This window comes from Hippocampus bargibanti, linkage group LG04 (genome assembly GCF_051943395.1).
Source record: "Hippocampus bargibanti isolate YZ-2025 linkage group LG04, ASM5194339v1, whole genome shotgun sequence".
Taxonomy (NCBI): Eukaryota; Metazoa; Chordata; class Actinopteri; order Syngnathiformes; family Syngnathidae; genus Hippocampus; species Hippocampus bargibanti.
This window is the reverse complement of record NC_142737.1, coordinates 29,317,467-29,461,645: the sequence shown is the minus strand read 5'-3', so window position 1 is coordinate 29,461,645 and position 144,179 is coordinate 29,317,467. Positions and strand designations below refer to the sequence as shown.

The following is a 144,179-nucleotide window of genomic DNA, read 5'->3' as shown; positions in this document are numbered from 1 at the left end:
TGAATGTTTGGTTGGGCCATTTAACATTTGCAGTGGCGGGCCATGCATGTCACTCCAAGGCTTTCAGTAGTTTGCATGTCCGAGCTGATTTATTTCTCAAACTCCATTGAGTAGATGCAATGTTACAACATATGAACAAAAACATGTCTTTATGCCAAATTGTACAAGCATTATGTTATAATCCTGATTGAGCTCACTTTATGCACAGCTTCCATAGTGCAAGTTGCTCCAGATTTTTTAAAATGGTGTACCGGTGTTCCTTGGTTGCTCTCCTGCTCCACTTGATGCTCCACTGAATGCACAATTGGATCCTTCACCACCTGAAATATGCAAATTCTTTACGCTTTAAAGATGATATTCTTTGCACCGGACAATTCATGTACAAGACAAGCGCTTTACATAAAACATTAAAAGCATTTCAGAAAGATTTTTCTCAATAAGACGTGTCAAAAATCACCAAAATAAATGAATTGGTAAGAATTCAGGGCAAGGGAATTCATACCAGCAGTTTCACTCGGTTTGGTTTTGGATAAGGTAGTGAACAAAAAGATTACTTTAATCTTGTAGACAGCAGAGACATTGTGAGTTCGAAGTGAAAGGGCCATTGAGTGAAAAGCTTCTGCTCTCCCCTCACCCGAGATGTTTATTATTTATACAGAGGCAGGGAATGACATCATTTCAAAGGGGTTCTTGGAGCCATACTAAAGCCAATAAGTTTTCCCACCTCTAATTTAGAGTGTTTCTACCACCCTGCCATGAGAAGAGAAACCCCACTCAGGCACGGCAGTGACTGTGATGGTGAGGGTCATGGCTGGTGAGGCACTGACGTCATCACAGTCAGATGTACAAACATATGAACTCCACAGAGTAGCTTATTCACCATTTGATTGGCAACAGTTAATGTGTTTTGTTTAAAATCTCATGTCAGCATTCTTTATATACTGTATAAAAACTGTAGCATAGAAAAAAGAATGAAAAAAAACGTTATTGTGTTACCTTTACTTATAAATGAAGTCAAAGTCTGTCTGCCTCAATGGAGATCATTGCCAGTGAAGAAAGTCGTCCTTGATCAGTCCTGTTCCGACTGTATGTTTTCAGTTTTTTTGTGCTGAGAATGAGCACTCCACTGATGCTGTTTTAGCTGGAACAGTGAGCACGAGCTGGAGCAACTTTGTCGCTTCAGGAATAGTTTCAAATAGATCCTTCTTGGCCAAAAAGCTGAGAAGATGTCCACAACATTTACATGCATTCCTCACCGTTTGTGAGCTATACAGTCCGGTGTTGGTCTTCCTTTAATTATTATCTCCTGCTTCGATTGAAAGTCCAGTTTAAAAAATTCTTTCAATTTAGATATGTAATCCACCATTCTGAAAATAAGGCCAAGCAACACGAAAAAATGACTGCATGGTTGCACTTAACTGGATAACTGTTTACTGTAGCTTGCTGTCACTAATTCTATTATTCTGCAGCTGAGGAGTCGCAAGAAGAATCTAATCACCACCGCCCCCTGTCATGAGGCAGGAGAACTGTGTACCTCACCTCTGCACACAGTTTTGATTAAAATAAAATAAAATAAACACTGTAGTACAGTGTTTATAATGTACAGTGACTGTACATTATATACACCAACTAAACTGTAGAAATGTAGTTCATATACTAAAAGCTTTTGAACATTTTAATCGCGATATGCAGAGGGACAGCAATGCGGTCTCACTGCAGAGCAAGCCAGCACAGTTAGCATAGTGATTGCGCAAACCACCGTGAGGCTCAGCCGGCTGGTGCCTCACCGCTACATGACTGCGTACAAGGAACGCGTTCGGCCGCTGAGTATCCCATCGCCTTCCGCCACTGAGTATTCCATCGCCTTCCGCATCCTGGCTGCCCGGAGTGGCTACAACGATCAGGCACTGAGAGAGTGTTGAGAGCGCCGCTCTCAAGGACATGTTGACCACCCACGACGCTGGCACCACCCTCAGCGAGATGATCGATTCAGTCATCTGCCTGGACCATCACCTCCGGGAGCGGCAGCGGGAGCAAGGCACCCAGCGGTCCAGCGCACCCGGAAGCAAGCAGCGGACGACCACACCCGGCGGCGACGATCAGGCACGACGCCAGGAGGGGTTCCCAGAGCCGATGCAGGTGGGGAGCGGGAGCGTCGTACTCAAGGGCCCTCGCCTAAAACCTCCAGCACCTGTAAGTCCCCGGCTCAACGGTGACCGCGGCGGCCGTCGGAGGCGTCGAGGTCGGCGCCCGTCACGCGGTAGGAATTGGATGGCGAATTATTTGGCCCGTCCAACTACCAAGCTATAAGTTAGTGGATTCGGGGGTGGATGGGTGCTTTATCGACCCCCAACTGGCAGTGACATTGGGTTGCGGCATCGAGGAACTTAAAATCCCCAAGGAGATTCTCGACCTTGACGGCCGACTCTTAGCCAGGGTCACACGAATCACTCAAACTCCGGCTGTCGGGCAACCATGTCGAACACCGCTGGTTTTTACTCATGCCCTCCGGCAACGTGCCACTCGTGCTGGGCCTCCCCTGGCTCAGCACCCATGACCCTTCCATAGGGTTGGAGCCCCTACTGCTACGCTAACTGTCTGCGGTCGGCTACGACAGGGCGAGATCCCTCCTGTGGCGGCTCGCCCAAAGAGATGTCTCGAGGGCGTGCCGCATTGTTATCACGATCTGCGGGAGGCATTCAGCAAAGACAACGTGCAATCCCTACCACCCCACCGCACCATAGAACTGCAGCCAGGGGCTCCACTACCGGACTCTCGTCTCTACCACATCTCACACCCGGAACAAGAAGCCCTACACACATTGACTCTTCCCTCGCGGCGGGACTGATCCGACCTTCGCGTTCTCCGCTCTGCGCAGGGTTCTTCATTGAAAAGAAAGATAAGTCCCTGCGTCCGTGTGTTGATTACCGGGGTCTGAACGACATCATCATCCGCAACAAATACCCTCCCCCCCTCATGGATTCGGCCTTCGCGCCCCTCCAATCGGCCACCATATTCACTAAGCTGGATTTGCGTAGCGCTAACCATCTGGTTCGCATCACAGAGGGGGACGAGTGGAAGACTGCATTCAAAACGCTATTGGGACATTTTGAATACCTGGTGATGCCGTTCGGACTCACCAACGCGCCCGCCGTGTTTCAAAGCCTCATCAATGATGTGCTCAGGGACTTCCTCAACGTATTTGTCTTTGTGTATTTGGACGACATCCTTATCTTCTCTAAATCCGCAGAATAACACCGGCAGCATGTCCGATGGGTCCTGGCGCGGCTCCTGCAAAACCGGCTCTACGTGAAGGCAGAGAAGTGCGAGTTCCACGTCCGATCTTTGTGTTTTCTAGGGTTAGTTGTGGAGCAGGGGCAACTTCGGGCTGATCCCGCCCGCCAAGACCAAAGCGGTGGCAGAATGGCCAACTCCCAAGACGCGCAAACAACTCCAGCGATTTTTGGGGTTTGCCAACCTTTACCGCCGCTTCATCCGCGGTTATAGTGAGAAAGCACTTCCCCTAACCAATCTCACTTCCATCAAGGTTCCCTTTAGGTGGACACCCGTCGCGGAGGGGGCGTTTAACTGCCTCCGACATGCCTTTACTAACACTCGTCTTACGCCACCCGACCCGGACCACGCGTTCGCAGTAGAGGTCGACACATCGGAGTCCGGGGAGGGGGCGGTATTTTCCCAGCGCTCCCCGGCCGACCAGAAGCTCCACCCATGTGCCTTCTTCTCCCGCCGCCTCAGCTCTGCGGAAGCAAACTATGATGTGGGGAACCGGGAACTGCTGGCGGTCATCCTGGCGCTGCAGGAGTGGAGACAGTGACTCGAAGGGGCCAAACACCCCTTCACTGTCTTCACCGATCATAAGAACCTGGCCGCCATTCGGTCCGCCAAGAGACTTAATTCGCGCCAGGCCCGGTGGGCACTGTTCCTGACCCGCTTCAACTTCACTCTCACCTACTGCCCAGGTTCGCAGAACACCAAGCCGGATGCCCTATCACGCATTCACGAGCCATCAGAGAAGGTGGAGGTCATCGCCAACATCCTGCCGGCGCAAAACATCCTGGGTGCCCTTAGGTCGGAGGTGGAGAAGAAGGTTCAGGAGGCCCAAGGAGGTAACCCGGTTCCCAAGGGTTGCCCGGTGCATCGCCTATTCATCCCCCCAGCACTACGCGCCAAGGTGCTGCACTGGAGACACGCCTCCAGGGTTGCTTGTCACCCTGGGGTCAACAGGACGATCCACCACATCGCCCAGCGGTTCTGGTGGCCGGACTACAGGAGGGACGTCACGGACTACCCCCGGCGGAACTTGGTGGACCGCTTTTCCAAGTCTGCCCACTTCATTCCGTTAACCAGGTTGCCGTCCGCCATCGAGACGGCCCAACTCCTGGTTTATCATGTCGTCCGTCTCCACGGGATTCCAGCGGACATCGTGTCAGACCGGGGACCGCAGTTCGTGACCAAGGTATGAAAACGTTTCTATCGGTCCATAGGGGCATCAGCAAGCTTGTTGACTGGCTAACACCCTCAATCCAACGGTTAGACGGAGCGCAACAACCAGGATCTGGAAGAGGCTCTAGGGTGCGTGTGTCTCTATCGTCCAGCGTCGTGGGCCCTCCACTTGCCGTGGGTGGAATACGCGCACAACACTCTGGTCTCCTCAGCCACAGGTCGGTCCCCGTCCATGTCCACCTGTGGTTATCAGCCGCCGCTGTTCTACACCCAGGAGGGCCAGGTGGAGGTCCCGTCTATCCAACACCACCTCAGACGGGCCCATTGTGTGTGGAAGGACACCAGAGCCGCCCTGTCGCGCACGGCATCCCGGAACCAACGCATCGCGGATCGTGGTCGCTGCCAGGCACCGGTTTACCAGGTCGGGTGGATGTCCACGAGGGATCTCCGGTTAGCCGGGACATTGGCCAAACTGGGCCCACGGTTCACAGGTCCCTTGCCCATCGAGGCCGTCCTCAGCCTGCTCTCGGTCAGGCTCCAGCTGCCACCCACGATGAAGGTCCACCCGGTCTTCCACGTATACCTCCTCAAGCCGGTGGAAACCAGCCCCCTAGCTCTGACACTCGCCCCCCCGCCGCCTCCGCAGATGGTGGACGACGACCCAGTCTACATGGTGCGAGATACACTGGACTCATGGCGCATGGCAGGGGATTGCAATACCTGGTCGACTGGGAGGGCTACAGGCCGGAAGAATGTCAGTGGTTCCCCCACTCCTGGATCCTCGACCCATCACTCACCCGAGCGTTCCACTCGCCTCACCCCTCCAAACCGGTTGGGCCGCCAGGGGGCGTCCGTTGAGGGGGGGCACTGTCCCATCCTAATTGGCGTCAGGTGCGCGCCCCTCCCCTACCTGCTCTCCGGGCTCACTCACCTGATTCCAATCCCATTGATTGTGCCTTCTGGCTATAAAAGCCACCCATTCCCGCTCGGTCCCTCGCCGGTGTATTCTCTCTTGTTACCCTGTCACCCAGCAGTACACAGGTTGGTCCTGCTCATCTATTCGGATGCCTTACCTTCTGTTTTGCCCTTTGTGTCTCAGTAAAAACCTTTTCTATAACTTATTGTCTCCATCGTGTATTTTGGATCCAACCCATTCCTTTTTTTCTTCGTCCATCGAGTTCTGTCGCCACTCCTCAAGCGGACGTGACAACACAATTGGCAATAATTTGGCAAGTCATTTAAAAATTGTGATGTTCTTGGGAGGTTAGAAGTTACACATTTTGCTCAATAAGAAAATGTGGACTGAAGAGCACCATTCAAAAGAATCAACTTGCATTGGAGGTTGTTATAAAACAAAATGGCTCGCCACCACATTTTTATGCACTCTGGCGCTCATGAAACAGAAGTTGTGATGGGTTGACTCAATAAAAACTGCTGTCTGTCCTGACAAGTTTCAGTTAAAAACACAATAAACACTATTGAAGTAATTTAGTATTTAATCTCGTGCAAAGTCCAATAAAGATGTAACTTTAGGGATTCATAATTAGGACAAAAAAGTGTTTTTATCCTCACATATCTCCTAAGCCATCTGGCTCCCCCTGTGACTCTCTTCCTCCACATTTCGTTAACGAACTTCTCCCGAGCATTGGCACATCGGTTTTAGCCATTATCAACAGCAGTCTCTTTTCTGGCATTGTCCCCCAACAGTTTAAACATGCTGTTGTCCAACTTTGATCAAGAAACTTGGTCTTGATCAAGTAATACTGTCAAATATTAGGTTCATTTCCAAACTGCCTTTCATCTAAAATTTGGCGGGAAAAGTGGTGCACATGCAGTTGAAATATTTCTTGGGTGAACATAACATCTTGGAGGTCTTCCAGTCAGGTTTTGAGACGATGCATATCACAGAGTCAGCCATGTTACGGATTTCTAATGACACCCTCCTGGCCAATGACATGACGTGTGATTTTATTAGATCTGACTGCAGCATTTGATACAGTGGATCATAGTATTCTACTGTCTCGTTTGCAGCACTTGGTGGCCATGACCGGTAGTGCTTTTGACTGGTTTAGGTCCGACCTTTCAAATAGAACTTTTTGTGTTCGTCTCTGTCACGGTTTTGCAAGGTGGTGATGGCGGGTGCGGATCCCAAAAAAGCAGGCAGGAGGGAGCAGGAGGATGTTTGACAAATTGTATTAAATTAAAGGTCCGCAGGAGCAAAATGTAAAACATCAAAATGATCTGAATGGAAAAAAATACAAAGTAGCAAAAGAAGACCAAAAGTAAAAGTCCGCCAAGGTTAAACAAACACGTACACAATGCATGCAGCAAACAAGCAGCAAACAATGAATCGGCACCGGATGATCGTGCCAGGTGTCATTTTAAGTGTTATTGATTATAACGACCAGCACCTGCGAGGCTGCCGGCAGGGCTGACGTCGCGACCCGCTGGTCGCCAATCTGATCGGGACGACCAGCACCTGTGCAGGTGCAGGCGGGGCCGACAGCGCCCCCCGTTGGTCGCCAACCAGATCATGACAGTACCCCCCCCCCTTCAAGGGGCTGCTTCCAGAAGTCCCAACAGTCTCCCAAAAGGTCCACTCGCCAGGGAACGGTCGGTGGAGAGGGCAACCGCTGCCTCTCCAGCACACGACGGGCGGCGGCCTGGTGGGAACGGGACTCGGCCCGGGGTGGACGAAGACGCGGCACCGATCGTCGTGGGCGTGAGTGCGATCCCTCTCGCACGTTCACGCGACGGCGCATGGCTCTGCGTGGACGTCGAACTGCCAGGCGAAGAATGGCACCCCGTACGGCCGTATGGGACCAGGTCTACGGCCGGACGCCGACGTGGGCGTGAACTGCCCGGCTCCGGGGGAACGAGACCAGTCCAGAGCCGCTCCGGGATCCAGCGGTGAGTGGGGTCTCGGACTGACATTGACGCGGACGTTCCACGGCTCGTCGTGGATGAGACTCAATTCGTCATGCACGACGACAGCGTGGCTGGACGTGGGCGTGCAATGCCAGTCACCCAGGGTCACCCTGGACGGCCACCTGGAAGGAGGTCTCGGCCGGACGTTTACGTGGACGTTGCGGCTCGTCGAATGACGCGATTCAAACGCGACGAGGCTTGCGCTAACGTGGACGTAGCATTGCCAGGCACAGGGTGGAAATGAGACGGGTCCGATGTACCTGCGGGATCCGATAGTTGGCCGGTCCATTCTGTCACGGTTTTGCAAGGTGGTGATGGCGGGTGCGGATCCCAAAAAAGCAGGCGGGAGGGAGCAGGAGGTTGTTTGACAAATTGTATTAAATTAAAGGTCAGCAGGAACAAAATGTAAAACATCAAAATGATCTGAATGGAAAAAATACAAAGTAGCAAAAGAAGACCAAAAGTAAAAGTCCGCCAAGGTTAAACAAACACGTACACAATGCATGCAACAAACAAGCAGCAAACAAACAATGAATCGGCACCGGATGATCGTGCCAGGTGTCATTTTAAGTGTTATTGATTATAACGACCAGCACCTGCGAGGCTGCCGGCAGGGCTGACGTCGCTACCCGCTGGTCGCCAATCTGATCGGGACGACCAGCACCTGTGCAGGTGCAGGCGGGGCCGACAGCGCCCCCCGTTGGTCGCCAACCAGATCATGACAGTCTCGGCTTCTCTGAGTTACGTAGTGCCCCTCTGTCATGTGGTGTTCCGCGGGGCTCAATTTTGTTACCAGTGTTGTTCTCACTATACCTGCTCCCACTAGGTTCCATCCTAAGGAAACATGGAATTTGCTTCCACCACAATGCAGATTACTGTCACATCGATGTCCCAATGAGGAAGACACTTCATTGTTAAGGTCCCTTTTATCCTACCAGGAAAAAAATCAACACCTGGATCGCACTTAAACTTCTTGAACTTCGATGAAATGAAGCCAGTAGTGATACTGTTTGGTCCCTCTTGGGGTAATTCGCTAGACGAGCATCTTTAAAGATCTTTTTGCATCATTTCGTTTTGGTTTGGACTTCCTGATAGGTCATCCTGCCTTCCTTAAGATGATGTCACAACTCATTACGTCACATCCTATTGCGTCGCACCTTGTCTGTCACATAAATGCTCTCCCAGTCTCTCCTTTCCTGCTTCCTCCTCGGTCGACCTCCCACAATGTCTCCGCTGTGTTCAAGATTAAACTAACTTTCTGTCCAACACCTAGCTTCCTTCTGATTAATCCATCCTCTGCCATCACCACCCGTAGAAGCGATGAGCCAGGGACAAACGATCAACATAAACCCGTTAGCCCCAGTGGCCCATTTACATCACATCCTGTTGACTTGGTCCCCCTGGCTCCTTATCTGAAGTCAACAGTCTCTAACTTCTTAAACTGTACAGTGACTTTAAACTTGACCGACAATTTCATGCGGTTGTTAAATCCAGCTTCATTCGTCTTAGGCAACTGGCTAAAATAAAACACCTAATTTCTCATGAGCACCTTGGAGCAGTAATTCGTGCCTTTGTCACATCTTTGCTCAATATCATGCGCTTTACTTTGGAGTCAGCCAATCCTCCAGCTTGTTCAGAATGCTGCTGCTCACCTCTTGACTAATACTCGTAAGAGGGAGCACATACCGTAACTCCTACTCTGTCATGCCCTTCACTAGCTCCCTATACATTTTATAGTTCTTTTCAAGATCTAATTGTTTGGCTTCAAATCTTTACCTGGGCTGGCTCCTCCTTACCTCTCCGAGCTCATCAATCACTACACACCTTCCCAGCACCTTAGGTATACTGACCAGACATTATTATATGTGCCAAAAACTAATCGGAAGCACAGGGGGCCTTTTCCGTTGCTGGTCCCACTCTCTGGAATGACATGCCACTGAACATTCGGCAAGCCCCCTTGCTGCCGGTCTTTAAAACCTGTCTCAAAACTCACTTGTACTCTTTGGTGTTCGACTCAGAATGATTCCGACTTCATCTTGGTTTCACTCCCTGGTGCTTTCTACTAACTTTGTGAATGTTTTAGTCCCTGTATATGTGTATATATATCCTGTCCATGTTAAGTGCTTTTTTGCAGCTTCAGCTGTCGACAATGTGTATTGTATTGTATTTTATCACTTTCTATCATGGTCGACTCAACAAACGACATTTGTTTTTGTGGATGGGTGCATATAGGTATCCTGCATATTGTACCAGATTATTGAAACGAGCAAGGCACTCATTCCTTTCAGCTGCAAGTTCACCCAAATAACTGTAGGACACAGTTGATGTATAAAAAAATCTGGGTTTTCATTGTACATACTGTATTTTCTGTTTTGCCTGTAGAGCCCTAAAATAAAATTGGTTGGAATATTTTTTTTGCAATAATATAAAACTGTAATTATCAGTTTGATCAATGATCTGAGTTATTCATGAATTACCTCGTGGCAGGACATTTTCCCTGAAGTATTGGCTAATGCTGATGTTGCCTGCTGGTCGATACTGCCCAACAACAATAACCTTGTTGCCATCCGTGGCCAGACCCACTCCAAGTTGGGTGGTTGTTTTCCACACAACCTGAGTAAAATGACCTGGAGGAAGAAAAACGTAGAAAAGCTTACACATTACACTTATACAATCTCTTCACATACACTGTAGAGTTTTTCTGTAAAATAACAGTACATTACTTGTGTTAAGTTCATCCTGTCCACTTGATATCTAACTTATAACAGATTCTTTTCTTACAGGCTGTGTTTTTAGGTTTTCAATTACTCTGTGGCACAGAATGGCACTCTGTGGCAGTCTGACGAAGGCGGAAGCATATGCCGAAACATGCCAGGTAATTGAACACCTAAAAAACACTGTCTAAGAAAAGAATCAACAGTAAATTACTGGCAGCATGAATATCAGTATATTTATTATTTCACAATGCATCTACTGTAATAGATTTTATGCATGTTGTGCCGTTTTTACACTGCTGTCAGCAATTTACAGTTATTTTACAATATACCTACTACACGATAACACAATACAATGCATCTCCTGTGATTTATCTTAATGGTTTCGTACTGGTGCCTTTTTTAATTATAGTAGGTGGCAGTATCAGAACTGTGATATGGTGACAGTGCATGCCAATTTATATAAAAAAATATATTTTCTTTGATCAGACACATAATCAAATCATTGATAACTTTCATTCCTTTCATCACTTTGCGGCTGTGAAATGTAAATTTCTCCACTGTGAGACTAATAAAGGCATATCCAATCCAATCCAATCCAATCCAATCCAATAACTCACACTCTGGTGGAGGTAAGATACATATGTTGCCAGACAGAGCGAAGAGCTGAACCTTTGGTTACTTGATATGTCTACCTTCTTCTGCTTTTTAAGCATATATTTCAAAAGATATGAATACATTCAGAAACAAACCAAATCAAAATGGAAACTTTCATAATGCTTGCTAGAATCCACCAAATTTTTAAATTGTCATTTTTAATAAATGAGAGTGATATTGTAAGCATTTTGTTGTTACCAAACTTCTCATAACGGTAACTGAAACAAAAAGTGAATACACCGTTATTCTTGACTTTTTTTATATAGTTTCACTTGCAATTGACCTCCAATAAATGAAATGTGGCCCACAACAAAAATTCATTTGACACCGTTAAAGTGTCATCTTTGTGTCTACATTGCGTTGTAGTCGTTAAAACAAGGTACCATGTTTAATGTTAATGCAGGGCAATTCACAAAGAAGTAGAATGTATATGCTGTCAGCAAAGAGAGGCACCACATGTCGATATCTAGTTTTTGACAGAAAAAAACTGTTAAATTACAGTTTGGTATCCTTAACCAAGCATTCACTGTTCATTTACAAATAGATCAATATTTAATGATATTTCACATTTTACTCCAACCAAAGTCTACTTTCCATGACCAAATTGTTAATTGCGTCAAGACCAAGCCAATGAGGTGCCACATGGTCCCAAACATGCAAGACTGGACTTGCCCCTCCACCAGAATGAATATGCGCTAGTTTTTCTGCTGAGCTCACATGCACCTGACTATGCAACAATGCTCACTTTTGGCTCCTGATGGATTTTTGTTGAAGCGATATCTGAACTGTGTTGTTTACCTGTGTTGCCACTAAATCCTGGGTAGCTCCAGTTGTAATGCTTGACTTCACCATACCACGAATCAACTGCCTCTTTCCCTAGACAAGACAGATATTATCTCACGACAATACCGTGCAAACGATGTTTACATAAAACAGAGAAACAAGTCAAATCAAACAACTGACGATGAGGACGTTTCTTCAGCCGTCATCTGTACTTCTTTGAAGATGTCGGATGTTTCGTTTCTTATCCAAGAGGCTTCCTCAGCGAACTAGTCTTTTGCTGGTAGTTTCGGCCCTATACAGATCCCTACTGTCCAGACGTGGCGGTGCCAGACTCTGCTATGATTGGTCCCTGCTCTCAGGTTGGGGGGGAGCAGAGGACTACTCCCTGCAGCTACACTGATTACTTCTATTGTCCTGACTGATTACTTCTATTGTCCTGCCTGAGTATGGGGTCTATGACTGGCCTGATTGCCCCATTTGTTCTGGTATCACCTCATCATAACTATGATGAGGTGACACCTCGCATAACTCAGCCTATGTTGCCTAAGAAGTCGGTTGTAGGAACCATCCAAATTGAACCTCACCCCACTATGGCGATTTATTGAAGGGTTTTTCTGTTTTATGAAAATCGCTTCTTTTACTCCCCTTTCAAACCATCTACTATTTTCTATCGTGAAGATGTTTACCTCATTGTCGTCAAATGAGTGGTTGCCAGCTTTTAGGTGCATATATACTGCAGATTGAGGCTCACTAGGATTATCCCTGCGATGTCGATAGTCTTTATTTGTGAATTTGTTTAGTCAACCCGATGTATTGCTCTTTACAACAAATTTCAACAACTGACCTATGAATATTTGCACTGAGTCAGATGAAGCAAAAGAAGAACAACACGTTGTAAAATCTTGAGTTACACTTATTTTGAGAAGTGAAATACACCTGTTAGTTTTATGGGTGCTGAACTCCACTTGGAATAAATATTCTCTCCATCATTGCCACCGCTGTGCCGCATAACACCCAAAGCCAGCAGGTGATCCGCCCATTTCTGAGCCGCCACATTAAGCTCGCTGTTAAGAGTCAGAGGCGGTGTATTGTGCTGCGCTCTGTAGGTGTTGTGAGATTCCAGGAATTCCCGTCGAAAGCTTGCATCTGCCGATCAAATTATACATCATATTGATGAGAAAACAGGCTGGCATGGCTGCAGGAATTATTCCTGGAAGAAGAGCGGACTCACCTGCCATTGTTGTTTGATGCTACAAAGCTAAAGGAAATACAGTAAAAAAAAAAGATTATGTGTGTTAGTCAGAATCTGGTGATGAAAGCATGACACTTGTGTAGCAGTGAATACAAATTACCTCTGAAGTAATGACTTCTCAGCATATACTCCCTTTGCCGTTTCAAAATCGTCTGGTCTGTTACAAAATCTTGATATTTATATATTTGACATGTGGAGGTGGAGACAGAAAGCCAGCCTTCACTTTATTGCCTCTTTGGGATCACGCAGCAGGTTTATTGAGGTTTTTTCTCCATTTCTGAGCTTCCTGTTGTGTAACTCAGTTCACTACAGCCCAGCAATGTACATCAAATCATAGGTGGGAGATGTTGTGTTGTAGTTGGGTTTGACATGTAAAGACCTGAATCTAGCATGCATGCAGAACATTCCACGGACCGCAATAATTCTTTTTGAAACACTGCGCTTAACACTTAGACTGATAGTCCAGGACCTCATCCAACTGCGCAAAACCAACTCAAGGCAAAGATTAATGATTCCAAATTAATTAATTATCTTCACATTTATTCTTTCATTGTATCTATCTTCTATTCTGCTCATACTCCCCTTGTTTAATTGGGAGATTGTTATGTCATTGCTGTCAACACAAAATAATTACTCAAAACATTCTGGAAGGTGTGAGGTGTATGGTTGGCAACTCAATGGATAAGATTGCTTTGCCGTGAATCGCACGAGAACTTGGTTGAGAAAGTGCAAATCGCCGCTGTTAACAAACCGGTGCATCGGTTATAGACCAATTTTGCTTTCATCAATTCCGTTTTCATCTAATCATTACTAGTCCGCGAAAATGCACACTGATGTAGTCCTGTCATCATTTAATAAAAGAGCTTTTAGTGTCATGTAGTCTAGTTTTCATCCAGTTAACATTTTGCATAGACAAAAGTATTTTTGCTTCGTTTTCACAAAGGAAATGAACACACTTTTATTCAAATTTATACTTTGTAGCTTTAATTGGAGCAATAGCTCTAGAGCAGTGGCTCTTAACCTTTTTAGAGGTACCGAACCACACCAGTTAATATGCACATTTCATGAAACCTTCATTAGAAAAAAAAGTTGGTGGGACATAACTAATTGACATGGTGTGTGTCATAACTAATTGAAATAATGAGATGGATGTCTTAAGAAATATGGCAAAGGTTCCATCAAACCCCTGAGACCAATTCACTGTTCTAATGTGGTTCCATCGAACGAACACCAGTTAAGAACCACTCCGCTAGAGCTGCCAAGAAATTAAAAGATAGAACAAATGAACAAAAACAAGAATAAATGAGCTCACTTCCAAAATAAAAAAATGTGCACATAAAATAATTGACAACATAATGTGTCCTCTTTTGGGATCATACTCAAGATCTGTGCTCAGAAAATACTCAATACTTATATCTATTTGAGACTGACAACATTATTGACTGTAAACACTGAATAGACAATTGAATTGTCTCTACATGTTAAAGGTATTTAGCAGTGTGTTTGGACTTGTGCCATCAATATCTCAGTAATTTAATAAAATGATCCCCATGTACATGTTCATCTCTCTCTTCTAAGACTTCAATGATTCATTATTATTACATGTCCTCATTAGTACGTACCTAGAATTAGAAGGTAAACACAGCGACCCTCAAACGATTTAAACCTGATTGCCCATTTGTTCACCTTTGTTGTTGTTTATTATCACCCTTTACTGCATGCTATAACATAGGATCACGTGGCAAGCTGTACACTCTAGTAACCACTGTCATTGAAAGGGATACATATATTTTATTTAAGTCATCCATAGGCCACTTGTTTGTATTCCTGTTCCATATAGTGCATTAAATCGTTTATTGAAAATAAAATGAACTTGTAAAGCTGATTGCAGTCAATAATTGCTTTGTGTATGTTTCCTTAATTTATATGTGGAATATGTGACCCCTTTAGAACAAGTGCCCTTGTATAGTCTTAAGTCTTAAAACCGACACCATTTTTTTGTTTCCTAACTGACATCAGAAAATCGTTTTATCTTCTTCTTTTCCTTTCGGCTTTTCCCTTCAAGGGGTCGCCACAGCAAATCAGTGTCCTCCATCTTTGGAGGTTTGATCCGCATGTTTGTTTTGGCCAAGCTTTTACGTCAGATGCCCTTCCTGACACAACCCTCTGTATTTATCCGGGCTTGGGATAGCATCTAAAATACCCAAAACACGCAGGCTGATATTTTTAGTCAAACACAAAACACCAATATAAATGGCTTAAAGTTGCCTAAAACTGCCACTAATTAGCTCAAAACTGGAGAAATTCAGAAAGTCCCGCCCCCAGTTTGTGACGTCTCGTCAGAATACTCCTTCACAAACTGCCTTGCTCCAGAATCAAAACAATTGCTTCAACGAGTTCAGATTCGGAAAAAGATCCTTTCTTGTTACTCATCCAGTTATGAATATGATTCAGATAGTTCTGAAGAGGAAAGCATACATGTTTGCGATCGATTAAAGAAGTCCTTCAGTATCAATTCGAGCTGTGTAAACAAAACGACGAAACTGGTGAAGGACACGACATATGAAGCATATGTGAAGCTCCATGAATAAGCAATATAGCATCAACTTCGGTGATATGTGGCATATAAGGACATGAATAAAATAATAAACTACAATATGTCAACATCAATGCAGATTGTTTAATGGTTGGGCATGCAAAACGTTTAAACTTTCAAGATAAAGAGTTACGAACTTACGTATGAATGACATCGGTTATCCATCGCTAACTCCAGTTAACTTCTCGTTCCAGCAGCTGAATGTTTGTCCGATAGGTTTGCACCACTATTTTGACGATTGCTCTCTTTCACCACTGGAAGCAACTTTCTACCCATTGTCAGGCTGAGGGGATGACAGCGGTTATCCAAGTGGGGATTTGCGCACTCCGGGGAGCTCCTCGGCTGGCGCTATACTGCTCTGGTCCGTTGGAAATGGCTGGTTTGTTCGCTGATAATTTGTTTAAACTTACACCTTCGTTATGTGTGTAACCGCAATTGGCTGCCACACAACGATTAACCATCGCGTTATTTATTTAGTTTTCCTTCTAATTTCGTGATCAACACGATGTTTTCAGACATAACAAAGTACCCAAAATGCACTGTGTGTCGCTTTCTCGTCAGGGGCGTTCCCTCAGCGACGTCACTTCTGGCATCGTCATCAACAAAGACTTCATGAATATTCCGCATACGTTTTAAAATGTAAAATATAGCTATAGGCAAGCCAATAAATAAGGAGCAAATTTTACAGAGAAGGCCATTCAAGCCTATCGAGAAGGTACACATTTTACAACAGAATTCTGAAGCAAACCACTGTTTAAATGTGATGCCATATCAAATATTAATTGCATTCAAATTGTTTTTGTTTATTCACAAATCCATCTTTTTTCCAGGACTCATAAGGATTGGTAAATTTAAGTTATGGTTAGTTAATGGTTCAATGAACTCAACATTCTACATTGAAGCTTTACCATGCTTATTGTGTCACGTTACATGCTAGAAAAACGATTTTAGATCCATCGCAGGCTTTCACTGCAATTTGTATGTTTTGCCTCGGTGAAAATTTGTTTCTTAAATTTCCACCCATCTGCAGAACCAAGTATTAGGATTACACCACTAATCTTTGGTATTGCTTTGAGGCAAACTTGTTATTGTTTCACTGCAAATGTGTCCTAAAATCCTTGTAAGCAATTCTCTTTCTTTCTCTGAAAATATGAAAACAACACTTCTGACAAAACGAATATTATTTTGTCGGCTGTAAGGTACTGTCCGACCCTTGGAATGTTACCTGCTGTGCATGCGAAGCGGGGGGCTCCAGCCTTCAAAGTATCAGGCTGAATCTTACATCTAAAGAATTCAAAAACATTTTCAAAACCTCTGACAGTAAATAATAAAATGTCTTACCGTTCACAACATATAGGCTTTCCTTGGGCAAGTCAAGTTGAAACATTTTGTTTCCAAGAATATGTTTAATACAGCCCCACTATTCTCATCCTGCAACAGCTAAAGGTTTTGGTGGACAATAACTAGAGTTGGCGAAGGCCTGGACATCTTCCAGTTGCTCACAAAGTAGATGCGTAGAACATATAAAGATTCACCACCATAGTTTATTTTAACTTTATGTTAATTCCTGGTTGAGTGAACGCTGGCGCGTGTGGCTGCCGCTGCTCACCCGCAGAAACAAATATCCTCTGACTTAAAGTGTCCTTGAGAGTTTTGAAAGGCTAAATGAAATGTATTATTATAAATACAGTATCCGGTATTCGGATTAACGTTTCATTTGTGGAATATGAAAATCAGCAAAATCCACCCATATTTATGCATCTCAGATGCGGCAATCTGACCACACACTGTCGATTGAAAACTGTCTTCAAAGTTGCTCAGGGATCAGGTGATAATGACCAATCATTGTGAAAACTATGACATAAATTTCAGTAAGTAGCAAAATTAAAGCCGAACAAATAATGCATGGTCATCAGTGCTCTGGATTGAAAGTAACTTGATGTAATAATCTCTGTTGTTGGGTATCCAGCCCAACAAATATAAACTATAAACATTGGCAGTTGTAAAAAAAAATCAGGCAGACAGCACATTTACGCCACGCAATTCCCGAGAGGGCCCGGTCGTCGAGTGGTTAGCACGGCGGCTTCACAATGCATCGGTTGTGACTTCAAGACCTAGTACGGCCTCCCGGACTAGGTGTTAGCAAGGAGTTAGCATGTTCTCCACGGGCCTGCGTGGGTTTTCCTTGGGTTTCCTCCCACATTCTAAAAACATCCATGGTGGGTGGATTGAAGACTCCAAATTGTCCCTAGGTGTGATTGCAGATGGATGTTTGTCTCTATGGGCCGTTGCGATTGGCTGGCAACCAATTCAGGGTGTCCCCCGCCAAGTGCCTGAAGACGGCTGGGATAGGCTACAGAACCTCCCGCGACCCTAAAAAGGATTAAGTGGTCTGGAAAATGGATGGATGGGTGGATGGATAGATTGAATTCCAGAGAGAGCCCCAGTAAATATCAAGAATATACTGCATTGGCACTATTCTTCACAATCCACAGCAATTGTCCATTTTTGCTACTCGGTCTAAATATACGGTAGTCAGTTAGGTTGGCTTTCATTCCCTGAAACTCAAGACACATTTGATGAACAACTACAGCTAAATGTATTTTGTCCTTATCAGCAGAATGATTGATATGAGTACTGTATACTATTTCACCATTGTGGGATTATTCTTATTCTTATTCTTATTCTTATTCTTATTCTTATTCTTATTCTTATTCTTATTCTTATTCTTATTCTTATTCTTATTCTTATTCTTATAAATGCCCCTCTCTCCTGTTTGTTCACAGATATTGTTGCAGCAATGTTGCCACCTGTTGGTGATTTAGGCGATTCACAACATTGACGTAAACATTTTATCCAGGCTGCCCTCGAGAAGTGGATTACTGCATTTTAGCCAGTGCGAAGAAAGGCCTCAGGAGGCTTGTCTAAATTCTCTGAGGACAAGTGACCCATGTGCTTAAAGGGCAGTCAGTGTGTTTGCGTGTGTGTGTGTGCCTGTGTGTGTGTGTGTGTCTGTGTGTGTGTGTGTGTGTGTGTGTGTGTGTGCGTGTGTGCGTGTGCGAGCGTGTTTAGGGTGTGGGGGAGTGAATTAAAGGCAAGGTAAAACCTCTTACTAAACGTACATGAGACAACTGTGTGCATACCTGTCAACCTGTACGTTTTTGCCGTACAAAGTACGTTTATCATGCATTTTAAGACGTGTACGACGTACAACAAAATCTGTACGGAAAAACGCAAATTTGTCAATTATGTGTACCATCCGGTATACACCGACTATCACGAAACGGCAAATCAAGTCAAACGAGTTCGCATTGGTAGCCTCTATCTCGGTATTCGTTGCAAACGAAGCGAGCGGATTGATGCTATTGTGCACATGCGTCTGCTGCTTGGGGATTTCCCATTGCATCATTTCGATCACACGTGAACAAAGCGAAAGTCAGGACGATGTGAGGGATTGATACAAGCTTCGAAGAAATGGGTAGAATATTCATATTGTGTTGCTTTCAAAAACAACGTGAAAGTAGCTGCCTCCGGTTTCTATGATTTAAAGACGCATTTTGATACAAAGAACCACGCCAAAAACGTAGAAGTCTGGAGAACATCGATCAATAGCATACAATATAAAACACTGTAGTAATTAAGCAGCACTTTTTTCACAATTTCATCATTTATTATGAATATGTACAGAATGATATAACGAAACACATGTACAATATAACATATTAAACTCCATAAATAAATACGTTTGGAAAAAAATATGGTGTACAATTATCTTGTATTTTGTAAGGGAAAATACGACAGTTTGTACGAACGACAACGAAATATTCAAGCTCAATAATACCTACTTGTGTTAAATTCCGCAAAATCATGGATGGTTTGTCCTGACCGCACGCTCTACAAATTCTCCACTGACGCCCTCGCCTTCACGCGCAAACAATACACGTGTACCGTCGCCGAGCACACAGACATAGGCTACCTGGAGTTGAAATTTGCATGCACGGCAGCCAATCAGAAGCCTGCTTCTTTGTTCCGGCAGAACCTCAGCCCAGAAGAAAGATTAAAAGAAGCTAACAACATATGTGACGCTACAAAATACAAATACAAAAGGAGTCCAAGATGGCGGCCGAGTAGGCAGCCGTCACCAAGTGCTCTGATGAGCCTTGCTTTTGTTGTTGTTTTTGTGTTTTCTTTTGTCACTTTGTGTTGTTGTGCGTCGTGTGGAACGGATACGGATTGTTTTTCAGCATTTTTGACCATGACATTCATCAAGGAGGAGACTGTGCTCAGCGGTTGCGCCTTTTCGGCAGCATGGATATGCCAGTACTGTTTTTGAATGGGAGGAATGTCGGTGCCATTCGACTGTCATCGCTGGACTGCTCTGGGGCCATTGTGCTTTTTTTGCGCCTGTAATGGGCAGCATCTTCACAGCCCCGCTTTGTTCAGTGGAAGGTCGGCTGTTGGACAGTCTGCGGCTGGATGGATAAATGGCTTGAGGAGCCCGCGATAAGAAGGATGGAACTGTCGCAGGATGGAATTGAAGCTGATTTATGGGGGACAGGAGATGTGAGATGATCTCTTTTCGTCAATGGATGCTACAGCTGCGTGTTTGCTTTCAACATTTAGCTTGTAGTCGACATGCACATTCCAACATGATGTCCCTGATCCACTGGTGAAGAGACGCTTTGATCCACTCCTCTTTCATCTGGAACTGCTTTATGTAACAAAGAGGGTACAGAAAGTGCTTAAGAATGAATGTCTCTCTGTGTCTTTGTGTTGTCATGTTATTTATTTTTTTTTGTTCTTTTGACTTCAAGACGGCGCCGCGAGAGTGGCTGCCTTTCCAGCAGCTCCTGTGTTTTGCTTTTCTACTTTCATTTCTTTCATAACTTTGCTGCTGTGAAATGTAAATTTCTCCACTGCGAGACTAATAAAAGCAAATCCAATCCAAAACGTAAATTTACATTAAACCGTGACTGTAAACTGTATGTGAGACTTATGAATGGGGCTTAGTGGCTTGTAGCAAGCAATGCATTGTGCACCATGATGACAAATGACTACTGCAGCAAAATCTACACTGTAGATTTGTCAAACATTATACTCTTTCATAACTGCCAGAGTTTCAGTGCAGATGAAAACAGACGCACTTCCCCTTGAATTCTTTGAAGAAATATTCACTTTCCCATCTTGTCTGCAATTTTCTGCACTCATTTTCTACCTTTCGCTTCTTTGGTTCTGCCTTGTTTAGTAACGGGTAAATTTCTTCTGGGATTGGCCTTTTTGGTGGAGCAACTGCCTTGATCAACAGTAGCTCCCCCTGGTGTTAAAACTTAGAAGTGCGTGCAAAATTTGAATTGCCGGCCATATTCCATTCTGTTTCTAAAATTTCTTGTGGGCCAATTAAAAATGGACTGCAGGCCGCAGTTGGCCCGCGGGCCGTAGTTGGGACACCCCTGCTTTATTGGAATCACTGTCTCCACCGTGTATTTCGGATCCGATCCTTACTACCTTCCGTCGTCCCTCGAGTATTGTCACCCCTCCTCGAGCGGACGTGACACAGATTATAAATGAAATGTATTATTATTTCACAGTGCAGAGGTTGCCGGTTCGCGTCCCGTTACGGCCTCCCTGTGTGGAGTTTGCATGTTCTCCCCGGGCCCGGGTGGGTTTTTTCCGGGTCCTCCAGTTTCCTCCCACATTCCAAAAACATGCATGGCAGGCAGATTGAAGACTCCAAATTGTCCCGAGGTGTGAGTGTGAGAGTGACTGTTGTTTGTCCTTGTGTGCCCTGCGATTGGCAGGCAACCAATTCAGGGTGTCCCCCGCCTCGTGCCCGAAGACAGCTGGGATTGGCTCCAGCAACCCCCCGCCACCCTAATGAGGAATAAGCGGTACAGAAAATAGATTATTATTATTATTATTATTATTATTATTATTATTATTATTACAACTTTCCAAATGCATTATATCCAGGCAGATGGTACTGAGATACTTTCAAAAAGAAAAATGCATATCTGTGTAATATGTTAGGATTGCTCCGCCAGAAGAACAAAACATTTCTCTGTCTGGTTGGCCTTCTGTCCCCTGCTGTGAATTCTCTGTTGTGATGGCAGAGTTAATCTGACAGACAGACACAATCTGAAAGGCTGAGTGGAATGCCTTGTTTTACTATTCGATTTACTCAGCAAATATAACTTGGGGAAGTTTGCTTTGATCCTTTAGAGCTCTGTTGAAATCCCTTTCATTACCTGAGAATTTGAGTGGGCATCCTTCAGGCCAGGTTTGAAGTGTTTTGATGCAGGCGATGAGAGGTTAACACAGGATGTTTTTGAAGGTCAAGGGGGCCTTCTTGGGGGCACTGGCGGGACTCTCTTATTAACCCTTTATCAAGATTACACTGGAAAGAAAGCTAGCGTACAGGACGATAGATTGAGGTCTGACAATCTCTTTAAATATACAGAGAGAGAGAAACTATGACTAGATAAGAAGGCCATTGCTTGTCTGAAGTAGGTAATGACTTTTCTGCATTTTCTGTGTGTCTCTATCTCTTGTTTCTATTTATAATTGTATTTTATTTATTATATTCTATTTATAATTGTATTTTATTTATTATAGTATCTATGCTTGTCTGTGACTGTAAAGTGTCCTTCAGAGCTTTGAAATAACATGTATTGTTATAATGAGAATCAGCTTGATAAGTCCTCGTGAAAAAAAAGAAAAAAAAAGAGCAACAGCAAAGTCAGGTTTTCACATTGTTTCTGACACATGCATTGTACTGTATTTACAGGCAGAAGAAAGCAAAGTCCCTCATGGAGGAAGACAGACACATGAAGTGAGAAAGGCCCCAGTTGGAATCTAAATCACTTTATTGTGCTAATGAGGTACTCGTGACAGCCAGGGCAATTAGTCAAGATACAAAAGAGATTTGTTCAGGAGACCCACAGCAAGGAAATATCATTTTGAACAAGAAATTTCACGACTCATGTGTCCTGTGCAGCTTCACTGTAAGATGCTTGAATAGGCTTAGTGGGCTCCCACTATCCACACTAATTCCTTCATGGAGGAAGTTGAACTGCAGTACTGTAAGTCATCACATTCTCTTATCATGGCTTCAAATGTCAAGTCAGCGCTTTAACACAGATTTGCGCAGGATGTCTCAGGCTCGTTTCGGGCTGTTGATTTTTCAGCTTCTGTTTGGACTCATGATTGAGTTTACAGTTTCATGGCTTTGACGTTATCTCAGCCTTGTCCTGTTTTTAATTGCTGACCCGATTTCCTCTGTCTGAGCCATCGTGTTGTAGACACCTGTGTCTGTGTTGTCTTTTCCCAGTTGCTGTTTGGATGTTGCCCCATTTTTGTTCTTGAATATTTTCAATAAGTATTAAGTTTGTTTGCCTCCTATCTTTGAATTGGCTTTGTTTGATTTCCTCTTACAATACTTGCTTGATTTCCTCTTACAATACTGTTACCCAAGGAAATTCTTTACCTGGCAACATGCCCTGCAAAAGCAAAATTGATATATTTTACTGCTCTAATAGTGTACTTTAAAGGACAACCAACGTCACTTTTTTTGTTTTTTAACTGACACCAGAAAAACGTTTTCTAGCATCTAAAATACCCAAAACATGCAGTATGATATTTTTAGTCAAATGCAAAACACCAATAAAAATGACTTAAAGTGTCCAAAATCTGCAAAAAATTGAACTGCTAATTGGGCATTTTCAGAAAGTCCTGCCCCCCTTACGTGACGTCGCGCCAAGACGTCTAGCATTGCTTGTGAATGAAAACAATGGCTTCAGATTCGGAGAATATGCTTTCTTGTTATACATCCAGTTATGAATATGGTTCAAATAGTCCTGATGAGCAAAGCATACATGTTTCAAATCGATTAAAGAATTTATTTAGGCCTTTTTGAGGCAAACGGGCGGGTGGGAATGTCTCACCCAAGAAGAGGCAGAAAAATGGCAACCAGCTCCGGTGAAGAATGAATCAGCTCGTTTCCACAGGCTGATACTATCTTTCCATTGAGTTTGCTTCCCTCTGCTGGCGGCTTTTGGGTGTAAGACATGCTTAAAAAAAAACAGTACAGCAAAATACATTAACGTGATGGTAAGACACTACAAAGCGTCTTTTTTTACGGTGAGGAGGCGGTCCTTTTCTGACGCCACGTACGGACTCGTCACCAACTCAAAAACAAGACTTCCTGAATGTTCAGCGCGAGTCTTAAAACGTAAAATATAGCTATACGCGGTGGAATCTTATTAAAATACGCCCAGTAGAAGTCATTTGAAGCCATTTTACAAATTATGGACACAACTTGTCCGGAGACGTCGGTTGTCCTTTAAAACAAATATTTTCTGCAAAAAAAAAAAAAAAAAAAAAAATGCTAGATAGACATGCTTCAAACAAATTACAGTACTTTTATGACATTGCATTATTGTTTCCATTTTGTCATCATGATAGCAAACTAAATAGGTTTTATTCGAAGTTTGCATGCAATGAGAAGATTCTAACAGTGGAAGCACATGTCATGGATGGATCTATTTGAAACTAGCAACCTCTAATGATTGGTTGTGTTGCATCAAGAGATTTCTAAAATTATTTAATTGATCAACCAATCACCAACAATGCCTTTGTGCGGTTCGAATGCAGAGTGATATTAAATGTGACATTTTGTCACATCTGCCCACAAACCCACAAAATATGGTTAACTTGCATTGTTTGTCCAGAATTCTTCAGCCCAGATCATCACCAGAACCTCAGCCTTTCACCACATCACCCCCGTCCTCCAAGAGCTCCACTGGCTCCCGGTCAAATACAGAATCAACTTTAAAATTCTTCTTTATACATTTAAAGCTATCAATAACCTTTCACCCCCCATACCTATCTGACCTTGTTCAAATTTCTTTCTATTCCCTCTCTTCCCTCAGATCCTCTTCCTCCCTCCACCTCTGTGTACCCCTCTGCCCGTCTCAGCACGATGGTGGAAATAACTTTCAGCTGCTCTGCCCCCAAACTCTGGAACTCACTTCCTCCCGACATTCGTAACATCGATTCTCTTCCTACCTCAAATCCCATCTCAAAACACACCTATTTAAAATCGCATTTTCTGTGTAGCTGTCACTGTTTGCGAGGTGGTGATGGCGGGTGCGGATCCCAAGAAGCAGGCAGGAGGGAGCGGGAGGTTGTTTGACAAATTGTATTAAAATAAAGGTCAGCAGGAACAAAAGGTAGAACATCAAAATTATCTGAACGGAAAAATACAAAGTATCAAAAAAAAAACAAGTGTAAAAGTCCGCCAAGGTTAAACAAATGCATACACAATGCATGCAACAAACAAGCAGCAAACAATGAACCGACACCGGATGGTCGTGCCGGGTGTCCTTTTAAGTGTCAGTGATTAAACGACCAGCACCTGCGAGGCTGCAGGCAGGGCTGACGTCGCTACCCGTTGGTCGCCAATCTGATCGAGACGACCAGCACCTGTGCAGGTGCAGGCGGGGCCGACAGCGCCCCCCGTTGGTCTCCAACCAGATCATGACAGTAGCTTTTTCTCTTGTTTCTATTTATAATTGTATTTTATTTATTGTATTCTATTTGCGATTGTATTTTATTTATTACAGTACCTATGCTTGTCTGTGACTGTAAAAGTGTCCTTGAGAGCTTTGAAAGGCACTTAAAATTAAATTAAATTAAAAATATTGAATGAATGAAGGGGCGGCCCGGTAGTTCAGTGGTTGGCACAACGGCTTCACAGTGCAGAGGTCACCGGTTCGCGTCCCGGTCCGGCCTCCCTGTGTGGAGTTTGCATGTTCTCCCCGGACCCGCGTGGGTTTCTTCCGGGTCCTCCGGTTTCCTCCCACACTCCAAAAACATGCATGGCAGGCAGATTGACAACTCCAAATCGTCCCTAGGTGTGAGTGTGAGAGTGACTGTTGTTCGTCTTTGTGTGCCCTGCGATTGTCTGGCAACCAATTCAGGGTGTCCCCCGCCTCGTGCCCGAAGACAGCTGAGATAGGCTCCAGCACCCCCCGTGACCCTAATGAGGAATAAGCGGTATGGAAAATGGATGGATGGATGGATATTGAATGAAAATCCCACTATCAGAATGGCTTGAACTACCGGCGACCAATTCCCTTTGACATTGAAGATGATCCAGTGACGTTGAAATGTGGTGTTGCGGTTAACACAAGGTGTTTGATGATTTCCCCAGATTCTGAAGCATCTGCATTATGAATGTTTTCTTCTCAAGTCCCTCACACAAACCTCAATGTATCCTGTTCAAACTTTCTTGACAATTGTCAAATTGTGTATGTGCCTTCAAATATCAACTAAATGCAGTTTCAGAGTTTCAGGTATTAAATGGGAACCGGGATTTGGTCCCACATAGTTGTGATCAGAATGGTTCATTTTTATGTTGCAACTTCCAATCAACATGTTCTCCTCGGGCCCGCATGGGTTTTCTCTGGGTACTCTGGTTTCCTCCCACACTCCAAAAACATGCATGGCAGGCAGATTGACCACTCCAAATTGGCCCTAGGTGTGAGTGTGAGAGTGACTGTTGTATGTCTTTGTGTGCCCTGCGATTGGCTGGCAACCAATTCAGGGTGCCCTCCGCCTCATGCCCGAAGACAGCTGAGATAGGCTCCAGCAACCCCCGCGACCCTATTGAGGAATAAGCGGTACGGAAAATGAGATGACTTCCAATCAAACATCTATCCATTTTTTGAAGGGATCATAATAATCATAATAATCATGTTTTTTCTTAATGTTGTTGGTTATGTTTTTGTCATATACTACTCGCTATAAGAATACTATAGTAGAAGCAGTAGTATTTCCTCCAAAGTAGTACTGTATTTATAATGTATTGATTAACGTATTTATTTATTTATTTACCGGTATGTATTTGTTTATTTGTAATTTTTTCTAAGAATGGGTCATGAGGAACTTTAAGGGTTACAAAGCAGTTAAGCTCCTTTGAAAACTCATTGTTGAAGGGCCAGACAGGAATGAATGTGAAGATGTGGAGGGGAGAGGGGACTGTGGGTGCATATGTTTGTGTGAACAAAGGGAAGAGTTTGAAAATGAAATGTTAGGATTGAGCACAGAGAGCAACTCCCTTTCAAAAAAATTGAAAAAGGAAAGTCATAAATTAAAAGTTTAGGCAAAGGGGGATGCTGCTTCAGAGCTTTTCTGACGACTCGACACTTTTGATAGATGCCCTGTTTCAAAAAATAAAGTCGGCGATGTAAGACATGACTCAAGTGGTAAACATTTAAATATCTATTTGTTTATTTACCTGTATTTATTTATTTATTTGCCCATGTTAAGAAGAAGAAAAAAAAAACTCCCAAACAGTTATACGTCTGTGTAAGCTCTCAGGCGTACAGGAGTGGTCCATCGATGACAAGGTTTCTTCAGGCGTCATCTGTACTTCTTTGAAGGTGTCGGACGTTTCGCTTCTTATCCAAGATGCTTCTTCAGCGAACTAAAGTCTTACTGGTAGTTTCGGCCTGAAGGAAGTGACGCAACGGCGCACAGTGTGGCACTATGTCCCGCCCATAGTTTCCAGAACAATCTTGAGGAGATTCAGGTTAATCACAAGACGAAACCCATGCGACTTCACCCATCCCTTCTGCCATACTGTGTTGCAGAACAATCTTGAGGAGATTCAAGTTAATCACAAGACGAAACCCATGCGACTTCACCCATCCCTTCTGCCATACTGTGTTGCAGAAATAAAGGAAATGAAAAGACACATCCACGCATCTCGTCTTCATTAATACGGCAGCATCGTGGAGATGAAGACAGTCACTGTTGTGACACCCGTCACATTGGTGCCGTGACCCGGATCACAAGTGACTCTCCACTTCGGACCAGGACCGCGATGCTGCACAATGAAGACGCTGTGCAGTCCCATCACTCGGTGGACGGTGTGTCGACCCCCGTTTTGGAAATACATGTAGTGTGTTAATTGTCTACCTGCTGTTTTGCAATTAGTGTGTTTTTTTTCATGTACGTGTTTTCATGTGTTAAGTCTAAGAATGAGCTCCTTACATGTAACAAGTAGCACACCTTTGAATGAGTGTGTTGGTAGAAGTAGAGGCTTCCCAACCGTGTAACAGTTGTGTAGTGTAATCCAGAGTGGTGTAGGTTGTACAGAGGGGAATGGGCAGGTTCAAGCTGAGGCCACTTATGTTAGTGGGGACAGAGTTCCTTCCCAGACCCAGTGCAGTGCATCTACGATGAGCGCACAGACAACTGATACACCAGCAACAGATACCTTTCTCCAGTCTGTCACAGTTATGTAGTGCTATGCAGGGTGATGTAGTTTGTACAGAGGGGAATGGGCAGGTGCGAGCTGAGGCCACTTATGTTAGTGGGGACAGAGTTCCTTCCCAGACCCAGTACAGTGCATCTCTGACGAGCACACAGACCCTGACACACCGGCGACAGATCCCTTACTCCAGTCACCTGACGTAGTTGGTCAGATGAGTGACATAATTAGACAGCATTTTTGTACATCCTTGCCCGATAACCTTGTCTATTGTGCCTGTTGGTCTTTCTGTTGTCTTCCGTGTGTATGTTGCCTCACTTCTGCATAATTTAAGGGGGGTGTATGTAACGGAGTTGTACACTTAGGTTATTAAATTATGAAGGAAGTGACGCAACGGCGCACAGTGTGGCACTATGTCCCGCCCATAGTTTCCAGAACAATCTTGAGGAGATTCAGGTTAATCACAAGACGAAACCCATGCGACTTCACCCATCCCTTCTGCCATACTGTGTTGCAGAACAATCTTGAGGAGATTCAAGTTAATCACAAGACGAAACCCATGCGACTTCACCCATCCCTTCTGCCATACTGTGTTGCAGAAATAAAGGAAATGAAAAGACACATCCACGCGTCTCGTCTTCATTAATACGGCAGCATCGTGGAGATGAAGACAGTCACTGTTGTGACGCCCGTCACATATATATATATATATATATATATATATATATATATATATATACATATATATATATATATATATATATATATATATATATATATATATATATATATATATATGTGACGGGTGTCACAACAGTGACTGTCTTCATCTCCACGATGCTGCCGTATTAATGAAGACGAGACGTGTGGATGTGTATATATATATATATATATATATATATATATATATATATATATATATATATATATATATATCCCTACTGTCCAGACACAGCGGTGCCGGACTCTGATATGATAGGTCCCTGCTCTCAGGTTGGGGGGAGCAGAGGACTACTCCCTGCGGCTCCACTGATTGCTCCTATTGTCCTGACTAACGACTGGCCTGATTGCCCTATTTGCTGTGGTATCACCTCATCAGCATTACTAATCCTATGTTCCCTAAGCAGGCTGTTGTACGAACGATCCAAATTGAACCTCACACCACCGTAGCGGTTTAGTGAAGGATTTAGCTGTTTTATGATAATCGCTTCTTTTACTCCCCTTTCAAACCACCTATGTTTTTTCGCTAAGATTTTCACCTCATTGTCGTCAAATGAGTGGTTGCTAGCTTTTAGGTGCATATGTACTGTCGATTGAGGCCCACTAGTATTATCCCTGCGATGTTGATCAAGTCTTTTTTTGAGAATTTGTTTAGTCTCCCCAATGTATTGCTCTTTACAATTTTCATTCTTACAATGTATTGAATAAACTACATTACGTTGTTTTTCATTTGGCAGCCTATCTTTTGGATGCACTTTTGGATAAGAAGCGAAACGTCCGACACATTCAAAGAAGTACAGATGACGGCTGAAGAAACCTTTTCATCGATTCCCAAACAGTTGCTAAATGACACAGTTCAGCGGACAGTAACATGATTCAATAAAACACAATTACCATTCAATACATGTATATGTATATCCAGTTACGGCAATGATGGTCTACTCCTCACATTTAAAAATTGATTACTTTCCCTTATCAGTTTTAAAATGGTATCTCACTTTTCATCACTACTGTATATTGTTTTGTCGCACTTCCGCTGGAGAAGCTCAGATAAAGAGAAGAGCGTGAACATCCAGTCAGCTTCGATTGGTTTGATTGCAGGATTCAAAATGAAGAAGGGTTTTACTATAACCAACTACACTAGCACAGTTTCAATAAACTATGATTAACATAAACACACACTTCAACAATAATAATAAATCTCCCCATTATGGAAAAGTTTCGGCATTACCACAGTGAATGCTGGGAAATGAAGAGGAGCCAATCTCAGCAAAGGTACTGTATTTTCTGGTGTATGAGGCGTACCCAAAAGCCTTCATTTTCTTCAAAAAATGACCCAGCACCTCACACGCAGGTGCGCCTTATATCTGAAATAATAGTGAGCCAGAAAAGGCCTATCAACTACTGTCAGCACCCCCAACTCCATGTGTCTGAGTATGTCCACACAAGAGTATTCCATGTAGTTTAATTGCTTTGAAATAAAACATGTTGCAATTGCCTGTCACAACCTCATTTTTGCCTCCATGATATGGAGTTAATGTATGAAAATTATAAAATGAAACATTTTTCAATGTTCTGAGAAATCCACACTAACTGTTCTGACTGTAAAATATATACCAGAGAGTGATGGAATAAAGATTGAGAAAAAACCCACTGCATCACATTTTACAATAAAATTCAGTCTGTCTGACATGTTAGTGTGTCAGCATTGTCCTAATCAAGCTCCTCAGGCCTGCTCTGCTGAAAGCCAACCTGGCTGAGACAACATGTCAGTCGGCCTATTTCTCTATTGTGCAACAGCCTCATAGAATGGGGCAGCCTTTCTCTCAGGAATGTGGAACTGCTGGACCTCACTATCTAAAATGGCGCTGGATGAAGGCGCTGAAGTGGGCATGCCCGTCTCTTTCCCAAACGCCTGCTCCTCTCAATGTTTAATTAACTTTTTTTGATGTCGTCGTGAAATGTGACAGGGTGGAGTTCAGTCTAATGCCGGGCTTAAAATTTTGAGTTGGGTGTAGGAGTGAGTGGATGCCGCAGTTGGTTCCACCAAATAAATCCCTCCACCCTCTTCTAAAGCCGGGGGGAAGCGGGTGGGGCGTTGCTGATGTGGACTATGGAGCAACAATCCATTGATTTAAGTTTCACACTCTTACAGTGATAATATTGAACTGGGCTTCTGGCCCAGGTCCTGTGGGATCTGCCATACCAGAAGAAATATGTCAGTGGACATCAGTGAGCACACTTCACCTCAAAAAGCTGTCAAGAATGCATACTGACATTGATGAAGAAAACAGTGTGTTCCTTGGAAAATATTATGTTATTGAAAAGGACATTTATGTTGGACTTTTTTGAAAGTATCTCTGCGATCCTGAAAAGCAGAGGCAGTTACAGAAAATGGGTGGGTACAAGTTCAAAAGTATAATGCTTTGATCATACAAAAAGAGGCTTACTCAATATTACAAAAAACAGCACAGGCAATGGTTTGAAGCCTTATATGCCATGTCAAATATTGTTCAGTTCAATATTTTTTTCACAAATCAATGCTATTGGTCAATGCCCACACATGTCTGTTATTTCTAATTGTTCACCCCTTTAACGTGTTGGAAACGGCTTTAACTTGTATCTGCAGTCACCAATGTGAAGTCCGAATAGGATTGTGATTTCCAGTGACGTGCGGTGAGGTTCATGGCTGGTGAGGCACTGACGTCATCACAGTCAGATTTACAAACATATGAACTCTCCAGAGTATCTTATTCACCATTTGATTGGCAATAGTTAACGTGTTTTGTTTAAAATGTCATGTCAGCATTCTTTATATACTGTATACAAACTGTAGCATAGAAAAAAATATATTATCGTGTTACCTTTACTTATAAATGAAGTCCATGCGCCATTCCTTCTGAAGAAAGGCGTCTTCCTTATCTTTCTTCAGTTTTAAAAGTCTCTATTTCTATTAATTTAGATATGAAATCCTCCATTCTGAAAATAAGACCAAGCAACATGAAAAAAATGACTGGATAGTTGCACTTAACTTGCTAACTGTTTACTGCAGCTTGCTTGCTCTCACTAATTCTATTATTCTGCAGCCGAGGAGGCGCAAGAAGAATCTCTGTAATCAACAGCGCCCCCTATCATGAAGCAGGAGAACTGTGTGCCTCACCTATGCACGCAGTTTTGATAAAAAAAATAAACACTGTAGTATAGCGTTTATTATGTAAAGTGACTCTACATTATATATACATATACAGTAAAGTCTCGTTATATCGATATCGGTTATATCGATAGTACTGCTTATTACGATACTATTTCTATGAACGCAAGGAGAAAATTTACATGCCGCAGGATCGGATATATCGATAGTCCGGTTATATCGATATTTTTTCTGACTCCCGAGAATATCGATATAACGAGACTTTACTGTATATATACAGGTGTCGGGTGCCTCTGTCGGGTCGTTGCTGAATTCTGTTGTATGCTTTGTATGCTATTGTGTGCATTGTATGCTGTGCATGTGTTTGTTTAACCTTGGCGGACTTTTACTCTTGGTTTTCTTTTGATACTTTCTGTTCATATGATTTTTAACGTTTTACATTTTGTTCTTGTTGAATTTATTTTAATTTGTCAAACACAACCTCCTGCTCCCTCCTGCCTGCTTTTTGGGATCCACAACCGCCATCACCACCTTGCAAACCGTGACAGAATGACCCGACCAACCATCGGATCCCGCAGGTACAATGGACCGGTCTCATTTCCAACCTGTGCCTGTCAGTGCAACGTCACGTTAGGTTAGCCCACGCATCGTCGAGTTTGAATTGCGTCACTCGACGAGCCGTAACGTCCACGTCACCACCTTGCAAACCGTGACATAATTGACCATTTGAAAATGTGAGCTTTGGTTGAGATTTATAGAAATAAAGTGTCAAGATTTTAATTTCAATATCTCCGAATTATAGTGAAAGATCACGAACATGATCATTGTTCTTTTAAGTGACTGTCATTAATTAGGGGAAAAAAACATGTAATAACTTTAATAGATCATTTGAGTAATATTTGTGTATCGTGAACTTGCATACCTTTGTTCAGCCCTACCCCATGAGCAGTTGTCATGAAAACGTTTGGTGACCCAGTTCTATGCAAAATTGCAGAACACATGGAGACAAACAACCACTTGCCCTCACACTCACGCCTAGGTACAATTTTGAGTGTTCAATCCGTTTGTCATGCATGTTTTTGGAATGTGAGGGGAAACCGGAGGACCTGGAGAAAACCCACCCAGGTCTCGAGAGAACATGCAAACTACACACAGGAAGGGCAGAGCAGGGATTGAAACCACAACCTGTGTATTGTGACGTTGACACACGAACCACTGGTCACCAGACCGCCGCATAATGGAATTTAAATATATTCCGACACAGGCTATATCTTGTTCATACATTTCATGTGATTTGTTCATACATTTCATGTTATGTATTGCAAAGAGGTGAAAATCCGAATGAAATCCTACAACACGTCAAAGCAATAGCACAGGGCGAGTTAAATTGGTTTAAACTTCACCTCGTGGGTGGAGTTCAGTCCTGAGACCCGTTTCATGTTTTCCGTCAGCCAACCTCTGCTGGGGTGATTATTCTGATTTACTCTGTCCCAGTTTGTTCCCCAGAGAGAGACGACTCGTGCGCACATGCCGCTAGCGCAAACAAATACAACACAAAACAGACACCAGTTCCCAAGGTACTCAGATATGGAAGGACTGGTCCTCACTCTCAGCTAACTTGGAGCAACACGGATGGTGCGCTGCGCTGTGCTGGATGGATCCGAGGAGTGAGTGCAAAGTGCGACACTGACTGGATACTTAGGCGGCCTGCATTGCTATGGAGTTAGGAAAACTTTGGCCCAGACATCAGAGGACCCTGCTGATCACCATGATGATGTTCAAACTGGGTAAGACTGTCACGTGTCCTTTTTAAGCGTTTCATTTCCATGCAAATGCAACAACCAATGTTGTAATTTTAGGTTGCTTCGGAAAGAATATTTGATACGTTTTACTCAAAGATATGTAACTATCAAAAATCCAAATGTGTTCAAGCCACACGGATGTCATTGATGCACTTGCGTACAGCCCACTACAGCATCACACTATACCGTCGTTAAAACGTTGAATTTGTAACGGCAAAAGATGTCTCGTGTCTGAACAAAATAGTTAACGGCCATATCCGCGCTGAAATCCGCGATTTATTTAACGTTCTGTGTTTATTTTAATTTAAATATTTTCCCATCGACTACTCCAACCAATGTGTGTGGGAGTTGGCGGCGGGACTTTGCTGGGCGACCCCACCACCTTTGAATACCACTCTGACCCATTTTCCCCGTGACCCTCATTTGTGTGCAGCGTCTGAACCTCATTTAAACGGTGGCGGATCGAAGGCACGGGCTGGGGGGCATTGTTCAAGATTACCATGGTAACGATCTGAGCGTTCGGCTGCACTGCTGCACTTTTTTTGGGTCTCAGTGTTAAAAAGGGGAGGGGGTAGTGGTGGTGAGGGGAATTAAGGCGCACGGCGAGTGACCTGGCACCCCCAGCTACGAAGAGATTTAAGAAGAATAAACCCTCGAAATGTCGGATTATATTAAAAAATAACGTGAAAACAACCAATATAACAAAAAAAACATGCCAGGGTATAGAGGATTTTTAAAAATGCATGGAATTCAACCAAATCTAGGCAAATGATGTTATAAAAATCTCTTTAGATCTCTTATGGCTGTCATCTTCAGATGACTCAGTTTAGCACATGCATGCATAATTACACCTGTTCTGCATCAAATTGAATAATCCAAGTAAAATGTTCTGAACAAAAATATTTTGGTGGATCTAGGAGAATATTTATGCACCTCTATCCAATGCTAAAACTGAACAGAGTACCGGCACCAGTGTCAGAAATTATTTTTCCAATATAAAATACAGATATGTGCGACGTAAAATGTTGGCGAATTCACTGCAGATTGCCAGTTGTGCTTTATTTGAATTTGACACAAAGATTAGATTTGGAATTACATAGACTCTGCAGTTTACACAAGGAACAAAAGCATGCATGCCACTGTCTGACTCAATGTGTAACCCCAACTGAGTCAGAGGATTTGGGCATTTTTGGATAAAGCAAAGCAGACACCTGCTGGGGAGACTTTGGAGCACAAAGCTGAACCCAGAGGACCTGCCAGCGTCTGATGGTGAATAAAATAGCTTGGGACACAACTTCTTGCTTGGGGGCTTTCCCTTTTCAGTGTGTTAGAGCACCACTGTTTCCTCTGCCGTTTAGCCTGACAAATGGTCAGTTAAAACTCGGAATGTATATGGATGTGGAGTGAAGTATAACTTCATTGTCAAATGTACTGAATGTGAAACATACACCGTAGATGATTTATGGAGTTATTGTCCGGTTCTTAAATAGTGGGACATAAACATACAACATTTTGTTGCTAAACATCACCAGATTAGAGCTGACTTTCACGTTCACAGCTTCACAACCAAATCAAGGCAGCACAGTCCGTAATATTTCAGGGACCAAAAGTAACATTGACAAGGGTAAGCATGGGTTATTGAGCCTATTCCTGTTGACGTTAGGCTGTAGACAGGGGACAATCTGAACCAGTTTACAGACAATCCAAGACACTGAGACGGAAAAGCATCCACAATCATACCTAGCGACAATTTGGAGTGTTCAATCAGTCTGCCATTCATGAGAAAACCTAAGTAGGCCAGGGGAGAATATGCAAAATCCACACAGGAAAGCAGGAGGGCCCGCGATCAAACCCGGTACCACTGCACTATGAGGATGATGGGCTAACCCAGGCATGGGCAAACTACGGCCCGCGGGCCACATACGGCCCGTTAGGCTTTTTAATCCGGCCCGCCGAAATTATAGTACAAACAGTGTCTAAAACTCATGACAAAAAGTTAGCGAACAACGGGGCAGATAACTGAAAAGTTGCCTGCCCCATTTTTCACAACTTGAAGCACAATGAGACAACTAATCACATTAAAAAACATTGTAACATAAAGTTTATTCTAAAATCAAGAATGCACCTACTACAAATGCTGCCTTGCTTAATTTACGATAAATGTGCATGGCTGTAGATTTTGCTGCAGTAGTCGATTGTCATTGCGGTGCACAATTAGTTCGCTGACGAAGCCTCTTGGATAGGAGGCGAAACATCCGAAACCTTCACTTTTGTTCAGATGACGGCTGAAGAAACCTTCTCATCGATGCGGTGCACAATGCAACGTTTGCATTGCTTCCTACGAGCCACTAAGCCCCTTTCATAAGTCTCACGTACACTTTACAGTCACGGTTTAATGTAAATTTACGTTTTTTAGCGTCACATATGTTGTTAGCTTCTTTTGCATCTTTCTTCTGGTCTGAGGTTCTGTGCATCTATTTTGGAAAATGACATGCAATTGCACGACTTTATAACGCTTGCGAAAGTCCGGAAGAAGGAAGCAGGCTTCTGATTGGCTGCCGTGCCGAGTATGCAAATTTCAACTGCAGGTAGTCTATGTTTGTGTGCTCGGCGACGGTACACGTGTATTGTTTGCGCGTGAAGGCGAGGGCGTCAGTGAGGAGTTTGTTGAGCGCGCGGTCAGGACAAACCATCTATGATTTGGCGGAATTTAACACAAGTAGGTATTATTGAGCTTGAATATTTCGTTGTGTAATAATATGTAATAATGTGAATTTTGAAAGTGATTCCATTTTTCAATAAATGCTGATTTCTTTAACTTTGCCCCTTCGATGGAAACTTATTAAAAACAGACGCAATCTTGATAAATCACAGTGCATGTTATTTTAATCTATTTCCATTTCCTCCTCCAAGTACAGTAAAGTCTCGTTATATCGATATCGGATATATCGATAGTCCCGGTTATATCGATACTATTTCTATGCACGCACGGAGAAAATTACATGCAAGCAGGGTCGGATATATCGATAGTCCCGGTTATATCGATATTTTTTCGGACTCCCTTGAATATCGATATAACGAGACTTTACTGTATCTGCGAAATAGTATGTAAACGCCATATTCCTTGAGACAAATTTATTAACTGATCAGGGATATTTTTCACATTTGAAAGACAGTTAATAAATTGGGTTGTAGTGTTCTTACTGTGCTATGAGTTTTGTACATACTACATTTAAAGGACAACCGGCACCATTTTTTGTTTTTGTTTCCCACTGACATCAGAAAATCGTTTTATAGCATCTAAAATACCCAAATCAGGCAGGCTGATATTTTTAGTTAAATGAAAAACACCAATAAAAATGACTTCAAATGAATCCGGAAATGGTCAGTTTCAGAAGGTCCCGCCCCCTTGTTCGTGACGTCACGCCTAGACCTCTTGCCTTTGATCGAGAATCAAAACAATGGCTTCAGATTCGGAGAAGATGTTTTCTTGTTACTCATCCAGTTATGAATATGATTCAAATAGTTCTAAAGAGGAAAGCATAAATGTTTGCAATTGATTCAAGGAGTCCTCCCATATCAATTCGAGCCGTCAATGACAGCAATGTAGCACCCAGAAAATGCAGAAGATTGCGCCCAAGCTCCGTTGGAAATGGGCTGATTTGTCAGCTGGGAATTTGTGTCAGCGAATATCAAATAGTTGTCTTGGTGCAACACACAACGATTCACCATCGCGTTATTTATGTATTTCCTTCTAATTTTGCCATCAACACGGATCAACACGAAGTTTTCAGAACAAAGTACCCAAAATGCATTGTATGTCGCTTTCTCGGTGAGGGGCGGTCCAAACGTGACGTCACATGGGGATCGTCATCAACTCGAAAACAAGACTTCATGAATATTCAGCGCAAGTCTTAAAACGTAAACTATAGCTATATGCTGTGGAATCTTTGTAAAATACGCTCAGTCGAAGTCATTTGAAGTGATTTTATAAATTATGGACATAACTTGTTCAGAGTATTTCCCTCCAAATGCTGCTGGCCCGGCCCCTCTGTCAAATTTTAGAACCCAATGCGGCCCGCGAGTCAAAAAGTTTGCCCACCCCTGGGCTATCCACTCAACACTGGCCACACCTCTGTCTCTCTCTCTCTCTCTCTCTCTCTCTCTCTCTCTCTCTCTCTCTCTCTCTCTCTCTCTCTCTCTCTCTCTCTCTCTCTCTCTCTCTCTCTCTCTTTCTCTCTCTGTCTCTGTCTCTCTGTCTCTGTCTCTGTCTCTGTCTCTCTGTCTCTCTCGCTCTCTGTCTCTCTCTGTTTCTCTCTCTTCGTCTCTCTGTCTATCTCTCTCTCTATCTCTCTGATTATCTAAGATTAAGTACTCCAGCATTCTAGAGCATAAACCACCAGGAGATCTTCAGAGGAAGAGAACCCCCTTCAAGCAAGTGTTTCGGCCCTTTACTTCCTTACACTCTTAGGGGGCCGGGCCACACCCAGCAGGCTGCCAGGTGTTGGATTGGATTGGATTTGCCTTTATTAGTCTCGCAGTGGAGAAATTTACATTTCACAGCAGCAAAGTTATGAAAGAAATGAAAGTAGAAAAGCAAAACACAGGAGCTGCTGGAAAGGCAGCCACTCTCGCGGCGCCGTCTTGAAGTCAAAAGAACAAAACCAAAAACTAAATAACAAATAACATGACAACACAAAGACACAGAGAGACATTCATTCTTAAGCACTTTCTGTACCCTCTTTGTTACATAAAGCAGTTCCAGATGAAATAGGAGAGGATCAAAGCGTCTCTTCGCCAGTGGATCAGGGTGGAATGTGCACGTCGACTACAAGCTAAATGTTGAAAGCAAACACACAGCTGTAGCATCCATTGACGAAAAGAGATTGTCTCACATCTCCTGTCCCACATAAATCAGCTTCAATTCCATCCCGCGACAGTTCCATATACGCATCGGCGCTATGCGCTGACGCTCCTTCCTTCTTATGGCGGGCTCCTCAAGCCATGTATCCATCCAGCTGCAGACTGTCCAACAGCACCGACCTTCCACTGAACAAAGCGGGGCTGTGAAGATGCTGCCCATTACAGGCGCAAAAAAGCACAATGGCCCCAGAGCTGTCCAGCGATGACAGTCGAATGGCACCGACATTCCTCCCATTCAACACAGTACTGGCATATCCATGCTGCCGAAAAGGCGCAACCGCTCAGCACACTCTCCTCCTTGATGAATGTCGTGGTCAAAAATGCTGAAAAACAATCCGTATCCATTCCACACGACGCACAACAACACAAAGTGACAAAAGAAAACACAAAAAACAAGACAAAAACAACAAAAAAAGCAAGGCTCATCAGAGCACTTGCTGACGGCTGCCTACTCGGGTGCCATCTTGGACTCCTTTGTTCCCCTGGTGGTTTTTCCATATAGTCCTTGGTGGGTCAGGTGGAAAGAGCCCACTTTGCAGATTATATATATATATATATATAATTTCTCCACTGTGAGACTAATAAAGGCATATCCAATCCAATCCAATATATATATAATTTATTTGGGGGTTGAACAATGTGACTGCAGACATAATGTCTTGTAACTAAAACTAAGTGAAAACCAAAGTCAAGCGTTGCAAAGGACATCGCAATGCACAATTTACTACAGGCCCATTACTAGAGATTTTATTGGGGTAACTAGCAAATACACCCAAAGTGGATGGAAATTTCCATTCTACGTAGTAGTGGGTAGTGATTCGCAGTAAGTGTAAATCGCGAGCAAGGACACAGTGTAGTCTGGACAATGTCAGTCGCCACACGTCTTGTGCCTGGTTTGCAGTGACCATCTGTGCTCTGTTTTATCACTGTCCTGATATAGTGGTACCAGTCAGTGCCACGGATCAAGCTTGTGTCACCGTAACCATGATCTACAGCGTGTTCTGTGATTCTGGGGGTTGGGCTATGTTTAGGAGGTGCTGTTATCATCTCCTTGGAATGTGAGAGCTGTTGATGGGGTCTGGATGGCGGGGTGTAGAATGAGGAGCCACTGTCAGCTCTCCCCTATCTTGAGATCAATGACATTACGAGTGTTACAGTTGAAAGTTGATGTTACTCCAAATAATTTCCTTTGTACAGGTGTACAGGGTGGTCAGTATGATTAAAGTATGCATATTTCTCAGCAGTTATGCGAAGACTCAGGAATACGGGAAGAAATGATGCAAGGGAAAGGAAATGACACATCTTTTAAATCCTCAAGTTGAGATAAAAGGGAAGAAACAAACAATTAATACCCTCACCAACACATAATTAACACACAAGGTGGCATTCAGTTCAGTCGTGAAATATTCCTGCGCACCACTCAGACTCGGATTCAAACTTAAATTTAGGAGCTGTGTGACTGAAGATTGATAGATTGATCCCTGCATGAGAAGTACTGGGGAGGATCTGATGTAAGGCAGTCCTTGAGGTAAAGAACGTAATAGGTCATGTTGGGAGATGCAGAGTAAAACCATAATATATATTTATCGGAAAATACAGAATGAAGTCAGGGTGATGAATGGTTTGCCGTTACATCAAGTACCATTAAGCATTTTCCAAATTGACTCAAAAACAAAATATGAATCACTATTCATTGAAATTGAACACCTGCTTGTTAATGAGGGATGGGTGTAAGTGGTGTTGTCTGCCGGCTGTCTTGAGTCTTTTATCAATTTATTGGTTTTCTATAATGCTTGTCCTCTTCAGGCTCACAAGTGAGCTGGAATCGATCCCTTCTGATGGGTAATTGGCTGTACAGTATTTACCCCGTCCAGACAAGTGGTCATTTGATTGCAGGCAGATACTATATTCGACAAATAAACAAGCAACTCACAGTATAATTCACACCAATGTACAAGTTAGTCTTTGTTTAATGTGCTTCACTTGTTATTGGATCATGCAATGAACCCAGAATACCTGGAGAAATCCCACAGAGGCACGTGGTGAACAGTGACGCACAGTCAGGGGAGGCAGGTGAGGCACAGCCTCACCTGTCATCATGGAAATATCAAATGACAAAATAAATTAAGCAGTTATATGTATTTAGTTATTTTTACATAAACATTCTTTTCCATTTAACTTCACCATATTTGGATTTTTTTTCAAAATCGCAGAATTTTCACATTTAGCGTTCAAATACTAAGTGGAGACGAGTGGTGACGCAGAAGCCGTCTGAGCCCCACCATGGATTGCGCAATCACTATTCTAACTGCTGGCTTGCTCTGTAGTGAGATCGCATTGCTGTCCCTCTGCATATCGCTATCAAAGTGTTCAAAAGCTTTTAGTATATGAACTAAATTTCTAGTTTAGCTGGTATATATAATGTACAGTCGCTGTACATTATAAACACTGTACTACTGTTTATTTTATTTTATTTTTATCAAAACTGGTGGGCGCTGGTGATTAGAGATTATTCTTCTTGCGACTCCTCGGCTGCAGAATAATACAATTAGTGACAGCAAGCTACAGTAAACAGTTAGCAAGTTAAGTGCAACCATTCAGTCATTTTTTTCGTTTTGATTGGCCTTATTTTCAAAATGGTGGATTACATATCTAAATTGAAATACTTTTCTAAACTGGACTTTCAATCGAAGCAGGAGATAATAATTAAAGGTAGACCAACACCGGACTGTATAGCTCACAAAGGGTGAGGGATGGATGTAAATCTCCTGGACAGCTTCTCAGCTTTTTGGCCCAGAAGGATCTCTTTGAAACTATTCCCGAGGCGACAAAGTTGCTCCAGCTCGTGCTTACTGTTCCAGCTAAAACAGCATCAGTGGAGCGTTCATTCTCAGCACTGAAAAGACTGAAAACATACAGTCGCAACAGGACGGATCAAGGACGACTTTCTTCACTGGTAGTGATCTTCATTGAGACAGAGAGACTTGGACTTCATTTATAAGTAAAGGTAACACGATAATATCATTGTTTTTTATGCTAGTTTGTATACAGTATATATATGCTAGTTTGTATACAGTATATAAAGAATGCTGACATGACAAAACACGTTAACTGTTGCCAATCAAATGGTGAACAAGATACTCTGTGGAGTTCATGTTTTTAAATCTGACTGTGATGACGTCAGTGCCTCACCAGCCATGAACCTCACCGCATGTCACTTGTTCACTGGTGGTGAACATGCACAACCCACATAGAAGAGGAGGGCCTGAGATGATATATAAACAAGCAAAGTTGTAATCATTTAAAAAAGCAGACTTGGGAACTAGTGAAACAAATAGCATAATCCCCTTATGCACACATTTCTAATCCGAAAGTGCTCAAACGGGAACTTTAAACAGTCAGGTAAACTGTCTGTTTCCCCCGAATTTGCACAGGTTTCTGCAGAAGCATGCACCTGTTGGGCACTGAAGTGTCATGGGGAATCTTGAACTTTGAAAAGATTAAAAAAGCCTACGAATGATCATACATAATATATATAAAGTGATGAAAACATGATTATGTGAAACGCCTGGCAAACCAGACAGTTGTCCGTATCAAAACAAAGGCAACATTCACACACAGAGAGATAATATATACTTTGGAGAGCAGGTGTTGTGGTCTTGTTAAATAAGAAATGTATCGTGTTGCTACTAACATCTGTGTGAAAAACTGTGTTCCACAATGTAATGTTTGTGTGAGGGGCTACTGAAAATGAATTCATTACTTTCAGGAAATTTGTGAATATGGTTTTGATAAGGCTTGTATTTCCTTTGACCACAATTGCTATTTCTATGGGTTTAGAAATGAATTGAATGTCTGACCTGATTTTATCACGAGTGACCATCACCATGTTTAGCATAAGCTGTCTAAAATAGATTTCCTAAAAGAACATTTTTCTGAATTTACATTTTGGAATGTTTATTTATTCAAGGTAGTGAGTGACACATAAGGTAAACCTGTTTTTGAAATGCCCCCGTTAAGATCAGCCAATGATAGTGGAATTAATTCACATGTTGCACTTTGCACTGATGTAAAATCCAATTGCATTAAAGTGTTGAACTGCATAAAATCCATTTTATCTTCAGTATACAGTTGCAAAGTCATTTTCTTTTATCAAATTCAAAGGCACCGAAATGTAGCCTACATTGGCGCATTGATGCAGTGTATGTAAAGTTTTCCTTGTAAGTTGAAATTAATTAATTATCCAGCATCCCACATCCTATCATGACCAACGGTAGAAATTAGGATTTGTTTTTCTCTCTGGTTCCGTTTTATATCCATCCCTGTTGTGATGAGCTTGCATTGTCCTAGCTAGAGCTAAGGTAGTTCATCTCTTATGTTGGTATGATGGCGTAAGAGGCCTTGGCCTATCGCTGACACCAAGGGGTGAAGGGGTCAATGTGGCCAGCCAATTGCAGGGCACACCAAGACGAACAAACATCTATGCTCACACTCACACCTACGGCCAGATTTGAGTGGTCCGTTAACCTGCCATGCGTCTTTTTGGAATGTGGGAGAAACCCGGAGTACCCGGAGAGAACCCACAGAGACATAGGGAGAACATCGAAATTCCACACAAAAAGGAAGGCTGGATTTCTGCTACACTTTGTCTCTCACATTTTATACTCATACTCTGTGCTGTGTGCAAAGCATGCATTCTCAGTGCAAACAAAATACTGAGCGAACACTTTACCAATGAGAGAGCCACTGCCCTTAACCCAGTGGAGGTGCAATTGCACTTTATTCTGCAGCAGTAAAAAAAATCTCTAAAAAAAAAAACATGTACCCCGAGGTCAAATGCACCCTCCTTGATGGGGTCTGGCGCGACCCCAAGATGTGACTGCCACCCAAACATTCACTTCTGATGACAATATATAATGACCGATTTGGTTTCAAATGGAATGCAAAATTATACATAAAAAAAGCAAAAAATATAGCAGCGTCTTTGAGCCAGCAAACCAAATGCAGTGCACAGTGACTCTAGTCTATAACACAGGGGTGTCAAACTCTGGTCCTCGAGGGCTGCCGTCCTACATATTTTCCCAGTCTCCCTATTGCAACGCACTTGATTCAAGGGAACGGTCGCATCTCAGACTTCCGCAGAGCTTGCTGATGATCTGATCATGAGAATCAGGTGTGTCCATTGAGCCTGTTCCCTTGAATCAGGTGCGTTGCAACAGGGATACTTGGAAAACATGTAGGTAGGCGGCCCTCGAGGACCGGATTTTGACACCCCTGCTTTAAGATGATGCCCTTGACGTTTCAAGTTAATGCCACTGCTTGCAACATTCATAGATAACAGTGACAGCTGCCATCTTTAGCCATCTAATACGTTTAATTTTAACACCATCTGCCTTGACCGTAAGTCCAGAAGAAAGGAAGTTTTTTTTCCTTTCATTACCCGATGGGTTCCTAAGCACCTCAAAAGGTCACAGCTTCAAGTAGACCCTGCATAAGCCACATGGTAATACAGCTAAAGCCTATGACCAAAAGTTAAGATAATCACTTGCAATGAAATCCCCAGATTTCAAACTGCTGATAGAAAGTTGCGAGAATGTAGGTGCTAGACTCCGATAGTACATTGGGCGCTTTTTCTTGTTCTTGTTAGGGCCATTATTAATGAAGCAGGAATTAAAAGTAAGAACCAAAAGATTCTTTAATCTTTGGGACAGTACATAATCGAGCTCGCGCAGATAGTCGAGGCGCGAGGGGAGAAGAGAGAGAGTGAACTGTTTAGGAGAGCGTTTGGAAAGAACAGCAGTATGTGACATCTAGAATGGATGTATAAAAACGGAAGTCTGAGAAAATAAAACATTAACAAAATAAAACGTTTAAAATGTGTTCGTGTAGCGAATTGCCTTAACATATCACCCCTGATGAACATCTTTAACATCGGTATAGGTGAACAAAGAAGAAAAAAAGGAAAGAAAATCACAAAATAAAGCAATAATGTACAATTAAATTGGAAACACAAAGTAAAGTCATGTCATTCGCGACATCAATCAAGCCTTCATGGCATCCTGGGTTCCTGGATGGTGATTTTTCAGGGCGGTGAGGATAAGCAATTTTGTTCTGTAGCATTTATTCGCAAGCAGACCCCAGGATGTGATATGGATAAGCAGGTGATCGGAAAATGGTGTGCGATTCGTCGACTTGGCTCCAGTGACATGCTCCGGGAATCTCCTTCACGATCCTCGTGGCTCCCAAACCTCTCCAGCAAACTTGACACCTCTCTTCCACCTTCTTCCCTTTCACTCTGCCTCTCTGAAATTAAATCCTGGTTTACCCATAACTTCTTCAAACTTAACAGCGAAGAAACTGCAATTCTCATTGTTGGTACCAAATCCACCTTGAGCAAAGCAAACAGTTTCTCTCTCACTATTGACAATTTGACCGTTTCTCCCTCCCATCAGGTCAAAAGCCTAGGTGTCATCCTTGATAGCACACTATCTTTCCACTCCTATATAAACAACTTAACCCGATCTGTGTACTTTTACCTACGCGATATCAATCGTCCGTCTCTCACCTCTCACACCACTGCTATCCTCGTTCATAGTCTTGTCACCTCCCGGATTGACTATTGCAATTCACTTGTCCTTGATGTCCCTCAGAAACTTCTCCACAAACTTTAACTCATCCAGAATTCTTCAGCCCAGATCATCACCAGAACTTCATCCTTTCACCACATCACCCACGTCCTCCAAGAGCTCCACTGGCTCCCGGTCAAATATAGAATCAACTTTAAAATTCTTCTTTATATATTTATGCTGAGAATATCTTGTTTTCAAATTGCTGCTGTGGACCGCAAATTTCCCCATTGTGGGACGAATAAAGGTTTTCTGATTCTGATTCTGAAAAAGTTATCCATAACCTGCCTATCTGATCTTCTTCAAATTTCTATTCCCTCTTATTCCCTCAGATCCTCTTCCTCCCTCCACCTCCGCATGCCCCCCGCCCCTCCCCGCACGATGGGGGACTGGGCTTTCAGCTGCTCTGCCCGCAAACTGGAACTCACTTCCTCCCAACATTCGTAACATTGATTCTATTCCAACCTTCAAATCCCATCTCAAAACCCACCTATTTAAAATCACATTTTTTGTGTAGCTCTTTCTCTTGTTTCTATTTATAACTGTATTGTATTTATTGTATTCTATTTATGATTGTATTTTATTTATTATTGTACCTCTGCTTGTCTATACTGTCTGGTGTCCCTGAGAACTTTGAAAGGCGCTTAAAATGAAATGTATTATTATTATAAAGATGGTCAGCAGCTCCGTGGATGGTCTGTCCCGCGTCATTGTGGCTTATGTCCTTGTCTCGGACATCCTCTCCAGGCCGTAGCCTCTTGTCCTGGGGGGAGCAAATGAGACTTGTGGCAAGTCACATATCGACAGGATGTTTTTATTCTACACATCACACATTTGTTGGATCTGTTTCTTTCTCTATCTAGGTCTGTCATAAAGTGTCTGCAATGCATTCTCTCACTAAAAGGCAGAAAATTGTTGTTAGGAGGTGTTAGTTGGTTATTACGTTTGAGTGGTTAGCGCATCTGCCTTTCCAGTGGGCACAAACTTGCAAACACCACCCCCTACCAAAATTGAAATTTTTAAGTAAGGATTGGAGCTATGTTAATCATAAGTCCACCTGTTGAATTTGCCAACTGGGAACATGTTTTTGTGGAAAACACCGACTCCTCTTTGACATTGCAGATTATCAATTTGCAAAGTTTTTAATTTGTTAATCACTGTTCTAGAATTTGGCGGCCAGTGTTCGCACATCTCCTGCGTGAGCAACAATTCATGTGGCATTTGGATTCAAAATTTTGCATGTTGAGCGCGGCTTCTTCCGCTACTGCAATTGCTACATGTGTTGCCCAAGCTGATCGCAAAATTGTTGGTCCCGATCGCAGACCAAAATACTGGAATCCTCACTTCAAAGGTGTTTGATTATTTTCGTTAAAACACCATGCCATCTACCAACAACAACAAGACAAAACGTTACAATTGTGCCTTCAACTCACTCCAGCTATGCTACCGACTCCCGCCTTCCACACTCGCAAAGGCATCTAGCGTCACATGCAAGATGGCAGCAGGGCCGTCATAATATAAAATGGCGACTGGCTCTAGCAGCCACATTCAAAATGGTGCGGTCCATGCACGTTTTTTCCTCTTGTTTTCAACTTACCATGTATCAATCACAGCGCATACCATTACAATCGTTTATTCCTTTCCTACGCCGTGTCGTAGAATGAATCCGTTAACTTAATCCACATACCACAACAAATCACAACCATGTTGAATTCCCTCAAATTCATCTACCCCTTCTTTTCTTTCAGTTTTTCACATTATTTTACCTTTTTATTATCGATGCCCCCATCAAACAACACAAGCCGTTTTTTCGGATTGACCTAACACGCTCACGATCAAACCCCACATACACAACTTGGGTGAACCTGAATGCAGCGCTGCAATTTCTCTCAACTCTTAACTCGAGAACACAACTCCTGAACGCACAAGGCGCTATCAGCGAGCTACTTAGTGCTCTCCCGGTTCGCGCCAGGCACGAAAATAAACGGGGAAGGGTTGTCAACCAAGCAACCCCTGGTGAAAACCCCAATGCATATTCCTAACTGAATAGCCTTGTTCCCACCCGGTTTGAAAACATGGTATGGCTTTCCTGGCCAAGGAAAATCTACCATGAGGCCGGTAAACTTTCATATTTCTAAAACTCGAATGGTGTTGAGTGAAGTTCTACCTTACTTTTGCTCTTCTTCGACAGTTGCCCTGGCCGTTCGAAGTCGTCATTCGGCAAGTCGTTTTACATCAGTGGTCTCAAACTCAATTTACCCGGGAGCCGCTGGAGGCAGGGTCTGGGTGAGGCTGTGCCGCATCAGGATTTTCACAAGAAAAGCACAGATAAAACATTCCAATGTTCTCAATATCTTTATTTTTAACACACAAAAAATGAATTAAATGAATAAATGGAAAAATGAATAAAAAATAAATTAACCAGTAATAAATAAATAATTATAATGATCAATAATGATCATAAGGCAGATACAGACGACTGAAAAAAACAGAGGGAACTAATTATTTTAATAAAGGTTCAAATGTCTGTATTCACAGTCCTTTAACCTTTAACTTTCTGAACATAAATAAAATATTGAACATGAACTGTCCCAAACATGGCTTCTCTTGCCTACTTCTTGCTGCTAGAGACCTGGCAGTGCTTCTTTTCACAAAGCCGAGCCACATTTGGCTTGAGGGAGGAGGCAGTGGAGACTGAGTAGGGCTTGAAGATGCTCATCGGTAAGTCTGGACCTGTACTTGGACTTATTGAAGTTCAAGGTGGAGAAGTGCTTCTCACATAAGTATGCGCTCCCAAAAAGACACATGGTCCGCTTGAACATTCGGGAAAGTTCAGGGAAGCTGGGGGTTAACTCTCTCAAACATTGCCCAAGCTTTTCTGCTTCTCCATTCACATTCCTGAACTTGGCTTTGAGTGCGGAGTGGCACAGTAGGTCACAGAGCTCCATTTGGAACACAGGAGGGGCATCTTGCACATCAAAAGAGAATGGGTCTGCAAAAATTTGAAATGTGGCTTTGTGCGTCTAGAAGTCTGCAAATTTGTGTTAAAATTTTGTTCCATGGTTTGTTCAACGGTTTGTTCAGCTCCACACATAAGTTTCATTCATATCAATCATGCGGGCCGCACTAACATTAATCTTTCATGTCAAGGCGGGCCGCAAAATATTCATTCGAGGGCCGCAGTTGGCCCGTGGGCCGTGTGTTGGAGACCCCTGTCTTACATGCTCTCTCGTGTTGCCTTCAGGCAAAACTCGAAAGTGGACTTGCGGTCATTGAGACTCCAGGCACCAAATGTTAGGATAATTAATAATGAAGCAGGAATCAAAAGTAAGAACAAAAAGATTCTTTAATCTTTGGGCCGGCACATAATGGAGCTCGCGCAGATGGTCGAGGCGCAAGGGGAGAAGAGAGAGAGCTGTTTGGGAAAGCTTTTGTCAAGAGCGGCAAGATGTGATGTCTTTACCGGATGTATGAATACCGAGACAATAAAACATGAGAAACTGAGAAAATAAAACTATATTTAAAATGTGTTTGTGTAGTGAATTGCCTTGACAGTTTTTTTTTGACTGAAATTTTTGCATCATTTGCTTCTTGATCATTAAACCATGCGCACAGACAACAATAGGGAATACATTTCCAGCTGGTGCATACAACATGCCCTGTGAATGGAGTGAAGGTGTGTTTTCAATGGAAATGAATATTTTGGTTGTTGTTTATTTTTATAAAAGTCAGTGAAAATGCAAAGTAAGAACTTGAGTTAAAATGCAATTGACATAGTTTTACAGTTTTTATGAGCAAAAACGCTTGTTCTGCTGAATTGTAAGGCATTCACATCAAAAATACATTTTGCATATCTTTGAATATCAGTAAAAGTATGTAAACATATTCATTTTTCATAATATTAATTTAATTATTCTATAACATTTCCCCAGTTCCGATCGGTGGAGAAATTATTTAGTGTTGTGAATCAATTTCTTACATTGTTTTACATACAAATTGTACTTTTTGTATCATTTCATCTGCAGGTCTTCTGTGTACAGCAGCAGCAGACAAGTGTCTCTCGTCACCTTGTAACAATGGCGCCACGTGCCTTGAACATCTGGGTGACTACGTGTGCCTTTGCCCCAAAGGACCAGTGTGGTACATGGGCAAAAACTGTGATGATCTGTATGATGCTTGCATCTTGGCCCCTTGCACCAACTGCACCAGCAGTCCCGGAACTGACTACTTCACATGCCACTGTCCAGATGGCTTCACAGGCCTCAACTGCACCCAGGATGTAGATGAGTGTGAAAGCAACCCTTGCAAAGGTATCAGGTCATACTGTGTCAACAGAATCGATGCCTATTCATGCCACTGTCCCCATGGATTTGGAGGCCAACATTGCCTATCAAATATTACCACTTGCTCAGAGGAAACATGCCACAACAGCGGAATCTGTCGAGACATTCCTGACATTGGATTTCATTGTCAGTGTGATGCTGGATACCAAGGGGCAAACTGTGAAGAAAACATCAACGAATGCGAGTCTCAACCCTGTCAAAATGGAGCCATCTGTAAAGATGGCGTCAATGCCTACCAGTGTTTCTGTGTTCCTGGATTTCAGGGATTCCACTGTGACTTGGACATAAATGAGTGTGCCTCCCAACCGTGTCAAAATAACGGTACATGTTCGGATGAAGTGGACAATTATAGTTGTGATTGTATTGAAGGCTTCAAAGGTAGGGAAAATATGAGTTCTACATGACTTATGCATACACTCTCCTCTCTCTCTCTCTCTCTCTCTCTCTCTCTCTCTCTCTCTCTCTCTCTCTCTCTCTCTCTCTCTCTCTCTCTCTCTCTTTCTCTCTACCTACCCAAATCCATCCATGCATCCATCCATCCATCCATCAGTCTCTCTCTCATATATTTCTATATACATGCAGACATATATATATATATATATATATATATATATATATATATATATATATATATATATATATATATATATTTTTTATATATATATATATATATACACACAGTAAAGTCTCGTTATATCGATATTCTCAGGAGTCGGAAAAAATATCGATATAACCGGACTATCGATATATCCGATCCTGCGGCATGTAAATTTTCTCCTTGGGTTCATAGAAATAGTATCGTAATAAGCAGTACTATCAATGTAACCGATATCGACATAACGAGACTTTACTGTATATTAGCGCAAGTCTAGCTGTAGACAAAATTTCAGTAAAAAAAAAAAACAGTCCAAATTGTCCCTCGGTGTGAGTGTGCGCATGAATGGTTGTCCGTTTTTGTGTTCCCTCCTATTGGCTGGCAACTGGTTGCCTGGGATAGGCTCCAACACCCCCAACGACCCTTTTGGGATGGATGGATTGTATGTTTTTTTTTTTTACGCACACGCATATACACACACACACACACACACACACACACACACACACACACACACACACACACACACACACACACAGACACACACACACACACTCACACACACGCACACACGCACACACACACACACACACACACACACACACACACACACACACACACACACAAACACACATACACACGCACACACACACACACACACACACACACACACACACACACACACACACACACACACACACACACACACACACGTGTATACTGACACGCACAAACATATTTTAGTTTTGAAACTGGAACATATAGATTGACTGACATACTTTTATATTGGTTTACCTCAAAAAGCGGCTTGACAGTTCTATGGAAATCATTATGACCCTGACACCTCTTGCAAATCAACACTGCTACAGTATTACGTCTGTGTAAGCTCTCAGTGGTACAGGAGTGGTCCATCGATGAGAAGGTTTCTTCAGCCGTCATCTGTACAAATGTCATTTGTACAGATGACGGCTGAAGAAACCTTCTCATCGACTGCTACAGTATGTGGTGCTCTTCGACAGAACTAAACCAGTCAGAAAAAAGTTTTGTTAATTTTTTTCAGAAAGAAAGGGACAGGAAAAATAACATGAAGTAGTGCCGCTCAAACAAAGGAAGTTTATTTCCAATCTCTCATCTTGGCCCACTTGTCTCTCTTTAGGTATTAACTGTGAAGTAGAGATTGATGAGTGCGAAGTACAGCCTTGCCAGAACGGTGCCACCTGCCGAGACTATGTTGCCATGTACTCGTGTCAGTGTATGGATGGATTCCAGGGCCAAGACTGTGAGATCAACGTCGATGAATGTGCCAGCATGCCGTGTCTAAATGATGGCAGGTGCATTGATGATGTCAACAGGTAGGTCCACTAAAAGACGCACAACACATAAGTTCATACGTCCCTGATCCACTGCTGAAAAGGACGCTTTGATTCTCTCCTCTTTCATCTAGAACTGCTTCTGTCACAAAGAGGGTACAGAAAGTGCTGAAGAATGAATGACTCTCTGTGGATTTGTGTTGTCACATTATTTGTTATTTAGTTGTTTTTGTTTTCTTTTACTTTATGTTACTTCCGGGTTGAGTGAATGCTGGCGCGTGTGGCTACCGCTGCTCACCCGCAGAAAAAATATCATGTGACTGTAAAGTGTCCTTGAGAGTTTTCTCCTCATTCTTATCAAGCCCTTTTGTGCAGTTCTGTGCTTCCAAATCTACTGGATTATTACTTCAAAATTGTCCTTTTGCTGAAGACTTTGTGTTCTCCTGCCTTAGATATAAATGTGACTGCGAGGGGACAGGCTTTGATGGTCACAACTGTCAGGAGGACATTCCTGAATGTGCTTCGGGCCCATGCCAGCATGGAGGCACCTGCTTGGAGGGGATCAACCAGTACCAATGCCTCTGCTGGCCTGGTATACATGATATCAACTCTGATTTGTTCATGAAGCAAAACCTTCAATTCGCAAATATCTTCTACACCACATTTTTATTGTACTGTCAATTGATTTATTATGCGCCCGTCGGAAGTTGTGACAATCAATTGCATCACACTTCAAGATGGCATCTGTAATTAAAGTTTGTTTGCATTTGGATTTGGATGAATACTTCTGCGTCTTGACTGTTTCCTACGCCGAAATCTAAATCGACAATAGCATTTACTAATTTTGGCTCAAAAGTGTCAAAAGAGCAAGGTTGTCCGATTCTGTGGAAATAGTCCTGCAGTTTTTCCTTCATCTAGCTACGGTTATAAACAAGAAAGCACCCCAGTAGAAATGATTGCACATGTATGAAGGGGTGCTGCTTAATCAAACCTCTAATAAGCAAGGCTTAGGCTCTAATTAAGTCTTTGCTTTATTTCACTTTTCAATGAGGAGTCTCATCATGACATTTCATGTTTACCTGTGACGCAGCTAATTCACACATGGAAACAGAAACACACACAATTTCATAAAGCGCATACAGAAGGCAACAAATAAATTCATTGCGTGAAACTGTTCTTTATTTTCGAGTACATATACCTTGACATGACAATCACACTTTTCCTACAGGAACTCAGAGTGGTTGTGTCAATGAATGAATATCCGTGTTTTTAGGTTACAATGGTGAAAACTGCCAGGAAGATGAAGATGAGTGTGCACAGTACCCATGTGAAAATGACGGCGAATGCTTCCAGCGCTCAGACATGGAGAATTATGGCGTACTCCCTGAACTTACCGTGGCCAATTTTTCCTATGAAGAAGCAGCTGGATTCGTCTGTCACTGTCAACCTGGATTTACAGGTTTGCTATCAAGCTCAAACCCATTTGACATTGTTTTCTCAGAAAAAAATGGTTTAGACACATTTGTTGCTTTTTCAGGAGACAACTGCTCTCTTAATGTGGATGAGTGTATGTCTGCCCCGTGTCAGCATGGAGGAAGCTGCCAGGATTTAGTCAACTCTTATCAATGTTTATGCTCCAATGGCTTCACAGGTATGATTATTTTTGATCATTTTCTCACTAATGCTATCCCTGTATTGCAGTCTTTTCACTAATATGGGTCCTCGTAAACTATTTCTGTTACTTTCTAAACTTTTGCTTGGCAAATGTCAAATTTGTGATCTAAGGCGGACGTTTGCTCGGTCGTGAAAACTGAAGAATAGTAAATTGTTGACGATTCTATCGAAAATTATTTACATTGTGTGTTGTGTCAGGAAGGGCATCCAACCTAAAAGCTTGGCCAAAACAAATGCAAATCAAACCCATGAAGATTGAGAACACTGATTTGCTGTGGCAACCCCTGAAGGGAAAAGCTGAAAGGAAAATAAGTTGTATTCTAGGCATGTAGTAGAACCAATCAGTTGAAAATCACACCTGGTCGAGTTCTGTCAAAAAATGTCCCAACAACAATTCCTGACCTCCTTAATGAACCTGCCGAAATAGCAGTTAAATCAGCTACTTCATTTATACTCCACAACGTCTGATGAAAGACCCAAAAAGCCAGACTCAGATAAATAGAGATACAAAAAGGTACAAAAATATTGATCCAAATGTATAAGTGACAAACAGCCCAGCACTCTCAATAGTATAATTGGAAACCAAAAAACTATCAAGATAAAAAATGACAATGAGTGAGAGCTCAAGGTCTAGAGAAAAAGTACTTTGGCATGAATGGTTGACACGGTCAATAATCTGACAAAGCGAAGCATAAATCAAAGTCTTTAAATACAGGACAAGCATGAGACAGTGGTCCAAAGCTAACAGGTCATGAACAAAACTCCAGCCGGTGCTGAAAAACCAAAACAAAGAGACCAGAAAAAGACAATACTGTGTTGAAAAGTCCTCCTGACGATCCCTTGCTGTTTCATTCTTATCAGAATCAGAATCAGAATCATCTTTATTGCCAAGTATGTAGAACACACAAGGAATTTGTTTCCGGTAGAACACGCTGCACTAGTATCGTTGTCAAAAAAAAAACTGCTAAGTGGCACTATACAGTTCCATTTTGGCTACTGTTGAAAGAGTTCAAAGAGTTAATGGCTTGGGGGAAGAAGCTGTTTAAATGTCTGCTGGATTTGGTGCGCATGGATCGGTAGCGCCTGCCTGAGGGGAGTAGCTGGAAAAGGTGGTGGGCAGGGTGCGGAGGGTCCAGTAGGATTTTCCGCGCCCTAGTTTGGATTCTTGCAGTGTGCAAGTCCTCGAGAGTGGGTAGGGCGGTGCCAATGATTTTTTCCGCCGTCCTAACTGTCCGTTGAAGTCGGATTTTGTCCATTTTTGTGGCGGCCCCGGACCAAACGGTGATGGAAGGACACAGGATGGATTCGATGACAGCCGTGTAGAAATGTTGCAGCACCTCCTGTGGCAGGCCATGCTTCTTTAGCAGCCTCAGGAAGTACATTCTCTGTTGGGCCTTTTTCAGGATAGAGTTGTTTCCTAACTGACATCAGAAAAACGTTTTATAGCATCTAAAATACCCAAAACATGCAGGGATATATTTTTTGTCAAATGCAAAACACCAATAAAAATCGATGAAATAATTTATTCCGTGTCATTTTGAGGCATCTGGACTGCAAAATAGCATCCCAGAAAAGAGGCAGAAAAATGGCGACAAGCTCCCGTGAGGAATGAATCAGCCCGTTTCCACAGGCTGATAAATTCCTTCCATGGAGCTTGGACACCCTCTTCTGGCGGCTTTTGGGTGCAACACGAGGTTTTCAGACCAAACAAGTACAGCAAAATACATTGACGTGATGGAAGAACTGCTACAATGTGTCTTTTTTTCAGTCAGGGGCGTTCCTTTAGTGATGTCATGTAGGGACTCGTCACCAACTCAAAAACAACAATGAATATGAATGAATATTCAGTGCGAGTCTTACAACGTAAAATATTGCTATGTGCGTTGGAATCTTATTAAAATACGCTCAGTAGAAGTCATTTGAAGCCATTTTACAAATTATGAACACAACTTGTCCGGAGACGTCGGTTGTCCTTTAACAATGCTGAGAGAGAAGTACAGAGAAGGTCAGAAGGAATTGCATTGTGTCTTTGTAGATCTGGAGAAAGCCTATGACAGGGTGCCCAGAGAAGAGTTGTGGTATTGCATGAGGAAGTCTGGAGAGACAGAAAAGTATGTCAGAGCGGTGCAGGACATATCATGACTGTAAGACAGTTGTGAGGTGTGCTGTCGGTGTGACGGAGGAATTCAAGGTGGAGGTGGGACTCCACCAGGGGTCAGCTCTGAGCCTCTTCTTATTCGCTATGGTGATGGACAGGCTGACAGACAATGTTAGACAAGAATCTCCATGATGTTTGCAGATGACATTGTGAACTGTCGCGAGAGCAGGGTACAGATGGGGAAGAAACTAGAGATGTGGAGGTAGGCCCTGGAAAGGAGAGGAATGCAGATCAGTCACAGCAAGACAGAATACATGTGTGTGCCACTGAAGAAAAGACAGGAAGCAGTGCTGGATGTAGCAGAGATGAAGATATTGAGGTTTTCTTTGGGAGTGACCAGGTTGGATAGGATCAGGAATTACTATAACAGAGTCTCATCTCATCTCATTTTCCGTACCGCTTATTCCTCATTAGGGTCGCGGGGGTTGCTGGAGCCTATCTCAGCTGTCTTCGGGCGGGGGACACCCTGAATTGGTTGCCAGCCAATCACTATAACAGCTATTTGGCAGAATTCAGCTATTTTTTCTCCGCTAAAGTGATATTTTCTATTTTCATATAAAAGTTATTTTATTTCCGTATACAACCGCTAAAACATTTGTTTTGAAGGGTGATAGGATGATCAGAATGCATAGTGCTTGACTCGGCATGCTTTCGGCATGCTGTCGTGGAACCATGCCGGAAGCACGTTCCACAACAGTGATTGTGGAATGGTGACGTCTTTGGATGGAGGGATAAAGAATTCATGAAATTGGGCATTCATTCATGAAATTGGGCATGGTTAGAAAAACAAGTCGATGGATGCCCGCTTTCAGATTTCATATTCAAACATTAAAATCCGGGGAAAGCCCTTTGCAGTCTTTGCGATGGAAAAGTGATCAACTATGGTGGCAAAGGTTGGCTGTCACTCAAACAGCATTGTGAGGGAAGCAACATGCAGAGAAAAAAAATGAGAAAGCAGAATTACAAACTATCTCGTTCGTCATTCGAATTCACAATTAATTATTCTAATTAAGGAAATTATGATAGGGCATGTTTATTACTGTTGACCTGTAGTATACCATGGTTTTAATTATGATTTCTAATACTGAACTAACTTAAATAAGACGTGATGGGGGATGACCAAAGTTGTGAAAAACCTCTATAAACATAATAAATAGTCTTTGTACACTGTAAAACCCAACAAGTTGAAAGTACTCAAAATTTATATGGCAACTGATTACGTCAAATTTTTTGAGTACAGTTAACTCAAAATGTTTGAGTAGAGTTAACTCAAAATGTTCAAGTAGTTTACTTAAAATGTTTGAGTAGTGTAAATAAATTTTATGAGTTTGTCTGAACTTAAAAGTTATGAGTTTGATTGAGCTTAAATGTTATGAGTTTGCCTGAACTTAAAACATGTACTTTCAGTTTACTCTAATGTTTTTTAATTTTTAAATTAAAATTAGGTTTCATATTTAAGCTTAACCAACTCAAATTTATAATGTTCCATGAAAACATATATTCATGTATACTGTACTTACATTTGCCTTCTATGTCTAAAAACAAAAACACACCTCACGTCTGTTTTAGTTCACATTTTTTTATCAAGGTTTAAAACAACCTTTGATAAAACAAATGATAACAGTATCAAAATGCACAGCATGTCCACGTACCAAAACAACAAATAAACCCCTGAGCAGAAGATGTGAAATAAACACAACAAAACAGAAAAAAACAACAAATTATACTCTGCTGTTCTGTTAAAAAAATAAATTCTTTGAAAAGCATATACTTGAATAAATACAACCGAATACATTTCAATGTACTCGTTATAAGGTGCAAATCAAGGTAAAACTTACTAAAAACAAACACAGTATTCCTGAAACGAAAAAATACATTTTGGTGGAATCCAAGTTTACATATCAAAGTATTAATATAAAATCAGTCACAAACAGGTATACAAAGCAGAGTAAAACTGAAGTTACTTATCGAGTGTTGCTTTGTTCCGTAATATTGGAGGCACTGGTGCCTTCAATATTGCGGAACAAAGCATTTTTCAAACTTAGCAAGCATGGTTTGAGTGGTCTGTTATCATGAAGACACAGCAGTATTTTCTGAATGAAGGTGAATGTGAGGATTAATTTTCTTGGATAATCTAAATGCAATGCATACATTAAACCAAACAAGAGGAGGTGTGCATCAGCCAACCTGGGGAGACATCTCACAATAATGCCATCTTCTATCACAACAGAAATGCTGTCGGGGTTAAACAAGATGGCACCAGTGAGGTTGTCAGTTGTTACGGAGAAAAGTGCGACAGGAGTGTTTTCAATGTCTGGATCCTCTTCCCACTGCAAAATACACACAAACGTACACATACAGAATAAAGTAAAAGGTTATAGCATATATTGTGGCCATAGATAGACATTTGTGTTAAGTCAGGTAATACATACATTGCATGTCTTGAAGAACTCGGAGTCATCTTCGCCCGAGTATCCAGGGATGTAGAACACAGTTTGCATCTCCAGTCCATGTTAGGCCTGCAATTACATTAAACATTTTTCAAGAATGAGTACGTGTTTGGATAAGCAAAGTAAAGTTGGTGTGATTCTAGTGGGTCCAAATTAAAGACAGTTACGGATTATTATAGCTCAAATCCAAGCATGTCCTTCGTAATAGTTTGGAACCTCTGCACTATCCCTATTGCAATTTAACAACTGCATCACTGGAATGATTAATGAACATCAGTTGTTGGTAAGAGCAGAGGAGAATGTGAGACTTGAGATTGTTTTAAAAAAAGAACAATCAATGAAGTCTCAACTAATGGTGTAAAATACTCCAATATATGTTAAAAAGGTAAAATTCTGTTCAACATAAAAAATACCTACATGTAGTATGATATTCATCAGGTAATTAAGAATATAGCACAAATAAAAATGTAAACATACCTTCGATAATGGTGGTATTGCTCAATTTGCACCTGGGGGCTGAAAGGTTGAAGAGAAAAAAACATGACAATGAATGTAATCCTTTAATTTAATACAACACATTTATCCATGTTAACTTTTTAAGTTTAATAAATCTAATGTACCAGATTAAATGATGCAATCAAACCAGTCAGGCGTTTGCAGTTTGATGACTTGGCCTCCAGCAGCTCTCTCTGTATCCTTAAAATGCCAAAAATACATTTTAAAAAAAGTTCATGTTTAATTTACACATGCATAACCATTTAAACTGCATCAATTGTACATATTCCAATCCACTACACATTTTTTGGCTATCATTATATTTACTTAGTGCATTCTTAAAACTGCAGCACTACCGCTGCACGTGTATAGATATCTTAAGCCTATAGCTTGTGCTGGACACTGACACGCGGTCCTGTCGTTTGCAAACAAAGTTAACTCAAAGCATTTACCTGCTGGGCGTTGCAGCCACGGCGTGGAGGATTTCGTGTGACCCTTTTATATAAACCTTAATTTTTTACACCCATTTGACGTTTAAGAAAAATTCATACATATATCGCCACATTACTCTCGGACCTTCTTTGCGTGAAAGGCGGCAAGTTCCACAAACTGACTTTCCAATTTTGCCGTCGACACAACAAAATATCTTTTTTCTGTGCACCGACTGCAACAGATATTACTCGGTCTCTGCACGCTTCAGCCGTCGAGAAGTAAAAATGGCCCCGGTGAGACCGCGCCCGGTGAGACCACGCCTGCGGTGACGTCATCACGCAGCGTTCTGCCGTTTACTCAAAATATATAAGTATACGACAGCCATGAACTCAAAAGTATTGATTTACTGCAAATTAAAAACGCATGACTATTCAGAAAACTCCAAATGTTTAAGTTTTTGAAACAAAAAATCGGCTTTTGAGTTGACTGACCTCAATGACTTTGAGTCAGTAGTACTGTTCGGGTTTACAGTGTATAATTATGTAGCAGATATTTAATATGCAATCTTGCATTCATAAATTTACGGCCCACTTGACCCCCGTCTGATCTGTTTCATTTTCCTCTACAGTGAGACCTTGGCTTACGAACTTAATTGGTTCCCAGACAGAGGGTGTAAGGCGAAAAGTGTGTATCCCAATTTTTTTTTCCAATAGGAAGCCATTAAAATGAGAATAATCAGTTCCCAGGTCTCCATAAAATATAATTTTCAACTAAATAAGCCTTAAAACTACACACAACATACCTTTTTCTATGTATAATAAATGTGCTATTGTATTGTGAAGAAAGAAATACACTGCACTGTATAATAAAGTCACTTTATTTACATTTATGATGGTCGTTGATGGCTCTTAATCGACACCTGTTGCTTTCTGACATTTCAGGTCTTACGAAACGGGGGCATCACATTATCATTCATCATCCTTTCATCACTTTGCTGCTGTGAAATGTAAATTTCTCCACTGTGAGACTAATAAAGGCAATCCAATCCAATCCAATCCAATCATGTTCATGATTCTCATAGCCACAGTCTTTTCTGGATGGAACTGTTCAATAAAAGCCGGCACATCATTCCACTTAGCAAATCAAATCCTGTGTTTTGAGGACCTCATTATGGTCAGCAACAAGCTCCTCGATGTTATCAGCATCCACTTCGCGTCCCATGTTTTGTACAATGGAAACAATGTCGTCCAAAACAACAGAGTCATGAGGATCAAATCCTTCAAAGTTCCTCTCAAGGATACATGCGGGCCACAAATTCTTCCATGCTGCTTTCAAGGATCGAAGGGTAACATCATGCCAAGCCTTTTCTATTAGCTGAACACAATGATACACATTGAAATGGACTTAGCATATCCGCTAAGCGGCTAAATCAGACAAACGCACACATCATTCGTGTTTCTCAATGATCTCCTTCTTCTCCTCGACTGTAATTTACTTTTGTGTCTTCTTAGGCTGAACACGAGCCTGTGGTGTCTTTTTCGGTCCCAAAAAAGCAAAAGTAACTGAACTAAAAAAACTCATTGGAGGCAATGAACGTCTCTCTCTCTCTCTCTCTCTCTCTCTCTCTCTCTCTCTCTCTCTCTCTCTCTCTCTCTCTCTCTCTCTCTCTCTCTCTCTCTCTCTCTCTCTCTCTCTCTCTCTCTCTCTCTCTCTCTCTCTCTCTCTCTCTCTCTCTCTCTCTCTCTCTCTCTCTCTCTCTCTCTCTCTCTCTCTCTCTCTCTCTCTCTCTCTCTCTCTCTATATCGTGTGGAAAGGCAGGCCAGCGACGTCTCTCTCCGTCTCTCTCTCTCTCGCTCGCTCTTTATCGACGTGTGCATTCAGAGAAAGGGGGTGTGGAAAGGCAGGCCGGCTGGGGCGCTTTTCACTCATGTCCTTTGGTGTTCTTCCGCGGAAGATTACTCCGCCAGCTGTGGTGGGGCGTGTGTATTGCGAAAAGTAGTGCGTAATCCAAGGTTTAATTTTCATAAATTTAACGTTCGTAAACCGAAAAGTTCATAAGGCAAGGCATTCGTAAACCGAGGCCCCACTGTATTTTAATTTCCCTTGGTTGGGATCCCTGTTATTATTGTTGAAGTGTGGGTTTATGTTAATCATAGTTCATTGAAACTGTGTCTTAATGATTATTGTGCTTTTCTAGTTGGTTATAGTATAACTGTTTAGTATAACTGTTGTGGCTCAGTATTACTTCACATATAAGGCGCACCGGCGTATAAAGCACAGGGATATCTTTTGAAGAAAATGAAGGTCCTTGAGCCTGCTGGTCTTGGCTCGGAGACTTTTGAAGAGGGATCCTGAAGGGGGGGGGAGAGAGACACGCCGGTGATACAGCTGGTCAGGATGCTCTCTATGGTACCGCGGTAGAAGGAGGTCGTGATACTCACTGGAAAATACAGTAAAATAGATGCTATTTATGGCATTTCAATCTTCATTAGAGTCGGTGCTGTCAATATGTCCATTTTTATAGTTTACATAATGAAGTTATACTGTTTTACTTAAGTTTGTAGGCACTCAGCGTTTTGACCCTTTGTCAATTTTGGGAAATCTTATCACACTGCTATTTGAGTCGTATGTGCACATATAGAGGAACAATTTCCTACTTTCTGTTTCTGCATTTCAGTCTTTTGATTGACTGATGGTCTTTCATGGGTGCATCCTATATTTCCCTTGACTTTTAAATCAGACAACTTAGGCAACACTTTCAAATAATAATCAGTGAAGAAAAACATGGGTAAGATCATCATGACGATGCCAGTGCAAGCATGGATGTCTAAGGTCTTAGTTTGAACTTCACATGTCACCTGAGTGCAACGTGAAATGGTTGTATTGTATTACAGCCACTATACATTTTCTTGAAGCCTGCTGTGGAGTCAATAACTGGATGTGAAACATGGACTGCTTATTGGAAAGTCGGGTCAAATTTCACTAGCCCTCACATCCTTGAGAGAAAAAAAAAGAATTCTTAGAAAATCATGCAATAACAAAATGGGAAGCAATAAGACAAGTGTTGCCGGCAAATTTGTACCAGCAGGACACAGCACAGCAGGCTCACAGCAAACAGAAGGGGCTGCATATGGTTTACAGGAGAACAGCAGACAACAACAAAGCCAATAAATGGTCCCATATGTTCATCTTGGGTATTAAACCAGGACCACAAAGCAATTGTTGGAGGGAAGAAGAGATTATGATAAAGCTGCTTAGGGGCCTGTTTCAAATCTGCTGAAAAACAAAAGGACAAAGGCATCTAAGTGGCGCATATATGTGCATATTTTTTGTACTTTTGAGCTATATTTTTGAAAATATTTCAAATGAGCATTTGAAGTCATTTAAAAAAATACACATCACCCATTAATTTGCTGGATACAAAAAATATGGAAAACGCCATAAGGAACTAAACATAATCCTATTAAGTTCCATATGCGTCTAATTGATTGACTAGCAAAATGCAAGATATGGTCACCACATAATGTGCTTCCGCCTGCTTACCCAGCCATCACATAGTCAAGTACCCACCCACTTGACTGAAAGGACAACCGACACCTCCCGACAAGTTGCGTCCATAATTTGTAAAATCACTTCAAATGACTTGTACTGACTGAATTTTAAAAAGATTCCACCACGTATAGCTTTATTTCACTTTTTAAAAGTCACACTGAATATTCATGAAGTCTTGTTTTCGAGTTGATGTCGATGCCGGAAGTGATGTCACATTTTGTACGCCTCTGACCGAGAAAGCGACACACAGTGCATTTTGGGTACTTTTTTTCATCTGAAAACACCGTGTTGATTGCGAAATTAGAAGGAAAACTACATAAATAACATGATGGTGAATCGTTGTGTGGAGTTCGCATAAAGAAGGTGTAAGTTTACACAAATTTCCAGCGGACAAACCAGCCATTTCCACCGTGTCATTTGTTACTCTGTAGCGCTGTTGAGCTCTCTCTCTCTCGTCTCAACATCTCTGATGTTCGTGTGCTGCTCAAAGTGTGCCGCTGTCTCTAACCCTCCTTTTGGGTGTGTGCGTAAAACCCACCCCTCGTAACAAGAAAGCATCTGCTCTGAATCTGAACTGCCTGAAGAACGTTACAAACAAGGGGGTGGGAACTTCTGAAACTCGCCATTTCTGAGGTCATTTTGAAGCAGTTTTGGGACACTTTAAGTAATTTTTATTGGTGGTTTGCATTTGATTAAAAATATCAGCCTGTGTGTTTTGGGTATTTTAGATGCTATAAAATGTTTTTCTGACATCACTTAGGAAACAAAAAAATGGTGGTCCTTTAATCTGATACATTTAATTTTCTGTTCTGCATTCATTCGTGATCCTCTTCGTTTGGATGTCATTATCTACACGACGTAAAAATAAATGAATGAAATTTGCAATTGTTGAACTCACTGCAATAAAGAGTCACTTAAATGTCACTGCTTTGGATCCAATGAGAAAAAATAGCGACACAAACAGACTTATTCCGTCGTATCGAGCACAAGTTGATTGAGATGACACGAGCACAAGTTGATTGAGATGACACGAGCGTTATAAATCGATTGTAAATGTAATATAGGAGTAGAAAGTTCAATGCATCTGTTTTTTTTTTTTTACCGGATTTGGAAATTTCTGTTTGACCGATTTCCTCGAGTGGTAGATAACATTTCTCCCAGATATTTCTCCCTCACTCTTCGTTTCCCCCTCCCTCCCTGTGCTCTGCAACTTCAAGTAACTGCACCACTGAAATGCTTGTCATTACCAGTCCAAATTAAATGAATACAATCATTCACATCGAACCTTAATTGTGCACCAAACCTCTGGCGGGCCAGATTAAAAAGACACACCGCTGGTCCGGGCCCTGAGGTCACTTGATGGTCAGTCAGGAAGGTTAAGTCAAGAAAGCATTTAAATGTACTTAAAGTTTGAAGTGATTTATTAGCAATGTGTTTTTTTATGTTATTTTTTTTAATAGACTGAATTAGCTTGTACCTGAGCATAGGCTATGGCTATATGGGCCAGACTTTGGATGTGTTTGATTTAGGCACTCTGGACATCTCTGATTTAGAATAGCTGTATATTTATATCCGCCTCAAGTCAGTGTCTCGCTCGGTTGTCATGAGCCTTACTGAACATTATTTTGGATGAAGACCTTGTACTTTCTAAAGCTTAAAGGACAACCAACACCATTTTTTTGTTTACTAACTGACATCAGAAAAACGTTTTATAGCATCTAAAATACCCAAAACATGCAGGCTGATATTTTTAGTCAAATGCAAAATACCAATAAAAATGGCTTAAAGTTGCCCAAAACTGCCACTAATGAGCTCGAAACTGGGGAGATTCACAAAGTCCCGCCCCCCTGTTCGTGATGTCACATTAGGTTTGGCCCACCCACTAACTGCCTTCCTCCAGAATCAAAACAATGGCTTCAGAGTGTTCAGATTCAGAGAAGATAGTTTTTTGTTACTCATCCAGTTATGAATATGATTCAAATAGTTCTGAAGAGGAAAGCATAAATTTTTGCGATCGATTAAATAAGTCATTCCGTATCAATTCGAGCCGTCTGGACTCCAATGTAGCAGAAAATGCACAAGATGGCGCACAAGCTCCATTGGAAATGGGCTGATTTGTCTGCTGAGAATTTGTGTCCACTTTTATGGTTTTACCGCAATTGGTAGTGTCACCATGGCATTATTTATGTGTTTTTCCTTCTAATTTCGCCATCAACAGGGATTAACACAATGTTTTCAGACCAAAGAGTACCCAAAATGCATTGTGTGTCGCTTTCTCTGTCAGGGGTGTTCCTGACATGATGTCATGTCAGGCATCGTCATCAACTCGAAAACAAGACTTCTGAATATTCAGTGCGAGTCTTAAAACATAAAATATAGCTATATGCGGTGGAGGTGTCCTTTAAGTGTGTCACGTCCACTCGAGGCGTAGTGACAAGACTCGAGGGACGACGGAAGGAGGTAAGGGTTGGATCCAAAATACACGGTGAGTCAGAGTTCCAATAAAGAGTCTTTTACTGAGACACGCAAAAATCAACAAAGAGGTGACAATGAGGGCAACAAATGATCAGACCTGGTGGCGTGGTAGTAGCGGGGAACTTCCTGGAATACTCCGACAACGACCGTACGGAAGGTGGGGCTTTTATAGCCAGAAGGCACAATTAAGGGAATGGGGAACAGGTGCGTGAGCCGGGTGAGTCAGGAAGGGAGGGGCCGTCTGAGACGAGCAGCGGAGGAAGAGACACTAGGGGAGGGGCGCGCTCCTGACGGCGACGAAGATGTGACAAAGTGAAGCAGTTTACAAAGTACGAAACATTCAGGGAGAACCTTTGAGTCGGAAAGACTCAAATCTACGAGACTTTGAAAAACAAGGAAACGATTTGTGCTCAGTCCAATTCTGGCAATTTCCATGCTCAGAGTGAATTGTTTGCAGCTGGTCGTGAATGCACGTTTCCAAATGGTTTGAGTTTTATCATGCTAAAAACTTTTAGCAAACTGTACCGCTAATAAGAGAGGAGGCGAGTTCCATAGCACTAACTATGAGCATCGAAGACTTTGAATTGTTCCGTGGCTGGCTTCAACGCTTCAACTGAGCAATGCTATACTGTTTGCTGATCGAGGGGATGTAAAGTTTTGAGTGAATGGAACTTCCAGGTCTCTTACTTATCTTATTTTGGAGTGAATGGTTCTAACTTTGTATTTTCTTCATATAGCTGTACTGTATGCTGTAGTTTTTGTGTTTTGAACAGTTTTTAGGCAATATAAAGTCAAAGTCAGCCTTATTGTCAAATATGCTAATATGCATGACATACAGCACAGATGAAATTACTGTCCTCTCGGACCCAGCGTGAAAGGCACTTATAATGACTGAACAAACATAATAAACACGAAAACGCCAATTTGCCGGGAGAGAGGGGGGAGCCGCTGCGTGTGTTGTTGCACTTTCTTACATGTGGTGTTACACATGCATCGGTATGTTGGTAATGTATGTTGTTAACTTGGATGCTCCTACAAGACATACACCATAGTTGTTTCACTGTTTTCATGAAAAACAATAGATATTAATACATATTTTAATGCCTTTGCTTTGTTACTGTTTGGTATGGACTGTCTACATATGCAGCTTTTTATATATACTGTATCTTGTGCTGCCTTTGTGCTCATCTGTCAAATTGTAGAAATCAATTTGGCTCATGTGATATGTTACATCGTATCTTTAATATGATGAAAATCATATGAATATTTCATTTGCCATCTGCAGCAATGTATCTGACATCAAGTGGCAAACTTCAGAAAGGCAAAGGCTAATTGGTTGTTCTTATTTATTTATTTTACCAGCATGTAATTTATCAACATTATCAAACACCCCATTGTGATTTATCAGCATTCCCCACCCCAACTGCCTCTTTTGTAATTCAACTGACTTAGTCCCATTGTGTATATAAGAGCCTGTACTTCAGTTTTATCGGCACACCAGCCACATAAGCCATTAGCCTGTACTGCCACCTACAGTTTGATTTCAGAACCACCTGCCCCAACCCAGCACCCATAGGTCAGTGCAGGGATCGGGAACGCATTCCTCTTGTTAAACTCTGACAGGAGCCAGCTGGAAGCTAGAAGCTTATTACTTAGCTCGGGATGGACTGGAGACGGTCAGGAGCACAGGGTGTGAGAGAGGGAGGGGCGGGTGGAGGAAGGGAGAAAAAAAGAAAAAGTGGGCAGGGCTACCTAGTGATCACTCCTGTCTGCCTGCATGGAGGAGTAAAGACACATGTGCTTTTTTTAATCTTGTGGACTAAAAAGATAGAGAAGGTTGTGCCACTTTTGTCATCCGGGAGTGTGACAGAGTGCAAACGCGTTGGCTGTAAACTCATTGGATCATGAGAGGAAGGAGGTTACTGCTCCTGCTCTGTTTCTGCGGTGGGCCATGGCAGCTGACAGGTACAGCGTGGTACCGCACGTTTTTAATGAATGAATTGTATCTTTACAAATCTGTGTTTCCATTCGATGACATGGCCTCTACATACAATTCTACAAATGGCTTTGTGATTTAGAAGATTTTCATATATCTTCATGCGTTTCTCCTCCCTTTTATAGACATTTTGCAGCTGCGAATGTTTCATCATTAAGCAACCAGGACATGCCACAATAGTTGTATGACAGTCAATGTCCATAAAGTCAAAGTCCCTGGCCTTCATTCAAAGTTGTGGAATATTGTAAATTTAATTGATCCAGTAACAATTTCCTCTCCTAGCTTCCTCATATGCCAAATGACAGAGTAATCAAATCTACTTCGGAGGCTGCTTGCAGGCATGCTTATGTCTACATTTAATTAAGAAAGACAGCTAAACCAATCTCCAGGACCGTTGCAGGTATTGTTTGGTAATTAACGTGCTTAATATAATTAAAGGACAACCGACACCATTTTTTTTGTTTCCTACCTGACATCAGAAAAAACGTTTTATAGTATCAAAAATACCCAAAACACGCAGGCTGGTATTTTTAGTCAAATGCAAAACACCATTAAAATGACTTAAAGTATTCCAAAACTGCCACAAAATGAGGTCGGAACAGGGAATATTCACAAAATCCCGCCCCTTATTTGTTACGTCACTATTGGCCACACACTCCCTTGCTCCACAATCAAAACAATGCCTTCAGAGAGTTCACATTCGGAGAAGATGCTTTCTTGTGACTCATCCAGGTATGAATATGATCCAAATAGTTCTGAAGAGGAAAGCATAAATGTTTGAAATCGACTAAAGAAGTCCTTCTGTATCAATTCGAGCCGTCTGGGCTCCAATATAGCGCCCAGAAAATGCACAAGATGGCGCACAAGCTCCATTTGAAATGGGCTGATTTGTCTGCTGGAAATCCGTACACGTTCTTTATGTGTGGTACCGCAATTGGCTGCGACACACAATGATTCACCATCTCGTTATTTATGTAGTTTTCCTTCTAATTTCGCCATCAACACGATGTTTTCAGACCAAACAAAGTGATTTACAAATTATGGACGCAACTTGTCCGGAGGTGTCGGTTGTCCCTTAAATCAGTTGATGATATCTGACAATGTCACTTGGGGTCATTATGAGAGGATGTGATAATGAATCAGTGTTTTAGTACCTGTATGCTGCGGATGGCAAATGAACTATTCATATGACCAAAATGGCGCTTGTTTCCATACAGGTGTGCATTGTGAAGTGGATATTGATGAGTGTGACAGCAATCCCTGCCAGAATGGTGCCATATGTGAAGATGCTGCCAACACTTATGTTTGTCATTGCCCTGAACCAGAACCTGACAAAGAGCCATTGGGTGGGCGCAACTGTGATGTTCTCCTGGTTGGTTGCCATCAGCACCAATGTCAACATGATGGCATCTGCATGCCACTGCTGACAGCATATGGCGAGCATAGCTACACATGCCTCTGTGGGCCAGGCTGGACAGGAGGACTTTGCAACACCTCAACCACTTTTTCCTTCAACTCCCAGGGCTTTGTCCACGTGCAGCTGCCTATTTTGAAAAACAGAGTTAGACAAGGTACTGATGACTACATGTATGGACTCCATATGCAGCTAAGATTCAGAAGCACGCTACCTCACATGTTGTTGTACCATCGCGGAACCACGGAACACTTCATCTCCCTGGAGTTAGTGCAGGGCTCTCTCCAAGCCAAGTTGAAATCTGGCCGATTGCTGCAGGTAATTTATCCAGGTCCTGTGAATGATGGAGAATGGTACCAAGTCACTGTGACTATGGATGAGCGGTTGATTATGGCCATCGAGGGACCCGGCTGTGAGGAAGGTTGTCAAGTAAAAAACCAAGTGTACAACCATTTGATCTTCTTCCAGTCAAATTCATTTCAACAGTTGTATGTAGGTGGAGCACCAAAGGAATATTTGACACTCACGATAAGTGGGAAAAGTTTTATTGGCTGCATGGAAGACCTTCGAGTTGACAATAAATTGCTGCTGCCTCAGGACCTCATGAGGGAGGAGAATTTAGGCTTGGAATTGGGCTGTGTTAAAGAAGATGTGTGCCATGATGACCCTTGCAAACAATTTGGCTTTTGCCTCGACATGTGGGTTGTGGCCAAATGTCAGTGTCACCGTCCATACTTTGGAATAACATGTGAAAAAGGTGAGAGTTGTTCGAATTGTCGTATTATGCTTCTTTTGAAACTGTCTGACTTCCCGCAAATTATCTGTTTGAATAGCTTAGATAACAGGTGTCAAAGTTTAGGCCCGGGGGCCAAATCTGGCCCGTCACATCATTTTATTCGGCCTGTGAAAGCAAATCAAGCATGTCATTATTTCTTACTTCAGATTTGAAACCCAGTTATTCATTAATTTGTAGTGTGTTCTGTCTGTAATAAGTGGAGGAGATGAAACATTCTCACGGTTTCAGCAAATTCGTAATGGCCCTCGAGAGGAAACCATAACTACAGTGTGGCCCACGGCAGTTTGACACCCTTGCCTTAGGTAATGCGACTTCAGGCAGTTTATTTCCTGTTTCCTTGCTTAAACAAACTACAACTTCACGTATTAGTGAAACAGCAGGCATTTGAAAAACAAGTCATTCAGACAGCACATGTATATGATACTGTATTATGAATCTGTTTCAACGTTGTCTTTGTAGAGTACCCATCTTGGACATTTGGCCATGAGAACACGACAAGCTACGCTGCCTTCAACATTACAGAAACCCACGGAGAAAATTTTACCATCTCCTTTATAATGCGCTCTCTTAAAAAAAATGGCCTTCTTCTGCAGTTTCGCCGAGGGCAAAAGTCTTACCTGACAATTTACCTGAAGGAAGCTACGGTCGCCATCTACAGTCCCTACACCACACTATTGTCAGAAGCGAAGTTTGTCACAGATGGAAAAAGTAATTTGGTGACGTTGAAAGTAAACTATGGGCATGTGTTCTTCCCCATAGCGGGGAACCATCGCGCCATAGGGAATGTGAGCATTGAGGCAGGGGATGTTGTGTATGTCGGAGGACTCCTTGAAGGTGAAAATTTCAATAACTGGGGTGGACAATTTAAAGGCTGCCTCCAAGACATTCGCCTGGACGACAAGCATTTGGCCGTCATGGACCATGAAGAAGAGCTGGACATTTATCAGGCAACTTCTGTGAAGAATGTTCTCCCAGGATGTCAGAGTGACAATACATGCAAGGTACAGTATAAAAACCACACCTGATCCCCACAAAGCAGTTTTAGGGCAAAGCTGAAAATTGGAAGGTACCGGTGCTTTTATTTCGAAATTGAGGTGTGTCTGAAATGTTTCCGTGGACTCTGACAGTTGGGTTGTTCTATGCTGTGCTGCCTCAACCTAAATGACGTTGATCTGGTTGTGAATCCCTTTGATCTGTTCCATACGTCCTAATCTCCTCTGCGGCTCGTTCTGAACCCCTGCAGTCATCTTGAGTTAGAGATTTTACAAGTGAGCATCTAATCTAAACACCTGTGTTTGTCTGTAAACAGCATGAGCCATGTCTCAACGATGGAAAGTGTCAGATCACCTGGAATGATTTCAAGTGTGAATGCTCCATTAACTACTCTGGACGACTGTGTGAGAGACGCTTGTGGTGCGTCGAAAACCCTTGCTTTGAAGGAGGCCAGTGTGTTGATGTCTGGGATGGTTATGAGTGTAAGTAATCTTTTGTCATAACCTTCATTCACGATAAAATTCACCTGAGGGGAAAACATTACAAAAGGGTCATATCAGCATCATCAATCTGATACAATTTGCATTGAGGGAAGAGCTGTGATGTCATCGTGCTTACCAGACAACCACCAGGCGACCCGTCGATGATACCTGAATAGAAAAAAACCTGAAAATAGTTCTGCCATAAATGGCCACAAAATGAGTACTGTACGGTGTATAAAATTGATGATCTCCACTCAAGGTAAAAAAAAACACAAAAAACATACTATATATCTTAAACTCATTATTTTTCCCTCCCACAGGTCTGACTGAAGCCATTTTCCAAGACAATGCTCTTGAATATTTTGCCAACTACTCACTGTTGAGTCCAGTAACAAACATCACGATGGATATTAGAACAAGGGACGACAACGGAATCTTATTGAGGGCTGAGAAGCGAGCTGAGATATTCTGTCTGGGTCTCCTTAATTCAACACTTCTGGTCAAAATGGACACCGGGACGAGTGCAGAGCTGCTGGCTTTTACCAGTGACAGGGCCATTGCAGATGGAGCTTGGCATCACATCCAGTTGACCATGATGGACCCTGCACAGTCAATGTCCCGATGGCGTCTCACTGTCGATGGGCAGATAGCAGGTTGGAGCCTTGGCATTGGCGGCAACCTCAATTTTCTGAATGATACCCAAATTTGGCTGGCGGAGAAATATTCCGGATGTTTGGGGGAAATCCGTGTCGGTGGAATCTACCTTCCAATTTTCAATGTACCAGATCCCCCTCAGACAAGTCATTTCTCCAGACTGAGTGGACGCGAGCCAAACTTGGGATGCCAAGGTGCCCCAGTTTGTGACTCTCAACCGTGTTTCAATGGGGGGGTTTGCCAGGACCACTTCAATGAGTTTAACTGCAGCTGCAACCCAGGGTGGCAGGGAGAACTATGCGAAGCTGAAATAAATGAGTGCTCTTCTGGGCCCTGTGTCTATGGGAAATGTGAAGACCTTCTGGCAGACTACCAATGTGACTGCGAACCTGGATATATAGGGAGAAACTGTCAGGAAGAAGTGGATAACTGTTTAGAGTTTATCTGCTTGAATGAAGGGATGTGTGTGGAAACAAAGGCAACTCATACCTGTGTATGTCCCTCTGGATACTTGGGGAAACGCTGTCAGTAAGTTTTTCATCTCTTTCTTATGTATAATTTTAGAGCATGTTAGACTTTATATGGCATATAGTACTTAAACCGGTTTTCAGGAAGTTTTTCCTGAAACAATCAAAAGTTTCATTCATGGTATTGTTTCATTGCAAATTAGAATCACGGGAGACACTTTTCTCTCCACAAAAGCGAATCCTTCATTTTTTTTACTCGTCAGGATTATTTAAAAGCATTTACCTGTTTCGACGTCAACGGCTATAGGTCAGTATCATCCAATCAAAAATGCGCTTTCCGCCAACTGCCGCACAAACCGGAAATAAACAGTGAAAAAAGCGAGAATCTTCAAAAGTGAGAATATGTATTTAATTTTATCGGCGAGACAGATGCAATCATCAAAAGAGCCATATATGGCTCACGAGCAATAGGTTCTCGACCGCTGTGTTATAAGAACGAATCATAAAGTAACTAGTGAGTGGTATAGGCATTGGCATCATATTTCTGTGCCCAACAACAATAAGTGCTTAAGAATGATTGACTCTCTGTGTCTTTGTGTTGTCATATTATTTGTTATTTAGTTTTTTTGTTCTTTGGACTTCAAGATGGCGCCACGAGAGTGGCTGCCTTTCCAGCAGCTCATGTATTTTGTTTTTCTACTTCTTTCTTTTTCTCTTCCTTTCATAACTTTGCTGCTGTGAAATGTAAATTTCTCCACAGCGAGACTAATAAAGGTAAATCCAATCCAATCCAACAGGCGGCGATTTCCTCCAGTGGCATGCGATGCCAAAACAGAGTGCCTTCATGGAGGCGTTTGCATAGGAGGTGACACTGGTGGCAACTGTACTTGCAAGCCAGGGTACACTGGTGCCAGGTGAGCCTCACATATTCAACATCTGACACTGGCTAAGTTTTATAACTTAACTGGTATTCTTGCGGAAGATGACCTATCCACTTCTCAAAATACATTTCATCTTAATTCGGTAGATTTCACGCTGAGAAAATCTGAGTATAAGCAACAACAGACAAATGGTTCATGACTTTTTTAGATCTATTTTATGTATTTCACAATTTTTGTGATTTGTTTTTTTTTTCCAATACAAAACATATGCCCAAACATGCCTAGATTGTCTCATCATGTCAGGTCAGAAGAGTGTTTGTTTAGTGAAGGTGTGTCACTTTGTGTTGTACTAAAGCCGTGCTGATGTCTTTCAGGTGTGAGACAGAAATAGACGAATGTGAGTCCAATCCTTGTCTGAATGGTGCCACCTGTCTAGACAGACTCAACCATTTCCAGTGTGCATGTGTGCCAGGCTACAGCGGCTCCCTGTGCGAAAGCAATGTAAGTGATAATGAAATCTTTGCACAAATTCATCAACCTGAGCATGGGCGCAGATGGCATCGGGGGCCATGGGGAGACGATGTCCACCTCCCCTCACACCTTCAGGATGACTACAATATGTTCCCTTCCCCTTCACCATGAAAACACTGCTGGTGTCTCCAGCAAGTTATGTGGCCATACACAGAAGTTTTGAGCTTGACAGAAATATTCTTGATTATATAATTTGCTTAATTTATTCATATCTATCTATCTATCTATCTATCTATCTATCTATCTATCTATCTATCTATCTATCTATCTATCTATCTATCTATCTATCTATCTATCTATCTATCTATCTATCTATCTATCTATCTATCTATCTATCTATCTATCTATCTATCCTTCCATCCGGGTAACACACACACACACACATATATATATATATATATATATATATATATATATATATATACAGTAAAGTCTCGTTATATCGATATTCTCGGGAGTCCGAAAAATATCGATATAACCGGGACTATCGATATATCCGACCCTGCGCGCATGTAATTTTCTCCTTGCGTGCATAGAAATAGTATCGATATAACCGGGACTATCGATATATCCGATATCGATATAACGAGACTTTACTGTATATGTAAGTGGGGCCTTGGCTTATGAACTTAATTGGTTCCCAGACAGTGTGTATCCCAAAAAAATAATTTCCCATAGGAAACCATTAAAATGAGAATAATCCGTTCCCAGGTCTCCATAAAATATAATTTTCAACTAAATAAGCATTAAAACTACACACAACATACCTTATTCTTTGTATAATAAATGTGCTATTGTATTGTAATAAAAGAAATACACTGCACTGTATAATAAAGTCACTTTTTTTACATTTTTGATGGTTGTTGATTGCTCTTAATTGACACCTGTTGCTTTCTATAAGGTCTTATGAAATTGAGGCATCACATTATCATTCATCATGTTGATGATTCTCATAGCCACAGTCTTTTCTGGATGGAACCGTTCAATAAAAGCCTGCACATCACAAATTCTTCCATGCTTCTTTCAAGGATCGAAGGGTAACATCATGCCAAGCCTTTTCTATCAACTGAACACAATGATACTGTCACGTTCCGAGCGTGACAGGGATAGCTGACTTGTCGGAACGTTAATAAAACGGGTTGGATCCCTCAGCAGGCGGCAGAGACGTAGGTGCTGGCAGAGATTTTATTACAACAAAAGGCTCAAGTCCGATGATTCCACATACCCGGAATTACGCGACAAAAGAACGCCTTCTTTTGTTAGCTATTCGGCTATCTGGGCTATCCGGGCACAGTCACGGTTGACCACGAAACAACTAGTAGTGTGTTAGTAGTAGTGTTCCAATATCCACAAAAGGCAATTGCTGTCACAACTTGAGATTGATGAGGTACAACACAAATTCCGAGGTGAAGGGCCCCAGGCTGCCACATCAGAGGAAGAGGTTCAAACAGAGATTGGGAGGCAGGCCCCAATGAATGATGAGATTGGGAAGCCAGCTCCAATGAATGAAATGCTGAGCGAAGCAGCAACTGACCTGAGAGATAAGATCATGGCAAGAATGAAAAATGGGCAACTAAGAAACCGATTACAACGGCTTTGTGAAGTACCACCTGAAAGTCTCATGAAAACTGTGAATGCATCACTGAGAACCATCCCGACCGGAACGATCACGGAAACCAATGAGCTGATATACGCTTCAGCATCAGTGATCCTAGAGATGCTTGGCTACAAGAGCAACCATGAGAGCCACGAGATTCGTTACCCACCATGGAAAAGATGGTTGGAGGCTAAGATCAAGGCGGCTCGGAAAGATGTGAGTCAATTGACAGAGACCCAGAGAGGTGTGAATAAAAGGCCAATACCCAAGAGGTACATGCAGATAACCATACCTGAAGCACTCGGAACTGCCAAACAAAGGCTCCAGGCCTTGTCCAGTCGCCTAAAGAGGTCCACGAAAGAGAATGAGGCCAGAAGAATAAACAGGCTGTTCGCAACACAACCTGCGAAAGTGTGCGCTCAGTGGCAGGGTTCTAACAGCAGACCCTCCAAGGCTGGAAACTGAAAGATACTGTAAAGGCATATGGGAGAAGGAGGTCACACATAACAGCAGTGCACAATGGCTGGTGACTCTGAAAGAGGAGCACAGCAACCTCCCTGAACAGAACCCAGTTACCATCACAGCGGCAGATATCCAAGAAAGAGTCTCAGGTATGAAAAACTGGATGGCACCAGGCCCGGATATGGTCCACACCTACTGGCTAAGGAAACTCACAGCTCTCCACGAGCGCCTAGCAGCACAAATGAACCAGTTGCTGATGGATGGGACTCACCCAGGATGGCTAACCGAAGGGCGAACAATCCTCATCATGAAGTATTCCTCAAAGGGAAGTTAGTTGGAAGGAACTGCTCTGTCCAACTATCGGCCAATAACCTGTCTCTCCACAACATGGAAGCTCATGTCAGGCATCATTGCGGCTAAGATAAGTGGACACATGGATCAATAAATGAGCAAAGTACAGAAAGGCATTTGTAGAGATACTAGAGGTGCCAAACATCAGCTGCTGGTTGACAGAACAGTTGCACAAGATTGCAGGTCCCGACATACCAACTTGTGCACAGCCTGGATTGATTACAAGAAAGCATATGACTCGATGCCACACACATGGAATGCTTGGAGTTGTATAAGGTAAACAGGTCCCCGAGAGCCTTCGTTCCAAACTCGATGAGGATGTGGAAAACCACATTTGAAGCCAACGGTAAGCCACTAACGCAAGTGTCCATCAAATGTGGCATATACCAAGGTGATGCACTCTCCCCGCTGCTGTTCTGCATAGGACTGAACCCCCTCAGCCAGATAATCGCAAAGACAGGCTATGTTTACCGCCTCAGAAATGGAGCTACGATCAGCCACCTCCTCTACATGGATGACATAAAGCTGTATGCTAAGAGCGAAAGGGACATAGACTCCCTTATCTACACAACCAGGATCTACAGCAGTGATATCGGCATTTAATTCGGGCTGGAGAAATGTAGTCAGATGGTGACTAAGAGGGGCTAGGTCGTTCACACTGAAGGGGTCTCACTCCCTGAAGGAACAATAGCAGACATTGAAAACAGCTACAAGTACCTTGGTATACCACAGGCCAATGACAACCTCAAACTAGCAACAAGGAAAGTGGCTATGACCAAATACCTCCAGCGGGTGAGGCAAGTCCTCAGAAGCCAGCCCAATGGCAAGAACAAGACCCGGGCAATAAACAGCTATGCCCTGCCGGTGATCAGATACCCTGCAGGAATAATAAGGTGGCCAAAGGAAGAGATTCAGACCACGGATATTAAGACCTGAAAACTCCTCACCATGCATGGAGGGTTCGATCCCAAGTCCAGTACCCTGAGATTGTATACAAGCCGTAAGGAAGGAGGCCGGGGACTAGTGAGTGTGAGAGCCACTGTCCAGGATGAAACATCCAAGCTCCGTGAATACATCAAAGAGAAGGCTCTAACGGATGATGTACTCAGAGAATGTCTCAGGCAATGGGGAACAGAGGATGAGGTGCTGGAAGAGGGACAATCATGGGAGGAAAAGCCCCTATTCAGGATGTACTACGGAACCATAACAGAAGTGGCGACTCTCAAGAAGTACTATCAGGGCTAGAGAGGGCTGGCCTAGAAGACAGCACAGAGGCGCTCATCCTGACTGCTCAATAGCAGGCCCTGAACACCAGAGCCATAGAGGCAGGGATATCTCTTTCTTTCTTGGCAGTCCATCGAAGTCGAAGATGACATAGCTTCCATTCTTATGTGGGGTATTGGACAGTGGTTAAATTCGTGGTCGGCGATGCCACTGTAGGTGACTATGAAGCGCTATTCTGGAGCCACAAATCCTGCCACATTCAGGACATGTGAGGCCCGGACCTGACTGCCGGAGCGGTACTGGAGCAGCACAAAGGTGTATTTGCTAGTGCCGCACGATCCTCCTCTGGGTGCGATTGTCTTCAAGTTGTGTCACCCATTCGTGGCATAAGGAACGCCAGAGTGGCCTGATAGCTTCAGCAGACTCCAGATCGCTGGGCTTGATGTTGCATTTCTTTAGAGTCTGTTTAAGCTGGTCTTTGTATCGCAGCTTAGGACCACCAGGCTTCCTATTCGCTGACAAGAGTTGTCCATAAAGCACCTGTCGAGGCAAGCGGCAGCTTGGCATCCGGATGACATGTCCAACCACCGGAGTTGCCTCTTTGCTAGTATAGCCTCGATACTGGTGGAGGCAGTGCGTTGAAGGATGTCAGTGTGTGGGACACGATCCTGCCAGGTGATGCCAGGGATCCGTTGGAGGCACCTGATATGGAATGCATCAAGGCGTCTCACATGGCGTCGATAGATGGTCCAGGCTTCTGCGCCATATAGCAGCATGGACACACACACTGCTTGGTAGACTGCGACTTTTGTTGGAGTTCTTAAGTGGTTGTTTTCGAACACACGAGTACGCAATCTGACAAAAGCTTTGGAGGCTTGATTGATGCGGGCCTGGACGTCATCATCATTTAGACAGGAGGGTGTTAGAATGCTGCCGAGGTAGCTGAATTGTTGGACAACCTTGAGGGGTGTGCCACTGAGGGTGAACACTGGGGGTGGAGAACTCTCTTTTGCCATGAGCTCCATTTTGGTTACATTGATCACGAGACCGAGTGATCGGTAGATGGAGGACATGGTATCAAGGGCATGTTGCATGGCATTTTGGCTGTGGGCCAGCAGAGCACAATCATCTGCATACTGTAACTCGTGGATGCCGCTGATCAGGGTCTTGGTGTTGGCCTGTAGGCGTCTGATGTTAAACGGGCTATAAACAGGCGGAATTGGATTTGTACGCCGCCCCCTTCCTGGATGGACTTAAGGAAGAGGAGCATAGCTGCCATCAGGAACAGGTTGAATATAGCAAGGGCAAGTACACAGTTCTGCTTCACCCCGACTTCCACAGGGAAAGGGGACGATTGCTGGCCACCAAGTACAGTTGCTTGCATGCCGCTGTGGAACTGTTTAAGGATGCCGAGAAATTTGGAGGGGTGTTTGGCCCCCTCAAGCCAGTGTCCACTCTTGTAGAGCCAGGATGACCGCCAGCAGTTCTCGGTTCCCCATGTCATAGTTGGCCTCCGCGGGGCTGAGCCGGCGGGAGAAGAAGGCGCATGGGTGGAGCTTCTGGTCGATCGGGGAGCGCTCTGTGATAGGACAGCTCCCACTCTGGACTCAGATGCGGTGTGACGCAGGGTGACGCAAGACCGGAGGGTTGGAGAAGGCTTGGCGGAGGCGGTTGAACTACCCCTCTGCGTTGGGTGTCCACCTGAACGGGACCTTAGGGGATGTGAGGTTAGTGAGGGGGAGTGCCTTCTGACTATAACCGCGGATAAAGCGGCGGTAGAAATTGGCAAACCCCAAGACTCGCTGGAGTTGTTTGCGCGTCATCGGGGTTGGCCATTCCACCACCGCTTTAGTTTTGGTGGGATCGGCCCGAAGCTTCCCCTGCTCCACGACGAACCCTAGAAAAGACAGAGAGCGAACATGGAACTCGAACTTCTCTGCCTTCACGTAGAGCCTGTTTTGCAGGAGCCGCACCAGTACCTGTCGGACGTGCTGCCGTGGTTCTTCTGCAGATTTGGAGAAAATGAGAATGTCATCTAAGTAAACGAATACAAAGACGTTGAGAAAGTCCCTGAGCACATCCTTAATGAGGTTTTGGAATACGACGGGAGCGTTGGTGAGTCCGAACGGCATCACCAAATATTCAAAATGCCCCAAGGGCGTTTTGAATGCGGTTTTCCACTCGTCACCCTCTCTGATGCGAACCAGGTGATAAGCACTTCGCAGATCCAATTCGTAAAGATGGTCGCTGATTGAAGAGGCGCGAAGGCTGAATCGATGAAGGGGGAGAGGGTATTTGTTGCGAATTGTGATGTCGTTCAGACCCCGATAATCGACACACGGACGGAGGGATCTGTCTTTCTTTTTAATAAAGAAGAACCCTGCGCCGAGCGGGGAACGCGAGGCTCTGATGAGTCCCGCCGCAAGGGAAGAGTCTATGTATGTGCTCAGGGCTTCTTGTTCCGGGTGTGAGATATGGTAGAGTCTGGAGTCCGGTAGTGGAGCCTCTGGCTGCAGTTCAATGGCGCAGTCATACGGTCGGTGGGGTGGAAGGGATTGCGCGTTGTCCTTACTTACGCCTCCCGCAAGTCATGGTAACAATGAGGGCAGTTCGTCTTCAAGGTCTCTCCATCCTGTCACGAGCATCGAGGAGGGTGCGAACATTCCAGGAAGCCAGGTTCATAGTCATGGGTTTGATTATATTTCGTTTTCGACCGCAGAGGCGGGATGCCTTGGTGGCTGCGGTGGGTCACCCAAGTGTGGTGGAACAAGCAATGTTTAGGTCACCTTTTCTAGACCCTTCCCCTATAAGGGGTGAGCAGTGCGGACCCTGAATAGGGCTGCTCAGAAGCACAGGATGCTGCCAAAGGACAATGTTGCTTCATCCCATCTTCGCAACGACCATCAAAGCTTCCAGTAACATCCATAACCTGCCCCCGTCACTTTATCCCATCGCCAGTGGACTTATATGGTGGAACCTGAAACCTGCGCTACTAGTTGATTTAGTGTGAGGGACGGGGCGTGCAATTCCTTGCACCAGTGGCATGAGTGAGGACCCAAGACGACCTTCAGGTGAGTGCGGTTGCAGGGGGCTGCCGGTGATCCGATCTGTTGGACTCCGCCTACGCCTACCCCTAGGTGCGGATTTGGGATCACTCTTTGTCTGGCCTCTACCCTCCGACCTGTTCGGCTTGGGTGACCCTGCCAGGAGTACAAGACTCCAGCCGACCTAGCTCTCGGGGTCATGGAGACGCGCAAAGTGCCTCACCACGATAAGGTGGTGATCCCAGTCGAGGCAGGGATATACCACACCAGGCAAGACCCAAGGTGTAGGTTATGCAAAGAGGCACCTGAGACAATCCAACACATAACTGCAGGGTTTAAGATGCTGGCAGGGAAAGCCTACATGGAGTGCCATAACCAGGTTGCTGGCATAGTCTACCGAAACATCTGTGCATTTTGACCCCAAGGTCAAAATGGGAAACACCTCCAAAGGTAGTAGAGAATGACCGAGCATAGATCCTGTGGGACTTCCAGATACAGACTGACAAAATGGTAATGGCCAACCAACCAGATATCGTGGTCATAGATAAAGGGCAAAGGAAAGCCGTTGTCGTGGATGTAGCGGTCCCGAGTGATGGAAACATCAGAAAGAAGGAACATGAGAAAATCGAGAAATACCAAGGGCTCAGAGAGGAGCTGGAGACAGCCTGGAAGTTGAAGGTGACAGTCGTGCCTGTGGTGGTCATAGCACTCGGGGCAGTGACCCCCAAACTCGACGAGTGGTTGCAACAGATCCCGGGAACAACATTGGATATCTTGGTCCAGAAACGCGCAGTGCTGGGAACAGCACGGATACTGCGCAGAACCCTCAAGCTTCCCGGCCTCTGGTAGAGGACCCGAGCTAAAATGGGGGACAGACACCACCCATGAGGGGTGAGACGAGGATTTTTTTTTATATACACAGTGGGGCCTCGGTTTACGAATGTCTTGCCTTATGAACTTTTCGGTTTAGGAACGTTAAATTTATGATTAAACCTTGGATTACACACTACGTTTCGCGATACACACCCCCCACCACGGCTGGCGGAAGAACACCAAAGCACATGACTGAACAGCGCCCCAGCCGGCCCTCCTTTCCACACCCCCTTTCTCTGAATGCACATGTCGATCCAGAGTGAGAGAGAGAGAGAGAGAGAGAGACAGACAGAGAGAGAGAGAGAGAGAGAGAGAGAGAGAGAGGACGGGGAGAGGGAGAGGGAGAGACAGAGAGAGAGACACACACACATCCATCGCCTCCAAGGAGTTTTTTTACAGATACTTTTGTTTTTTTTGGGACCGAAAAAGACACTACAGGCTCGTGTTCAGCCGAAGAAGGCATAAAACAAAATTACAGTTGAGGAGAAGAAGGAGATCATTGAGAAACACGAACGAGGTGTGCGTTTGTCTGATTTAGCCGCTTAGCGGATATGCTAAGTCCATTTCAATGTGTATCATTGTGTTCAGCTGATAGAAAAGGATTGGCATGATGTTATTACCCTTCGATCCTTGAAAGCAGCATGGAAGAATTTGTGGCCCGCATGCATCCTTGAGAGGGACTTTGAACGATTTGATCCTAGTGACTCTGTTGTTTCGGACGACATTGTTTCCATTGGACAGAATATGGGACGCAAAGTGGATGCAGATGACATCGAGGAGCTTGTTGCTGACCATAATGAGATCCTCAACACACAGGATTTGATTTTCTAAGTGGAATGATGTGCAGGCTTTTATTGAACAGTTCCATCCAGAAAAGACTGTGGCTATGAGAATCATCAACATGACGAATGATAATGTGATTCCTCAGTTTCATAAGACCGTACAAGTCAGAAAGCAACAGGTGTCAATTAAGAGCCATCAACGACCATCACAAATGTAATGTTATACAGTGCAGTGTCTTCTTCTTTTCCTTTCGGCTTTTCCCCTCAGGGGTCGCCACAGCGAATCAATGTCCTCCATCTATCCCGGTTTTGTGCATCCACTTCTCTCACACCAGCTACCTTCATATCCTCTTTGACCACATCCATAAACCTCCTCTTGGGTCTTCCTCTCGGTCTCCTGCCTGGCAGTTCAATACTCAGCATCCTTCTCCCGATATAGTCACTCTCTCTCCTCTGGACATGTCCAAACCATCTCAGTCTGGCCTCTCTGACTTTCTCTCCAAAGCCTCTAATATGAGTTGTCCCTCTAATGTACTCATTCCTGATCCTATCCAACGTGGTCACTCCCAAAGAAATACTCAACATCTTCAGCTCTGCTACCTCCAGCTCTACTTCCTGTCTTTTCTTCAGTGGCACCGTCTCCATTCCAAACATCATGGCTGGTCTGACCACGGTTTTATACACTTTTCCTTTCATCCTAGCAGTGTACAGTGCAGTGTATTTCTTTCATTACAATACAATAGCATATTTATTATACATAGAATAAGGCATGTTGTGTGTAGTTTTAAGGCTTATTTAGTTGAAAATTATATTTTATGGAGACATGGCAACGGATTATTCTCATTTTAATGGTTTCCTATGGGAATTTTTTTTTGGGGGGATACACACTTTTCGCCTTATACACTCTGTCTGTGAACCAATTAAGTTCGTAAGCCAATGTCTCACTGTATATCTATATTCATCTCATCTTCATCACTGACTACTTCATGGAACTTTCACCTAGACCTTTCTTTTCGGCAAAACATGAAGGCTCAAAGATTGAATCAGTTACTTGAACCATTCACTCTCCACAATGCAGCCCTTGACACTGAAGTTCAGCGGTGCCTGATCGTGTAACTGCTTCTTGGAAGATTGGTTTCCAAACACGAAGTGAAGAATAAAACAATAATAATTCTGATTGACAATCAATCATCAACAAAGCAATTGCATAAATGTAAGAGAACGGCCGTATACCTAAAGTTATTCTGGGTGTATCAGGAACTTCATTCTCATGTTAGGCGTGATAATGCCTCAGCATTGAGGATGTGCTCTTTTCTGATAGATGATAATTCTGTATGGAAAATTTGACATTTCAATTTTAATACAGTATTTAAATCGTAAACATTTTATTTGAAATCGAATGGAACAACACATAAAAAATCTGAGAAGTACTGGGTGAAACTGTTCGGGTCATTATTAATGGGAAGTCCGAGAAAATAAAACAATGTGTAAGGAAATAGAAAAGATGTTTAAAATGTCTTTGTATAGCGATTTGCCCTAATAGAAACAAGGAGATTTGATTTATTATTTATTCTCCTAAAGGAGATGAAAATGGTCCCACTCTGTTTCCTATGGAGCTGCTCCATAATATGCTACAAGCTAGGTTGAGACTTGTATCGTGCCGGCAGGCGAATCGCCTGCGCAAGCGCATTGCGTTGACAAACCAACTTCCTTATGAACACAGTTTGGCGGCTTTTTGCGCCGTCCACACCCCCTGAACTTCATGCATCAGTCACGTGATTGTATAAAAGCAGCACATACAGCTCAGCAAACAGGCAAAGCTCTCAATTTACTAGTCAATCTAAGGTGTTGCCCTTTTTCAACTATGGTCACGAGTTCTGGGTTGTGATTGAAAGGTAAGGGTGAATAACAGTTGCTCTCATGTATTCTTGCAGAAAAAGGAGCAAAAGGAATGGATCCCTTGGCTGGTTGTGACCATTCCCCTCACCACATTATGTGTATTACTATCAATCTTAGCAATATTTTTCCTCGTCATGACAGCCCGCAAGAAGCGTCAGTCAGAGGGCACCTACAGTCCCAGCTCACAGGAGGTGGCTGGAGCCAGGTTGGAGATGGGCAGTGTCCTCAAAGTACCTCCTGAAGAGAGGCTAATCTGAGGCCTGTGTGGAACTAATAGAGCAAAAAAGCAAACGAACAAACAAAAAAAAAACAGGGGAATGTCCAATGGATCTTCTAGATCAGTGTTTCTTAATCTTGTTGGAGGCACCAAACCCCACCAGTTTCATATGTTCATTCACCAAACCCTTCTTTCAATGACTGTGCAATGGGTGGACCTCTGCAGCAGAAGATCCACTAAACCGCTGAGACCGACTCACCAAACCCCGAGGGTTCAATCGAACCCAATTTAAGAACCACTAGCACTGTTCGAGATTGATGGCTCCACCTTGAGAAGCTTACTGATATTGAAACTTCTGGATAGGAGATAATCCAATCAAACGAGAGGACATGACAAAGATGTTTTTATACAAAGTTGTGAAAAGTCGACAAGACAATGTCACTTTAGAAGGCAATTCATTTGTTAGCTGATTAAACCATTTTCTTTGTGGGTCATTTCCATGACATTTTTTTTCTAGTTTGATTTTTAAATTTGTTCATGTTAAATTCTTCCATTATTAAATAGCCACCTTTAAAGTCCTATTTTGAAAGTTGTTTTGATGATTTCAAATTTCAACTGACTGATCAAATCTTGGAGACTCACTGAAATTCGCTTTTCAGAAAGACAAACTGCTTCATGAAAATGCCTTTCATGTGATTGTAACCAAATGATATGAAAATCACCCACATATTGTATACAGAAGTGGTGGCATCAGCAAGAAAGAAAATGACCTGCTGTCAAAAAAAGTGGTAATTAATTGTTTCCACATTTTGTACATTTTTTTTCCATCTGGTTCAAACTTGTTCTGAACAATCCAATCACAAGTGGAAAGGTATCTTATGTTATTTATTATGCAATCTTCGTATTACGATACAATATTAGAAAAAAAACTGTAAAAAAAAATAATAGATGACAGTGAGTATGTACATCATTTTTACTCTACGCCATGACAATTGACTTTCAAATTAACAGACTTTGATTTGAGATTGTAGAATCTTTCTTGTCACATGAATTTAAACTAGCCAAATCAATAATTTCAAATAACATTCATGAATTCCACTGTGAATATTTGTAGACGGTATTGAGATTTTTGTACTTCACCAGTATCAAAGGAAGTCAATTTAGTGTAGAATTAATCAGTAAGTATTAATGCTGTACATTGTAAATGATAGCAAGACTCTTCAAAATGATTTTAATGCGACACTGCTTTGAACAATAACTAATATTTCTGGCATTGGTATGCTTGTAGGTTGCATATTGTTGGCCTAAATTTATACATATTACTTCAGCGAGAAAGTAAAAAGACTAGTTATAGGTGAACGATCAGTATTATTGCAAAATGCTCTAATTATGGTTTGAATGTGTTTTGTTATTTTATTTTTTCTCATAAGCACTGAATTTACACACTATAGCTTCTATGAGGCACAGATTCGCGACTCTGTAAATATGTACTGAGAAATTTTCCTCTGGCCCCCTATTATGGCCCCTATTTTTGAGCCCAGGGCCAATGTAATGTATAGTGAGGGATAATTGTTGTTTTTTGAATCTTAGATATGTGCAAAAAGAATCCGGCATCTACGCTGTCGTGAGAAGAAACACAGCAGATTTGCTTCTGTTATTCCCTCAAAATTTTGTGCTGGGAGAGACACGCAGTCCATGTTGCATGTATGTAAATAGGCTCATAAGTACATTTAAAAAGAACTACAAGATTTCCACCGTCAGTTAATATAAAATTGCCACTTCTAGACCACCTTCTACCTTTTTATCGTGCATAAGATGACCCCATCACCATCGTTATGCTGCCATCAAGGGGGTGCTCTCAAAAATCTTTTCAAGAGGATAACTAAGATATTTTTTTCAATTAATTGATTTCTACAATGATTCATATTGTTGGTCCCACACTGATGGCATATTTATAAATCGTCTCCCACACGTCTACAGAAATCTGAATCTGTCTGACACTTCAATGAAATCCATCAAAATCATCGTTATACTACCCGCGCCACAACTTAGACCTGCTTTTAGTTTGTCTAAATTGTAATCTACTTTCTGTCAGTAAATCGTCAGGTGGACCGGAATTCCTAACTAAGACTGCCCTCGTTCGGTCCTCTTGTATGCCTACTTCGGCACAAAATGGCATGAAGCGAAGATGCACCGATTTTAATGCAGAGCACATGTCCACTTTCTACAAAAATATGTCTCGCTGTGTTTTCTACTAGTATCCTTATTGTGTGACGTTTAAAACAAACAAACGTAAAACAAATCAGTAAAAAATACAAAATGGAGTGTCATTAGTTTTTAAGGTGTGTGTCTATAAGTTTGAACATTCCAATTGAGTGAATGAGTCCGGATGGATAATTATACCAAGTCTGAACAGGCCATTGTTTTTGATTAATTTGACAGTTTTTGACTGTGATTGAAGTGACACTGGAGTTTTGTTGACTTTGTTTTTAAATGTGGGATTTTTTTTTGCATTTCTATGACCTTTGAGCAAGGAACAATATACGTACTTGAAAACCAAGTACGTGTAGTTTGAAAGGACATCCCACCCAAAGTGGCATTTCTTTGTTCCAACCAATGTTCATGATTTAAACACGGTATGGCTTGAAAATATGATAAGACTTCGCATATGTACAGACCCACATCTGTTTGCAACATCAACGTGTAACTTTGATCAGAAGGTTTCTTCAGCCATCATCTGTACTATGAAGGCGTCGGACGTTTCACTTCTTATCCAAGAGGCTTCGTCAGCTAACTAAATTTTTTTGCTGATAGTTTTGGCCCTATATATATCCCTACTTTCAAGCCCTGGCGGTGCCAGACTCTGCTATGATAGGTCCCTGCTCTCAGGTTGAGGGGAGCGGAGGACTACTCCCGGCGGCTACACTGATTACCTCTGTTGTCCTTCCTGAATATGGGGTCTACGACTGGCCTGATTGCCCCATTTGCTGTGGTATCACCTCATGTATAACAAAGCCTATGTCAGCCTATATCAGGACAATAGAAGTAATCAGTGCAGCCCCAGGGAGTAGTCCTCTGCTCCCCCAACATGAGAGCAGGGACCAATCATAGTAGAGTCTGGCACCACCACGTCTGGACAGTAGGGATATATATAGGGCCACCAGTTCCTGACGAAGCCTCTTGGATAAGATGGAATAGTACCTGAAGAAAATCGATACTTACTTACACAGACATCATAAGACATCAGTTGACCTAGGGCAATACCAAATACTTACAAAAATCATAGTCAGTTCTAGGGAATCATTATTTATAGAATATTTAGTGGTGTCTTTTAAAACTGAGCATCATTAACTTTGTTCAGGGGGCATATTTAAGAGAGCTCTTTGTCATAGGGATCCATTTGTAACTGGGCATAATGTCATTGGAATTAAATGGCCGCCTCAACATTTCCACTTTATTCAATGTTTGTCATGCATTACGCTGAATCGTGTTGAATGTAGAGTATAGGTTCTCCACCCAGACCCATGTTTTTAAATGTTCAAATATACCACAACCAAACAAGTGTTCAGAATCAGAAAGCCTTTAATCGTCCAACAATGGGGGCATATTTAAGACAGCTGTTTGTCATAGGGATTTGACTTGGCCAATAAATAAATACATAAATAAATAAATACGTTTTTATGACACAGACATCTGCATATTGTTTGAAAAATCACCCATGCTTGGCTTAAACCTCAAAATGATCCCTCAGAACACATTTGCTGGTTTTCGTCTTCAAATGTGTCTTAAAACAAGAATTTGTGAAATTAGTTAAGGAGTTTTTTTTCATACACATTCACACATGCCGACTTTACATTCTGATTTCTAAAGAACTGCTATTACATAACTCTGTGGGGCGCAGCCTTATGTGGTCATCAATAATGTGTGTACATATTTGAAAATTGTGTTTTTGGAGTTTTTTGTCATATGCAACAATTCTTGTGTTTACTGATTTTTTTAACAATCAAGGGATGGTATTTAATTGAAAGACTCAAATGTAACTGCCACTTTCCTTCTTGAGGAACATTAGATAGCATGGACTTTCTTCATAAACTGTTTGTGTTTCTGTCCATCCTTCCTGGCCTGCATTACTCATACATAGTTGCAAATCAGGCTGCAGTCATTTATTTATTCTCGACCAAAAGTAAATACTGGTACTTAAAATAAATACATAAAAATAAGGGGTGAAATGTGAATTTGATTGTTTGTGGTAAAATATATACTTAATTGAAACAGAAAAACAATGTAACCTTTTTAAAATTATGTTGCTTGATTGTTAGTGATTGCCCTAATGAAACGACATAAAACAACTTCTCACACACAAAAAAAACATTTGTCTCAGAGGATCCAGTTGTTTAATTTTGTTGAAAAAAAAGCAGATAACTGATATGACACAAAACTAAAATCATTTCGATGTGACAACTTTCTGCCTTTAACAAAGTAAAAATATGGTTTTAACAGCAAAATATTCATGTTTGGACCAAGCAGATGATTTTTTATTGAATCATTCAATTATGAGGGAAAAAAGTATAAACTGCGATTGGTTGGCAACCGGTTCAGGGTGTCCCCTGCCGACTCCTTGAATTGGGATAGGCTCCAACAACCTCTGCGACTTTTGTGTGGATGAAGGGGATTGAAAAATGGTTGGATGGATGGAAAGAAGTATGGGATCATGAATCAACGACAAAAAAACACTTCAATGCCACAAGCCGTTTGTTGCACTTCCGTTGGCTGTTACAACACCTCTCAGTTTCCGAGGAATCCTACAAGGAAAAAAAAAAAGAAACAGGAAGTTCAAATTGTGTAAACAACACAGGCGGGATCATCAAATCATCTGTTCAGAGGCGCCATTGAGGACATTCTTGATTCTCCAAAATAATTTGGAAAATAAAATAAATTAATAAAATGGCTACAGGATGTTTTATCCCCTCCATCTTAAGTCACCTTTGTTTCAGTTTCACTTTTTGGCTATTCGCATCTTACTTTCTTCATGAAATGTATTATTATTATTATTTTTTTTATTATTATTATTATTATTATTATTATTATTATTATTATTAGTAGTAGTAGTAGTAGTATCTAGCTAGCTATCTATTAGCTATATAGCTAGCTAGCTATTAGCTATCTGGCTAGCTTGCTTTATATCTATTTGAGTTACCTCCGGGTTGAGTGAATGCTGGCGCGTGTGGCTGCCGCTGCTCACCCACAGAACAACTTATCCTGTGACTGTAAAGTGACCTTGAAAGTTTTGAAAGGTGCTTATAAACGAAATGTATTATTATTATTATTATTATTATTATTATTATTCCATACATTTGGCTGGCACCAAAAAAAAAATAGCATCTTCAACTTGCCCAATCACGATTCATCACGGAAGATGACTTTCATCCAGTCGCCCACAATCCACAATGTCGTCTCTAGTCCATTCCATCCTTCCATTTTTGATCGACTTATCCTTAAGGGTGATGGTGTACTGAGACATATCCCACCCATCCTTGGGCACTAGGCGGTTATATATAACTATATACTATAACTATATACTATAACTGTTTGACAATCAATCACAGGGCATAGTCTGACATGCTTTTTTATTTACCGGTATTTATTTTTAATGAGGTGTTAATTTATCCCCGTGTAAATCCCATTTCATATGTTAGTTTGGTCACAGATCTTGATCTCAGTTTCTCTTTATATGTCCACACTGATTTGTTTTTCTGTGCATTTGTGTTTGCAAGACATTGCTTTTAGTTTCTTATGGTGAGATGTCTTCCCTGGTCTAGTTGTATTCTTCCCTCTAAAAACATTAGCATGTTTCTAGAATATTGGTCCAGATTTCAGACATGACTGACTGTGAACAACCACTTTTTTTTCAGCACTGCGATGATTTACCTAAATAATATGTTTGATCATTTTCTCCTTTGTTTTGAAGCCACAAGCTTCAAAACATTTATTATTTATTTCCGAACTAACTAATCTGCTGCAGGTGTTAATTTGGGAAATTGAAAATTACAAGGTGCTTTGCAAATTTTTCCCTCAGAATTGAGTGATTCCATTTTATTCACCTGCTTGTTTGAAAAAACATGTAAATGTTATCCATGACATTCATTTCTTTTAATGTTTCTTAAAGTTATAGGTTCAACGACATAGTCAGACTTCCTGCTGCCATAACAATATTGCATCCAGGGGTCAATATTGAACACAAATAGACAGATGATTGATTTATCTCTTCTAATTTCGCTTATCAGTAGACCAATTATTTGGAATATCAACATAATCATCAACATAATCAAGTAATTCAATCATTAATAAGAGGTGGGAATCGACCCTTCTGTTGCACAGAATGTACACAAAGGAGGAATCAAATGTGCCCATGGGGTTGTGTGTGTGTCTGCGTGTGTGTGTGTGTGTGTGTGTGCGTGTGTGTGTGTGTGTGTGTGTGTGTGTACAGTCATTTTCAAGAAAAACACCGTGGGAGCAATTCTTTACAAGTTCTTCTCATCTCTCATCTTCATTTTCCGTACCGCTTATTCCTCATTAGGGTCGCGGGGGTTGCTGGAGCCTATCTCAGCTGTCTTCAGGCACGAGGCGGGGGACACCCTGAATTGGTTGCCAGCCAATCGCAGGGCACACAAAGACGTACAACAGTCACTCTCACACTCACACCTAGGGACAATTTGGAGTAGTCAATCTGCCTGCCATGCATGTTTTTGGAGTGTGGGAGGAAACCGGAGTACCCGGAGAAAACCCACGCGGGTCCGGGGAGAACATGCAAACTCCACACAGGGAGGCCGGATCTGCACTGTGAAGCCGGTGTGCTAACCACTTGACTACCGGGCCGCCCCTTTACAAGTTCTTTTTGAAGCTAAATAAATACCTTTTGGGGGATGGAGGGGAATATATTTGCATTGTGGGTTCTCATTCACTACTCCACTTTTCCACTGTAGAGAGAGATCCATTGTGCAGGGTGACCCAAAAAGAAGTGTACCCATGAAAATTTCAATTGTGGCTTTGATTAAAAAGCTATTTATTTCAAATTACAACCACGCATTATTCAGTTTGTGGAAGACCATTCTGTTTCAGCTATTTCAGTAAATTTTCAGTCAATTTATGGCTTTCCCTAGATGTGTTCCAAATGTCCACCATTTTGTTGCAAGCAAACCTGTACTCGTCTGACAAAGTTGTCAATCACTTTTACACATCCCTCTTTTGGGAGAAAACTGCTGCAGTGAGGGACTCAGTACAACACATCTTTTTCGGTCACCGTCCCGAAAGAGGAGTGTGTAAAAGTGATTGACAACTGTCAAGACAAGGACAGGTTTGTAATTTAGAACAGATTCTTTACTTACAGTGTTTTTTTTAGGTATTCAATTACCTTACATGTTTTCTCAGCTGAAAAAGGCGCGTCACAACAACATCCGTGACACTCTGACGAAGGTAGAAGTATACGCCGAAACATGTAAGGCAATTGAACACCTAAAAAAGCCACTGTCTTCAAGTAAAGAATATGTTGTAAATTAGATATCTAGTAGACAGTATGAACTTAACACAACGAGTACAGATCACCTCAACATTAGATATCAACATTAAATTTACTCGTGAGGACATTAAAGAGAACCAACTAGCATTTTTAGATTGTAAATTGATTATAAAAGAGGACAGAGCGCTAAAAACAGAAGTCTTTAGGAAGGTTATGCACACTGACCAATGCTTACTTTTCGATTCTAACCACCCTTTACAACACAAACTTGGAGTTATCAGAACCCTCCAGCATAGGGCTAAACTAATACCAACAAGCGTCGGAGGCAGATAAAAGGAGTCTAAACATATCAGGAGAGCACTCACTAACTGTGGGTATCCTCATTGGTCATTTAACAAATGTCAGAAAGAAAGAATCAGGGATGAAACCATAAATTCTGAAGATACAAAAAGGAGCGGAGTAGCAACACCTTACATTGCAGGATTTTCTGAAAAACTTTGGCAACACAAAGTCCTTTGGCAACACAAAATTCCTACTTATTTCAAACCGATAAACACTTTAAGGCAAAAAATTAGTACATCCAAAAGATAGGCTGCCAAAGGAAAAACAAAGTCATGTTGTTTATTCAATACATCGTAAGAATGAAAATTGTAAAGAGCAGTACATTGGGGAGACTAAACAAATCTCAAAAAAAGACTATCAACATCGCAGGGATAATAATAGTGGGCCTCAATCAGCAGTACATATGCACCTAAAAGCTAGCAACCACTCATTTGACAACAATGAGGTTAAAATCTTAGCGAAATATAGATGGTTTGAAAGGGGAGTAAAAGAAGCGATTTTCATAAAACAACTAAATCCTTCATTAAACCGGTTTGGTGGGGTGAGGTTCAATTTGGATCATTCATACAATAGCCTGCTTAGGCAACATAGGATTAGTAATACTGATGAGGTGATACCGGTCGAAGTGATACCAGTCGTTGTCAGAACGACAGGAACTATCAGTGGAGCAGCTGCAGGGAGTAGTCCCCTGCGCCCCCCAACCTGAGAGCAGGGACCTATCATCGCAGAGTCCAGCACCGCCATGTCTGGACAGTAGGGATATATATAGGGCCTAAACTACCAGTAAGACTTTCGTTTGCTGACGAAGTTTCTTGGATAAGAAGCGAAACGACCGACACCTTCAAAGAAGTACAGATGACGGCTGAAGAAGCCTTTTCATCGCGTACAAGTTTGCTTGCAATGAAATGGAGGACATTTGGAACACATCTTGGGAAAGCCATAAATTGACTAAAAAATGACAGAAATAGCTGAAGGTCTGGTGAATGGTCTTCCATAAACTGAATAATGCGTGGTTGTAATTTGAAATAAATAGCTTTTTAATCAAAGCCACAATTGAAAATTTTATGGGAACGCTTCTTTTTGGGTCAACCTTTACTACTGGTCCTCCCTTTCTAGAACTGTTTGCTTAATGAAATGCTCACTATGATAGTATTGTGATTACTTACATCCCTTTTGACTGCATGTCTTTCTTGTGTATGATGAAATGCAAGTCGTGCCTTCGTGTTTAATTTTTTTTGGGGAGTGTTGGTTTTTATTCCTGTTCACCTCAACATAGGACAGCTGACTCATTCCATGCACACAGCTGTTCTATAACACGATTACACAGTCAATCACTGTTCAGCAAAATATAGGAATATGTAATAAAGTAATTTCAATGCAAGAAGGTAATGATATTCCACTGGACTTGTCTTGTCTTGGAGCTGTTGTTTCACAAGTGTGTCAGACTGAGCATAATTGGAAGTGCTAATCCAAAGTATCATGTTTTTTACGTTGTACCACTTGTAAATTTATATTGCCAATTTCAGCAGCACAACTAATCAGAAAGTTTCGTTTGGTAATGTTTTTGTTTCGATTTACTATTCAAAAAAAGAAGACAGAGAGGGAGAGAGCTCACCATTTTAGAAAGCGACTATACACTCCAAATCCCAAAAATGGATTGTTTCATGTAATGTCTTTTTCAATGAATGTTTGAAATTGTTGCTCTTTGTGAACAAAATGAACTGGATTTTCATAATATGTTGTTGAATAAATAATTACAAAAAACAGTGACTGCCATTTCTAGTTTTTGTATAGCCACAAGGGGACACAAGCCAATGTGTTATTGTGCCGTTCCCAGGCCCCGATAAATACAGACGGTTGTGTCAGGAAGGACATCCGACATAAAGGCTTGGCCAAAACAATCAAACCTCTGAAGATGGAGGACACTGATTCGTGGCGACCCCTATAAGGGAAAAGCCGAAAGGAAAAGAAGTGTTTATCGTTTCTGATCGCAATTGGACCATTGATTGAAAGATAAGAAAGGGTAAGACTGAATGGCCAATTGTGTTCTTCTGCAAGAGAATAGGAATTTCAAAGGAAATGGGTCAGATTTAGTTTGTATTGGTGGCAATGCATGAGGCTGATTAACAAAATGTTTTGAAAGGCGCTTATAAATGAAATGTAATATTATTATTCAAAGTCTCTTCCTCTCACTCTTTCTCTCTCTCTCTCTGTGTCCCTCTGTCTCTCTCCGACATTCACTCACTCACTATTTTTGTACATTATTTTGTGAGACTGAGCATCTCCAACCATATTTTGTTCATTTTATTTTCAACTGATAATTATTGAATATTTGTCAGCCAATCCTTAGCTCAGTGATTTTTAACCCAGTTTGAGATACCAAAATCAACAAGTTTAGATGCATATTCGTGAAAAATAATTTGTCAATCATGTTTTTTTTACAAATTCAAGAGATGAAAAACACATTTATTTAAAACAGAAAAAAGTCAATATTTCAAGACACTTTTTTCTTGAGTGAACGCTGGCGCGTGTGGCTGCCGATGGTCGCCCGCAGAAAAAAAATATCCTGTAACTGTAAAGCGTCCTTGAGAGTTTTGAAAGGCGCTTATAAATGAAACATATTATTATTGTTATTATTATAGTTGGTGTGCCCTCTGTAGAGTACTAGAAGTGATTGACGTTTTCATCTCAGCCATTTTGGTTTGTCATGATCAACAGATTTATTTTTGAAGTACAGTGAGACCTCAGCTTACGAACTTAATTGGTTCCCAGACAGAGTGTGTAAGCCAAAACGTGTGTATCACAATTTCTTTTCCCCATAGGAAACCATTAAAATGGGAATAATCCGTTCCCAGGTTTCCATAAAATATACTTTTCAACTGAATAAGCCTTAAAACTACACACAACATACCTTATTCTATGTATAGTAAATGTGCTATTGTATTGTAATGAAAGAAATACACTGCACTGTATAATAAAGTCACTTTATTTACATTTGTGATGGTCGTTGATGGCTCTTAATTGACACCTGTTGCTTTCTGACTTGTAAGGGCTTACGAAACTGAGGCATCACATTATCATTCATCATGTTGATGATTCTCATAGCCTTTTCTGGATGGAACTGTTCAATAAAAGCCGGCACATCATTCCACTTAGCAAATCAAATCCTGTGTGTTGAGGACCTCATTATGGTCAGCATCAAGCTCCTCGACGTCATCTGCATCCACTTCGAGTCCCGTAGGTGCTGGCAGAGATTTTATTACAACAAAAGGCGCGACTCCGATGATTCCACGGACGCGGAATAAAACGCGTCATTAGTCACGTGAAAGCATCGACTAAATAACGCCTTTGTGTAAACTTTACACAAAGGCGTTATTTAGTCGATGTGAGAAACACGAACGAGGTGTGCGTTTGTGGTGTCACATGTGCACACCGCAGCTGTCATGTGAATCTCAGCCTGACACATCTCTCACGCTGTGTGTCACTTCCCTGAGAGTAACATTCTTCATTTCCACCATTGCCACCTAATGGGATTATTTTGATCGTTCGTCCCTGATTCATTGCTTCTACGGGCGTTGATGGCAGAGGATGGTTAAATCATCAGGAAGCCTGGTGTTGAACACAAAGTTGGTTTAATCTTGAAGAGAACGGAGTCATCGCGGTGTCGGCTAAGGAGGAAGCATGGAGAGAGAGCGATAGATGGAATGGGAGAGCATTTATATGACGCACAGGGTGTGACGCGATAGGATGTGACATAATGGTGTGCGACATCGTGTAAAGGAAGGCAGGTTATGACGTATCAGGAAGTCCAAAACGTAAACAAAGATTAGAAAGCGATGTTTAAAGATGTTCGTATCGCGAATTACCCCTACACCACCGTCCTTTGCCTAAAAGCTTTACAGTGTTGTGTAAACTTTACACAAAGGTGTTATTTAGTCGATTCTTTCACGTGACGAATGACGCCGAAATTGTCACGTGCGAGTTGACAGCTGGGGCGGCGCCGCCGCTCGCGACACTTCAATTTCATTTCATTTCAACGAGTCGCTGAAGCTTTACATTGTAAAGCTTTTAGGCGAAGGATGGTGGCAATGGTGGAAATTGAGAATTTTACTCTCAGGGAAGTGACACAGAGCAATACGGGTTTTCTCAGTAATTTTTAGATGACATTAAAAAGAGATTAAATGGATCAATCAAACAGACCCCAATTAACGGTGACGAAGCCTCTTGGATGAGAAGCAAAACGTCAGACACCTTCAAAAAAGTACAGATGACGGCTGACGTCTGTGTAAGCTCTCAGTCGTACAGGAGTGGCCCATCGATGAAAAGGTTTCTTCAGCCGTCATCTGTACTTCTTTGAAGGTGTCGGACGTTTCGCTTCTTATCCAAGAGACTTCGTCAGCAAACGAAAGTCTTACTGGTAGTTTAGGCCCTATATATATATCCCTACTGTCCAGACATGGCGGTGCCGGACTCTGCTATGATAGGTCCCTGCTCTCAGGTTGGGGAGAGCAGGGGACTACTCCCTGCAGCTGCTCCACTGATAGTTCCTGTCGTTCTGACAACGACTGGCCTGATTGCCCCACTTCGACCGGTATCACCTCATCAGTATTACTAATCCTATGTTGTCTAAGCAGGCAGAGGACAGAGCGCTAAAAACACAAGTCTTTAGGAAGGCTACGCACACTGACCAATACTTACTTTTCGATTCTAACCACCCTTTACAACACAAACTAGGAGTTATCAGAACCCTCCAGGATAGGGCTAAACGAATACCAACAAGCGTTGAAGGTAGAGAAAAGGAGTCAAAACATATCAGGAGAGCATTCACTAACTGTGGGTACCCTCAGTGGTCATTTAACAAAGGTCAGAAAGAAAGAATAGGGAATGAGACCAAAAATTCTGAAGATACAAAAAGGAGAGGAGTAGCAGTACCTTACATTGCAGGAATTTCTGAAAAACTACGAGTCTATGGCAACACAAAATTCTTACTTATTTTAAACCGATAAACACTTTAAGGCAAAAATTAGTGCATCCAAAAGATAGGCTGCCAAATGAAAAACAAAGTAATGTAGTTTATTCAACACATTGTAAGAATGAAAAATGTAAAGAGCTGTACATTGGGGAGACTAAACAAATTCTCAAAAAAAGACTATCAACATCGCAGAGATAATACTAGTGGGCCTTAGTCGGCAGTACATATGCACCTAAAAGCTAGCAACCACTCATTTGACGACAATGAGGTTAAAATCTTAGCGAAAGAACATAGATGGTTTGAAAGGGGAGTAAAAGAAGCGATTTTCATAAAACAACTAAATCCTTCATTAAACCGGTTTGGTGGGGTGAGGTTCAATTTGGATTGTTCATACGATAGCCTGCTTAGGCAACATATGATTAGTAATACTGATAAGGTGATATCGGTCGAAGTGGGGCAATCAGGCCAGTCGTTATCAGAACGACAGGAACTATCAATGTAGCAGCTGCAGGGAGTAGTCCCCTGCTCCCCCCAACCTGAGAGCAGGGACCTATCATAGCAGAGTCCGGCACCGCCATATCTGGACAGTAGGGATATATATGGGGCCTAAACTACCAGTAAGACTTTAGTTTGCTGACGAAGTTTCTTGGATAAGAAGCGAAACGTCAGACACCTTCAAAGAAGTACAGATGACGGCCGAAGAAACTTTTTCATCAAAATACCCCAATTAACACACTTTTTAACACATTAGTTTTTCATTGTTTGTCTCAAACACTCAACACAAACACCAAAGACCACCTCAATGTCTTGATTGTGTGTCAGAGAACCATAAGGCAGTCTGAAGCAACGAGCCTCTGGTATGTGGTTAAGAAAATAAATTGTCCACCATCAAATACCGTGAGATAATGTGGCATTGTGTTGAACTAAGCTTAATTATCATCTCACCCTTCCATGACTTGAGAGTTCACCATCGACCCCCATGTACCTCTAAATCCACTAATGCACCCCTCGTTCCCCCTGACTGGAATTATGGCTGGCAATTGGCAGATGAGGCCTGTTCTCGAGTTAGTATCATGTCAGAGGGGAATGAAGCCCCCAGCGGCGCCAGCCATCAATAGTGGCAGCCCCAGGTCTAATGAGTAAGACGGCTGCCTTGCAATTCACCCCCTCGTGTCAGGGATTGACCGACAAATCAGTGGTGCATCACAACCTCCCCATTCTCCCTTTCCCCTTCAAATGATATGTTGACAAATGCAGATATTTCACTTTTAATTGACACGAAGAGATAGAGATGATCCGGCTGCCAGGGTTTATGAGGAAATTAGATCAAGATGGGATGTAAGAGAAAAGCAAGCTCCGGAATAAGACTGGTAAGAGCTTGATACTTTTGCAGGGTTTTCATTAGGTGAGTTATTGTGAGAGGGTGGGCAGGATATCAAAGATTACAGCTGCATACTTCAACTTTGTCGACACTTACATACTGATCAAGATTAGACAGAAAATAAGTTATCATATTTAAAAGTTTCATGTTGTTATATGCTGAGTGAACATGTGTGACTCGAGTACACAATAAAAGCACAGAAACCTGGGGTCAATCTGAATTGAACAAACACAACCTTCATCCAGGAGATCTAGCCTTGGACATAATTTAGTACATGCTTCACTCATTCCTTGGACTGAATTTAGGACTTCAAACTCCCTCACAGGAAGAGCTCATTAGCCGAGTTACAAATCTATCAGTTCAGGGAAAGACAACCAATTAAAATGTCTATGTTCTATTGTTTATAGCTGCTGGTGCTTGGGATGTCCAGGGGCGTGGTATTCTAATCAATAAAACTGTGTTTTACTAATATCTCACTTAAATTTGCATTTACTCTCTATGTCTGTGTAAGCTCTCAGTCGTACAGGAGTGGTCCATCGATGAGAAGGTTTCTTCAGCCGTCATCTGTACAAAAGTGAAGGTTTCGGACGTTTCGCCTCCTATCCAAGAGACTTCGTCAGCGAACTAAAGTCTGACTGGTCGTATCGGCCCAATTTATATATCCCTAATGTCCAGACCTAGTGGCGCCGGACACAGCTATGATAGGTCCCTACTCTCAGGTTGGGGGGGGTGCGGACCCCCCCCTGTGGCCCCACTGATTGTTCCTACATTCCTGACTAACGATTGGCCTATTACCCCCACTCCCCCCGGTATCACCTCATCAGCATAACGACCCTCATCAGCATTGCGAAAGTTGCCTAACCTGTTTTGCCTGAGCAGGCTATTGTATGAACGATCCAAATTGAACCTCACACCACCAGACCGGTTTAATGAAGGATTTTGTTGTTTTATAAGAATCGCCTCTTTTACCCCCCTTTCAAACCATCTATGTTCTTTCGCTAAGATCTTAACCTCATTGTCGTCAAATGAGTGGTTAGTAGCTTTTAGGTGCAAATGTACTGCCGATTGAGGCCCACTAGTATTATCCCTGCGATGTTGATAAAGTCTTTTTTTGAGAATTTGTTGAGTCTCCCCAATGTACTGCTCTTTACAATTTTCATTCTTACAATGTATGGAATAAACTACATTACTTTGTTTTTCATTTGGTAGCCTATCTTTTGGATGCACTAATTTTTGCCTTAACGTGTTTATCGGTTTGAAATAAGTAGGAATTTTATGTTGCCAAAGGACTCTTTGTAATTTTTCAGAAACTCCTGCAATGTACGGTACTGCTACTCCTCTCCTTTTAGAATCTTGAGAATTATTGGTTTCGTTCGCTATTCTTTCTTTCTGACATTTGTTGAATGACCACTGAGGGTACCCACAGTTAGTGAGTGCTCTCCTGATATGTTTTGACTCCTTTTCTCTACCTTCAGTGCTAGTTGGTATTAGTTTAGCCCTATGCTGGAGGGTTCTGATAACTCCTAGTTTATGATACGACCAGTCAGACTTTAGTTCGCTGACGAAGTCTCTTGGATAGGAGGCGAAACGTCCGAAACCTTCACTTTTGTACAGATGACGGCTGAAGAAACCTTCTCATCGATTTACTCTCTATAAATAGCTTATCAGAGGGCTGCAGAATTTGAGCGTCTCTCTTGAATGTCTACGTCCCCTGCCGGCAGTAAAAGACAATCATCCTGTGTTCGAGCCTTTGTCAACAGTATCCGATCGAATATGTCTGACACATACTGTTATTGGACGGCACCCTCATCCCTGACAACAATTCATTTCATGTAGGATGATAGGCTTTCTCAAAACAATCGCTTTTTTCGAGTCATAATGACATTTTGAATACATAATGTATGACTAGTTCTGCAGTACATTCAAACAACATTTAAATGAGTGGTATCCATTTTTATGAGTACAATTAAAAAACTTCTGCAAAGAGTATAGCAATACTATTCAATATTTCCTTTGTTGAGAAAACGAAATGTAATGTGTGGGAAATTATTTAAAACATTTAATTTAAAAATATAATATGGCTTCATCCATACCACTTGCAATGCAAGTGGATGCCTGAAAAGTAAATTTAGCATAACATGGGCTAACATATTTTGGGTGATGTCATGCTAAGATCTTTTTTTTTCAACACTTCAATTCTGTAGCAGAGTGTAGCTCAAGGCTTTGGAACAACATGTGAACAGTAGTGCATGTTAGAGCCATGAGGAAATTTTGGTTAACATTGCTTTTTTTTATTATTCACAATTTCATAATTCAATTTTGAAAGGGTGCAATAGGTTTCATTTTATTGCTGTTTTATTTAATGTACATTTATTAGCGATATTGAAGTATCTTGGCTCCATTTGTCATTCTGTCTTTAGTCCATTAAAAAAAAGCCCATGACATGTTGACGTAAGCAGAATGTGGAACACAGTAAAGCATGGAGCAAAAACCTGTCTGATCAGTTCGTCTGAATTCACCTGATCAGATCATCGAATTCACCTGATCAGATCATCGAATTCACCTGATCGGATCGTTTGAGTTAACCTCATCAGGCCGTCTCCAGTCAGCTGATTGGATTGTCTAAACTTTTAAAAGTCACCTGATTAGACTGACAGATCACCTAAAGTCATGAGGAACTTAAGTTGCTGCTACAGTGCATATCATTGTTCGTTCACACATGGTGTCCATTCGATGACATCACCATGCATGCCCACCCACAGACAATGGTGCACACCTCACATCATTATGTGCATTAAGTGAGCGGTTGCCCTGGCTGCCACAACATATGCAAACCTTACACCAGCGGTGGGCAAGTGCAGAGGTCGTGAATTCAATCCCCGCTCTGGCCTCCCTGTGTGGAGTTTTCATGTTCTCCCTGGGGCCTGCGTGACTTTCCTCATGATCGTCTGCCTTCTTCCCACATTACAAAAACATGCATGGAAGGCTGATTGAACACTCCAAATTTACCCTAGGTGTTAGTGTGAGCTCGAATGGTTGTTTGTTTCTTTGTGCCCTGTGAATTGGCTGGCAACTGATTCAGGGTGTCCAGCCCCTACTGCCTGACGACAGCTGGGATAGGCTCCAGCACCCCCATCGACCTGAGTGTGGATAAAGCGGTTCGGAATATGAATGAATGAATGCTTAATCAGAATTGACAATATATTGGGCCCGTTTACTTTGTACTTGCTCAACAATGCAGACATTGTGCATCTGTGATAACAAAGGAGGCTATATGTGAGACGTGTGGCTGCCGCGGCTCACCCACAGAAAAACTTATCCTGTGACTGTAAAGTGACCGTGAAAGTTTTGAAAGGCGCTTATAAATGACTATTATTATTATTATTATTATTATTATTATTATTATTATTATTACAAAACCGGGATAGACGGAGGACATTGATTTGCTGTGACAAGCCCTGAGGGCAAAAGCCGATGGGAAAAGAAGATAATAATAATAATAATAATAATTATTATTATTATTATTATTATTATTATTATTATTATTATTATCAAAACTAAAACTAAATATGATCTGAGAAGAGTGACTGTAATCGGTCAGATCATGCGCTTTGACTGCTAATATACTGTATATACTGTATTAATTAACAATTCTTTCCCATTTTCACAACCGTAACTAATTAATCACTTTGTCACACCAGACATTTGAAAGGATTATATCCATTGTCATTCGTTCTTTCAAGTTACAATTCTAAATAATGTCCACCAGATGACAGCCACAAGCTTTCTGATACCTCAGCAGAGCCCAGTTAATATTGAACGATGCTTGTCAGTGCAGTTAACCTTCATATTATGTTGGGGAAAAATCCCGTTGATTGTGTGGGTCATTTTTACCCAGATGTTAAAATCCACACAAAACAGTCAAATAATCGGTGACATCACAACAACTGTTTCTGAGATATGATTAAAATATTTTCTATCCCATTGGGATATTTTAGGACTGGTTTGAAGAAAGGAAGAGGAAAGTATATCCAGTGTTTTCGTCAACACAAAATGTAAACAGGTAAAATTGACCCTTTAACATGATATGAGATTTAAATTACAGCCCCTCTCAGTTTTTCCCTCTCATGAATAAAACTCTTGATTATGTGTCAGAGAACCGGAAGGCAATCTAAAGCTTTTTTTCTGTCAGTACAAGACTCCCTGAAGCTGATACAGCATATGTGAAAAGCTACTGGTTGCAGGTGACAAAGTTTGCATGTTTCTTTTTGTCACGGTTTGCATGGTGGTGATGGTGGTAGATCCCAAAGAAGCAGGCATGAGGGAGCAGCAGGGTGTAATTGACAAATTGTATCAAATAAAGTGAGCAGGAACAAATTCGGACAGAGTGAAGCAACACATACAATGACCCGACAACGAATGGTCGTGCCGGGAGTCCTTTTAACTGCCACTGATTGGAACGACCAACACCTATGTAGGCGCAGGTGGTTCCGACAGCGCCACATGTTGGTCGCCAACCAGATCGCGACACTTTAAAATAAATAAATAAATAAATAAATAAATGATGATGATGATGATGATAATAATAATAATAATAATAATAATAATAATAATAATAATAATAATAATAATAATAATAATAATAATACATTTCATTTATAACTGCCTTTCAAAACTCTCAAGGTCACTTTACAGTCACAGGATCAGTTTTTCTGTGGGTGAGCAGCAGCAGCCACATGCACCAGCGTTCACTCAGGTTGAAGATAGCTTATAAATAGCAAATATATGGCGAGCTAGATAGTCAGTTAGCTAGCTAACAGATAGCAAACATATAGCTAGCTAGATAGCCAGATAGCCAACTAGCTAGATAGCCAGACAGCCAGCCAGATAGCTCAAGTGAGCAACATAATGTTCTTCAACTTTTTCAACTTCTTCTTCTTTTCTACTTATTTCTTTCTTTTGCTCTTCCTTTCATAACTTTGCTGCTGTGAAATGTAAATGGATCCACTGCGAGAGGAATAAAAGTACATGCAAAGCAATCTAATCCAATCCAATCCCAATTTTACTCTACATTTGGGAGACAAAAATGGTCGCATTCAGAAGAGTACAAAATGATTCAGAAAATGTATGCAATTGAAGAGAATATCAAGATTTCGTGAGTGACGTCCTTTCTATGGCGGCTTTGTGGGCCAATGGTTCGCACATCGACCAAAAAAATATGTGGCAGGCTGATTGAACACAGTAGTGTCCCTAGGTTTGAGTGTGACCACGGATAAATCCTTGTCTCTGTGTGCCCTGCAATTCGTTGGAAACCAGTTCTGGGTGACCCTGCATATTGTCCGAAGACAGCTGGAATTTGATTTAGCCCCCATAGAAACCCATATGAGGATAAAGTAGATCGGAAAATGGATGGATGGATGGGTTGGATGGACATCCTTTCAAAGAAATGTGATACACTTGATTTTATGTTTCCACTGGGAAAGTATCATACACATCGTGCAGAATTATTTGGCAAGTTGTATTTGGAGGAGTAAAAAATGAATATTTTTGGAAGTTGGAGTGGGGATTTTTTAGTTTTGGCTATTTTAGGAGGATATCTGTGTGTGTCGGTAATGTTATGTCGGAGGAACGAGAAGAGACGACTTGTCTGTGCAAGGTATTTATTTCAACTAACATCATCTTAACTTGTTGCCGTCAACGTCGTTGTTTGAGAGGTCCGGATCTGCGTCAGGGGGTGATGCCACTCTCCTTAGGCGACTGGCATGCCAACGCGACCCGTCAGCCAGACGGAAGGTGGCCCGTCCAAGTTGGGCCGTAATCTGGAGTGGTGCTGTCCAGAATGAGTCCAATTTGTGGGAGCGGTTGGGGCGGCGAATGCGGACCCAGTCCGACACGGTAAGTGTGGGTTGCTTCGCCCGGTGCTTCTCGTCAAATTGTCGCTTCACGCGCTGCTGCTCGTTGGCCACTCTGCTGCCTGAAGAAGACTCCGACATGGGTGTGGCTCTAGCAGGAGGACGGAGGCGGTCGAGGGGAAGCTGCAGTTCACGTCCCAGCATTAGGAAAGCTGGGGAGGCGCCCGTTGTGGCATGAGTTGTTGCTCTGCAGTGCAACAGAGTGCACTGTAGAGCGGAAGAGAATGGAAGGCGGTCTGCCAGGTATGCTCTGAGTCCATTCTTCAGAGTTTGGTTGAACCTTTCTACCCCCCGTTGGCCTGGGGGTGATAAAAGGCTGTCCTGACATGCTTTATTCCCCTCGCCTCGGTGAAGGCTGTGAAGTCTGCTGAGATGAACTGATAATGACAACAGATAATGAGGCCCATTATCTGTTGTGATAGTGTCAGGCACACCCCATCGTGCGAAAAGAGAAGATAGGAAGTCTGTGACGACTTTGGTTGTGACTGACCCGGCCGGCAAGACCTCAGGCCACTTCGAGTGGAGGTCGTATGCTACCAGGAGGAATCGCTGGTGTTGAGGCATGGCATGGAGCTCACCGCAAATGTCGACCTGGATTTGATTCCATGGGCGGGTCGGCCATGCAACGGGCTAGAACGGGCAAGCGGGGGGTTGGCCAGTCTTGCCGCTTGCGAGGCATGCTGAACAGTCCTTGACCATAGTTTCCACATCTCAGTCTATACCTGGCCACCAGACTAGGCCCCTACAGCTTTGCTTGACCCTCAAAATACCCAGATGTCCCTCATGAACCATGGTCAGGATGCGGGGCCTCAAGGTGAGGGGAACTACAGTACAAAGGCCCCGAGCCACGCAGACGTCGTTCCAACATGAGAGCTCACCCTTGACCCGGTGGAAGGGTGCAAGTTCCTCAGGGACCTTCGTGGGCCAGCCCTCTCGAATGAAAGTTCGGAGATTTGTCAGTGTTGGGTCTTCCATGGATGCTGCCTGCAGTTCTTGCAGTGACACAGTCGATTGGAGGGGCGTGTGGAGCATTAGTATCAAACCACGTTCAAAGGAATCCTGTTGAGTGTCCGGTGTAGGGCTCGGGGTGGCACGGGAAAGTAAATCCGCCACCACATTGTCTCTTCCTGGTGTGAACTGGGTGGAGAAATTGTAAGCCTCAGTCCACCTATACAACCGCAGCGGCGTATGCCCTGGCCTGGTTGTTGCCAACAAGGCTGTGAGAGCCAGTGCGGAGTGTAAAGTGACGGCCATACAGGTACATGTGCCACCTGTCACATGCCCACACACAGGCTAGGGCCTGCCTCTCCCCGACCGAGTACTTTTGCTCAGTTGAAGTGAGCGACCTCGACGCAAAGGCTATCGGGAGCTCCGTCCCGTGAGGGTGCTGGGACAGCACAGCCCCAACCGAAGTGTTGGATGCGTCACAAGTCACAAATCTTGGGCTGTCTAGGTCAAAATGGGCGAGTACTGGTGGGAAGGTGAGCTGTGTCTTGAGTCGGCGAACAGCTGCAGAGCATGCTGGTGTCCATGACCAAAGGGTGTTCTGCTTTAGGAGGGCCCGACGTGGCGTGGTTGTGTCGGAGTAGTTTGGGAGGAAACGCAAGTAGAAGGCTGTCATGCCCAGAAAAGAGGACAATTCTGCGGGGCATGAGGGTTCTGGCAGGTGCAGTATTGCTTCTACGTTTGAGTGTATTGGACTCAGGCCATCGGCGGTCAGGCGAAAACCCACAAACTCAATAGCCGATGCCAAAAAGATGCACTTCTCCCCATTTAGGGTGAGGTTGTGGCGAGCCAGCACATCCATCACCTTGGCGAGGCGGCCATCATGTTGGTCACCCGATGCACCATGCACTACGATGTCATCCAGGTACACGACCACACCTGGGATTCCTGCGAAGATGGTGGCCATGATCTTTTGAAAGTAGCTGGGGGCAGAGCTGAGGCCAAAAGGCATCCGTGTGTAACGGAAAACCCCCATGTGCGTTACAAAGGCTGTAAGGTTACGACTGTCTGGGTGCAGGGGAACCTGGAGGTAGCCTTGGCGCAGGTCCAGCTTTGTGAACACAGTTGATCCATGGAACTTGGCAGCTAACTCCTCTGCTGTGGGCAGTGGGTATTTATCGGGGATCACTGCCTTGTTAAGCCTTCTGAGGTCGACGCAGGGCTGCGAACCGCCCGTCTTTTTTTTCGCCGCCACCAGGTTTGAAATCCAAGGGTATGTGTCAATCCGCTCGATGATCCCAGCGTCAAGGAGTTTCTGTAACTCGGCTGCAATGTCGTCACGCAGCGCGAGGGGCAAACAGCGAAGGGGCTGGATCACGGGGGCCACGGTAGGGTCAAGAAGTGGTTGATGGTCGAAGGCAGTTATACAGCCCAACCCCATAAAGAGCGATGGCCAACGATGCCTCCAGGACGTAGTTACTGTAAGAATTGTGGCGCCCACATTATCATTGATGGAAAACCCTAGTGCGCAAAACAAGTTGAAGCCCAAGAGGTTGGCGCTGTGACGGGACACTTGGAAAGTGAAAGCAGGGAGAGTCCTTGAGCCATAGCGCACCGTGAAGGTGGCAGTGCCCACCATGCCAATCCTGGTGTGGCCGTAGCCAAACAAGTCTTCGGCGTTGGCCTGATCGGGAGCCGAGGAAATAGGCGCACGGTAGACACGTTTAACAGCGACTTGGAGGCTGCAGTATCAAGCAGGAGTGGCAAGCTCACTCCGTCCAGCTCTACTGTGCACCACTTAAATGGCTTAGCGCAGGAGCCCAGGGAGTGGATGGTGGTCCGGCTCGACCGGCCCAGGGAGCGGGATGATATGTTTGTCGACATAGGTGCGGAGCGGCACATCCTGGAGAAATGGTTCATTTTACCACAGCGTTGGCATCGTTGTCCGGTGGCCTTGCAAGCGGGCGCGCGTGTGGCGTGCGAGGCAGACCCACAGTTGGCACAAGGCGTGCGCGTGTTGGTCCCTTGACGTCTGGCCACATTTATCTCGGCACTGTCGTATGCAGAGGTGGAGTCGTAGGTGGCGGTGGCTTCTGGGAGTGGCGAGGTTGGAGCAACAATCTGTGCCAATGCGGGAGAGTGTGAAGGTGTGGGAGGGTTCACAAGCCGAGCCGTTAGTTGTGCTGCGTTCTCCAATTGGAACGCCATCTCCACAGCCTTCGATAGTGGGAGGTCATCAGGCGACAATAGTAGTTTCTCCCGTAGCTTGGGATCAATTGTGTGTTCCGCGAGTTGATCCCTAATCATTTCCTCCTCCAAGCGGCCAAATTTACAGAGGGCCCCTAAACACCTCAAATCGGCCACGTAGTGGTGCACTGGCTCGCCCGTGCGTTGCCGTCTTTGACGAAAGGCAATCCGGCGCACAATGACGCTCTGAGGTGGGGCGAAATGTCGGGCCAATAAAGTGACACAATCCCTGTATGTCTGCGCGGGTCCAAGAGAGCGGAAAATGCGCTGCCCCTCACTACCTAAGCTGTGTATTAGCATAGCCGTTCGCCGTGCTTCGCTTGCCTCGTTTAGTCTGGTTGCCGTCAGATACGTCGTAAATGAGTCATACCAACGGGACCACGGGACTGGTGGAGCGCGAGGAACGAGGGGAGGGGTGCTGCGTGGAAGTCCATCTTCGTCGCCAATGTTATGTCGGAGGAACGAGAAGAGACGACTTGTCTGTGCAAGATATTTATTTGTTGTTGCCGTCAACAACCTGTCACGGTTTTGCGAGGTGGTGATGGCGGGTTCGGATCCCAAAAAGCAGGCAGGAGGGACAGGAGGTTGTTTGACAAATTGTATTAAAATAAAGTCAGCAGGAACAAAATGTAAAACATCAAAATGATCTGAATGGAAAAAATACAAAGTAGCAACAGAAAACCAAGTGTAAAAGTCCGCCAAGGTTAAACAAACACGTACACAATGCATGCTGCAACCAAGCAGCAAACAAACAATGAATCGGCACCGGATGATCGTGCCAGGTGTCTTTTTAAGTGTCATTGATTATAACGACCAGCACCTGCGAGGCTGCCGGCAGGGCTGACGTCGCTACCCGCTGGTCGCCAATTTGATCGGGACGACCAGCACCTGTGCAGGTGCAGGCGGGGCCGACAGCGCCCCCCGTTGGTCGCCAACCAGATCATGACAGTACCCCCCCTTCAAGGGGCTGCTTCCAGAAGTCCCAACAGTCTCCCAAAAGATCCACTCGCCAGGGAACGGTCGGTGGAGAGGGCAACCGCTGCCTCTCCAGCATACGACGGGCGGCGGCCTGATGGGAACGGGACTCGGCCTGGGGTGGACGAAGACGCGGCACGGATCGTCGTGGGCGTGAGTGCGATCCCTCTCGCACGTTCACGCGACGGCGCATGGCTCTGCGTGGACGTCGACTGCCAGGCGCAGAATGGCACCCCGTACGGCCGTATGGGACCAGGTCTCGGCCGGACGCCGACGTGGGCGTGAACTGCCCGGCTCCGGGGGAACGAGACGGGTCCAGAGCCGCTCCGGGATCCAGCGGTGAGTGGGGTCTCGGACTGACGTTGACGCGAACGTTGCACGGCTCGTCGTGGATGAGACTCAATTCGTCATGCACGACGACAGCGTGGCTGGACGTCGGCGCACAATGCCAGTCACCCAGGGTCACCCTGGACGGCCACCTGGAAGGAGGTCTCGGCCGGACGTTTACGTGGACGTTGCGGCTCGTCGAGTGACGCGATTCAAACGCGACGAGGCTTTCGCTAACGTGGACGTAGCATTGCCAGGCACAGGGTCGAAATGAGACGGGTCCGATGTACCTGCGGGATCCGATGGTTGGCCGATTCATTCTGTCACGGTTTTGCGAGGTGGTGATGGCGGGTTCGGATCCCAAAAAGCAGGCAGGAGGGACAGGAGGTTGTTTGACAAATTGTATTAAAATAAAGTCAGCAGGAACAAAATGTAAAACATCAAAATGATCTGAATGGAAAAAATACAAAGTAGCAACAGAAAACCAAGTGTAAAAGTCCGCCAAGGTTAAACAAACACGTACACAATGCATGCTGCAACCAAGCAGCAAACAAACAATGAATCGGCACCGGATGATCGTGCCAGGTGTCTTTTTAAGTGTCATTGATTATAACGACCAGCACCTGCGAGGCTGCCGGCAGGGCTGACGTCGCTACCCGCTGGTCGCCAATTTGATCGGGACGACCAGCACCTGTGCAGGTGCAGGCGGGGCCGACAGCGCCCCCCGTTGGTCGCCAACCAGATCATGACACAACCCTGTTTTACGACACTGCCGCGACGTCATGTGGCAGTGTGGCAAATACTACAGGTAACTTTTACTATGTTATTATTAGTCAAATCCATTCAAAACTAATACAGGTAACATCCGAGTTACGACCAGGTTCCGTTCCGACCAAACCGTCGTAAGTCAAACGGTCGTAAATCAAAAAGCATTCAAAATGGTTGACGCGTGGATCACGTGATCATACCAAATGACGAAACGCTGGCATTTCCTATACGACAGGATAGTATACGATGTCAATCTGCTGTTTTTAAGCAATGTTTTCTATTGAATACCATTATATACCAAAATGTTGACAGTTCATTTATACAACTTATGAATTTTAGTGTCATTTTAATCATTTTATATTTTGTATTATCGATCTTTATTACTGTGTCAGCGCACACGCTTTCTGCAGACCCAAATCCGCACGGCTTCTTACGCATGCGAGCTTTCCAAAAATCGCTCTCCCTGCTTACGGAGGTCCCCTGTCTCAAAAAGGTGGCGGTGCCGACTGTTTGCGTCGCGGCGATCCTACCCGCTCCGCCTCGGCGTCGGTGCACACCACTCCCTCCCCCGATTGTCACATTCGGATTGACAACTGGGGGCGGGGCCACGCCTCCCCGCTTCCACCCACCACTTCCTTCTTCAGGATAGCGGGTGCGAAAACGGTACGCTGTCAACTACGCTACGGTACGCTGTCTATATCTTCGTCCGAGCCGCCCCCAGTTTTGAAAGGCACTTATAAATGGAATGTATTATTATTATTATTATTATTATTATTATTATTATTATTATTATTAGAGCCTATCTCACTTTGAATTTGTTGCCAGCCAATCGCAGGGCGCACAAAGACATACAACAGTCACTCTCACACTCACACCTAGGGACAATTTGGAGTAGTCAATCTGCCTGCCATGCATGTTTTTGGAGTGTGGGAGGAAACCGGAGGACCCGGATTACACAAAAACACATCATCTGAAATGATGAGAAGGTTTCTTCAGCCGTCATCTGTACAAATTTGAAGGTTTCGGACATTTCACCTCCTATCCAAGAGGCTTCGTCAGCGAACTAGAGTCTGACTGGTCGTATCGGCCCTATTTATATATCCCTAATGTCCAGACATGGCGGCGCCGGACACAGCTATGATATGTCCCTACTCTCAGGTTGGGGGAGCAGAGGACCACTCCCTGTGGCCCCACTGATTGTTCCTACATTCCTGACTAACGACTGGCCTATTTGATCCACTCCCACCGGTATCACCTCATCAGCATTAGGCTACATGGCGTGGCCTCTCCCGGGTATAATCTAAAATACATCTGTTTGTCTATATGTTTTCCTTTCTCTAACTTTTGGAGACAGTCTATCATTTCTTTCTTGTATCTATTGGAAGGATCCCTTTTTAGTTGCTCATAAGTGTTAGAATCACTGATTAACCTATTTACTTTGTCTTCATAATCCAATGTGTTGAGAAGCATTGTGCATCTGCCCTTGTCCGCTGGCAAAATAGTAATATTTTGGTCTTTTTGTAGAGTAGTTAACGCCTTTCTCTCTTCTAATGTTACACAGATGTATCATCTGAAATGGATTTAAGTAATCTATATGTTTGGGGCACTTCTGCAGAGTGTACTAACTTGTTCCTTACTGAGAAGAGCTGAATATCTATTTCACTGATATGAACTGGTATGTATTCCTATGTGTAGTGAATGTTAATGTGTACCCTTGGTAAGGAGGACTAGACTAGAGGAACACTACGCTCATTTTGGTAATTACACCAGCAGGAGAGAATCCCTCTGCCCAGAATAGAAGGAAGGAATGGATGTAAATGTACACACACACAAACACACGCACACACACACACACACACACACACACACACACACACACACACACACACACACACACACACACACACACGCACACACACACACACACACACATACACACACAAACACATACACACACAAACACACACACACGCACGCACGCACGAAAGCACGCACACTCACACACGCATACGCGTTTTGCCACATGGTGGGGACATGGTGTGAAAAAGTTTTGACCCGTGGGAACCCAATTTCAAACATGAAAAAACATTTATGAAACTCATAAAACCCACATTTTTTTGAGCCTGTGCTCACTCAGAAATCACTTTAAAACGGCATAATTCTTGATTTAATTTTTCCAGGTTTTTCGCAACTCCGTGGGGACTTAACGAATCATGTCAAACCAAAACTACCAGCAGGTGGCACTTATTTTTCCAAGAGACAATATTTAGAGCCTGTAAGGTCAGCAATTGTGTTTTGCAGGAGCCAAGATCGTATATTTTTTGACAATTCTAAATTTTGAACACTTAAATTGTGAAATATTTTGTTCACATGCACAACTGGGTCCAAGACCCCTCCCATTTTCTGACACGATATCCGACAGAATAATCAAGCACCAGATGTTGGTCTGCCAGGTTCTGTCACAACCAAACGTTTGACTTCAACCAGTATTGGACTTTTCAATGTGCTATTCTTTATTGTTTATCTGTGAATTACATCCCATTGGTGCTGCCAGCGAATTTTTGTTTCATAAATGTGCTGAGTTCCAACACTTGGTGTGCTCTCTGTGTAGTTTTTAGATTTGTATGTTTAATCTATGGAAAATATCTCGTCTTTTAATTACATATTGACTAACAACCTGTGCAGATAGGACCGAAATGTCAATGTTTTAATTTTCTCAATTTTCAATCTAAGTTGGTAGAACAAACATACTTTTTCTTGCATATTTATTGGATTGGATTGGATTTGCCTTTATTAGTCTCGCAGTGGAGAAATTTACTTTTCACAGCAGCAAAGTTATGAAAGAAATGAAAGTAGAAAAGCAAAATACAGAAGTTGCTGGAAAGGCAGCCACTCTCGCGGCGCCGTCTTGAAGTCAAAAGAACAAAAAAAACTAAATAACAAATAACATGACAACACAGAGAGACATTCATTCTTAAGCACTTTCTATACCTTCTTTGTTACATAAAGCAGTTCCAGATGAAAGAGGAGAGGATCAAAGCGTCTCTTCACCAGTGGATCAGGGACATCATGGTGGAATGTGCACGTCGACTACAAGCTAAATGTTGAAAGCAAACACGCAGCTGTAGCATCCATTGACGAAAAGAGATTGTCTCACATCTCCTGTTCCACATAAATCCGCTTCAATTCCAAGCCGCGACAGTTCCACATAGGCATCGGCGCTCTGCGCTGACGCTCCTTTCTTCTTATCGCGGGTTCCTCAAGCCATGCATCCATCCAGCCACAGACTGTCCAACAGCACCGACCTTTCCGCTGAACAAAGCGAGGCTGTGAAGATTCTGCCTATTACAGGCTCAAAAAAGCACAATCACCCCAGAGCTGTCCAGCGATAACAGTCAAATGGCACCGACTTTCCTCACAATCAAAAACAGGACTGGCATATTCATGCTGCCGAAAAGGCGCAACTGCTCAGCACAGTCTCCTCCATGATGAATGTCGTGGCCAAAAATGCTGAAAAACAATCCGTATACGTTCCACACGACGCACAACAACACAAAGTGACAAGAGAAAACACAAAAACGAGACAAAAACAACAAAAAAAGCAAGGCTCATGAGAGCACTTGCTGACGGTTGCCTACTCGGGCGCCATCTTATAAAATAGATTGAAGAGAATCGATTAAATTAACACTGCTCACATACCAATTTCATTGGCAGCCTCCGATGTTTTTAATAATTGAAATACATCAACCTGAAATTTCAAACATTCAACACATTGTGATAAGAAAATAAACACAGATTGTTTTCATATTAACAACTGCGTGTAAAACGTTCAAGATTGAAATAAAAGTGCTGGACAAAATTGGTGTGTCCAGAAGTTAAGTCGACAAATATTCAAGAAAAAAAACACTCAATATGTTGAAATAAAAGCTATTTTAAATGTTCCAGAAACAAGTGCGCATGACACAAATACAGACATAAAAACAATGCATTATCCCAGCTGCCAAATCTAACCTTACTTTAGTTTAGAACCTAACCTTACCTGCGTTTTGCGGAAATTCTCATTAATGTATCAATGCGTTTTTTCACGAAACTCCCTTCCAAGTTCTCCCTTTCAATTCTTCTGGTGAAGCCTTAATGCAGTTCATGCATTCGTCTTTGCCTGGAACCTTGAGAGACCTGATGGAGCCAATCAAGGTTTTCTCCACAGCGTGGATTTCTTCTTCTGTCCACTTTTTTACTTTAATTTTTACTTCTTCCTTCCCTATGTAAAATGGGACAGTAAATTAATATTCCTTCAAAAGTTAAGACACAGTCCAGTGCTGTCATCATTGGTCTATTTTGTAACAGTTTTGCAGTTTTTATACATCAAATGATAACACATTCAGAAGCCACTAGATAACAGTTTACCTTCAGAGATCTTCACCAGCTCCGCCTTACCATCCAATTTACCTATTAGTAGTAAACACACAATACATATATTGACTTGTATAAAATAAGGAATATGTACTTCAGTGCTATGGTCATGGTGCAGGTCTGAATGCAATTCAGATTTTTTTTGGTGGGATCAATTTATTATTTATTTTGGAAGGGTTCACATTACATGAAGAAATGCTTATCTATTTACTACTGAGAAAACATGATTTTAAAGATTCCATTCCGATTTCTATACACCCTCGACGTTAACTTGAAGTTGTTCAATACTAAATATCCCATAGAATGTTATGAGGAGGAAGAGATATAGAGCATTTTTTGGTAGGATAACAATACATTATGGTAATCAAAAACAAAAATAATGTATCATATTTCCTCTACCCATACAGTATATAGACCCCTACCACTGTTGCTTGTCAGATGATAACTCAGTCACGAAACAAGAGAAAACAGTTTACCTTTTGTTTGCTGTGGTAGAACAGGCACCTTCTTGACGAGCAGCATCTTCCCATCTGACCTACCTGCACAAAAAACAGGTCTCTTGTTTCTATTTATAATTGTATTTTATTCATTGCATTCTATTTGTGATTGTATTTTATTTATTATAGTACCTATGCTTGTCTGTGACTGTAAAGTGTCCTTGAGAGCTTTGAAAGGCACTTAAATGTAAAGTATTATTATTATTATTAATATTAATATTATTATTATTATTATTAATATTATTGTTATTATTATTATTGTAAATACAAATAAAACACAACATATGTGGACCGTCTGTAATATACCCGACAACAAACACATAACTGGATTTTGGGTGGGTACGTTGCTGTCTCAGCATCAGTGACTGCTTGTCCCTTCTCCCACTCTACTTGTGCAAGATTAGATTAGATCACATTACATTACATTACATTACATTACACTTTATTAGACTCACAGAGGAGAAATTCACGTATTGTATTTCAAGTATTGTTCTGAATTGACATATTTTCTGTATCAACATATATATATATATATATATATATATATATATATATATATGTATATATATATATACAGTAAAGTCTCGTTATATCGATACGCAAGGGAATCTGAAAAAATATCGATATAACCGGGAGTATCGATATATCCGATCCTGTGGGGGGGGGGGGGGGGGGGTGGGGGGGGGGGGGGGGGGGTGGGTGGTGGGGGGCGTAAATGCGGCATCTTTGTTATGGCATGTAATTTCATCATTGGGTTCATGGATTGCGTAATCTAACATGTTTTTTGTACAGTAGTGAAGTGAAAAATAAAGTTGTGCATAAAATTAAAACGTCTTTACACTTTTTAATGACTATTTCCTTTCAAAAATGCAACCAACCAATGCTAAATCGTCAAGTTCTATTCACACGAAGCCACGAACGCCAGCATGTACAATCATATGAAAAAACAGTGATTGTTGCAAACAATAAAGATATCTGGATGCAACACAATTAAATACTGTACATGGATGAAAAAACCAAAACTGCAACGTTTACATAACTTACGTGACGTTCGAGAGTGGCTGAATAGAATGCCGGCGCGCAGCTGTGATATATATATATATATATATATATATATATATATATATATATATATATATATATATATATATATATATATATATATATATATATATATATATAGAAAAAACTTCAGCTGGAAGAGAAAAAAATGGGTGCAATTATTTCCTAAAATATGCAGATGTGTTCTTACCATGGGGATCAATGTTGATTTCATCCAAATTCTTGCCCTTAAACTGGACAAACTTCCCGTTTCCAGAGCGATGAGTACCTTGCTTTTGCAAGCTGCAATGCCCCTCCAGCAGCCGATAATATTGACGGTGCACTCTGATATCATGGCCTAGGAAGTCTGCCAGCTTGTCCATTTCATTGTCTTTTAAATTGAGAACTTTGGACATTGTGGCCATGTGTTTTCTCAATTTTGTGGAAGACAATGCTTCTGGATTTTTTGGCCCGCAGTTTAGGGCTAGCTGATAAATTACTTCAGATCCTCTGAAGTGACTGGGAGCTTGTGGTCTTGCAAAAAATAATGTGTTTTCATGCAGTATCCCACATTCATGACGAGTATTGGCAAGTAACGTCATGGATGTCTGCACTTCAGGTGTAAGGAGAATGGGAACCTTTCGCCCTCATTTACATCCCGCTTGTATCATTCTTTATATCCTGTATACAAACTGTAACATGGAAAAAAAAGAATAAAAAAAACGTTATTATCGTGTTACCTTTACTTATAAATGAAGTCCAAGTCTCTCTGCCTCAATGGAGATCACTGCCAGTGAAGAAAGTCGTCCTTGATCAGTCCTGTTCCGACTGTATGTTTTCAGTCTTTTGTGCTGAGAATGACCGCTCCACTGATGCTGTAGTAGCTGGAAGAGTGAGCACGAGCTGGAGCAACTTTGTCGCTTCAGGAAGACTTTCAATGAGATCCTTCTTCACCAAAAAGCTGAGAAGCTGTCGAGGAGATTTATATTCATCCCTCACCGTTTGTGAGCTATACAGTCCGGTGTTGGTCTATTATTATCTCCTGCTTCGATTGAAAGTCCAGTTTTGAAAATTCTTTCAATTTAGATTTGTAATCCACGATTCTGAAAATAAGGCCAAGCAACACAAAAAATGACTGGAATGGTGGTCGGATCACTTGGGGCAGTGACCCTCAAAATAGCCGATTGGTTGCAACAGATCCCGGGAACAACATTGGATATGTTGGTCCAGAAAAGCGCAGTGCTGGGAAGAGCACGGATACGGCGCAGAACCCTCAAGCTTCGTGGCCTCTGGAGGATGCAGGACCTGACCTAAAATGGGGGACGGACATCATTCAAGGGGTGAGACGAGGAATTATAAACATGCACGTTATCTGAATGTACCACTACACCAGTGACGTGCAGTCATTGGAGGCAGGGGAGGCAGTGCCTCACCTGTCATCATGGAAAGCTGTCATGGAAATATCAAATGAAAAAATAAATTAAACAGTTATATGTATTTAGTGATTTGTACTTTAAAGTTCTTGTCCATTTAACTTCACCGTTTTAAGATTTTTTTCAAAATCGCTGAATTTTCACATTTACCGTTCAAATACTAAGTAGAGACGAGCAGTGAGGCACCAGCCGGCTGATCCTCACCATGGATTGCGCAATCACTATGCTTACTGTGCTGGCTTGCTCTGCAGTGAGACCGCATTGCTGTACTTCTGCATATCGCTATTAAAGCGTTCAAACACGTTTAGTATATGAACTAAATTTCCACAGTTTAGCTGGTGTATATAATGTAGAGTCATTGTACATTATAAACACTGCACTACAGTGTTTATTTTGTTTTATTTTTATCAAAACGCTGTGCGTAGGTGAGGCAAACAGTTCTCCCGCCTAATGACAGGCAGGGGGCGCTTGTGATTCCAGAGATACTTCTTACTCCACGTCTGCAGAATAATTGAATTAGAGACAGAAAGCTACAGTAAACAGTTAGCAAGTAAAGTGCAACCCTGCAGTCATTTTTTCGTGTTGCTTGGCCTCACTTTCAGAATGGAGGATTACATATCTAAATTGAAAGAATTTTCTAAACTGGACTTTCAATCGAAGCAGGAGGTAATAATTAAAGGAAGACCAACACCGGAGCTAAAAGGTTTGCTTCAGACAACGGGACACAATAATCGCTCTTTTCAGGCGGACTGGTACACACGAAAAGGCTGGCTGTGTGGATGTCCAGCAAGAAACCGCCTTTTCTGCTTTTCCTGCCTTCTGTTCTCAACTTGTGACAATGTCTGGACTCAAATGGGATATTGCGACCTGAAAAATTTATAACGGAGCCTCATCAAAAATGAGCGAAGACTCAACATCAGCATCCACAATGCTAAGGTAAAGGAGAAGCGGGAGATTTTAAAAGATCTCATCAATACCACCTGCTTCCTTGCCAAACAACAGCTGGCATTTCGTGGAAATGATGAAAGTAAAGGCTCTGCTCACCGTGGCAACTATGTTGAACTATTACATGCTTTCGCTGAGAAAGATGACAGGCTAGTGAGTCATTTTGGGACATCCACTGTATTTTCTAGCCTGTGAAACAGAATACAGAACGATTTAATTGAAGCAGTTGGTGATGTCATTAGAAATGACATTAAAAAGGAGATCAGTGCATCCCCATTTATTGCTGTAGAAGTAGACGAGATTGTCATTGTCAGCACTGAAAACATACAGTCGGAACAGGACTGATCAAGGACGACTTTCTTCACTGGCAGTGATCTCCGTTGAGACAGAGAGACTTTTAAAACTGAAGAAAGATAAGGAAGGATTCTACAAAGAAGTTATCGATGCCTTTCTTCAGAAGGAGCGGCGCATGGACTAAAGGTAACACGATAAAAACGTTTTTTTCAATTATTTTTTTCTATGCTACAGTTTGTATATATAAAGAATGCTGACATGAAATTTTATACAAAATACGTTAACTGTTGCCAATCAAATGGTGAATAAACTACTCTGTAGAGTTAATATGTTTGTAAATCTGACTATGATGCCGTCAGTGCCTCACCAGCCATGAACCTCACCGCACGTCACTGCACTACACAATCGTAGTCTCAATTCACTGAAGTTGTTGGAAATATAAAAAAAAATAAAACATCTTATGGGTGGAGTTTGGTACATGTATGGCCTTGCACAATATTTACCGGGTATGTATTTGATGCTGCGGGTAGCAGGTGTGTGTGTGGGGGGGAGGGGCAGGTAACAAGGCCAAAGCGGGTGTCATCCGTGGTGCTTGAATGTGCGTGTGCGTGTTTGTGTGTAACATCAATAGCACTCAATCCGACTGCCTGATAAAGATATGTAATCTCTCGCATGAAACAACAGCTGACGAGCTCCTAAGGGGGTGGACCACACACTAACACACACCTGTACTGGTAGCCATGGCAGCAGGCACCTTATTTATGATCACACACCTGCTATTGGAAGCTCCCCTGACTCACTGATGGGTCTGATAACAGAAAAAAACATCTACAAGTGCATCTAATCATTATTTAATAGGGGGCTAAAAAACAAGACAACTTTTTTTTGTTTTGATCTGTCATTTAGTCTCTTCTGCTACTACGTCTGTGTAAGCTCTCAGTCGTACAGGAGTGGTCCATCGATGAGAAGGTTTCTTCAGCCGTCATCTGTACAATTTTGAAGGTTTCGGACGTTTCGCCTCCTATCCAAGAGGCTTCGTCAGCGAACTAAAGTCTGACTGGTCATACCGGCCCTATTTATATATCCCTAATGTCCAGGCATTGCGGCGTCGGACACAGCTATGATAGGTCCCTACTCTCAGGTTGGGGGGAGCAGAGGACCCCTCCCTGTGGCTCCACTGATTGTTCCTACATTCCTGACTAACGACTGGCCTATTTCCCCCACTCCCACCGGTATCACCTCATCAGCATTACGAATGTTGCCTAACCTGTTTTGCCTAAGCAGGCTATTGTATGAACGATCCAAATTGAACCTCACCCCACCAGACCGGTTTAAAGAAGGATTTTGTTGTTTTATAAGAATCGCTTCTTTTGCCCCCCTTTCAAACCATCTTTGTTCTTTCGCTAAGATTTTAACCTCATTGTCATCAAATGAGTGGTTGCTAGCTTTTAGGTGCAAATGTACTGCCGATTGAGGCCCACTTGTATTATTCCTGCGATGTTGATAAAGTCTTTTTTTGAGAATTTGTTGAGTCTCCCCAATGTACTGCTCTTTACAATTTTCATTCTTACAATGTATGGAATAAACTACATTACTTTGTTTTTCATTTGGTAGCCTATCTTATGGATGCACTAATTTTTGCCTTAACGTGTTTATCGGTTTGAAATAAGTTGGAATTTTATGTTGCCAAAGGACTCTTTGTAATTTTTTCAGAAACTCCTGCAATGTAAGGTACTGCTACTCCTCTCCTTTTTGTATCTTGAGAATTATTGGTTTCATTCCCTATTCTTTCTTTCTGACATTTGTTAAATGACCACTGAGGGTACCCACAGTTAGTGAGTGCTCTCCTGGTATGCTTTGACTCCTTTTCTCTACCTTCAATGCTAGTTGGTATTAGTTTAGCCCTATGCTGGAGGGTTCTGATAACTCCTAGTTTGTGTTGTAAAGGGTGGTTAGAGTCAAAAAGTAAGTATTGGTCAGTGTGCGTAGCCTTCCTAAAGACTTCTGTTTTTAGCGCTCTGTCCTCTTTTATAATTACTTTACAATCCAAGAAGGCGAATTGGTTCTCTTTAATGTCTTCACAAGTAAATTTAATGTTGATGTCTACCGAGTTGAGGTGATCTGTGAAAGATTGAATTTCTTGTTTTTTAATTATGACAAGAGTATCGTCCACATATCTAAATCAGTGTCGAGGTTTTGTCCCCGGGAAGGATGTGAAGGCCTGTTTCTCCATCTCTTCCATGTAAAGATTAGCCACTATGGGTGAAACTGGTGAGCCCATAGCACAACCATGAATTTGTTTATAAAATGTCTCCCGAAATTGAAAATACGTAGTATTAAGGCAGATTTCCAATAATTGGCAGATGTGATCCGGTTTAAGTTTGCTTCTTTCATGCAGAGAAACATCCGCCAGCGGGCTCGTCCTCACCACTGAGACTGCTGCTGGGGTTGGGACAGATGTAAAGAGAGAAGTCACACCGTATGATGCCAAAGTTTCCTCAGGTTCCAATATGAGGTCTTTGATCCTCTCTACAAACCCTGTGGTGTTCTCTACATGATATTCTGCGTTACCAACCAACGGAGCTAAGATAGTTTTTAAATATTTGGCTACATTGTATGTAGAGGAGTCAATGCTACAAACAATGGGTCTGAGGGGGAACCCTTTATGTATTTTTGGCAGGCCATAGATACATGGCGTGGCCTCTCCCGGGTATAATCTAAAATACATCTGTTTGTCTATATGTTTTCCTTTCTCTAACTTGGAGACAGTCTATCATTTCTTTCTTGTATCTATTGGAAGGGTCCCTTTTTAGTTGGTCATAAGTGTTAGAATCACTGATTAACCTATTTATTTTGTCTTCATAATCCAATGTGTTGAGAAGCACTGTGCATCTGGCCTTGTCTGCTGGTAAAATAGTAATATTTTTGTCTTTTTGTAGAGTAGTTAACGCCTTTCTCTCTTCTAATGTTATGTTGGACGGAGGAAGTTTGGCACTACTGAGAAGGGCTGATATTTTAATGCGCAGATCATCTGCCTCTGCATATGAAAGTTTTTTATTTTTAATAGCCGATTCAGTAGCTGTGATATAATCTATTGTAGGTATCGTTTTAGGAGTCACTGAGAAATTTAAACCTTTGGTTAGTACGGCCTTTTCTGTCTCTGAGAGATCTCTGTATGACAAATTTTTGATCCAATTCTCCCTTGAAATCTGTTCATTCCTAATTTTTCGCGTGTTTACCTGTAGCTGAGATTGTTTCAGTAAAAGTAATTTTTGAAATTTATCCATTTGTCTCTCTTTGGTTTTGCTGTGGTGCCTCATATAACCGGATTTAGTAAATTCACACACTTCCTGATAGAGTTTAGTTTGTAATCGCTGATAATAAGTTTCTATTTCTGACTGTTTGTTTTTTATCTCTATGTTAAGTCTCCTAATTCGCAAATTTAGTATTTTCCTAGTATAATTTTGTTGCATTTTATCGGCTAAATATCCGGGTTCCAGGGGTGCTTGCTTCAAGCATTTAGGAATTAACCGGCTCTGTCTACATCTAAGATTGAATCTGAGGTGGTTCTTTAAGTCAGCTAATTTATCCTTCTTTAAACCGGTCTGGTGGGGTGAGGTTCAATTTGGATCGTTCATACAATAGCCTGCTTAGGCAAAACAGGTTAGGCAACATTCGTAATGCTGATGAGGTGATACCGGTGGGAGTGGGGGAAATAGGCCAGTCATTAGTCAGGAATGTAGGAACAATCAGTGGAGCCACAGGGAGGGGTCCTCTGCTCCCCCCAACCTGAGAGTAGGGACCTATCATAGCTGTGTCTGGCGCCACTATGCCTGGACATTAGGGATATATAAATAGGGCTGATACGACCAGTCAGACTTTAGTTCGCTGACGAAGCCTCTTGGATAGGAGGCGAAACGTCCGAAACCTTCAAAATTGTACAGATGACGGCTGAAGAAACCTTCTCATCTTCTGCTACTAGCAAACGCGTAAATTCAATACAAGAACATTTCGAAAATACACATATTGACCAAATCTTAACCCTTATTCACTTGACAAATTAATGAACGCAGGTGCAACCGTGAGTACTGTCAAAAGTGGAAGTCTTAACACACACACACACACACACACACACACACACACACACACACACACACACACACACACACACACACACACACACACACACACACACACACACACATGCACACACACACACAGAGAGTTCACAGTCCATTGGGTATAGGGTTGCAACAACATAAAAAATAATAATAATAATAATAATAATAATAATAATAATAATAATAATAATAATTCTAGAGCACAGCATGTGTGCCGTAATTCTATGTCATCATCGTTGGCCGAATGTAATGTTTGCTTGCTCATTACATAAAATATCAGTTGGTAAAAGGCTTAGGGTGACTGCTCCACTACTGCTACCCTTTTACACACACACACACACACACACACACACACACACACACACACACACACACACACACACACATCCACTGGTACAACTTGAGATACGTACAAATGCAGATTTCACGTGATATATTAAAACAAATATGAATGTTTTCAAACATGACAACAAAAGCAAGAGCAAGGCAGTTTGTTTGTCATGTTGCAAGATCACAAACCGCAAGTGTTCCACACCTCAGGAAAAACTGCGTGCTCAGGTGCATTGGAAGTGCCAGCATGGATGGTGCCATAAAAGTTAGTTATGCATAAAACGTGATGGTAGAAAAAGAAAAATGAAAAGAGCATACTTTATTTGGGTCAGTTTGCTTTAATATGTTCTGAACTGTGTTTGCCAATTAGAGCACTGTGATCTGTATGGAATAATGAACAGCAATTTGCAGAATATGTCTAACTTTTTATGCCATGGCTAATAATGGAGCATAAGTCTTATAAACAAATTCAGACACTCTATAAACTTTTTGTTTGTTCCATGTGCTGGTCTGCTGCAGTCAATTTTGTGATGGATGGTGATATTGGGACAAATTTGGAGCACTATTTTTCAAATGTAACTAAATAAAACACCTTCCATCATCTCTTTGGCTCACTTTGTCGCGATTGATTGCTGATTGTTTTTTAAATCTGATTGTTTTATGTACTTATTCGCATTACAAATATTTCTTGTGAAAAACACATTTGTGATGTAACACACATATGCACAAAGCATGCTGTTGACTAACGTGCACTCCCACTCCCAAAAAAATGTTGTGTACTATGTAAGTGACGCCTTGTGTGTGTGTCAATGACACACACAATGTGTCATTATATAATCACGTCTAACTAAATTAGGAAGGCGGGAACAAACACGTCATTTAAACCTCATTTAAACCTCCTATTGATTAGGGGGTCAATTTGACACTATTCAATCTTTCGCATAAAAAAAATAATAGTTTACCTTTTTTTCCTTAATTAGAGAGCGGCATCTGATTAAGCATCACAATTCTTATGATTGGATTTGATCGTTTTAATAAGTGGCGGTTAAAAGGACTCCCGGAATGACCATTCAGTGTCAGGTGATTATTTGTTTGATCTTGTAATTTTTTTACTCATGGTTTTCTTTGCTACTTTGTTGTTTGAGATTTTTTTCAGCTGACTTTATTTAATACAATTTGTCAAATACACCCTGCTCTTCCCTCCCGCCTGCTTTTTCGGGGGTCCATCACCACCTTGCAAACAGTGAAGAAAATTAACCCGTGGGTAAAATACGTTCACCATATTCATGGAGAATAGATAGGTGAATATAATTGCTTTCTGTGTCGATCACTTTGTAAATCTAACATGATTACAACCAGACAACAAAGAGGACTCAACAAGGAGGTCTCTTCTCATATTCCAGTGAAGCTTAAAAAAAATCAGAATCTGAATATAAATCAGATTCTGATATTATACTTTAATCGTATCACAATGAGGAAATATGCAGTCCACAGCAGCAATTTGAAAGGGGGTGGCGGGTGAAAGGATAAAAAAACAACAAAAACAAGATATTCTAAGCATAACAAAAAATGTCATCAGACTGATGTGTATACTGTAACTATGCAAAATGTTTCATAAAAAACTGTATATAGTGCAAGTGTCAAAGAAAAGGCGTATTGATATATGCAGTAGCTGTATTGCATCAAAAGCATTGTAATCAAATAGTGAGTATAGTTTTTGATTTTTTTGAATGTTGCTGCGCCGATGACCCTTTTGTGTTATAGAACCTAAAGAGTTTGATGGTTCTCTTTATTTGTAAGTAGGTTCGTTGTCAGATCTCCCAGGCAGGTGACGCGCAGAGATTGATCGCGGCGTGGAGTCGAGCAAGTCGTGCCGTGATATCCGTCCGACGCCCGGCGTAAGCCGGGCGTCAGTCCGAGATGAGTCGGAGATTATTCTGCCCCGTGGTTCGCCCCATCTCTCTGTCCCGCGACAGCTCCTTTTATACCATTTGCAAGCGTGTGCTACGCGTCAGGGTGATACGCACATCAAGGAGATCAAGGAATTGAAAGACATGAAAGTGTTGAAAGGCGCACTTCAAAATCATACACTCGTGTGACGCAACAATCCTTTTACCGAGCGAGTTGCTTGTTCTGTAGCCACAAAGGGACATAATTCCTCTTGTGCCGGTCCCAAGCACGGATAAATACAGAGGGTTGTGTCAGGGAGGGCACCCGACGTAAAGGCTTGGCCAAAACAAACATGCGGATCAAACCTCTAAAGATGAAGGACACTGATTTGCTGTGGCGACCCCTTGAAGGGAAAAGCCGAAAGGAAAAGAAGATTGCATTAACATAAGGTGGCTGTGCTATTTACAGTACAAGAGTCCAGTTTTATTTATCCATATACATGTGATTTTTAAGAAGTCTGACAGCAGTCGGTAGGAACAAGAGCGGTATCTCTCCTTCTTGCAGCGTGGGTGTAATAGAATCTGGCTCAACGAGCTACCCAGTGCTGTCAGGGTGGGCAGGAAGGGGTCAGAGGGGCTGTCCATCATTGCTTTTAGTTTTGCTAGCATCCGTCTGTTGCCCACCTCCCCCAGAGAGTCAAGCGAGCAGCCCAGGACAGAACTGGCTCTCTTGACCAGAGGCTCCAGTCTTTTCCTGTCCCGGGTGGTGATGCTGCCTGACCAGCAGACAATTCCATAGTGGATGGTCTAAAACCGTTCTATCACATTGAAAGTCTTTAGGGGTGACCCCTGAACCCCAAAAGACCTCAGTTTCCTGAGTCGGAAGAGGCGACTCTGTCCCCCTTTGATTACGGAATCCGTGTTGGTAGACCCGTTGAGTTTGTTGTTGAGAGTAACACCCAGGCACTTGTAGGAGGTATCAATTTGATCTTTGACCCCAGCCGTCTCAATATTCTTGATTTTGATATCCTCTCCGATCAGATCTTGCTTTGACATGTCATGACCTGAGCGTGTTGGTGTCACATCCTCCTCAGCGCCAGGAGCGTGCCCCTCCCTTCCCTGCTCTCCAGACTCACTCACCTATTTCTCATTCCCTTGATTGTGCCTTCTGGCTATAAAAACCACCCATTCCCGCTCGGTCCGCGCCGGTGTATTGGATTGGATTGGATTTGCCTTTATTAGTCTCACAGTGGAGAAATTTACATTTCACAGCGGCAAAGTGATGAAAGGAATGAAAGTAGAAAAACAAAATACATGAGCTGCTGGAAAGGCAGCCACTCTCGCGGCGCCGTCTTGATGTCAAAAGAACAAAAAAAACTAAATAACAAATAATATAACAGCATAGAGACAATATGACAAATCAAAGACACAGAGAGACATTCATTCTTCAGGACAGGCTGTACCCTCTTTGTGATGACATGAAGCAGTTCTACATGAAAGAGGAGAGGATCAAAGCATCTTTCCACCAGTGGATCAGGGACATCATGGTGGAATGTGCACGTCGACTACAAGCTAAATGTTGAAAGCAAACACGCAGCTGTAGCATCCATTGACGAAAAGAGATTGTCTCACATCTCCTGTTCCACATAAATCTGCTTCAATTCCAAGCCGCAATTCTCCGTAGTTTCCCTGTCTCCCAGCAGTACGCAGGTTTGGTCCGCTCGTCTAATCGGTTGCCTGATTTCCTGTTTGCCCTGCGAGTCTCAGTAAAAACCTGTCTTGAACTTTCCGTCTCCACCGTGTATTTTGGATCCAACCCCTTGCTACTTTCCTTCGTCCCTCGAGTCCTGTCACCAGTCCTCGAGCGGACGTGACAGTTGGATGATTAGTTGAAAAAATATGTGGTAAACAAATGACGCCTGGTGGATGAAAATGTAACAATTTAGCCTTTCAAAAACCCCGTGTTACGATTCAACGCTGCCGTGCTGTACATTTGAAACAAATAAATACCTTTCCCAAATTGCTTTCTTTTTTTCTCATGAAGAAAAAAAAGTGTGGTACTATTATCACTTTCGTCCATTGCTGAGGAGCACATTTGACCTCAGATGCAAACCAAAATCCCCACGGTGTATCTTTTAACTGTGGTGTTTTGTTGCTTCCTTTGGATGAAATTAAAGAAGGTTTGCTGTGGAACCTTAGAATGACCTTCTGTTTTTTAACAAGTTGTGTATTGACTGACTAATTCTGTGCCTTGTCAAAGTGGGATGATGAATGATGATGATGGGATGCTTTGCAAATATTCTTTGCAAATATTATTTCGATTTGTTTGGAGGAGAAGTGGAAGAAAAAATGAAGAGGGCGTAGTCAGCGTTAAAAATCCAAATGGTAAATGAAGTGTACAAAGTCAATTCTATAAAATGGCCTGATAAAATGTGTGCTGGCAATGGGGCAGTTTGCTCATGACTGTGACTGCTGTCTGAATGCGTTTGGCCATGTGGGGCTGAACTGCTCATGTTGAAGTGATTTCCAATAGGTCTTCACCTCCTCTGCTGTTCTTGGCCTGCGGCATGTTCCGCTTACTCCTTCTCTGTGCTCAATCAATTGACGAATGCTGCTGACCAGCTCCCACAGCACACTGCCAAGGGAGATATCTTATTGGATTCGTGTGTGTGTGTGTGTATATCGGGGGGTGTATGGGGGTGTGTGTGTGCAGGTGTGTGTGTGTGTGTGCGTGTGTGTGTGTGTGTGTGCGTGTGTGTGTGTGTCCACATGCTCGCGTGCATGTTGAAATTTCAACCATTAGACTCGAAAATATGCGTTCTATTTTAAAATCAGCTTTAAACTTTCATATTCTTAAAAAAAAACATTCTCCCCATCTGTTTTCGAAACCAGTCCAAGTCGAGCTTCTCCCAGCTGACTTGAAAGCCAGCTACACTGGACAATTGCAGTTAATTTCAGGGCATGTTTAGACAAACAGTCGTGCTGACATTCACGCCTATTGGCAATGTAAAATAATCAATTAACCTAACTAGCTTATTATTTCATTTTTTTGTGAGGAAGCTGTAGTGATTGGAACACAGACAGAATCTAAACACGACAAGCGGGGTCTGAGCTTCTATTGATTACTTAGGCACATTATTATTTGATTTATTTTTATATAAAATGTCAAAGGACCAATGAAGAGATCCTTGAAGACAAATGTGCCTTAATTACCTTTGCGTTTACTTGGCCACTAAGGAAGAAGGCAGATCTCCAGTTCCCGTGTTCATATCTGACTACGGTATTAAGAACCGCATGGATTGCAGATATGACTTTCTTTTCATGTCTAAGGGCAGGGTGCTCTCACTGTAAATGGTATCTGCAAATTTAAAATGGTTTGGCACGGAGTATGTGGCTTTTTGCAAAATCTGTATTTTTTTTCATGTTGTCTCGAAGCGAACACTAATACGATTTATTAATTCTGCGCTGATTCATTAATTATTCACCTGTGACAAAGAGATAAAGTTTTGTGTGTGTGTGTGTGTGTGCGTGCGTTTGTGTGTGTGTGTGTGTGTGTGTGTGTATGCGTGTGTGTGTGTTTGTGTGTGCGTGCGTTTGTGATTGTGTGTGGGTGTGTGTGTGTATGCGTGTGCATGCATGTGCGTGCGTGTGTGTGTGTGTGTGTGTGTGTGTGTGTGTGTGTGTGTGTGTGCGTGTCTGTGTGTGTGTCAGAGGAGAGCTTTATGCCTAGAAACACCCCTGTGTGTGACATAATTGAAGGAAGTAAAAATAAAATGGTTTCCATTTAACGTCATTTGCTGTTGTCTCATCTTGGTGCCTTGATCCCATGTTGTATTTAAGGAAAACGTGACAACACACTGGTTGCACTTTTATCATTATTTTGGGTGGTTGCACCAGTATTTTCAATCATATCACATTTCCGGAGCTGTAAACCTGTAGAAATTGACTTCCTAAACATTATATCAGTATTATAATATTTTTTTTCTCTTAGTTTTCTCTGGTACATTCAAACAGGACAGGAATGTGTTTCATGTATACAGTATTTAATAGTGCTGCTTCAAAGGATAAATTATTCTCAAAATTTTTATTTACTTTGCAGTGACATTTTGACAATGTACATTGCACACACAAACCTATTTTTATATTAAGTCAGGATCCCAAACATTTTAGTGTTTCTGTTCATTTTTATGTGAAGCCATTTTCAATGAACAAAATTAAAACACATGATTAAAAATGTCAGATACCATAGCTACAGTTCAGCGAGCCATGGATTTTTGTTTTCCAACCAATATTAATTCCAATTAACGGCACAATACAGTGTCATAGCGTCTGTTATCCACAATTTTACCCTGCCTCCAAAGCCCAATTTAACAGCTATAACAACTTGCTCGTGAATTATAGGCCTCCCAGGACATTCCCAAAAGACAAAAAACAAGAAAGTTACTTTGCTGTGTGCAACATCCGCAAGATGATCTTCTCTTGTGTGTGTACTTATTCTTTTAGTTGAAAAGTGGAATTTAAATCTCCGCTTAAGAGTTTGTAAACTGTTTTGGGGATTTTTTTTTTTTTCATTTTGTTTTGTTTTGTTTTTGTGTGCGGCCTTTTGGAGATAATCAAACAGATATAAACATTGTCAATAAGAATGTAATGTATCTGAACTACTTTTTGATATTGTAAAGGTTCAACATATAAATAACTTCACCTCTTAATCAGTTTACAAAGAGCTCAAATGAAAAGGAACAGCTGTTAAAACTCGAGTTAACGTTGGTTTGACTAGTGATATCCAGTGATCCAAATACATTTGCAATCAATTAATTGTGGTCTGTAATTAATTGATCTAATTAATCTATTTTAATGTCATTTAAAAATCACTGAGAAAACCCCTATTTTCATTTTAAATGCATTACATTATTGAGGCAGATCAAGAAGACAAGCTAGATAACGGATGTTTTTTGAAGAATGCTGTCATAGCCATTTACTTTGTTATATTCCAGAGTAGTCAAAGTCGAACCTGCAAACTTTAGTTTTGACCACGAGGTGGAATATCACTGTTTTGTTTGTTTTTTTGAGTGCCCTGCAATTTGTTATTACCCGGTCCAGGATGTGCTCCTGCCCCAAGATAGCTGGGATAGACTCCAGTAGCAAAATCGCCCCCTCCCATCCCTGGTGAAGATAAAGATAAAGATTTACAATGAATGTAAATCTACACAGAATTCTAAACTAAAATTAAAAGACACATAATTTCCTTAGAAAGTGCTGAGGTTAACTTAATAAAAACAGTAAGAACTAATTTCTAAGCAGTATAGGGGACTCGACACGGAATTTGCTTAAGATTATAAACAACAACAAAAAAAAAAAAAAAACACGGAATCCCATTGCTGTAAGTTAGTACTTCAGAAATAACACTGTTTATGACAAACTAAAAGTGCTGAAATAATCATTGATCTCTTCGAGTAGTCTACAGAGGGCACATCAACTATGCCTCATACGTGGGTTGTTCTGGTGTTTCGTTTGCCGAGACTTTCTCCGCTGCTTATTAAGCCCGCCCAACCCCAATGCGAGCCTATCAACTTTGGCTAAAACATAATGGCCGTCAATCAATGTCCGATTGAGGCTATACGCATTGTTATTTCCCCACCCTAAACAACTTGAACACTTTTTTTCCATTTCTCTTCAATCAGATCAAGGATGGAAAATCCCCATCAAGTGGCATCCAAACAAAATACATAGCGTTTCGCATATCTCTGTCATGTTCAAGCTTGAAACACAAAAGCATTGTACAAATCAACTCAAAAACAACCAGTCTCTGTCATGATTTGGTTGGCGACCAACGGGTGGCGCTGTCGGCCCCGCCTGCACCTGCACAGGTGCCGGTCGTTTCCAATCAGTCACACTCAAAAGGACACCTGGCACGACCATTCGGTGTCAGGTAATTGTTAAATGTCATAGAATGCTATTGAACACATTGTATGCTGTTGGATGCAATTGTATGCACTGTGTGCAGTGCATGTGTTTGTTTAATCTTGGCGGACTTTTAATCTTGTTTTTTTTTGATACTTTTTATTTTTTCCATTCAGATGGTTTTGATGTTTTACATTTTGTTCCTGCTGACTTTATTTTAATACAATTTCTCAAATACAACCTCCTGCTCCCTCCTGCCTGCTTTTTGGGATCCGCACCCGCCATCACCACCTTGCAAACCGTGACAGTCTCCTTTTGCATTCAAACTTAAAAGAGAACCGACACCGTTTTTTTGTTTCCTAACTGACATCAGAAAAACGTTTTATAGCATCTAAAATACCCAAAACACACAGGCTGATCTTTTTAGTTTAATGCAAAACACCAATAAAAATGACTTAAAGTGTCCCAAAACTGCCACAAAATGAGGTCGGAACTGGGCAGATTCAGAAAGTCCGGGCCCCTTGTTCACTATTGGTCACACACTCCCTTGCTCCAGAATCAAAACAATGGCTTCAGAGTTCAGATTCGGAGAAGATGCTTTCTTGTTTCTCATCCAGTTATGAATATGATTCAAATAGTTCTGAAGTGGAAAGCATACATGTTTGCAATCGATTACAGAAGTCCTTCCGTATCAATTCGAGCCGTCTGGACTCAATGTAGCGCCGCAAAAATGCACAAGATGGTGCACAAGCTCCATTTGAAATGGGCTGATTTGTCTGCTGGAAATCTGTGTAAACTTACACATTCTTTATGCGTGGTACCACAATTGGCTGTCATAAACAACAATTCACCATCGCGTTATTTATGTAGTTTTCCTTCTAATTTCGCAATCAACACTGTGTTTTCAGACGAAAAAAAGTACCCAAAATGCATTATGTGTTGCTTTCCTGGTCAGGGGTGTTCAAAATGTGACGTCACTTCAGGCATCGTCATCAACTCAAAAACAAGAATTCCTGAATATTCAGCGCGAGTCTTAAAACGTAAAATATAGCTATATGTGGTGGAATCTGTAAAATGCATCCAGTAGAAGTCATTTTTCAAATTATGGATGCAACTTGTCCGGGTTGTCGGTTGTCCTTTCATGCATATATCCATTTTCCGTTCTACTCAATTTAGGCGTTGGTGGAGCCTATCCCAGCCGTCATCAGGCAGTAGGTGGGGGACATCCCAAAACGGTTGCCAGCCAATCACACGGCACGCAGAGACGAACAACCACCTGCTCACACAGAATAATTTAGAATGTTCAAATACCCGACCATGCATGTCTTCAGAAGGTGGGAGGTACTTGCAGGACCATGAGAAAACCCTAGCAGGCCCAGGTAGAACATGCAAACTCCACACAGGGAGGCCGGACCGGGGATTGAACCCAAAACCTCTGCACGATGAATACAACACTGTCACCACTGGACCATTGCACCAGAATGCCTGTATTCAAACTTTTATTTTGAACATTATTCATTTTCCACAATTCTCAGCGGTTTATCTGCACTTTATGGTCAGGTGAAGACAACTCAAACTTAACGTGCTGGATAAAATACAACATACGCGTGGGTATTGTACTGCGAACAGTCAGGAATCAGGATGATTGGGATAGGAGAGTGACGACGTTATGGCTGAATGCGTGCAGCACTCAAGACGGCCTCTGGATGCCAGTGTGGTGCTAGTAAACATCTTTGAAGCCCTGACACTGGCCCGGCGATTTGGATCAGGGGGAGCTGATGGAAAGAAACACGATTAAACTCTTCTTTCCTTCCAGTTGGGTCCAACTACACACCCTCCATTCATTATCCACTGTGAAAGTAGTGAGTAGTTTATAGCTTTGACGCGAGTGTGCACGTGTGTGCGCGCGCGCGCGAATGCGTGTGCGTGTGCGTGTGTGTGTGTGTGCGTGTGTGTGTGTGTGTGTGTGTGTGTGTGCGTGTATCTTTTAGTGGAATATTTGTCGCTGGCTTCAAATTAATTTATTAAAGCCTCTGAGGTGTTTATGTATATATAATGCGTCGAGTGTGCATTTTTGCTTTCGCAGTAATATGGGTTTTGTGTGACACATTGGAGAGATTGGTGTTGGCGAGTATATTACTCGACACTCCCTCCCATAACTCATCCTCCTGCCCAAGACACCACACCCCCCAGAGGCATGAAACAGACTGCAGGGCTGGTACAGGAACAGAGCTGGGATCGTGAAGGGAGCACTGCAGGTATCTGCCCGCAGGAAACAGCACCAGCCCCTGCATCTGGCACAAAGGCCTCCAGGAGTCAGGAAATGGCACACCTCAGCAGCAACTGCGCACTCCCCCTCCGTGGTGATTTCCCCCCACCACCCCGACATGCACGCGAGCACACACACGCGCGCACAGACACGCACCCCCCCCCCCCCACACACACACACACAGACACACGCACACTTTGCTAATCAACGAGTGTACATAAATAAATCAAAATTGTACATTGTTGAATGAGGGGTAGATTTTGATTAAGTGTGTCTATTCATCATGCATACTGTCGGAAGATTGTGTGGACTGTATTTTACATAAACCATTCTATTGGGAATTCAGTGATGGACAATTTGACAATTACCCCCACACCAACACATCCATGCTCAAGCAGATCCTCAAATTCCCTATAGAATAGAGCTACCGCGGCATAAATGCATGTATATCTAGCTACCATTGTAGATTTCATTGAAATATAGTTTGATTTATTGTTTGCAAGTGTTATGCGTGGGTGTTTCTGTCTACATGTATGTTTTATATACACACCATAAACACAAAACTCAGCCTACATATCTGTTTTTTATTTTCAATAGTTCTTCAGAGTATGGAGACAACTAGCTGAGAGAGCGACAGACCCTCACCTTGCATTACTCCCATGATGAGGAGGCTGCTCTGGGCCAGGCCGTTAGGCTAACAGGGCTCTCGCCGTCTGCATTCGTAAAATATACAGGCTGGACTGCAAGATACAATTAGGGGGACGAAGCGTCATTCCATTGCTCACCTGTCAGCCAGACCAGAGATGTGCATGAGGTGCAAATTGACACGAATGCCACAACCAGGCAGACAGGGGATCTGTGGCAGGGACAAATCTCCCTAACAAACCACACTGTCCTGCCCGTCAGCGCAGAGGCCACTCCACGTTGACCCCTGCATCACGTAGCGTAGCGGGTTGTTGCCCGTTTCCTGGCGGCATACGCCGACCACCACAGATCCAGTCATTGAGTTTAGATGACATGGTCACATGCAGACAGCGTCATCCTCCGAAGTAATTACCTACCTTCCATCAGCCAAAAAGAACAAAATTGACTGGTAAAAACTCGCAGAAAATGACCTAAAGGTCTGACCTGAAAATGGCACAAAAAGCTCAGAAATGGTACATCTGCCCCGAAAAATATCAGCCCACCTGCCCAGTAGCCACTGGCCGTATCATCAGTCACATACAAAAGAAAATATCAAACCCTATCCTGTCAAAAATGGTTTTTACCTCAGAAATGTGACTTGAGGAAGACAACAGATCCACAATGGCTTGGCTTGATAATTGGAGAGAAAAATGGAAGAAAACTTCAGCGCATGGTCGGCAAAACAAGTGTGTGTGTGCATGTGTATGTGTTTACTGTCTGTGAATATATATATATATATATATATATATATATATATATATATATATATATATATATATATATATATATATATATATATATATATTGTGATGTCACGAGAGGCTGTGTCCTGGAAGGCAAATACATCCCCCTAAGATGGCTCCACCCAGAGAGAGTCTTGGCCCCACCTGGTGGAAGGTAGCAATTAAACCCACACACCTGCAGCTGATCAGGGCTTGATTGGAAAGCAGGGCTCTTAAGGCAGAGAGCCTCTGAGTGTGCAACATGGGGAAAGACAAGCTCGATTGCTGTGCTCTGTGGAGAAGTTGATTGCTGCGTGGAACTCATTGCCAGTTGGGACCACACGACTGGACACTGGATTTGAACCTAGCTAAGGTGGCTAGGCTACATGACGAGGACGTCAAGAGGGGTGAGGCCTAGAGACTCTTGTAAAGAACTCCGTCTTCAGTTATACCTCAGAAGAGACTTTATTTGGATTTAAGTAGCAGAAGAGACTTTATTTTGATTTAAGTATCAGAAGAGACTTTATTTTGACAAGTATTGGAAGAGACACTATTCAAACCTTTGTTGCTTGTGAATTCCCCCTGGAACCCTTGATTAAAACCTTTTGTTTGTATCCAAACCTGTCGTCCATTGCACTTCTTGTCCCGTCCCGCTGAGAACTAGCCTCTCATGATATCACAATATATATATTAAAATTAAAAAAAATATATATAAAAAATATATATATTTTTTATAAAATATTACTTTATACTAGGAAAGAGAATGCAAGTTATCTAGTTGTTTTTTTTTGTAAATATTGCGGCGGTAAATTTACTGACGTTTCTGCTAATCCACTTAATTTTCTTTTAAGGGGAATGCATCCACATGAGTGAAATGCATATTTTAAAGTAGGTAAATTAACGATGGACAAAGTTATGAAAGCAGACAGATCTATTCATGCAAGCCACATGAGTAAAATAATATAAGATGCGGGGTCCTCCTTCAGGTGCAGTTGAAGAACCTTTTTTTCAACTTCCATCTTTGTGGAAGTGAGGAGGCAGGTTAGCAGTCAATTAAGGTTTCCATATCTTTTTGAATGGAATAATGGCTGTCCTTTGTGGAGGACTATATCAGCCAAATGCTGTTATTGTATGCGCGGTCAGTCCCCCTGGCGAGGTGGGCTCATCCCAGCCCATTGTTCTCTATCAGTGGACAAGGCTGATTCCTGTAATTAGCTGTCAGCGCAGAGCCCTCAGCAGCTTAGTGCTGTCCGCTCAAATCAAACTAATGAAATGCAATCCGCTCAAATGTCCTGGATGCATATCTGTAACAGGCCTACGCACACGGGGATGGGGAGACAGAGGAAGCCTGTGTCACAACATGGATACCTCCCCTCTATTGCGAAATTCAAGATTCAAATCCAAGCTCATTAATCTGTTAATTCAGCACATTTTGACAGCCAATTAATGCATTTAAGGGGGTGATCTGTGGTGGACAAGAGGTGCCTGAGCACCACAAGAGGAGCGGAAAAAAGTCGGGGGTGAGATAAAGTGCCTGCAAAGAAGACCTCCAGCATCATACGCCTCTTTCCATATCCTTATCCATTGGTATACCTTCATTTACAATTGACCCCAGTAAGTTATTTGAGATGCAAAACATCACACTTGTAATTATTAGTCGTGAGTAAAGGGCAAAAATTTCAGTTTAGATGGCAGCAAACTTCGCAACAAGTAGCAATTGAGCAGATTGACAAACAATTCTGAGAAAAGATGCCAAGTGCTTGCTTCAAGCTATTTATTGGCAACCCCAGTTGAAGTTTGCTTCAAAACTAAAGGTAATACCAAATAATAAACGTAATACTCAAACCCATCAGCTTAAATGCTCACACAGAAGGCAAAATACTCTAGACAGGCTCAGAAAATGTGCATAATTGTTAATAATTATATATATTTTTTTCAAAAAAAATTAGTGTAAACACAAGCTAAAAGACAGCATTATTATTCAAAGGCATATATTCTTTATCATGTGCCAAAAGCAACAAATAATTGGATTGGATTGGATTTGCCTTTATTAGTCTCACAGTGGAGAAATTTACATTTCACAGCAGCAAAGTGATGAAAGGAATGAAAGTAGAAAAACAAAATACATGAGCTGCTGGAAAGGCAGCCACTCTCGGGGCGCCGTCTTGAAGTCAAAAGAACAAAAAAAAACCTAAATAACAAATAATATGACAGCATAGAGACAATATGACAAAACAAAGACACAGAGAGACATTCATTCTTCAGGACTTGCTGTACCCACTTTGTGATGACATGAAGCAGTTCTAGATGAAAGAGGAGAGGATCAAAGTGTCTTTCCACCAGTGGATCAGGGACATCATGGTGGAATGTGCACGTCGACTACAAGCTAAATGTTGAACGCAAACACGCAGCTGTAGCATCCATTGACGAAAAGAGATTGTCTCACATCTCCTGTTTCACATAAATCTGCTTCAATTCCAAGCCGCAACAGTTCCACATACGCATCGGCGCTGTGCGCTGACGCTCCTTTCTTCTTCAGAATCAGAATCAGAATCAGAATCATCTTTATTGCCAAGTATGTAGAACACACAAGAAAGAGTTCTTATCGCGGGTTCCTCAAGCCATGCATCCATCCAGCCGCAGACTGTCCAACAGCACCGACCTTCCCCCTGAACAAAGCGGGGCTGTGAAGATGCTGCCCATTACAGGCGCAAAAAAAGCACAATGGCCCCTTTGGTGTCCAGCAATGGCAGTCGAATGGCTCCAACATTCCTTCCATTTAAAAACAGTACTGGCATATCCATGCAGCCGAAAAGGCGCAACCGCTCAGCACAGTCTCCTCCTTGATGAATGTCGTGGTCAAAAATGCTGAAAAACAATCTGTATCCGTTCCACACGACGCACAACAACACAAAGTGACAAAAGAAAACACAAAACAAGACAAAAACAACCAAAAAAAGCAAGGCTCAAGAGAGCACTTGCTGAGGCTGCCTACTCGGGCGCCATCTTGGACTTAATGCAGCTTTTTTTGGGAAGAGCTATTTGATCATTAAATTTACATGTAGCAAGTCCATATAGTCTTGTCTCTTGGTCGCTAAGGTGTGCACACCAGAATAAGCGGCTCAACACCCATTGAAATATGTTGCACAAATTGCTTAAATCTTAATTTTCAATGGGGAATAAATGGGCTGCTCGAATAAATGAATACATAAATGGAAATCCATTCATTTCAAAGGAAAAATGTAATTAGATTTCTCATTTGAGTTACGAGGAGTCATGCAATACATTAAACTTGAAAGTCAAGTCACTCCTGTTCAGTGATCATTGATAAGTAGTCATGAAATATGACTTCTGATGTACATTTTCCTGGAAAGACAGATGTGCCTGTTAAAACATTTGTCATATAAAATCATATTTCCGCAAATGTATTTTATTTCATCCCTGCCACTTTGAAACCCTCCCTTCTTACCTCCTATGTTGTGCAGGTGTGCGTGCAAGTCCAGGCCAATGCGAATTGAACGTGCAAGAAGCCTGGGGGCATTGAAAGCAGTCATGCTTATGCCGTAGTGTTGGTGGGCTCGTGGTCTCCATTGAGCTGTGATCAGATGGGTTTAGGCCACTCAGGGACAAGGCCTCAGGCACTTGACAACACTGCCAGCCCTTCCATGTGTGAACGCTTGTTCTCTTCAATTAAAACAGTCATCTGAATATTCAAATCAAATTGGTTCATGACAGCTCCCCACCATACATGCATGAAATTGAAGAAGGGTTTAAATACGCCCCACAAGGGTAAACGCACCTACTGAGACAGAGAAACTGTTTACAGTTCATCTCTTATTCCACTAATTACCTTCCCTCAGCAAAATATTTACAGTAATTCTTAATTAATAGGTATTCTTTCTACATTACCAAAACATATTTGTGACAATCCACCTCCTCATTATACAAAACAAACTGTAGTATTAAAAAATATACTTTAACCATTCATTCATTCATTTTCCGAACCGCTTTATCCTCACTAAGTAAGCAGGGGTGCTCGAGCCTATCCCAGCTGTCTTCAGGCAGGAGGCGGGGAAACCCTAAACCGGTTACCAGCCAATCGCCGGGATCACAGACAAACAATCATCCTCTCTCACACTCACATCTAGAGACAATTTGGAGTGTTCAATCAGCCTGCCATGCATGTTTTTGGAATGTGGGCAGAAACCGAAGGACCCGGAGAAAACCCATGCATGCATGCGGGGAGAACATGCAAACTCCACGCAGAGCGGAGCGGGGATTGAACCAAAGACCTCTCCTCTGTGAAATCAACGTGATAAGCACTCGATTACCGGGCCACTGATATGTAACTAAATGCAACAAAATTTAGTACAGTGGGGCCTTGGCTTACGAACTTAAGTGGTTCCCAGACAGAGTGTGTAAGGTGAAAAGTGTGTATCCCCAAAAAATAATTTCCTATAAGAAACCATTAAAATGAAAATAATCCGTTCCGAGGTCTCCATAAAATATAATTTTCAACTAAATAAGCCTTAAAACTACACACACCATACCTTATTCTATGTATAATAAATGTGCTATTATATTGTGATGAAATAAATACACTGCACTATATAATAAAGTCACTTTATTTACATGTGTGATGGTCGTAGATGGCTCTTAATTGACACCGGTTGCGTTCTGACTTGTAAGGTCTTACGAAATTTAGGCATCACATTATCATTCATCATGTTGATGATTCTCATAGCCCCAGTCTTTTCTGTATGGAACTGTTCAATAAAAGCCTGCACTTGATGCTGCAGCCATCTCCTCCTCCTCAGATGACAACTCCTAAATGGCTTGCTTCTGCTTGTCCTCTTGAAGGCAAATCGAACTCCGTGTTGAGGACCTCATTATGGTCAGCGACAAGCTCCTCGATGTCATCTGCATCCACTTCGAGTCCCATGTTCTGTCCAATGGAAACAATGTCGTCCAAAACAACAGAGTCATAAGGATCAAATCCTTAAAAATCCCTCTCAAGGATGCATGCGGGCCACAAATTATTCCATGCTGCTTTCAAGGATCGAAGGGTAACATCATGCCAAACCTTTAGTCACCTTAAAGCATCGAGTAAATAAAGCCTTTGTGGAAAGCTTTCAGGCGAAGGATGGTAGCAATTGTGGACTTAGCATATCCACTAAACCACTAAATCAGACAAACGCACACCTCGTTCGTGTTTCTCAATGATCTCCTTCTTCTCCTCGGCTGTAATATTGTCTGTGTCGTCTTCGGCTGAACATGAGCCGGTGGTTGGGTCTTTTTCTTCCCATAACAGCAAAAGTATCTGTAAAAAACTCCTTGGAGGCTATCGTCGTCTCCCCCCCTCTCTCTCTCTCTCGATCGACATGTGCATTCAGAGAAAGGGGGTGTAGAAAGGCAGAGGCCGGCTGGGGTGCTGTTCGGTCATGTGCTTTGGTGTTCTTCCGCTGAAGATTACTCTGTCAGCTGTGGTGGAGGGTATGTATCGTGAAAAGTAGTGCTTAATCCAAGGTTTAATTTTCATAAATTTAACATTCGTAAACCGAAAATTTCGTAAGGCGAGGTGTTTGTAAACAGAGGCCCCACTGTACTAATGTAATTGTATCAGAATCAGAATCAGAATCAGAATCAGAATCATCTTTATTGCCAAATATGTAGAACACACAAGGAATTTGTTTCCGGTAGAACACGCTGCACTAGTATCGTCGTAAAAAAAAAAAAAAACCTGCTAAGTGGCACTACACAGTTCCATTTTGGCTACTGTTGAAAGAGTTCAAAGAGTTAATGGCTTGGGGGAAGAAGCTGTTTAAATGTCTGCTGGATTTGGTGCGCATGCATCGGTAGCGCCTGCCTGAGGGGAGTAGCTGGAAAAGGTGGTGGGCAGGGTGCGGAGGGAGTATATATCATAGTATATCATTTTCCTCATAAACTTGCGGTTAAAAATGTTGTATTGTAAATTGATAGGTCACTGACGGTTCATGGTACATTTGTACGACTTTGGTGCAGGAACCCTAAGTTTCATCTCTCCTCAGTGACAGTGTGAATGTGAAAGATGAGCGTAACTGGTGACAACTTTTTAGTGATAGGCTCCAGTTTCCCATCATGATGGACAACTGGAACTTCTTACTTGTTTGGTTGTTTGGCTGTCAGATGCTGTTCTGCAAATGGTTCTATTATTTATTTTAACCATACTTCTTCACTCTAAATCCTTTCCTATTAAAGGACAACTGGCACCCCTGGACAAGTTGCATCCATAATTTGTAAAATCACTTTCAATTACTTCTACTGAGTGCATTTTACAAAGATTCCACCACATATAGCTATATTTTATGTTTTAAGACTTGCTCTGAATATTCAGAAAGTCTTGTTTTGGATTTGATGACGAGGCCTGAAGTGACGTCACATTTGGAACGCCTGTGACCCAGAAAGCGACACACAATGGATTTTGGGTACTTTGTTTGGTCTGAAAACATCGTGTTGATCCATGTTGATGGCGAAATTAGAAAGAAAACTACATAATTAACGCGATGGTGAATCGTTGTGTGTCGCAGCCAATTGCGGTACCATGCATAAAGAACGTGTAAGTCTACACAGATTTCCAGCCGAAAAAATCAGCCCATTTCAAAGAGAGCTTGTGCGCCATCTTGTGCATTTTCTGGGCGCTACATTGAAGTCCAGACGTCTCGAATTTATAGGAAGGACCGCTATGAGTCATTTATTGGTTATATTAAAGCCAGTGGCGTGCTATGCATATCACCCCTGGGCCTTCAGTAGTGCTATGTCTGAATCAATCTAAGCTGCAACTTTAAATCAAAAAGTGTGGTGTGAATTATTTGAGGGTCCCATTCACCAGGAAATAACTTCTGAAGAAAGATATGCTGTCATTAAACTGTGAGTTTTTACCATGAACGTGTGGATTCATGATATGGAGGCAGAAGTTGCTCTTTCACACCGCAGAGAAGATTGAACAACAAGATTGGGAAGCATTTCCGACCTTTCTTAATGATGTCCATATATTCTTGAAAAGTCCGTCTTGAAAATGACTTAACAGCATATCTAATAATCCATCTGCAACCAAATTCACTTCTTCTCCTCCTTCAGCCATTGTGAGTTGAGAAAACCGCAATTGAATCAACACAACAATGTATTTGCTTATGCAGCTCGCTACAGATACAGTAAGCTAGCTGTGGCCAGTATGCTCTTGTCACTAGCGGCTGATGATATCATTATTGACTGTTGACGAGCCAATCATAGTTTGCGAAAAGTCTGATGTTACTCAGGCCTGCGAACAGGCCCTGTGCATTAGCAACTCGAAATCTGATTGCTAAAAGCAGCAGAGTCATTGACAGCGCATTTAATTCAACAGAGCTCGCAGAGCTTATTGTGAAGGCGTCTAGATAGATTTCTGACCCTGGTAACAATTTATGGCTGAAATGTGATTGGTTAAATGCTTAAATATGAAACACATCTGTACGTGGCACAACTGTGGAAAAGCAATGAAAGTAAGATGAAAGACAATATGGAATTATTTAATACGATTTTATCAACAAAATATATTTCATCTGTCTGTGATTCAGATATTTTTAGGCCAACAGAGAAGGCCTTGCAGGCCCTGATGACCCGCCACTGATTAAATCTATGCGTAATGCCCATTTTTTCCCGAAATCATTTACATTAGAAAAAGACTTAATGCAGCTTTTTTTTGGGAAGAGCTATTTGATCATTAAATTTACATGTAGCAAGTCCATATAGTCTTGTCTCTTGGTCGCTAAGGTGTGCACACCAGAATAAGCGGCTCAACACCCATTGAAATATGTTGCACAAATTGCTTAAATCTTAATTTTCAATGGGGAATAAATGGGCTGCTGGAATAAATGAATGCATAAATGGAAATCCATTCATTTCAAAGGAAAAATGTAATTAGATTTCTCATTTGAGTTACGAGGAGTCATGCAATACATTAAACTTGAAAGTCAAGTCACTACTGTTCAGTGATCATTGATAAATAGTCATGAAATATGACTTCTGATGTACATTTTCCTGGAAAGACAGATGTGCCTGTTAAAACATTTGTCATATAAAATCATATTTCCGCAAATGTATTTTATTTCATCCCTGCCACTTTGAAACCCTCCCTTCTTACCTCCTATGTTGTGCAGGTGTGCGTGCAAGTCCAGGCCAATGCGAATTGAACGTGCAAGAAGCCTGGGGGCATTGAAAGCAGTCATGCTTATGCCGTAGTGTTGGTGGGCTCGTGGTCTCCATTGAGCTGTGATCAGATGGGTTTAGGCCACTCAGGGACAAGGCCTCAGGCACTTGACAACACTGCCAGCCCTTCCATGTGTGAACGCTTGTTCTCTTCAATTAAAACAGTCATCTGAATATTCAAATCAAATTGGTTCATGACAGCTCCCCACCATACATGCATGAAATTGAAGTCAGGCAGGAGGCGGGGAAACCCTAAACCGGTTACCAGCCAATCGCCGGGATCACAGACAAACAATCATCCTCTCTCACACTCACATCTAGAGACAATTTGGAGTGTTCAATCAGCCTGCCATGCATGTTTTTGGAATGTGGGCAGAAACCGAAGGACCCGGAGAAAACCCATGCATGCATGCGGGGAGAACATGCAAACTCCACGCAGAGCGGAGCGGGGATTGAACCAAAGACCTCTCCTCTGTGAAATCAACGTGATAAGCACTCGATTACCGGGCCACTGATATGTAACTAAATGCAACAACTGTTCAATAAAAGCCTGCACTTGATGCTGCAGCCATCTCCTCCTCCTCAGATGACAACTCCTAAATGGCTTGCTTCTGCTTGTCCTCTTGAAGGCAAATCGAACTCCGTGTTGAGGACCTCATTATGGTCAGCGACAAGCTCCTCGATGTCATCTGCATCCACTTCGAGTCCCATGTTCTGTCCAATGGAAACAATGTCGTCCAAAACAACAGAGTCATAAGGATCAAATCCTTAAAAATCCCTCTCAAGGATGCATGCGGGCCACAAATTATTCCATGCTGCTTTCAAGGATCGAAGGGTAACATCATGCCAAACCTTTAGTCACCTTAAAGCATCGAGTAAATAAAGCCTTTGTGGAAAGCTTTCAGGCGAAGGATGGTAGCAATTGTGGACTTAGCATATCCACTAAACCACTAAATCAGACAAACGCACACCTCGTTCGTGTTTCTCAATGATCTCCTTCTTCTCCTCGGCTGTAATATTGTCTGTGTCGTCTTCGGCTGAACATGAGCCCGTGGTTGGGTCTTTTTCTTCCCATAACAGCAAAAGTATCTGTAAAAAACTCCTTGGAGGCTATCGTCGTCTCCCCCCCCTCTCTCTCTCTCTCGATCGACGTGTGCATTCAGAGAAAGGGGGTGTAGAAAGGCAGAGGCCGGCTGGGGTGCTGTTCGGTCATGTGCTTTGGTGTTCTTCCGCTGAAGATTACTCTGTCAGCTGTGGTGGAGGGTATGTATCGTGAAAAGTAGTGCTTAATCCAGCCTTGCAGGCCCTGATGACCCGCCACTGATTAAATCTATGCGTAATGCCCATTTTTTCCCGAAATCATTTACATTAGAAAAAAGAGTTTTGATTTAATGTGTGATGTGAATGCACAAAAAGTATGATGTCAAGTGACGTGAAGAAAAAAACAAGAAAAAGAAACTCATATGCTGCAGTCTGAACTGAAGTAAATATGGCTTGTGTGTTGGGATCTTTTTATAATCTCATATTGCCAGAGTAGTACGAGGGGGGGAAGGTGACTATTTGGGTGAAATGAGACGACTCCCCTCAATTACCTTATTTCATTGAGAGACCTACTAACGATGGTGTCTCGTCATTGAAGCACAAAATGAATTAATGAATGAACTATCGGTGTGGCTCAATTATTACATACCTGTCAACCTGTATGTTTTTGCTGTACAAAGTACGTTTATTATGCATTTTAAGACGTGTACCACGTACAAGAAAATCTGTACGGAAAAGCGCAAATGTGTCCATTTTGGGTACCATTCGGTATGCAACGACTATAATGAAACTGCAAATCAATCAAGTCAAACAAGTTCGCCGCGGTTGCCTCTATCTCTGTATCTTTTTTTTTCTTGCAAACGAAGCAAGCGGTTTGATGCTACTGTGCGCATGCGTCTGCCGCCTGCAGATTTCCCACTGCATCATTCCGATTACACGTGAACAAAGCGAAACTCAGGATGATACGAGGGATTGATACTAGCTTCGAAGAAAGGTGTGGAATATTCGTATTGTGTTGCTTGAAAAAAAGACGTGAAAGTAGCTGCTTCCTCGATATGATGTGTTTATGATTGGCGGCCAATCAATGGTGGAGCTTGTCTTTTGCCAAAGTCAGCCCCAGCTGACTTCAATATACCTTCGTCATTCTCAAAACAGTTGAGTCAAAAATAATCCGACCGTTCGCTCTCACCCTGCCAACCGGGTGACATTTTGAGTGTTTAGTTAATCTACCGTGCAGGATATTGGATCGTGGAAGAAAATCGAAGTACCCATAGAAAACCCAAGGTAAGTTCGGAGCAGAAATCTAATTGTAAGCTCTGCACTGTGAGGCCGATGTGTCAACCAGTCATCCACAGTGCTGCCCATTGAACAAAAACTGATGTAATAAAAATAAATAGGTTATGTACATTTTGGATTATTCAAAGAAAGTCTGTGTCAAATTATTCATTTTGTTGTTTTGTGAAAGAAGACGGTTGTACACCCGATAATTTTTCAAAGCAAACTACAACAGAGTTTGCTTTAAAGTTATTTTTTTTAATAGCTCATTGTGTATATGTGTTTTTGCTCAGGTATTCAATCTTCTTTTGCATGCATACACAGTAGTCTCTCCGAGCATCTGGGGAACTGAAAAAAGAGACAAGTTGTTCATTTAAAACAGGCCATATTGAAGCCTGGCCAAGCAGGTTCGGGTAAGGAGCTTTAAATGCATCTCATTACTCATTACTGCAGAGCCCGGGACCTTTAATTTGTGGAGCTTGGCAGCTAGACCACCTGGCCACACATTAAACACTAAAGGCTGATCTCTCTAATGGCCACATATTAGATCATTACCGTAACAAATCAGAAAGGAGTTTGTCTGGGCCAAGATGGTCATGTCAGAAGAAAGGACGAAAATGGCTGACTTTCCAAGCAAGGCCGAGCAACCTTCCACCGCATTCCTTTGTTGACTGCGTTC

General features: G+C 42.5%; 2 protein-coding genes and 1 long non-coding RNA gene across 4 annotated transcripts; 1 reads left to right on the top strand and 2 right to left on the bottom strand.

Moving 5' to 3' along the window:
- Positions 1-67: 67 nt before the first annotated feature.
- Positions 68-12,968, bottom strand: LOC148899648 (Golgi-associated plant pathogenesis-related protein 1-like). The gene is made up of 6 exons (XM_088995567.1): positions 12,899-12,968; positions 12,778-12,804; positions 12,483-12,692; positions 11,562-11,639; positions 9,870-10,019; positions 68-320 (listed from the first exon to the last, which is right to left on the bottom strand). Exons 2-6 carry the CDS (start codon positions 12,782-12,784, stop codon positions 238-240), a joined length of 528 nt encoding a protein of 175 aa, XP_088851693.1. The 5' UTR covers positions 12,785-12,804; positions 12,899-12,968; the 3' UTR covers positions 68-237.
- A 20,088-nt stretch (positions 12,969-33,056) lies between these two features.
- Positions 33,057-130,553, top strand: LOC148899646 (protein crumbs homolog 2-like). Of its 2 annotated transcripts, none has more exons than XM_088995034.1 (13): positions 33,057-33,326; positions 48,916-49,611; positions 50,985-51,180; positions 51,591-51,730; positions 52,412-52,597; positions 52,676-52,789; positions 67,588-68,541; positions 69,040-69,581; positions 69,890-70,055; positions 70,376-71,237; positions 71,974-72,090; positions 72,432-72,558; positions 130,463-130,553. In XM_088995034.1, exons 1-13 carry the CDS (start codon positions 33,257-33,259, stop codon positions 130,499-130,501), a joined length of 4,209 nt encoding a protein of 1,402 aa, XP_088851160.1. In that variant the 5' UTR covers positions 33,057-33,256; the 3' UTR covers positions 130,502-130,553. The 2 variants fall into 2 exon arrangements, with proteins under 2 accessions (XP_088851160.1, XP_088851159.1); XM_088995033.1 differs by lacking the exon at positions 130,463-130,553 and adding an exon at positions 82,856-83,616.
- LOC148899647 (uncharacterized) lies at positions 56,659-58,144 on the bottom strand. The gene is made up of 4 exons (XR_016114769.1): positions 58,041-58,144; positions 57,898-57,936; positions 57,403-57,489; positions 56,659-57,300 (listed from the first exon to the last, which is right to left on the bottom strand). It is a non-coding gene; the product is annotated as an uncharacterized LOC148899647 (long non-coding RNA).
- Positions 130,554-144,179: the final 13,626 nt, after the last annotated feature.

Bases quoted from the DNA above. Each gene is read 5' to 3' on its own strand.
- LOC148899648 (XM_088995567.1), bottom strand. The intron at 11,640-12,482 runs GTGTATTTCACT...TGTCTTGTCTAG, and splicing joins AGCACCCATAAAACTAACAG to GGAAAGAGGCAGTTGATTCG. The intron at 10,020-11,561 runs GTAAACAACACA...TTCTTCCTCCAG, and splicing joins AGGATTTAGTGGCAACACAG to GTCATTTTACTCAGGTTGTG.
- LOC148899646 (XM_088995033.1), top strand. From the start codon at position 33,257: ATGGAGTTAGGAAAACTTTGGCCCAGACATCAGAGGACCCTGCTGATC. The intron at 52,598-52,675 runs GTTTGCTATCAA...TTGCTTTTTCAG, and splicing joins CTGTCAACCTGGATTTACAG to GAGACAACTGCTCTCTTAAT. The intron at 72,091-72,431 runs GTGAGCCTCACA...GATGTCTTTCAG, and splicing joins CCAGGGTACACTGGTGCCAG to GTGTGAGACAGAAATAGACG.